The following is a 119701-nucleotide window of genomic DNA, read 5'->3' as shown; positions in this document are numbered from 1 at the left end:
TTACATTTAGATCCTTTGGTATGTAGGTTAGGCTTCTGTCTGAACAATCGACAACATCTTTAACTAAACAGTTGCAGATGTCACAAGTTCCATGTTGTTGTCGTCTGCCATCGCAATATACCAGGACAATTGCAAGAACAACGCATGCAAGTCTAAACAACGCATACTGAAAAACAACACAAGACATCGTGTATACTATTAAGTGATTTTATGAATCGTAAATGTTTATTTTGATGAAATTATTTTCTTTTTCTTTTTTTTTTTATTTCATATTGAATTCCAAGTACCGAAAACGTGTTTCTTACGTCAGATAATTTTTAAAAACATTAATTCGGTGTTTCTAAATATTTGTAACTACAGAATTATCTGAACGTTCATGAATTCGTTGAAAATCACAAAAAAACTACCAACGAACCACTTTTGTCCATTATTTAATTAATTTTCGTTGGGTCATTATGCGCTTTTAACAGGGCTGAAGAAATGGCAATGTGTAAACCTAGACTTGCTGAATTAAAACTTCCGCATTTTTAATAAAAGGGCGCATGAAGGAAGATCATGAGTCTGACCCTATTGCTTCCTTTCGCCGAGACCGAAATCAGACTACTTAAATAACTGTATTGTGTTACCCATGTAATTGTTATTTAACCATTGTGATTGTAAATGCATCTATTTGACAAAGAAGTGAATACTTTGATTTTTTACTAAACCTTAATGTACAATGGAAACAAAAAACACGACAACAGCAACACAAAAAAGTAACAAAAAATGACAAGAACAACAACTATCAACAACTAATTCGCTTTTATCATTTAGCCCCATTACCCTGCTAAATTTCAGTAATTAACTTGTCCATCTTCCAATTTGAACAGTACCGTTAAAAGTTTAATGGGGTGCATTTCAAAAAGATACTGACTGAATGGCGAACAGCGCGGATCATGATCAAACTGCATGGATGTGCACACTGATCTTGATCTGCACTGGTCGAAAAGGCAGAATCATTCGTGTTCAGCATGATAGAGGTTAACAATCATTCTAACGCGACCAGCAAATAACCTGCATACATGTAGAGAAAAATCTATCTCGAGTTATTCTGCAATAAACCACTCGCGTGCAATGACGTCAACCAATCCAGATGCGTAGCACGTTCGTAAAAAGTAGTTACCATTTATTTCTAACACTGTTGCTACTAGTATGTCGTGTTAGAATCGAAATAATAAGTTCCCAACTGTGATTTATCGTAGAATAACCAGAGTTTTTCGTTCTTATGCGAAACAATATATCACTCAGGCCTACGGCCTTCGTGATATATTCTTCCGAATAAGAAATCAAAACTCGGGTTATTCTACGATAAACCACATTTGGGAACTTATTATTTCTAAAGTAGACGCTCACTTCCATTCATAACGTTATCATGTTTAAAATTACAGAGAGCACTATCTTAATGTTATCTATTAAGTTTGGAAAATATGAGCCACGAATTCAAAAGCCAGATTTTCGTATTTAGACACATAATATATACTTGTCTAAAAACTCTTGAATTACACCTTCATACATATCATATATAGAGTGAATACCTACTTGATTTTCTATGTAAAGGACAATAACTCTATCATGAACTGATCAATATCATTATATTTGTCAGTCAATATATTCAAAATGTTTTCAAAATAGTTAAATTACCATTTTGTGCCCAATTTAATCCAAAACCGATTGTGTGTGGCATATAAAACAACACTGCTGTAGTTTTCACTTCCTATCACATAAAGTCCTGCTGTAAACCTTTTAAAAATTAAAGGGGGATATTTAATGATGTTTGGCATAAACTTATTTTCCTTTAATAAAATGGCCGCTAAATGCCGTTGATTATGAATAACAAGGAAGAAAAAGTTAACAAAAAAATACATGTCAGGAAGTATTTTGTTCGCCGTGATACCAAGAAGACTTAAAACAGAATTATACCCCATTACAGTGCTGATCTTATCTTTTCAAATCTTAACAAAGAAAAAAAAAAAAGCAAAAAAAAAAAAAAAAAAAAAAAAAAAAACCAACAACGTCCGCACACAAAAACTAGTTGTTCTCTCTTATACACTAACTTTGATCTATATAAAATGATCTATTCTTTGGGTTTGGTTCAGACAAAGCCAGAATATATTCTTTTATTCTTTATTTACGTATATGAGAAATATAACAAATTGTAATAACACATTCAGCTGTAGTACACTGTTCACTGTGAAGAAATGTAGTGATTTAGAACATCAGTTCTTACTTATGGTCAGATATATCAACTGTTCCTCAAAGTAAATAGAACACTCGAACACACTTCGATCACACTATACAGTAAAATTAATTATTTCAGACATCACTTGTATTTAATAACCATTACCCTGCTAAATTCTTAAATTGGACTAGTCAGTCATTCAGTTTGGGCAGTACCACTTATTATTCAAAGGAGTGTTCACTGAAACTTTACTGACTGAATAGCGAACAGAGCAGACCATGATCAGCATGCACGGACGTGCAGTCTGATCTTGGTCGACACTGAATCACTTTCAGCAGGTTAAAGGTTAAATACTAGTGTCGTTTAACAATGTTTAAAAATGCAACATTTATACAAAAATAAATAGTAAATGTCTGTAGAAAAAACTTTTTATAGGTTTCTGTCGTTCGAATTTACACATCATTTGTTTGAGTCTATAAAGAGGTTAAAAGGCTGTATTGGTCAACTTTCGTTGCCGCAATTCATTCTATGAAGGACATTGAAAGCGTATATGCTTTTTATTTTCAACAGAAAATGTACAAAAATGGCATACACTGTATTCATTTGGGAGAACGGCAACCGATCAGTTGCTGGTCTAACAATTTTCATACTATACCTAAATTAAGCGAAAAAGGCGTTATGTTTACATGCGTAAACCAGCAGTTACAAAGTCATCTTTCAGTTAGTATTAATGGATCGCGATAATTTTATTTTAACGGTACTTGGTAAAGTCCAAAAACAGGTAAAGCAGGTGCATTATCCTATAATATGTGTTCCTTTGTATATTATAGTCTTCTTAACTCTAAATACGATGCGTTAATCCATAACAGATTTGTAGTCGAGTGGATAGTGTGTTGGACCTCTATTATTTTTATGTTTGTATGGTGTAGGTTCGAGCACTTTTTTTTAAATGATTTTACTTATTCTATTTTTGTAGGTCTTTTTATATCGTCTTTTGTATTTAGTATTTCTTTCATTCTTGCAGGAGTTTTCTTTATTCATGTTAATAGATTTAATGACTATTCTAATATGACATCCTCGATCAATAAGTACTAAGTATAACTGCACGAGAAAATCATAATATAAATAGTTTTACCTGTATTCTTCTCCAGGTAAAAACATGTTAGAAAATTAAAAAAAAGTAGCTCGTCCTGTATTCGAACCAGCACCGTAAGCTTACAAATCATACGTGTTAACCACTAGACCACGCCGCTACTTACATCGGTTTTGCGATATAAGATATTTGTCATGTAATGTGTCCACCTGATTCCCTATTTCATTGTTATGGGTTGATCCGGTATGAGTAAATAAAGGCCACAGTTATCGCGTTTTGTTAATTTTTTTTTAATAACTTACTAATCCGGCGCGATATTGTACTCGGGGGTTAAAAAAATTTCTTTTTTTTAGCTATACCGACTATTACAATTTCATTTATCAAGCTCAATAGGGAGAGCGCAGATCTCCAGGCGAGGAGTATGTTCTCCGTGACGATTTGATAAAAGACACTGAGTCAGAAATTATTCGACTACCACCTCTGATTTGATTCATGTTGGAAAGTTGGCAGTTACTCTTGCGGAGAAGTCGTTTGTACTTGTACAGAATCCAGGAACACTGGTTAGTTTAACTGCCCGCCGTTACATAACTGAAATACTGTTGAAAAACGGACTTAAACAACAACAAAAAAGAATAAAAATGTTTAATATTTTAGTACACTGCAACATTCTTTTAAATGCGTTAGAGTCACTTCCCTGAAACCGAAACCTCTTTATATGATTAACCCTATTTATACAAGTACACATTCAATAGCTTGTAAACATAAACATGCCATTACGACACATCTTGATAATAATTAAGTACTATTAAGATATTCATATTACGCAAAAAGAGAAAATAAATCCAAATTTAAGTAAATCCAAGTAAGACAGAGATAAGGACAAGATGCTTTGGGAAACATTATATTGTAGCCTATACGCTGCATTAACAATCACCCGACAGCTGCGTGGCCTTAAGTAGGAGTCAAACCAACCTCACGGCATATCAAAGACACTTTACTGGCTTTGGAGTACATCAAGAAGTATATCATGGTATACAGTGTAAAAGACTGAACTAGGATCAATTGCGATGAGAGCCGACACCTCTTGCCTCTCCATTCCACAGAGCAAGCAATTCGTCATGAAAGCAATGCCGACTGACATTTATAAACGAAATCGCCTAAAAGCGGATCGATTTTTTGGAAGACACATGAAGAGGACAGCTTTTTCAACTAACTTATAAAGAAATAGCAAGTTGCTCGCTAGTCTATAATTTGCAAATTCATGTTCAAGTAGAAAAAATGGAACTGTACCACAAGTCGCTCAATACGACAAAAATAAAAATGTTGCAAGTTTGTATTGTTTACTTACATACGATTTATACAGTGCTAATTTCATGACCAACACATTCTGTATTAAATACTTACACCAGGTTTTTGCAGCTCTCTATCGAAGTATTCATATCATCAATCAAACACTCTCCAGAAAACGTTCACTGCACACTGCCTTAAATTTAACATAGATTCTGATTCTTTACCAAAATAGTCAAAGCTAACTGAATATTACCTTGCTCTCTTATTGACTGCTCTAAATCATACATCAAAAGTTCATTGGACATAACCTATCACTATTAAACTTTGCATATATTCTGATACGAACAACTGACTGCAATACATTATGATTCGCTATAAACCATTAAAGGAGTGCTGCACATCACCTAGCGCTATAGCAATTTACACAAATTCTAATTAACATTAGACTGGTCATGTTCCTGAAAGCCGGGCCAAATGTCAAAGGAGAAGGTTCACATTTGCACCAGAATGGCCAAAAAATAAAAAATAAATTCCTTGCAGTAGAGAAACATTCTGGTAGTAAACAATATATAGTTTTTTTTTCAAACTATAGCCAATTTGAAAATTTTTAAAATTGCATAGGCCATATAAGGCTGAAGTGAACTGTGTCCTTTGTAAGTCCATCTATTCAAAGTTTATTTAAGCTTACTTAGTTGTACATCCGGGTATCCATTGATATTATACGTGCCTGTTGTTCCATACATTCGCAGCACTTCAAGGGACAAAATGTGCTCGAATAGTTCCGTCGGTGTAGACTTGTTTGTAAGAGGAAATTGGTCATTTTAAGAGATATCTAAGAACTTTAAATTCGTAAGTCCTTTAAAGGCACCAGATGAGACGTTTTTCAGTGAAGTGTTGTATAAATCTAAATATTTAGTCCTTCAAATTTTCAAAACTCCCATTGCCTTTATTCTGAAGGAAACTAAATGACAGATTAAGTGTTCTAGTAGTTATGTTTAGAGCCTTTGGTGTGTAGGTTAGGCTTCTGCTTGAACAATCGACAACAGCTTTGTTTGCTGCACATCACCTCATGCTATTACAATTTACACCAATTCTAATTAGTTATAAAATATATAAATTTTTTTTTTTGCTGCACATCACCTCATGCTATTATAATATACACACATTCTTATTAGTTATAAGATTTATTAAAAGTGTGTTTGCTGCACATCACCTCATGCTATTTATACATCTATACATATATGCTATCACACTTCATATACTTATTATTATCTCTTTAATATATCAACAAATTGCAGCACACTACAAAGTGATATTACAGTTTTTACAATTTATACATATTCTGAATAATTCTGTAATATATCAACATATTGCTGTACATCTTCTAACGCTCTTTCAGTTTGCACACATTCTGATTTCCTATAGCAGATATTTGCAGTTCAAAATATAACACCTATACTTAAATTTTGATTCTTTCCAGACACCACACATTAACTAGTGCTTTTATATTTTGTACACAATCTGATTCTTGTAGAATACAATTTATAGTTCACTGCGCATCTTTTTGTTCTCTTATTGTTTTTGCACAATCCCTCCAGAATGCCTCTTGCTCTTCCTCATCAGTTCCGTTTGGATAGTCAATAAAGTGTTGGCAGTAAATTTCTCGGACCATCTCGACATCCCTGCCTCTCAATGTGTCCAGGTTGATACCAATCACTGCAGGCCCATTACGGTGTACCATGTCACACTGCCACATATGTAAGGCAATTTTCATACAGTCATCACTCGACCATTCATCTGAGAAAACGAACAAAACTACGCTACTTTCATTTATTGCCTTTCCAATAACATTTACCAAATTGTTGCCAAAGTTGATGTGGTAAACAGAGATAAATGCAGTTAATCCATTCTGTTTAAAAGCAGGCCGAAGTTTATCAATGACAAACTCTTTTTGATCATCTGAGGACGCAACAAACACATCGTACTTGAATCTCGTTCATCGATAAGCTCATAATCTCCCTCTTCTAACAGTCCTCTTGTCAAAAACAACATAGTACCAATATCGTAGCTTCCATCGGTATCTGTGAACAATGATACCTAAAATAACATTTACAATGAATGCTACTGCAATAGATAGTCCAATAATTAGAGCGGTATATGACCGACATTTATGCTCCAAGTTGTCCACTATCGCTCCGAGTCTATTCCGGGAATCCAAGGTCATATGTGTATGATTTTCATCATCCTGTACGCAGTAAGATACATTCACAGCCAAAGTAGAGTTGGACCCAAAATAGTTGTATAACCATTTCACAAACCTAATATTGGTGCACGAACACTCGATAGAGTTAGATCTGAGGTTAACAAACAAAATTTTCCTAGATGCGCTGTTTACGTTATCGCTGCTGCGTTGCGAAATTTTCTCTAAATCCGCACACGTTTTTTCTGAAAGTGTCCTGATCCTGTTCCGTTTTAAATCTAATTTTCTAAGTTTGGTCATGTGACGTATATCAACATTAAAATCTTCAAGGATATTTCCTCTTGCAGACAGTACAATTAGTTCCTTCTGTGACTTCAGAAACAACTTAGGAATTGTTTCAATAAGGTTGAAAGAAATATCTAACGTCTCGAGTGCTGTAAGATTGGACATGATGCTTCCTTCGATATCTTTTGCAATTGTAGAACCCAAAAAATTATAACTGATATTCAATCGTTTCAGGGTTGGCAACGTTTGGAAAAACCTAAAGGATACATTATTACAAAAGTTGTTTGAGAGGTCTAAAGTTACTAGTTTTGTTAGTCCATGCACTGGACCTTCCCAGCAATAGAGTAGAGAATTACTGGCGTTGATGATCTCTAACGTATTTGAGTAGTTGATAAATAACTCAAATATAGGATATGCGTGTTTACTGTGACTTAAATCTAAGTATTTCATGTTTGGTGGAATGTTTCCTAAAAAAGTTCCAGGTGGAATATATCTGTCCTTATTTAACTGTGGACATACTTTCCCTGTGTTTTGTGTTTTGTACTGAAAAAGATTTTGGTGAGTAATATCCAAGAGAAGTTGTTGAGCATAATCATGGAAAATACCACCATGGCTACCACCGTGGTCTTCACTTTGTTCGCTGCTATACGTATATTCATCATGCGATACGAGTCGTTCATTGCGATTTCCATCCGTTAGTATATTGTCAGTACTACTTGTGAAAAGCATTGCGTCTTTCGGTTCTTGGGTATATTCTTTTTTGAGCCAAACTGATATCTCATCCGTGAAAAATTGATAAGAAATATCTAAGTGCGTTAAATTTGTCATATGGAATATATAGAATATGTAGATATTTAGATCAAAAAAATTACTTGTTGCTCTCAAAATCTGAAGAGTTTTAGGTAAAGTAGAGAACACGTGTGTGTCTATGTGTCGAATTTTATTGTGATTGAGCTGAAGTTCTCGTATCGATTTATTTTCAATACATTCAACCATTTGTTTAGTAATTCCAGCACCACACGTTTCTGTTGCTGTAACGCTATTCAAAATTAGACTTGTAGTCGTATTGGAGAGACTACAAAATGAATTAAACATATCTTCTAGTCCCACCTTTTTGTTTTCAGACAAATCAAGATACTCCAAGTTTTCCAAATTTTGAAAAACATTTTTATCAATATGTGTCACGTAACATTTTCTTATATATAGATGGGTGATAGAAGCGACATTATCAAACATTCCCTCTACTAGGTCAGTCATACAAAACTCTTTGCTCCTCCACGATGGTTCAACAAAATCCCCCGCGAGGCGTAAGACCTTTAGACTGGTCATGTTCCTGAATGCCGGGCCAAATGTCAAATTTGTAAGTCCATCTATCCAAAGTTCTTCTAAAGATGGAAGCTTACTTAGTTGTACATCCGGCTATCCATTCTTGATATTGTACGTTCCTGTTGTACCATACATTCGGAGCACTTCAAGGGACGGAATGTGCTCAAATAGTTCCATTGGTGTAGACTCATTGGTAAGAGGAAATTGGTCATTTTGAGAGATATTTAAGAACTTTAAATTCGTAAGTCCTTTGAAGGCATCGGATGAGACATTTTTCAATGACGTGTTGTATAAATCTAAACTTATTAACTCCTCCAAGTATTCAAAATTCCCATTGTCTATATGCTGAAGGTAATTAGATGACAGGTTAAGTTCCCTAGTAGTTACATTTAGATCCTTTGGTATGTAGGTTAGGCTTCTGTCTGAACAATCGACAACATCTTTAACTAAACAGTTGCAGATGTCACAAGTTCCATATTGTTGTCTTCTGCCATCGCAATATACCGGACAATTGCAAGAACAACGCATGCAAGTCTAAACAACGCATACTGAAAAAACAACACAAGACATCGTGTATACTATTAAGTGATTTTATGAATCGTAAATGTTTATTTTGATGAAATTATTTTCTTTTTCTTTTTTTTTTTATTTCATATTGAATTCCAAGTACCGAAAACGTGTTTCTTACGTCAGATAATTTTTAAAAACATTAATTCGGTGTTTCTAAATATTTGTAACTACAGAATTATCTGAACGTTCATGATTTCGTTGAAAATCACAAAAAAAAACTACCAACGAACCACTTTTGTCCATTATTTAATTAATTTTCGTTGGGTCATTATGCGCTTTTAACAGGGCTGAAGAAATGGCAATGTGTAAACCTGGACTTGCTGAATTAAAACTTCCGCATTTTAATAAAAGGGCGCATGAAGGAAGATCATGAGTCTGACCCTATTGCTTCTTTCGCCGAGACCGAAATCAGACTACTTAAATAACTGTATTGTGTTACCCATGTAATTGTTATTTAACCATTGTGATTGTAAATGTATCTATTTGACAAAGAAGTGAATACTTTGATTTTTTACTAAACCTTAATGTACAATGGAAACAAAAAACGCGACAACAGCAACACAAAAAAGTAACAAAAAATGACAAGAACAACAACTATCAACAACTAATTCGCTTTTATCATTTAGCCCCATTACCCTGCTAAATTTCAGTAATTAACTTGTCCATCTTCCAATTTGAACAGTACCGTTAAAAGTTTAATGGGGTGCATTTCAAAAAGATACTGACTGAATGGCGAACAGCGCGGATCATGATCAAACTGCATGGATGTGCACACTGATCTTGATCTGCACTGGTCGAAAAGGCAGAATCATTCGTGTTCAGCATGATAGAGGTTAACAATCATTCTAACGCGACCAGCAAATAACCTGCATACATGTAGAGCAAAATCTATCTCGAGTTATTCTGCAATAAACCACTCGCGTGCAATGACGTCAACCAATCCAGATGCGTAGCACGGTCGTAAAAAGTAGTTACCATTTTTTTCTAACACTGTTGATACTAGTATGTCGTGTTAGAATCGAAATAATAAGTTTCCAAGTGTGATTTATCGTAGAATAACCAGAGTTTTTCGTTCTTATGCGAAACAATATATCACTCAGGCCTACGGCCTTCGTGATATATTCTTCCGAATAAGAAATCAAAACTCGGGTTATTCTACGATAAACCACATTTGGGAACTTATTATTTCTAAAGTAGACGCTCACTTCCATTCATAACGTTATCATGTTTAAAATTACAGAGAGCACTATCTTAATGTTATCTATTAAGTTTGGAAAATATGAGCCACGAATTCAAAAGCCAGATTTTCGTATTTAGACACATAATATATACTTGTCTAAAAACTCTTGAATTACACCTTCATACATATCATATATAGAGTGAATACCTACTTGATTTTCTATGTAAAGGACAATAACTCTATCATGAACTGATCAATATCATTATATTTGTCAGTCAATATATTCAAAATGTTTTCAAAATAGTTAAATTACCATTTTGTGCCCAATTTAATCCAAAACCGATTGTGTGTGGCATATAAAACAACACTGCTGTAGTTTTCACTTCCTATCACATAAAGTCCTGCTGTAAACCTTTTAAAAATTCAAGGGGATATTTAATGATGTTTGGCATAAACTTATTTTCCTTTAATAAAATGGCCGCTAATGCCGTTGATTTATGAATAACAAGGAAGAAAAAGTTAACAAAAAAATACATGTCAGGAAGTATTTTGTTCGCCGTGATACCAAGAAGACTTAAAACAGAATTATACCCCATTACAGTGCTGATCTTATCTTTTCAAATCTTAACAAAGAAAAAAAAAAACAAAAAGCAAAAAAAAAAAAAAAAAAAACCAACAACCATCCGCACACAAAAACTAGTTGTTCTCTCTTATACACTAACTTTGCTCTATATAAAATGATCTATTCTTTGGGTTTGGTTCAGACAAAGTCAGAATATATCCTTTATTCTATTTACGTATATGAGAAATATAACAAATTGTAATAACACATTCAGCTGTAGTACACTGTTCACTGTGAAGAAATGTAGTGATTTAGAACATCAGTTCTTACTTATGGTCAGATATATCAACTGTTCCTCAAAGTAAATAGAACACTCGAACACACTTCGATCACACTATACAGTAAAATTAATTATTTCAGACATCACTTGTATTTAATAACCATTACCCTGCTAAATTCTTAAATTGGACTAGTCAGTCATTCAATTTGGGCAGTACCACTTATTATTCAAAGGAGTGTTCACTGAAACTTTACTGACTGAATAGCGAACAGAGCAGACCATGATCAGCATGCACGGACCTGCAGTCTGATCTTGGTCGACACTGAATCACTTTCAGCAGGTTAAAGGTTAAATACTAGTGTCGTTTAACCATGTTTAAAAATGCAACATTTATACAAAAATAAATAGTAAATGTCTGTAGAAGAAACTTTTTATAGGTTTCTGTCGTTCGAATTTACACATCATTTGTTTGAGTCTATAAAGAGGTTAAAAGGCTGTATTGGTCAACTTTCGTTGCCGCAATTCATTCTATGAAGGACATTGAAAGCGTATATGCTTTTTATTTTCAACAGAAAATTTACAAAAATGGCATACAAGGTATTCATTTGGGAGAACGGCAACCGATCAGTTGCTGGTCTAACAATTTTCATACTATACCTAAATTAAGCGAAAAAGGCGTTATGTTTACATGCGTAAACCAGCAGTTACAAAGTCATCTTTCAGTATATAATGGATCGCGATAATTTTATTTTAACGGTACTTGGTAAAGTCCAAAAACAGGTAAAGCAGGTGCATTATCCTATAATTGGTGTTCATTTGTATATTATAGTCTTCTTAACTCTAAATACGATGCGTTAATCCAGAACAGATTTGTAGTCGAGTGGATAGTGTGTTGGACCTCTATTATTTTTATGTTTGTATGGTGTAGGTTCGAGCACTTTTTTTTAAATGGTTTTACTTATTCTATTTTTGTAGGTCTTTTTATATCGTCTTTTGTATTTAGTATTTCTTTCATTCTTGCAGGAGTTTTCTTTATTCATGTTAATAGATTTAATGACTATTCTAATATGACATCCTCGATCAATAAGTACTAAGTATAACTGCACGAGAAAATCATAATATAAATAGTTTTACCTGTATTCTTCTCCAGGTAAAAACATGTTAGAAAATTAAAAAAAAGTAGCTCGTCCTGTATTCGAACCAGCACCGTAAGCTTACAAATCATACGTGTTAACCACTAGACCACGCCGCTACTTACATCGGTTTTGCGATATAAGATATTTGTCATGTAATGTGTCCACCTGATTCCCTATTTCATTGTTATGGGTTGATCCGGTATGAGTAAATAAAGGCCACAGTTATCGCGTTTTGTTTAATTTTTTTTTAATAACTTACTAATCCGGCGCGATATTGAACTCGGGGTGTAAAATTTCTTTTCAGCTATAGCGGCTATTACAATTTCATTTATCAAGCTCAATAGGGAGAGCGCAGATCTCCAGGCGAGGAGTATTTTCTCCGTGATGATTTGATAAAAGACACTGAGTCAGAAATTATTCGACTACCACCTCTGATTTGATTCATGTTGGAAAGTTGGCAGTTACTCTTGCGGAGAACAGTCGTTTGTACTTGTACAGAATCCAGGAACACTGGTTAGTTTAACTGCCCGCCGTTACATAACTGAAATACTGTTGAAAAACGGACTTAAACAACAACAAAAAAGAATAAAAATGTTTAATATTTGAGTACACTGCAACATTCTTTTAAATGCGTTAGAGTCACTTCCCTGAAACCGAAACCTCTTTATATGATTAAACGCCTATTTTATACAAGTACACATTCAATAGCTTGTAAACATAAACATGCCATTACGACACATCTTGATAATAATTAAGTACTATTAAGATATTCATATTACGCAAAAAGAGAAAATAAATCCAAATTTAAGTAAATCCAAGTAAGACAGAGCTAAGGACAAGATGCTTTAGGAAACATTATATTGTAGCCTATACGCTGCATTAACAATCACCCGACAGCTGCGTGGCCTTAAGTAGGAGTCAAACCAACCTCACGGCATATCAAAGACACTTTACTGGCTTTGGAGTACATCAAGAAGTATATCATGGTATACAGTGTAAAAGACTGAACTAGGATCAATTGCGATGAGAGCCGACACCTCTTGCCTCTCCATTCCACAGAGCAAGCAATTCGTCATGAAGGCAATGCCGACTGACATTTATAAACGAAATCGCCTAAAGCGGATCGAGTTTTTGGAAGACACATGAAGAGGACAGCTTTTTCAACTAACTTAAAGAAATATAAGTTGCTCGCTAGTCTAATTTGCAAATCATGTTCAAGTAAAAAAAAATGGAACTGTACCACAAGTCGCTCAATACGACAAAAATAAAAATGTTGCAAGTTGTAAGTTACTTACATACGATTATACAGCTAATTTCATGACCAACACATTCTGTATTAAATACTTACACCAGGTTTTTGCAGCCTCTATCAAGTATTCATATCATCAATCCAGATTTAAGTAAATCAAGTAAGATATAGCCAAAGACAACTTTCTTCAGAAGAGTCTAACAAAGCCTGTTTCCATTTTGATGGATATATACCTTGTTTTAAAGACAGATGTATCAATGTTTGATAACTGGACTCATATTGTTAAATTTCTGCTTCTTTGATTTTTATAAGTCATTAAATGTTATTTCGCTTCAAGGTCAGTACAGCTGGGCGCGGGCTGATACATACTTTATTACATCTGATGAAGACTCAATTAAACAGAGTCAGATTTTATACTGCTTGTTGCTATGTTCTGTTGGACATTCTACAGACTTTGGCATATCTTACAAATAACGAAAACAAATATGAAATAAATGAATACGATTATCCACCTATTGACAACATGGTGAAGATTACGATGTACATCATATAGGCCTATACATGTTATGTAGACATAAAGCTGTCAATGGGAGAATACTTGAATGAATGTGTAATACAACAATACTACATAATCGACATGAAAATAGAAGATACAGAAGGACATGATAAAAATAAACACAAACGGAACAAATGACATACCATATATTTTTCACTTCTCAAAATTCAGTATTCTTTCTCCAGCACTCTAACCTAGACATACATTCAAACACTCTCCAGAAAACGTTCACTGCACACTGCCTTAAATTTAACATAGATTCTGATTCTTTACCAAAATAATCAAAGTTAACTGAATATTACCTTGCTCTCTTATTGACTGCTCTAAATCATACATCAAAAGTTCATTGGACATAACCTATCACTATTAAACTTTGCATATATTCTGATACGAACACTGACTGCAATACATTAGATTCGCTATAACCATTAAAGGAGTGCTGCACATCACTTAGCGCTATTGCAATTACACAGATTCTATTAACATAGACGTCATGTTCCTGAAAGCCGGCAAATGTCAAAGGAGAAGTTCACATTTGCACCAAATGGCCAAAAATAGAAAGTACTAATGAGAAAGACATGCTTCTTTCATCAATATATTGTTTTATCAACTGCACACAATTTTTACAATATATCACTAAGAATTAAATATAGACATAACTGAAAATAATTTAACATTTGAGCTTGGAAACCTTCAGTGTTTAATCGAATTTTAAGCATATCTGAAATTTTCGTTATGACACAACTGTCAACCACACTCAATATGATCAAATTCTGTAAATAAGCTGGACCAATGGTCAAACTATTTTGTGGTCCTTGAGTGTGCTCACTACTAAAAACATTCCAACATTACCTAAATATGGTAAAAATGCCCGTTTTCCCAAAGTCTGCGATTTCAGCAATATTCAGTGACACGTTGTGAACAAAATAATAAATTTATTATAAAAACTAAATTCCTTGCAGTAAGAAACATTCTGGTAGTAAACAATATATAGTTTTTTTTTCAAACTATAGCCAATTTAAAATTTTTAAAATTGCATAGGCCATATAAGGCTGAAGTGAACTGTGTCCTTTGTAAGTCCATCTATTCAAAGTTTATTTAAGCTTACTTAGTTGTACATCCGGGTATCCATTGATATTATACGTGCCTGTTGTTCCATACATTCGCAGCACTTCAAGGGACAAAATGTGCTCGAATAGTTCCGTCGGTGTAGACTTGTTTGTAAGAGGAAATTGGTCATTTTAAGAGATATCTAAGAACTTTAAATTCGTAAGTCCTTTAAAGGCACCAGATGAGACGTTTTTCAGTGAAGTGTTGTATAAATCTAAATATTTAGTCCTTCAAATTTTCAAAACTCCCATTGCCTTTATTCTGAAGGAAACTAAATGACAGATTAAGTGTTCTAGTAGTTATGTTTAGAGCCTTTGGTGTGTAGGTTAGGCTTCTGCTTGAACAATCGACAACAGCTTTGTTTGCTGCACATCACCTCATGCTATTACAATTTACACCAATTCTAATTAGTTATAAAATATATAAATTTTTTTTTTTGCTGCACATCACCTCATGCTATTATAATATACACACATTCTTATTAGTTATAAGATTTATTAAAAGTTGTTTGCTGCACATCACCTCATGCTATTTATACATCTATACATATATGCTATCACACTTCATATACTTATTATTATCTCTTTAATATATCAACAAATTGCAGCACACTACAAAGTGATATTACAGTTTTTACAATTTATACATATTCTGAATAATTCTGTAATATATCAACATATTGCTGTACATCTTCTAACGCTCTTTCAGTTTGCACACATTCTGATTTCCTATAGCAGATATTTGCAGTTCAAAATATAACACCTAATACTTAAATTTTGATTCTTTCCAGACAACCACACATTAACTAGTGCTTTTATATTTTGTACACAATCTGATTCTTTGTAGAATACAATTTATAGTTCACTGCGCATCTTTTTGTTCTCTTATTGTTTTTGCACAATCCCTCCAGAATGCCTCTTGCTCTTCCTCATCAGTTCCGTTTGGATAGTCAATAAAGTGTTGGCAGTAAATTTCTCGGACCATCTCGACATCCCTGCCTCTCAATGTGTCCAGGTTGATACCAATCACTGCAGGCCCATTACGGTGTACCATGTCACACTGCCACATATGTAAGGCAATTTTCATACAGTCATCACTCGACCATTCATCTGAGAAAACGAACAAAACTACGCTACTTTCATTTATTGCCTTTCCAATAACATTTACCAAATTGTTGCCAAAGTTGATGTGGTAAACAGAGATAAATGCAGTTAATCCATTCTGTTTAAAAGCAGGCCGAAGTTTATCAATGACAAACTCTTTTTGATCATCTGAGGACGCAACAAACACATCGTACTTGAATCTCGGTTCATCGATAAGCTCATAATCTCCTCTTCTAACAGTCCTCTTGTCAAAAACAACATAGTACCAATATCGTAGCTTCCATCGGTATCTGTGAACAATGATACCTAAAATAACATTTACAATGAATGCTACTGCAATAGATAGTCCAATAATTAGAGCGGTATATGACCGACATTTATGCTCCAAGTTGTCCACTATCGCTCCGAGTCTATTCCGGGAATCCAAGGTCATATGTGTATGATTTTCATCATCCTGTACGCAGTAAGATACATTCACAGCCAAAGTAGAGTTGGACCCAAAATAGTTGTATAACCATTTCACAAACCTAATATTGGTGCACGAACACTCGATAGAGTTAGATCTGAGGTTAACAAACAAAATTTTCCTAGATGCGCTGTTTACGTTATCGCTGCTGCGTTGCGAAATTTTCTCTAAATCCGCACACGTTTTTTCTGAAAGTGTCCTGATCCTGTTCCGTTTTAAATCTAATTTTCTAAGTTTGGTCATGTGACGTATATCAACATTAAAATCTTCAAGGATATTTCCTCTTGCAGACAGTACAATTAGTTCCTTCTGTGACTTCAGAAACAACTTAGGAATTGTTTCAATAAGGTTGAAAGAAATATCTAACGTCTCGAGAGCTGTAAGATTGGACATGATGCTTCCTTCGATATCTTTTGCAATTGTAGAACCCAAAAAATTATAACTGATATTCAATCGTTTCAGGGTTGGCAACGTTTGGAAAAACCTAAAGGATACATTATTACAAAAGTTGTTTGAGAGGTCTAAAGTTACTAGTTTTGTTAGTCCATGCACTGGACCTTCCCAGCAATAGAGTAGAGAATTACTGGCGTTGATGATCTCTAACGTATTTGAGTAGTTGATAAATAACTCAAATATAGGATTGCGTGTTTACTGTGACTTAAATCTAAGTATTTCATGTTTGGTGGAATGTTTCCTAAAACAGTTCCAGGTGGAATATATCTGTCCTTATTAACTGTGGACATACTTTCCCTGTGTTTTGTGTTTTGTACTGAAAAAGATTTTGGTGAGTAATATCCAAGAGAAGTTGTTGAGCATAACCATGGAAAATACCACCATGGCTACCACCGTGGTCTTCACTTTGTTCGCTGCTATACGTATATTCATCATGCGATACGAGTCGTTCATTGCGATTTCCATCCGTTAGTATATTGTCAGTACTACTTGTGAAAAGCATTGCGTCTTTCGGTTCTTGGGTATATTCTTTTTTGAGCCAAACTGATATCTCATCCGTGAAAAATTGATAAGAAATATCTAAGTGCGTTAAATTTGTCATATGGAATATATAGAATATGTAGATATTTAGATCAAAAAAATTACTTGTTGCTCTCAAAATCTGAAGAGTTTTAGGTAAAGTAGAGAACACGTGTGTGTCTATGTGTCGAATTTTATTGTGATTGAGCTGAAGTTCTCGTATCGATTTATTTTCAATACATTTAACCATTTGTTTAGTAATTCCAGCACCACACGTTTCTGTTGCTGTAACGCTATTCAAAATTAGACTTGTAGTCGTATTGGAGAGACTACAAAATGAATTAAACATATCTTCTAGTCCCACCTTTTTGTTTTCAGACAAATCAAGATACTCCAAGTTTTTCAAATTTTGAAAAACATTTTTATCAATATGTGTCACGTAACATTTTCTTATATATAGATGGGTGATAGAAGCGACATTATCAAACATTCCCTCTACTAGGTCAGTCATACAAAACTCTTTGCTCCTCCACGATGGTTCAACAAAATCCCCCGCGAGGCGTAAGACCTTTAGACTGGTCATGTTCCTGAATGCCGGGCCAAATGTCAAATTTGTAAGTCCATCTATCCAAAGTTCTTCTAAAGATGGAAGCTTACTTAGTTGTACATCCGGGTATCCATTCTTGATATTGTACGTTCCTGTTGTACCATACATTCGGAGCACTTCAAGGGACGGAATGTGCTCAAATAGTTCCATTGGTGTAGACTCATTGGTAAGAGGAAATTGGTCATTTTGAGAGATATTTAAGAACTTTAAATTCGTAAGTCCTTTGAAGGCATCGGATGAGACATTTTTCAATGACGTGTTGTATAAATCTAAACTTATTAACTCCTCCAAGTATTCAAAATTCCCATTGTCTATATGCTGAAGGTAATTAGATGACAGGTTAAGTTCCCTAGTAGTTACATTTAGATCCTTTGGTATGTAGGTTAGGCTTCTGTCTGAACAATCGACAACATCTTTAACTAAACAGTTGCAGATGTCACAAGTTCCATATTGTTGTCTTCTGCCATCGCAATATACCGGGACAATTGCAAGAACAACGCATGCAAGTCTAAACAACGCATACTGAAAAAACAACACAAGACATCGTGTATACTATTAAGTGATTTTATGAATCGTAAATGTTTATTTTGATGAAATTATTTTCTTTTTTTTTTTTTTTTTATTTCATATTGAATTCCAAGTACCGAAAACGTGTTTCTTACGTCAGATAATTTTTAAAAACATTAATTCGGTGTTTCTAAATATTTGTAACTACAAAATTATCTGAACGTTCATGATTTCGTTGAAAATCACAAAAAAAACTACCAACGAACCACTTTTGTCCATTATTTAATTAATTTTCGTTGGGTCATTATGCGCTTTTAACAGGGCTGAAGAAATGGCAATGTGTAAACCTGGACTTGCTGAATTAAAACTTCCGCATTTTTAATAAAAGGGCGCATGAAGGAAGATCATGAGTCTGACCCTATTGCTTCCTTTCGCCGAGACCGAAATCAGACTACTTAAATAACTGTATTGTGTTACCCATGTAATTGTTATTTAACCATTGTGATTGTAAATGTATCTATTTGACAAAGAAGTGAATACTTTGATTTTTTACTAAACCTTAATGTACAATGGAAACAAAAAACGCGACAACAGCAACACAAAAAAGTAACAAAAAATGACAAGAACAACAACTATCAACAACTAATTCGCTTTTATCATTTAGCCCCATTACCCTGCTAAATTTCAGTAATTAACTTGTCCATCTTCCAATTTGAACAGTACCGTTAAAAGTTTAATGGGGTGCATTTCAAAAAGATACTGACTGAATGGCGAACAGCGCGGATCATGATCAAACTGCATGGATGTGCACACTGATCTTGATCTGCACTGGTCGAAAAGGCAGAATCATTCGTGTTCAGCATGATAGAGGTTAACAATCATTCTAACGCGACCAGCAAATAACCTGCATACATGTAGAGCAAAATCTATCTCGAGTTATTCTGCAATAAACCACTCGCGTGCAATGACGTCAACCAATCCAGATGCGTAGCACGGTCGTAAAAAGTAGTTACCATTTTTTTCTAACACTGTTGATACTAGTATGTCGTGTTAGAATCGAAATAATAAGTTTCCAAGTGTGATTTATCGTAGAATAACCAGAGTTTTTCGTTCTTATGCGAAACAATATATCACTCAGGCCTACGGCCTTCGTGATATATTCTTCCGAATAAGAAATCAAAACTCGGGTTATTCTACGATAAACCACATTTGGGAACTTATTATTTCTAAAGTAGACGCTCACTTCCATTCATAACGTTATCATGTTTAAAATTACAGAGAGCACTATCTTAATGTTATCTATTAAGTTTGGAAAATATGAGCCACGAATTCAAAAGCCAGATTTTCGTATTTAGACACATAATATATACTTGTCTAAAAACTCTTGAATTACACCTTCATACATATCATATATAGAGTGAATACCTACTTGATTTTCTATGTAAAGGACAATAACTCTATCATGAACTGATCAATATCATTATATTTGTCAGTCAATATATTCAAAATGTTTTCAAAATAGTTAAATTACCATTTTGTGCCCAATTTAATCCAAAACCGATTGTGTGTGGCATATAAAACAACACTGCTGTAGTTTTCACTTCCTATCACATAAAGTCCTGCTGTAAACCTTTTAAAAATTCAAGGGGGATATTTAATGATGTTTGGCATAAACTTATTTTCCTTTAATAAAATGGCCGCTAATGCCGTTGATTTATGAATAACAAGGAAGAAAAAGTTAACAAAAAAATACATGTCAGGAAGTATTTTGTTCGCCGTGATACCAAGAAGACTTAAAACAGAATTATACCCCATTACAGTGCTGATCTTATCTTTTCAAATCTTAACAAAGAAAAAAAAAAACAAAAAGCAAAAAAAAAAAAAAAAAAAAAAAACCAACAACATCCGCACACAAAAACTAGTTGTTCTCTCTTATACACTAACTTTGCTCTATATAAAATGATCTATTCTTTGGGTTTGGTTCAGACAAAGTCAGAATATATCCTTTATTCTATTTACGTATATGAGAAATATAACAAATTGTAATAACACATTCAGCTGTAGTACACTGTTCACTGTGAAGAAATGTAGTGATTTAGAACATCAGTTCTTACTTATGGTCAGATATATCAACTGTTCCTCAAAGTAAATAGAACACTCGAACACACTTCGATCACACTATACAGTAAAATTAATTATTTCAGACATCACTTGTATTTAATAACCATTACCCTGCTAAATTCTTAAATTGGACTAGTCAGTCATTCAATTTGGGCAGTACCACTTATTATTCAAAGGAGTGTTCACTGAAACTTTACTGACTGAATAGCGAACAGAGCAGACCATGATCAGCATGCACGGACCTGCAGTCTGATCTTGGTCGACACTGAATCACTTTCAGCAGGTTAAAGGTTAAATACTAGTGTCGTTTAACCATGTTTAAAAATGCAACATTTATACAAAAATAAATAGTAAATGTCTGTAGAAGAAACTTTTTATAGGTTTCTGTCGTTCGAATTTACACATCATTTGTTTGAGTCTATAAAGAGGTTAAAAGGCTGTATTGGTCAACTTTCGTTGCCGCAATTCATTCTATGAAGGACATTGAAAGCGTATATGCTTTTTATTTTCAACAGAAAATTTACAAAAATGGCATACAAGGTATTCATTTGGGAGAACGGCAACCGATCAGTTGCTGGTCTAACAATTTTCATACTATACCTAAATTAAGCGAAAAAGGCGTTATGTTTACATGCGTAAACCAGCAGTTACAAAGTCATCTTTCAGTATTAATGGATCGCGATAATTTTATTTTAACGGTACTTGGTAAAGTCCAAAAACAGGTAAAGCAGGTGCATTATCCTATAATTGGTGTTCATTTGTATATTATAGTCTTCTTAACTCTAAATACGATGCGTTAATCCAGAACAGATTTGTAGTCGAGTGGATAGTGTGTTGGACCTCTATTATTTTTATGTTTGTATGGTGTAGGTTCGAGCACTTTTTTTTAAATGGTTTTACTTATTCTATTTTTGTAGGTCTTTTTATATCGTCTTTTGTATTTAGTATTTCTTTCATTCTTGCAGGAGTTTTCTTTATTCATGTTAATAGATTTAATGACTATTCTAATATGACATCCTCGATCAATAAGTACTAAGTATAACTGCACGAGAAAATCATAATATAAATAGTTTTACCTGTATTCTTCTCCAGGTAAAAACATGTTAGAAAATTAAAAAAAAGTAGCTCGTCCTGTATTCGAACCAGCACCGTAAGCTTACAAATCATACGTGTTAACCACTAGACCACGCCGCTACTTACATCGGTTTTGCGATATAAGATATTTGTCATGTAATGTGTCCACCTGATTCCCTATTTCATTGTTATGGGTTGATCCGGTATGAGTAAATAAAGGCCACAGTTATCGCGTTTTGTTAATTTTTTTTAATAACTTACTAATCCGGCGCGATATTGAACTCGGGGGTGAAAATTTCTTTTCAGCTATACCGGCTATTACAATTTCATTTATCAAGCTCAATAGGGAGAGCGCAGATCTCCAGGCGAGGAGTATTTTCTCCGTGATGATTTGATAAAAGACACTGAGTCAGAAATTATTCGACTACCACCTCTGATTTGATTCATGTTGGAAAGTTGGCAGTTACTCTTGCGGAGAAGTCGTTTGTACTTGTACAGAATCCAGGAACACTGGTTAGTTTAACTGCCCGCCGTTACATAACTGAAATACTGTTGAAAAACGGACTTAAACAACAACAAAAAAGAATAAAAATGTTTAATATTTGAGTACACTGCAACATTCTTTTAAATGCGTTAGAGTCACTTCCCTGAAACCGAAACCTCTTTATATGATTAAACGCCTATTTTATACAAGTACACATTCAATAGCTTGTAAACATAAACATGCCATTACGACACATCTTGATAATAATTAAGTACTATTAAGATATTCATATTACGCAAAAAGAGAAAATAAATCCAAATTTAAGTAAATCCAAGTAAGACAGAGCTAAGGACAAGATGCTTTGGGAAACATTATATTGTAGCCTATACGCTGCATTAACAATCACCCGACAGCTGCGTGGCCTTAAGTAGGAGTCAAACCAACCTCACGGCATATCAAAGACACTTTACTGGCTTTGGAGTACATCAAGAAGTATATCATGGTATACAGTGTAAAAGACTGAACTAGGATCAATTGCGATGAGAGCCGACACCTCTTGCCTCTCCATTCCACAGAGCAAGCAATTCGTCATGAAGGCAATGCCGACTGACATTTATAAACGAAATCGCCTAAAGCGGATCGAGTTTTTGGAAGACACATGAAGAGGACAGCTTTTTCAACTAACTTATAAAGAAATAGTAAGTTGCTCGCTAGTCTATAATTTGCAAATTCATGTTCAAGTAGAAAAAATGGAACTGTACCACAAGTCGCTCAATACGACAAAAATAAAAATGTTGCAAGTTTGTATTGTTTACTTACATACGATTTATACAGTGCTAATTTCATGACCAACACATTCTGTATTAAATACTTACACCAGGTTTTTGCAGCTCTCTATCAAAGTATTCATATCATCAATCCAGATTTAAGTAAATTCAAGTAAGATATAGCCAAAGACAAACTTTCTTCAGAAGAGGTCTAACAATAGCCTGTTTCCATTTTGATGGATATATACCTTGTTTTAAAGACAGATGTATCAATGTTTTGATAACTTGGACTCCATATTGTTAAATTTCTGCTTCTTTGATTTATTATATAGTCTATTAAATGTTATTTCGCTTCAGAGGTCCAGTACAGCTGGGGCGCGGGGCTGATACATACTTTATTACATCTGATGAAGACTCAATTAAACAGAGTCAGATTTTATACTGCTTTGTTGCTATGTTTCTGTTGGACATTCTTACAGACTTTGGCATATCTTACAAATAACGAAAACAAATATGAAATAAATGAATACGATTTAATCCCACCTATTGACAACATGGTGAGAGATTACGATGTACATCATATAGGCCTATACATGTTATGTAGACATAAAGCTGTCAAATGGGAGAATACATTTGAATGAATGTGTAATACAACAATACTACGATAAAATCGACATGAAAATAGAAGATACATGAAGGAGCATGATAAAAATAAACACAAACGGAACAAATGAACATAACCATATATTTTTCACTTCTCAAAATTCAGTATTCTTTCTCCAGCACTCTAACTCTAGACATACATTCAAACACTCTCCAGAAAACGTTCACTGCACACTGCCTTAAATTTAACATAGATTCTGATTCTTTACCAAAATAATCAAAGTTAACTGAATATTACCTTGCTCTCTTATTGACTGCTCTAAATCATACATCAAAAGTTCATTGGACATAACCTATCACTATTAAACTTTGCATATATTCTGATACGAACAACTGACTGCAATACATTATGATTCGCTATAAACCATTAAAGGAGTGCTGCACATCACTTAGCGCTATTGCAATTTACACAGATTCTAATTAACATTAGACTGGTCATGTTCCTGAAAGCCGGGCCAAATGTCAAAGGAGAAGGTTCACATTTGCACCAGAATGGCCAAAAAATAGAAAGTATCTAAATTGAGTAAAGAACATGCTTTCTTTCATCAAGTAGTATTGTTTTATCAAACTGCACACAATTTTTTACAATATATTCACTATAGAATTAAATATAGGACATAACTGAAAATAATTTTAACATTTTGAGCTTGGGAAACCTTCAGTGTTTAATCGAATTTTTAAGCATATCTGAAATTTTCGTTATGAGCACAACTGTCAACCACACTCAAATATGATCATAAATTCTGTGAAATAAGCTGGACCAATGGTCAAACTATTTTTGTGGTCCTTGAGTGTGCTCACTACTAAAAACATTCCAACATTACCTAAATATGGTAAAAATGCCCGTTTTCCCAAAAGTCTGCGATTTCAGCAATATTCAGTGACACGTTGTGAACAAAATAATAAATTTATTTATAAAAACTAAATTCCTTGCAGTAGAGAAACATTCTGGTAGTAAACAATATATAGTTTTTTTTTCAAACTATAGCCAATTTTAAAATTTTTAAAATTGCATAGGCCATATAAGGCTGAAGTGAACTGTGTCCTTTGTAAGTCCATCTATTCAAAGTTTATTTAAGCTTACTTAGTTGTACATCCGGGTATCCATTGATATTATACGTGCCTGTTGTTCCATACATTCGCAGCACTTCAAGGGACAAAATGTGCTCGAATAGTTCCGTCGGTGTAGACTTGTTTGTAAGAGGAAATTGGTCATTTTAAGAGATATCTAAGAACTTTAAATTCGTAAGTCCTTTAAAGGCACCGGATGAGACGTTTTTCAGTGAAGTGTTGTATAAATCTAAATATTTAGTCCTTCAAATTTTCAAAACTCCCATTGCCTTTATTCTGAAGGAAACTAAATGACAGATTAAGTGTTCTAGTAGTTATGTTTAGAGCCTTTGGTATGTAGATTAGGCTTCTGCTTGAACAATCGACAACAGCTTTGTTTGCTGCACATCACCTCATGCTATTACAATTTACACAAATTCTAATAAGTTATAAAAATAATTAAAAGTTGTTTGCTGCACATCACCTCATGCTATTACAATTTACACAAGTTCTAATTAGTTATAAAATATATAAAATACTTTTTTTGCTGCACATCACCTCATGCTATTATAATATACACACATTCTTATTAGTTATAAGATTTATTAAAAGTTGTTTGCTGCACATCACCTCATGCTATTTATACATCTATACATATATGCTATCACACTTCATATACTTTCTTATTAGTTCTTTAATATATCAACAAATTGCTGCACAATACAAAGTGATATTACAGTTTTTACAATTTATACATATTCTGAATAATTCTGTAATATATCAACATATTGCTGTACATCTTCTAACGCTCTTTCAGTTTGCACACATTCTGATTTCCTATAGCAGATATTTGCAGTTCAAAATATAACACCTAATACTTAAATTTTGATTCTCTCCAGACAACCACATATTAACTAGTGCTTTTATATTTTGTACACAATCTGATTCTTTGTAGAATACAATTTATAGTTCACTGCGCATCTTTTTGTTCTCTTATTGTTTTTGCACAATCCCTCCAGAATGCCTCTTGCTCTTCCTCATCAGTTCCGTTTGGATAGTCAATAAAGTGTTGGCAGTAAATTTCTCGGACCATCTCGACATCCCTGCCTCTCAATGTGTCCAGGTTGATACCAATCACTGCAGGCCCATTACGGTGTACCATGTCACACTGCCACATATGTAAGGCAATTTTCATACAGTCATCACTCGACCATTCATCTGAGAAAACGAACAAAACTACGCTACTTTCATTTATTGCCTTTCCGATAACATTTACCAAATTGTTGCCAAAGTTGATGTGGTAAACAGAGATAAATGCAGTTAATCCATTCTGTTTAAAAGCAGGCCGAAGTTTATCAATGACAAACTCTTTTTGATCATCTGAGGACGCAACAAACACATCGTACTTGAATCTCGGTTCATCGATAAGCTCATAATCTCCTCTTCTAACAGTCCTCTTGTCAAAAACAACATAGTACCAATATCGTAGCTTCCATCGGTATCTGTGAACAATGATACCTAAAATAACATTTACAATGAATGCTACTGCAATAGATAGTCCAATAATTAGAGCGGTATATGACCGACATTTATGCTCCAAGTTGTCCACTATCGCTCCGAGTCTATTCCGGGAATCCAAGGTCATATGTGTATGATTTTCATCATCCTGTACGCAGTAAGATACATTCACAGCCAAAGTAGAGTTGGACCCAAAATAGTTGTATAACCATTTCACAAACCTAATATTGGTGCACGAACACTCGATAGAGTTAGATCTGAGGTTAACAAACAAAATTTTCCTAGATGCGCTGTTTACGTTATCGCTGCTGCGTTGCGAAATTTTCTCTAAATCCGCACACGTTTTTTCTGAAAGTGTCCTGATCCTGTTCCGTTTTAAATCTAATTTTCTAAGTTTGGTCATGTGACGTATATCAACATTAAAATCTTCAAGGATATTTCCTCTTGCAGACAGTACAATTAGTTCCTTCTGTGACTTCAGAAACAACTTAGGAATTGTTTCAATAAGGTTAAAAGAAATATCTAACGTCTCGAGAGCAGTAAGATTGGACATGATGCTTCCTTCGATATCTTTTGCAATTGTAGAACCCAAAAAATTATAACTGATATTCAATCGTTTCAGGGTTGGCAACGTTTGGAAAAACCTAAAGGATACATTATTACAAAAGTTGTTTGACAGGTCTAAAGTTACTAGTTTTGTTAGGCCATGCACCGGACCTTCCCAGCAATAAAGTAGAGAATTACTGGCGTTGATGATCTTTAACGTATTTGTGTAGTTGATAAATAACTCAAATATAGGATGTGCGTGTTTACTGTGACTTAAATCTAAGTATTTCATGTTTGGTGGAATGTTTCCTAAAACAGTTCCAGGTGGAATATATCTGTCCTTATTAAACTGTGGACATACTTTCCCTGTGCTTTGTGTTTTGTACTGAAAAAGATTTTGGTGAGTAATATCCAAGAGAAGTTGTTGAGCATAACCATGGAAAATACCACCATGGCTACCACCGTGGTCTTCACTTTGTTCGCTGCTATACGTATATTCATCATGCGATACGAGTCGTTCATTGCGATTTCCATCCGTTAGTATATTGTCAGTACTACTTGTGAAAAGCATTGCGTCTTTCGGTTCTTGGGTATATTCTTTTTTGCGCCAAATTGATATCTCATCCGTGAAAAATTGATAAGAAATATCTAAGTGCGTTAAATTTGTCAAACGGAATACATTAAATATGTAGGTATTTAGATAAAATTCATTTCTTGTTGCACTCACAATTTGAAGAGTTTTAGGAAGTGTAGAAAACACGTCTGATTCTATGTGTCGAATGATATTGTGATTCAGCTGAAGTTCTCGTATCGATTTATTTTCAATACATTTAGCCATTTTTGTAGTAATTTCAGTACCACACGTTTTTGTAGATCCTGCTACGACGCTATTCAAAATTAAACTTGTAGTCGTATTGGAGAGACTATAAAATGAATTAAACATATTTTCTAGTCCCACAATTTTGTTTTCAGACAAATCAAGATACTCCAAGTTTTCCAAATTTTGAAAAACATTTTTATCAATGTGTGTCACGTAACATTTTCTTATATATAGATGGGTGATAGAAGCGACATTATCAAACATTCCCTCTACTAGGTCAGTCATGCAAAACTCTTTGCTCCTCCACGATGGTTCAACAAAATCCCCCGCGAGGCGTAAGACCTTTAGACTGGTCATGTTCCTGAATGCCGGGCCAAATGTCAAATTTGTAAGTCCATCTATCCAAAGTTCTTCTAAAGATGGAAGCTTACTTAGTTGTACATCCGGGTATCCATTCTTGATATTGTACGTTCCTGTTGTTCCATACATTCGGAGCACTTCAAGGGACGGAATGTGCTCAAATAGTTCCATTGGTGTAGATTCATTGGTAAGAGGAAATTGGTCATTTTGAGAGATATTTAAGAACTTTAAATTCGTAAGTCCTTTTAAGGCATCGGGTGAGACATTTTTCAATGACGTGTTGTATAAATCTAAACTTATTAACTCCTCCAAGTATTCAAAACTCCCATTGTCTATATGCTGAAGGTAATTAGATGACAGGTTAAGTTCTCTAGTAGTTACATTTAGATCCTTTGGTATGTAGGTTAGGCTTCTGTCTGAACAATCGACAACATCTTTAACTAAACAGTTGCAGATGTCACAAGTTCCATGTTGTTGTCTTCTGCCATCGCAATATACCAGGACAATTGCAAGGACAACGCATGCAAGTCTAAACAACGCATACTGAAAAAAAAAAAACAACACAAGACATTGTGTATACAATCAAGGGATTTTATGAATCGTAAATGTTCATTTTGATGAAATTATTTTCGTTTTTTTTTATTTCATATTGAATTCCAAGTACCGAAAACGTGTTTCTTACGTCAGATAATTTTTAAAAACATTAATTCGGTGTTTCTAAATCTAACTAACTACAGAATTATCTGAACGTTCATGATTTCGTTGAGAATCTCATAAAAGCCCCTACCAACGAACCATTTTCGTCCATTATTTAATTTTCGTTGGGTCATTACGTGCTTTTAACAGGGCTGAAAAAATGGCTATGGCAATGTGTGAACCTGGACTTGCTGAATTAAAACTTCCGCATTTTAATAAGAGGCGCATGAAGGAAGTTAGTCCGACCCTATTGCTTCCTTTCGCCGAGACCGAAGTCAAACTACTTTAGTTACTAGTATTGTGTTACGCATGTAATTGTTATTTAAATCTATTTGACAAAGAAGTGAACACTTTGATTTTTTTCTGAACCTTAATGTACAGTGGAAACAAAACACGAGAACAGCATCAGAAAAAAAGTAACAAAAATGACAAGAACAATAACCGTCAAAAAACTAATTCGCTTTTATCATTTAGCCTCATTACCCTGCTAATTTCAATAATGAACTTGTCCATCTTCCAGTTTACACAGTACCATTAACTGTTTAATTGGACGCATATCAAAAAGATACTGACTGAATGGCGAACAGCGCATATCATGAATAAACTGCACGCATGTGCAGACTGATCTTGATCTGCACTGGTCGAAAAGGTAGAAAAAATCGTGTTCAGTATGATAAACGTTAACAATCAGTAGACGCTCATTTTCAGTCATAACGTTATCATGTTTAATATTACAGAGAATGTACTATCTTAATGTTATCTATTAAATTTGGAAAATATGAGCCTCGAATTCAAAAGTCAGATTTTCGTTTTTAGACACATAATATTTACTTGTCTAAAAAGTCTTGAATTACACCTTCATACATACTAGTATCATATATAGAGTGAATACCTACTACGTTTTGGTACTTGAATTTCTATGTAAAGGACAGCAACTCTATCATGAACTGATCAATATCATTATATTTGTCAGTCAATATATTCAAAATGTCAAAAATATTTTAAAAATGTTTTCAGAATAGTTACCATTTTGTGCCCAATTTAATCCAAAACCGGTTGTGTGTGGCATGTGAAACAACACTGCTGTAGTTTTCACTTCCTATCACATAAGGTCCTGCTATAAACCTTTTAAAAATTCAAGGGGGATATTTTATGATATTTGGCATAAACTTATTTTCCTTTAATAAAATGGACGCTGATGCCGTTGATTTATGAATAACAAGGAAGAAAATGTTAACAAAAAATACATGTCAGCAATTATTTTGTTCACCGTGATACCAGGAAGATTTAAAATAGAATTATACCCCATTACAGTGCTGATCTTATCTTTTCAAATGTTAACATAAAAAAAAAGAAAAAGAAAAAGAAAGAAATAAAAAAAAAAACAAACAAACACACATATACACACAAAAAACTAGTTGTTCTCTCTTATAAACTAACTTTGCTCTATATAAAATGATCTGTTCTTTGGGTTTGGTTCAGACAAAGTCAGAATATACTTTTTTATTCTTTATTTACGTATATGAGAAATATAACAAATTGTAATAACACATTCAGCTGTCCACTGTGCAGAAATGTAGTGATTTACAACATCAGTTCTTACATATGGTCAGATATATCAACTGCTCCTCAAAGTAAATAGAACACTCGAACACACTTCGATCACACTATACAGTAAAATTAGTTATTTCAGACATCACTTGTATTTATTAACCATTACCGTGCTAAATTCTTAAATTGGACTAGTCAGTCATTCAATTTGGGTAGTGCCACTTATTATTCAAAGGAGTGTTCACTGAAACTTTACTGACTGAATAGCGAACAGAGTAGACCATGATCAGCCTGCATGGACGTGCAGACTGATCTTGGTGTACACTGAATCACATTCCACCAGCAGGCTAAAGATTGAACACTAGTGTCTATTAACAGTGTTTAAAAATGCAACATTTATACAAAATGTTTATAAATGTTTGAAGAAGAAACTTGTTATAGGTTTCTGCCGTTCGAATTTACACATCATTTGTTTGAGTATATAAAGAGGTTAAAAGTCTATGAAGGACATTGAAAGCGTATATGCTTTTTGTTTGCAACAGAGAATTTACAAAAATGGCTTACACTGTATTCATTTGGGAGAACGGCAACAAACCAGTTACTGGTCTAATTATTTTCATACCATACCTAAATTAAGCGAAAAAGGCGTTATGTTTACATGCGTAAACCAGCAGTTATAAAGTCTTCTTTCAGTAAGTAACTTACTAATCCGGCGCAATAGTCCACTCGGGTTCAGTATAGCAGCTATTACAATTTAATTTATCAAGCTCAATAGGGAGAGCGCAGATCTCCGGGCGAGGAGTATGTTCTCCGTGACGATTTGATAAAAGACATTGAGTCAGAAATTATTCGACCACCACCTCTGATTTAATTCATGTGGGAAAGTTGGCAGTTACTTGCAGAGAAGACGCTTACAAGTACTTGTACAGAATCCAGGAATACTGGCTAGGTTAACTGCCCGCCGTTACATAACTGAAATACTGTTGAAAAAACGGCGTTAAACCTGAAACAAACAAAAACAACAAAAAAGGGGGGAAAAAGAAAAGAAACAACAACAACAAAAATTAATTTCAATAGCATTTAGATGACATATTTACATCAACTTAAAATGGCCAAATATTTAATATCTGAGTACACTGCAACATTTTTTTAAATACGTTAGAGTTACTTCCCTGAAACCGAAACCTTTTTTACTTTATATGATTAAACGCCTATTTTATACAAGTACACATTCAGTAGGTTGTAAACATAAACATGTCATTACGACACATCTTAATAATAATAAAGTACAATTAAGATATTCGTATTACGTAAAAAGAGAACATAAATCCAAATTTAAGTAAATGCAAGTAAGACAGAGTTAAGGACAAGCTGCCTTGGGGAACATTATATTGTAGCGTACGCTGCATAAACAATCACCCGATAGCTGCGTGGCCTTAAGTAGGAGTCAAACCAACCTCACGGCATATCAAAGACATTTTACTGGCTTTGGAGTACATCAAAAATTATATCATGGTCTACAGTGTAAAAGGCTGAACTAGGATCAATTGCGATGAGAGCCGATACCTCTTGCCTCTCCATTCACAGAGCAAGCAATTCGTCATCAAAGCAGCCCACTGACGTAAACGAAATCGCCTGAAAGAGGATCGATTTTTTGGAAGGCACATGAACAGGACAGCTTTTTCAATTAACTTATAAAGAAATAGTAAGTTACTCGCTAGTCTATAATTGCAAATTCATGTTCAAGTAGAAAAAGAGGAAACTCCTCAAGTCGCTCAATACGACAAAAATGAAAATGTTGCAAGTTTGTATTGTACATTTACAAATGATTTATACCGTGCTCTTTTCATGACCAACACATTCTGTATTATATACTTACACCAAATTCATACAGCTCTCTATAACAATATTCATATTACGTAAAAAAAAAGAACACAACTCCAAATTTAAGTTAATCCAAGTAAGATATAGCCAAGGAAAAACTTTCTTTAAAAAGGGTTTAACAATAGCCTATTTCCATTTTGATGGATATATACCTTGTTTTACAGGCAGATGTATCACTTTGGTGATAACTTGGTGTCCATATCGTTAAATTTCTGCTTCTTGATTTATTATAGTCTATTCAATGTTATTTTGTTTCAGAGGTCCACCACAGCTGGTGCTAGTGGCGCGGGGGTGATGTTACTTTAAAATGTCTCAGTTAAATCGAATCAGCTCTTATACTGCTTTGTTGCTATATTTCTATTGGACCGTCCTACAGACTTGGGCATATCTTACAGATAACGAAAAGAAATATGAAATAAATGAATACGATTTAATCCAACCTGTTGACAACATGATAAGAGAATACGATGTACATCCTTTATACATATTATGTATACACAAAGCTGTCAAATGGGAGAATACATTTCGATACATTCAGAGTCATATTTCCAAAATTATAATTATATACATACATGTGTACGGAAAATGCGTAGGAAACTTTATTAATAGCTGAACAAAATATAAGCCGCACCATGAGAAAACGTACATTGTGCGTTTGTGACCAGCATGGATCCAGACCAGACTGTGCATCCTTCAGAGCCTATTGCAATTAGAGAAACCGAAAGTGAACAGCATGGATCCTGACCAGACTGCGCGGATGCGCAGGCTTGTCTGGATCCATGCTGGTCGCAAATGCATTATGTTGGTTTCCTCATGGCGTGGCTCATATATACATTGTCTGCGCTGAAACTATTAAATATACAGAGATGGATGGATTTACAATCCATATGAATTATACTAATCTCATAGCGCAGCTTTTCCGAGGTCAAAATGCTCGATTGGTCACTGTTAAGTACAGATCCCTAGACAGTCTCCCCTCCCCCAATAACGCATATAAAACAGATCATTCGTATTTAAATTACAAAATTTCAATCGTTGTCAGACAGGTTTGGACTGTATTTTAGATGAAAAGGCAATGACGTCATGACATATCATTTGCGAATACGTATCTGTATCTGTAGACAATATGATAACTGCAAAGTAGAAGATGAAATTGTGAAGTATTGAAAATAAAAAAAAGTGCAATAAACGGCTTAGTTGTGCCTTCTGGTCGTAACGGCCAACAACAGAACACTCATTTATGCGAAAGTGACCCTCAGAATTATGGTGTTATTATGACACCAGTACAGCCAGAAGGCAGACCAAAGCCAATTATGAACCTATTGATATTTGCAGCCTTTGATGAAACTGCTACATGTACAACAATGGTTGTATTTCATTTCCTACGAATCATATGATAACAAAAGTGTCATAACGGCACATCAGTGACATCACACTTTTTACCGGACGTTGTGACACGGTATTAGAGTGATAGTTTTACAACAAAAGCTATACATTTTATATATTCAAAACATCGAAAGATTGTAACAACTGAACAATACATTTTATATATTCAAAAAAATCAAAAAATTGTAACAACTGAACAATACATTTTATATATTCAAAATATCGAAAGATTGTAATTATTGAACAATACATTTTATATATTCAAAAAATCGAAAGAATGTAACAATTGAACAATTCAAACGATGTACACATAAGAAATGGGTCACGGTTATAGTAATTTGGCTGTGTTCAGTTAAATTGTTTTCCGCAAACAATAAATGCGGAAGTAAACAAAGAAATTAACGCAACGACACACATTAAAATGATGTCACATACCCGATATAAAATTCAGACAATATGGGAAGATATTGACGTTTTCGGTTCCATTGCTACATACGGGGGAGTAAAAACGAGTATGTAAATAATTAAGAATATATAAAATGTGAATATTTAATCAAATTAAATCATATATATATATATATATATAAATAAATGTCTATATAAGATGGTTGTGCCACTTATTCAGAAAATATTTTAGATCTATATCCATATAAGTACACATTTGCAGTTGAAAGTTGTGTAAAATTATATGCAGTGAAAAAAAAAATCATGACATACATAGCCACTTTAATCCATTGTACTCTTTGAACTTAATACTGCATATTCAATAAAAAAAATTACACCACACATTTCACTTTCCTTGAATAAAAACAGCAGTTCAAATATTAATAATTCAACAACTGTACACCGTCAGAAATATATGTGTTACATAATTGCCATCATCGCTCTGGCTGAGGCACAAGACCCTTTCCTTGGAAAAGGAACACAGGTTTCCAATGGCGCACTAGCATCTCGATCCAGTTCGGACGTTTGTGAACAATGATCCAATTGTTTGAAATTTCTGAAATTATCATTCAAAGCTTAAAATTCTAATTAGAAAATCAGATGATTTTTTTTTTCATCAGTAACAGATGTCTTCCCCAAAATAACGTACAAAAACAGCATTGTGTTACAGTTCTGTCTTTGTTGCTTCAAAATGGATTTAAACATCCGAACATTCCTGGTTAGAGTTATTTTTTCCAAGCTTTTGCAATAAGTCTGTACATTCTCGCCAGAATGCATTCTCTGTATGTCGATTCGCTCCTTTGGGATAGTCAAGGACAGTTTTACAGTGAATATCATGCATCATTTCTGCATCTTTACCGCACATTTCATTCAGCCTAATGCCAAACACAGAATTTGGACAACGTCGTTGCATCATATCACACTGCCACATATGAACAGCGACTTTCATGCTATCATCCTTCGACCAGTCATCAGAGAAAATGAAAAGGACAACCCTGCTGGCATTTATGGCTTTTCCGACCGTCGAAATGAGATTATAATTGCCTTGGATATGATAGACTTGAACGAAGGCGATCAAATTTCTTAACTTTAAGACCGGTCTTAACTTGTCCATAACAAAGTCATTTTCGTGTTTGCCTTGTTCGTCTACGTCCTCAGCTGCAGAAGCTACAAAAACGTCATATTTATACATATCGTCAAGTTCTTCATAATTTGTTCTACGAAGTTTAACTTTGCATCTGTAGTTATCCAAGACAACATAATACCAATACTGAAGTTGCCAGCGGTTTTTGTGAATAATTATCCCCAATATTATATTGACAACGATAGCCATAAAGATAGACAGGCCGACTATAAGGCCAACATATGACTGACACTGTTTTTCCAAATAAGCAACCGTGTCCTCGAGATGTTTACGCGAGTAAAGTTTGACTCTTGTCTGATTTTCATGAAATAAACATTCCGAGATTTGAACCACCAAGGAGGAATCTGAGCTAGAGTGTTTAAACACCCATTTCAAGAATTCAACGTTAGAACAATAACAGTGTATAGGGTTGACGCTCAGATCAACCAGTAAACTCTGGTTTGTATTTCTGTCAATCTGAGACGATATTTTCTCTAACTCACCACGTGTCACATCTGAAAGTGTGTTGATATAATTCAAACGTAACTGCACGTTTCTTAGTCTTGTCATGTGTCCTAGAGTAACGTCGAACTCTTCTATAACGTTGCCAACAGCCGATAAGGATACGAGATTACGTTGGGACATAAAAAACCGTCTTGGAATCTTATATATTCGATTATATGATATGTTTACTACATCAAGTGATGAAAGAGGCTGCAGTATTTCTCCGTCATAATCCTCACCAAATATTTGACCAAGAAAGTTTTTGTGAATATACAAACTTTTCAAACTTGATGCGTACTTGAAAAATGTTTTGGAGATATTGTAACAGTAATTTTCTGACAAATCTAAATACTCAAGCTTGTGTAGTCCGCGTACAGGCCCTTCCAAACAATACAACAACGATTGGCTAGCATTCAATATTTTCAATGAATTGTTCTCACTGAAAATAAATTGGAATACTGGGTTAGCATGTTTACTGATACTAATATCCAGGTATTCCAGTTTGGGAGGAATGTAACCAACAATTGTCCCAGGAGGGATGTAAAATTCCTTACTATGTTGTGGACATGTTGATGTCATGTAATGTAATATATCACGGCGACTTAAATTTCTATTCATTTCATAAGAACCTTTTTCTGGTGTCTTTGTTGGGCTGATGCTCTTTCTTTGATTGTAGCTGTCAGTCTCAATCCCAATGTATTTATCAGTATTATTATAGTGACGACTTTCTGTATCAGTATATTTATCGAAATCAGTTTCTAATCTATGTGAGCGTTCAATTTGTGGCCCATAAGTCTTATTTATAATCTGACTTTTATTCAAATTACGTTCAATATTTTCAGTAAAGTGATTTTCGTTCAAATTCGTGTTGTGTGTCTCCGACTGATGCCAAACCTCCAATTCACTCGTGAAGAACTGGTGTGATATATCCAGATATCTCAAATTCTCCAAATATCTTACACTGAAAATGTAATATCCAGTGAAAAACCTGTTTTGTTTTGCGCTAACAATTTGAAGTGTTTTCGGAAGCTTCCTAAAAACATCCGGTTCTATCAATTCTATACGATTATTGTCCAGATGAAGCTCTCGGAGCGGAATATATTGTAGTGATTCTATCATATCTGTCGTTAAAGTGACTGTATATTTGTGCGGCTTGGACGATTCAATTTCGTTTAAAACTAGAGTATTAGTTTTGTTTTGTAGGCTACCGAGGGCAGCTGATACTCTCCTCAGAGTGAGATTCGTGTTTTTCGATAAATCTAAATACTCTAGGTTTTGAAGTTTTTGAAACACATTTACGTCAGCTGTTTCTAGGTTACATTTTTGGATGAAAAGATGGGTGATAGAAGGCAGGTTGTCAAACATTCCTTTAACTAGGTTTGTCATGCAAAACTCCTTGCTTCTCCATGAAGGTTTAATGTGATCTCCTGCAAGGCGTAATACTTTTAGGCTGGTCATATTCCTGAATGCTAGACCGAATGCTATATTTGTGAGCCCGTCTATCCAAAGTTCTCTCAAGGATTTAAGTTTACTGAGCTGGACATCCGGGTACCCGTGCATGATATTATACGTGCCGGTTGTTCCATACATTTTCAGCAGCTCTAGAGAAGGCATATTTTTAAATAATTCAAGAGGGGTTGTTGCGTTTGTCAGTTGCAGCTGATCATTTTTAGAGATATTTAACACCTTCAGCTTCGAGAGACCAGAAAATGTTGAGTTGGAGAGGCCTTTTCTCTTCAAAGAGTTGTTGTATAAATCCAGAACAAGCAGATTCCGTAACTTCTTAAATGGATCCCTGTCTAAAGTGTTGATAAGGTTCGATGACATATCAAGAACGGTAGTGTCTGCACTGATGTTTGATGGAATCTGTAAAAGGCCGCGAAAAGAGCAGTCAACTACGGTCTTCAATGAGCAGTTGCAAACATCACAAGCGCTTTCCTGCGGTTTCACCTCAGAAAAAGCAAAGGATGTGGACAGCATAACGAACAGTGGTATAAACATGATGAACTGAAATTGAAAAATTTTCGTATGTAGTTATTTTTGTGACTTTCTCGTGTATCTTTCTTAAATTTACACGCTCAAAAAACTAAACTGAATAATAAGTGGTTTGTTTTCAAACTCGTTCAGCATATGGAATGGCCAAGTCGATAATGTTTGAGTAACCATATCAGTGATCTTGGTTTAATTGTGTCTGTAGAATGATAAAATGTATGATTTCAATATTTGTTTTTGCATTTGGCTTTTATATGTCTACATCATATACAATATATATATATATAATATCATCACATACGTAAGCTAATCCCAGTTCCTTGAAAATCACAAACGGTACGACTGCAGTAATTACATAAAGTACATATAGGTTAAACAAGAAATATCTTTAAAAACAATAGTCTGCGAATTGTAATAAGACAAGAAGTTTATGATGTTTTCATATGATTAGTGTTATTCTATCATCTATCTAACATTTTTCAAATATTAAAACTAAACACCATAACACTTTAACAATTTAAATGGTTCTCTTTTAATTTTTCACAGAAGTGACCGGCTTATCAATGTGATACGCAGACCGCATTCAGCTTTTTCTGTAAATTGATATAGGTTGGTATTTTAACAGGCTTTATTATATTTATCAAACTTACTTATATTGATATTCTTTTAAATATACTAAGCGAAACTATCTTTAAAACATTAAGGACACACGCTTCGTCTGTCATTTAACTCAGTGTTGCACAATCGGTAGAGTGACTCTCGTCCAATCAGGCATATTTCATTTTGATAAATTATCTATAATGCGTTATCAAGTAGTCTGATTTGCAAACTTCAGTCACGTGGCATGGGTCAGTCTAAGTCACGAATTCATCTTAGACGGCGTTCGTCGAAAAACTGCCTATCAGATAACAAAAAATCATCAACTATGGCAGACCTTTTCGCGTAGTATTACAACGGCTGACTTCCTCAAAAGCGAGAGAAGTGATTTTGTTATCTGTAACAAGTTACTTGTTTCGAAAAACGAGTTAATGCGCACCTGAACTTTCAATTAATCATTTAAATGGTAGAAATCGTACATCGTAATTGAAAACACATACATGTATAGTATATAAAAGTAAAGTAATACTTACCAAAAATCTTTCCTACTCTCGTTTTGACAAATATTAAAACTATGGCTCTATACAGCTTCAAGTGTGTTTCATTCCTCTTCTTTTCATGTTTTATTCTCCGGGATATCATGTTACCAGTTATCTCATTGTTCATTTTATCAGGCGACAATCGCAAACCAAAAATGTAGTTAACTTGCAAAAATATGTGAGCGAAACTGTTCCTTATTTAAATTAAATAAGAGAATTGGTAATGTTATTAACTGAAATATATGGGTCACAGTGGTGTAAGCGCGTCCGACTCCCAATTTCGAGGTCGCAGATACAAACCCCGGTGGGAGCGGTATTTGACCACAGTCTCCATAATTTCTTACAGAAGCAAGATAACTTGTCGGAAGTACAGGTACTTCTTTAAACTTATTTTTTAAATTGAAAAAAAATAATAGGGATAGAACCTTGAACATAAAGGACAGACAGTTGGAATGAAAAATATTTTAACGAACATTTCGAGGGCTGAGCGCGAACTATTGTATCTTGTTCTTTATTTATATACAGTTACAATAGTTTCGCGCTCAGCCAACGATTTATGTTAATGCAGGGCTCTTTCAACCAATTATATAAAAGGCAAGCCCTTAAAGTTCCACAAGGCTTTTTTTTTTGTTAAAAAAAAGAAGAAACAGCTATCCAAATAGATGGATGCATACTTACATGGTTAGAAAAGCGCTTCCTTTAATACTGCGCATGAACTTTTACAGTTAGAGTATTCAAAAGAATAGATTCAATACAATTTTCTACTCTGTTCATCAATATTCAAATCTTTCACAAGTATTACAATTGCTAGAAATATGCTATAAAAAGAAATTAATATACTTTATGTTCATGACGGACAATGTGGAAGCCACATTTAAAAAAAAGCATTATGATCATAGTAGCTCCATTATTCCGTCCATCACAATTTTCACTTGATAAATAATTTTAAACTACAGAAGGGATGGCATTGCAAAGAAATATAGGGGACAGAAACTACAACTTTATTTTTAATTATTTTGAGCATGGCGGATAACTCTTTTGTAGCTACGTAGGAATATAAAGAACTGTGTCATTATTACACATGACAATGGAATGAAGCAAGGATTACAAGAACCGTACTTCTGTTTAATCTTTTTCCTGTTTTTTGAAGTTACTTTTTCTTTTTTGCAATACCTTTGCAGGAGTTGACAGTGCTGGGAATCACGTGACCTAGAATGTTAATGAGCATTGAAAAATGAAACATTTTGTACTGATTCTTTGATAAAGCTTATCTTTCACGCTTTTTTTTAAAACTGTTTTTTTTTTGGTTCGCATAATAACTATTATACAATCCGCTAGTCTCATCGATTCTTACAGTTTCCTCCATACCTTTTTGATAATTGTGAAGCATCTGGCTACCCTTACAGCACCATGAATTATGTACATATGTACAATATTGCAATATATGAATATAGGCTTATCAAGAAAACCTGTTAATAAACTAATAATGTTCCATAATAATCAGGAATTAAAATAGTAAAATAGTTTGTTAGATATATGAACTTATGCACAGAAAGTTATGGACTTAATCTTAATCTGACATTAATCCGAACAAATATTAAACGACTTCTACGTAACTTCGTATTATTTTAACAGTATTTATTTTAAAGAAATATTTATTGAAATTAAATGTTATTGTATTTTAATTACAATATGGTTTATTTGATGCTAAACATTACCATCTTAAGTATTGGGCATGTATATTTGAATAGAAAAACACAATGACGCATTCCTTAAGTTATTGCCGAATAAGAACTGAAGATGAGCATTAGTTGGGCTATAACGGATAAACGTTATGAACGTCAACCGTGGAAACGTGAAAACTTTGATGGATATTTTACTGAAATTCGGCGGGCGGCAAGAAAATCGCTGCCACGGAATCCAAGCAAAGATCTACGTGGTTTACTCGGGCTACCCATAACGCCTGGTAGTCTGAAAACCGGTGCTGGCAATTCTGAGAAAAGTATTGCAGAGAGTGTATTAAATGCTCCAGTGTCGTTAAAACCTGTGCTCAATCAAACAGCTGAGAGACAGCCGGATATAGTACCATCAAAACGGGTATGTTAAGTTTTCAATTTTTCAACGACCTACCTCTTCCGACGAAATCTTTTGAAAATCCTCATGATAATTCAATTACAATTCAGCCTTTAACATGTCCTAATTCATCTAACGTTCAGGTTTAACTCAGTTTTAAACAACACCGTTGAATAAAATACACTTTAAAGAAAGAAAGAAAGAAAGAAAGAAAGGCCATAAATCATGTACATATGCCAAGCACTAGGCTTTTAGATAGCAAACAAGGTAAAGGGCTCCCAAAAGTGTCACTTTGTAACTGTAACAACAGGGTGGCCTACCCACGTGACATCACGGAGAAACCGATTTGCTTATAATGTTCTTAGTACTTGACTGATTTTGAAAACATAAAAAGTGTAGAAACAAACAAGAGCTGTCTCCATAGGATGACACATGCCCCCGATGGCACTTTGAATGAATAGTTATGGCCGATGTTAGAGTTTAGGACCTTTGACCTACGGAGCTGGGTCTTGCGCACGACACGTCGTCTTACTGTGTCACACATTCATGCATAGTTATTTTAAAATCCATGCATGAATGATAAAGATATGGACCGGACACGCCCAACAATGCAATATCATGAAAAATGACCTTTAACATCTAAGTGTGACCTTGACCTTTGAGCTACGGACCTGGGTCGTGCGCGCGACACGTCGTCTTACTGTGGTACACATTCATGCCAATTTATTTGAAAATCCATCCATCGATGACAAAGATATGGACCGGACACGCCCATCAATGCACTATCCTTTAACGTCTAAGTGTGACCTTGACCTTTGAGCTACGGACCTGGGTCTTGCGCGCGACACGTCGTCTTACTGTGGTACACATTCATGCCAAGTTATTTGAAAATCCATCCATCGATGACAAAGATATAGACCGGACACGCCCATCAATGCACTATCCTTTAATGTCTAAGTGTGACCTTGACCTTTGAGCTACGGACCTTGGTCTTGCGCGCGACACGTCGTCTTACTGTGGTACACATTCATGCCAAGTTATTTGAAAATCCATCCATCGATGACAAAGATATGGACCGGACACTCCCATCAATGCACTATCCTTTAATGTCTAAGTGTGACCTTGATCTTTGAGCTACGGACCTGGGTCTTGCGCGCGACACGTCGTCTTACTGTGGTACACATTCAAGCCAAGTTATTTGAAAATCCATCAATCGATGACAAAGATATGGACCGGACACGAAAATTGCGGACAGACCGACAGACTGACAGACCGACAGACAGACAGACAGACGGTTCAAAAACTATATGCCTCCCTTCGGGGGCATAAAAAAGGCACAATTTGTCAGACGTTCTCAATACTTTTCGCAAACACTTCACCTAAACTTGTTTTTTTTTTCATGGACCAAAGTAGGCCACCTTAACACTGGGATCTGGGCGAAGTATTTGAGAACGTGTAGCAAACGTTTTGTTCCGAAGAAAGCACATGTTTTCCTTTCTTAGACGGTTCTTGTCTTTTTAAATCCGTCAAGTTATAAAAATATATAAGCAGAAACATTACATAAATTGAGTTATTTTCCCTATTTGTACGATATCGAAACATCACGTGGGGTGGCAACCCTGAATATAGTACTCACATTTTTTTATAAAGTGATTCAAATCGCATAATTAAACAATTAACCACAATAAAACACTTATCATTTTATCTCGAGTATTTATGATATAAAAGTTTGAATATTTCACCATTCTGCAGGAAAATATGAATTTACAATAGGATTTTATCAAAATCTCTAAAAAGTATAAAATCCAAAGGGATTGTTGATATCAATTAATAATAAGCAACTCTAGTCTATACAACGTTTCGGTTTTATTCGCCTTTATCAAGTATAAATGTTCTGAGATGTGTCGTAAATATCACATTTCGGCTATGTACATTATTGATAAAGCAATGAACATAGTCGAAATGTGATATTTACGACACATTTCAGAACATTTATACTTAGTTAAGGCGAATAAAGCCGAAACGTTGTATATGTTGACTAGAGTGGCTTATTATTATTTAAAATCTCTAAAGTTTGTAACTCTTTACATAAGTAATTGATTTAAAACTAATCACTGTTTATTTTTGTTATTGCAGACAGGTTTCGACAAGCTGCAGGCTGTGCTTTTGTGTCGCACATCACGGACAGAGAACTGCAGTAGAAGGGAGAAGACTGTGTTCGGATTCAGCGTCTATTTTGCTATCATTATCTTCATTTTGCTGATTATTGTATTAATTCTTTCAACTTCACTGTCCAGATTGAATGACAATGTAAGTAAAGTGTAGTTATCGGCTGAAATACAAGTCCCTCCCATTTTATGCTCGGAATATGAGTTAGAAACATAATCCTAGTATCTTTCAATATACAGATTTGTTTAAAGCTGTACATAGTGAAACACCATATGCCCTCTAAAATATGTCTAAAAGTTTTTTTTGTTTTTTTTTGTGGTTTTTTTTGTAATTTTACAACCTTGGAAAAACGACTTCAGTCTGCGAGGTATGCATAATAAAATTATAAATGGTTACAACAACACTATTTTCAATACTACACATGAACTTATACAGTCAGAGGCAATGTGGGTAATCAATAAAATTGAATCTATAATACTTTCTGATATGCAAATCAAGTATTAAAACCTACGACAATATATGTGAAAACAATAATCGAATAAAAATAACATGTGTCATGTTCATAACAAATATGCGGCAGTCACAATTTAAACAGAGCCATTTTGACCTTTAAATGACGTTAAGATATGACAATTCAAACTGTTACTACTAAAATTTTCAATCAGATTAGCACACATAAAGATATGCTTAGCAGATATTCAATAAGTTGTTAATCTTTTAATTCCTGCTGATTATGATAAATTAGCTTTTATTTACGATAGCCGTGATATTTCAGATTCTGCAGTGCATTTATAATAAGTGCTCAATACTACGTAAATTTAGAGTATCATTTGATTAATTCTATCGAATTATACCTTAGTATTTAATTTTTTTTTCATGTCAAGTGATCACTAAATCAATTTGAATGTTGAGACATCGTTAAACTACAAAACAACAGGCAATATACTAGTATCTTAAACTCATATAAAATATGTCAGACTAAATGAGACGCTTTTTTTCCTCAAAAATACAATGTTTCTTTTATAAATCTCGATTTTTTTGTCAGTAATAACACTTTTCCCATTTGCGAACGAGGATACGTTGCATGCAGTTCATTTTGTTTGAAAAAAGTCCGAAATGTAGGTCAAACAATGTCTTAAAGATCGGATATGAGTCTTTCTTGTTTTGTTTTCAGAACGATTCTGGCAGTGGGAACGTCCACAGCATTACATTGTCAACAAATCCAGCAAGAACATCTACATCACCAACACTACTAACGTTAATCTCATCGACAAAGTTTGCAACAGCTACTGCTAAGTTGTCAACAAGTGTGTCTCGTTCATCATCTTCTGAAGCGACATCCAATCCAGTAAGTTCAACAAAAACATCGTCAGTGTCAAATCAAGGAAGAAATAATTCAAAAACTGTAACTACAACAACAGAACATGTATCAGTCACAAGAGAAACTAGTTTACGTCCAAGTATATCGATTACATCTGCAGCTTCTTCTAAATCTGTTAGAACAGACACTTCAGCCTCTTCGTCAGAAACAAGCAGTACAAAGTCAGTAACTTCTAATACGAAAACAACACTGTCACCCACTACGAAATCACCCATCTCAAGTGTAACATCGTTGTCAGTAACTACAGGCGGAGAATTAAATACGTCAATTAAAATAACTTCGCCATCATCATCATCATCATCATCCACTAGGGTGTCTGATATAACTAATACTACAGACCAACCATTAGACACAACAACAAGAAATAGTTCTGAGCCAACTCTCTCGCCAACTACTACTGAAGTAACTGTCGATGTCGATCCAGTTCATTTCCCGAAGATAGGAAAACAAGAAGTAATTTGCACATCAAGCGACTGTTTAGCAGCAAATAACACTCTTGAAAGAGTTGACTTTGATAAGAGCCCGTGTGTTGATTTCTATGACTTTGCGTGCGGAAGATGGTCACAGCTTCAGCAAGACAAGAAGGGCAATGTGAAAAATATCCCACAGTCAGTTCAAGCAGAACTGAGACAGAATCTCTTACAAGAGATAAAAGGTTAGTATCCAGTGATTATAATATCATAAATGAAAAACTTTGGGTAATTAAAATATTATAATTCTCATTTATTGAGTCATTATTATAAAATTAGATATTACAGGCGTAAAACAGTTTCATTTCCGATCAATAACATGAGAACCATTTTACCTAGAACTTTTAAACGCCATAGGGCGATAGGGCGTATCCTATTGTTTTTGTGGTCCAATGTCACAGGGGCATGAACATGGAAAACCGTTTCCGATCAATAACTTGAAAAACACTTTATCCAGAATATTGAAACTTCATAGGATGATTGGACATGTAGAGTAAATGACCTCTGTTGATTTTGGGGTTATTCGATCAAAGGTCAATGTCACAGGGGCCAGAATCACCCACACTTTATTTCCGATCAATAACTAGAGAAACCATCAAACTAGAGTGAAAGGGCTTAGAAAGTAAATGACCCCTTTTGTTGCTTTTAGGGTCACTCTATCAAAGATCAATGTCACAGGGGCCTGAAAATGGAAAACCGTTTCCGTCAATAACTTAAGAACCACTTGCCCCAGAACGGGGAAACTCCATAGGATAGTTGGACATACAGAGTAGACAAAACCGATTTATTTTGGGGTCACTCGATCTAAGTTCAAGCTCATAGGGGCCACAAAACATGGAAAACCGTTTCCGATCCATAACGTGAGAACCGCTTGACCCAGAAAGTTGAAACTTCAAGGAACGATTGGACATGCCTAGTAGATGACAACTGTTAAGGACATTCTTTCATAGGGTTAGAGGGCTAACGGAGTAGAACACCTCTATTGAATTTGGTGTCATTCGATCAAAGATCAATGTCAACGGGGCCAGAGCATGGAAAATCGTTTTAAATTCACTTACCGAGAATAGTGAAACTTCATGAGATGATTGGGCATGACGAAAGGATGATCTCTATCACATTTCAGTCACTAAGCTAACCATCAGTGTCTCTTGGACTATCGCGCCTGTCTCCTATTGACTCCTTGCCTATTACTTCTATGCTTTGGGATTCACATGCGCCTTTCTACCAAAGCATCTTCTAGTTTGATAGAGTTTATGACAAAAATGCAATACCCCGAATAAAAACTTCTAGTAAATTAACTACATGTACCTTATTTCTAAGAATCCCAAAAGTTTGGAAAATGCACCAAATACTTGCTTATAAAGATATACAATTTATCCGTTCATATAGGTATACTACAGCGGCCATACAGAGAAGATGAAAGTTTTTCCGCCAAGATTTCCAAACGACTGCTACAGTCTTGTATAGAATCCAATGAGAAGATCAACCAGAATATTCAAGGTAAAGTAGCACATCTGATGTTCGTAACATTGTCACATCAACCAACCCTGTTTCTAGTAACTTAAAATCTTGAAAACGTTCAAACCTTTCACATCTTATTAATAGCAAGAAAGTACGAGATGAATAAATGATTAAAGTCTGTTCCACATATTACGTTTACCTCGTTTCTGAATTTTCAGTATCGGTAAAATCGTCCAAAAAACATATTTATATCCCATACATCAATATCTCTAGACCTGTTTTTCATTTTTTTAATAAAGTATATATTAAAGAAATAATTGAGCCGTGCAATGAGAAAACCAACATAGTGGGTTTGCGACCAGCATGGATCCAGACCAGCCTGCGCCTCCGCGCAGTCTGGTCAGGATCCATGCTGTTCGCTATTAGTTTCTCTAATTCCATTAGGCTTTGAAAGCGAACAGCATGGATCCTGACCAGACTGCGCGGATGCGCAGGCTGGTCTGGATCCATGCTGGTCGCAAAGCCACTATGTTGGTTTTCACATGGCACGGCTCAGTTTTTTTCTTTTTCCCCCATCGACCGTAATGCTATATGACGTTACGTCGACTTTCCAATATGGCGGCGCCCGTAGCGCAATAAACTAGGGGTTAACTCAAAATTAAAATGCCCGAGTTAATATTTGAAAAGACTGTGTTTGTTATTGTATTATGTTAATTCTTGGGGGAATTCGTGACAGGCCACCTCAAAATGAAAAATAAATAAATAAATAAAATAAATAAATAAATAAGAAAATAGAAAGAAACAAACACAAAAAACAAGGTGATTTCTAAAAAAAAAACATATGTGCGTGCGAACGTCTCGTTATTTTGAGAACACATGGGCATTATTCTTATATTAATTTTTCTGTCACTGAAACTCGAATGAAAAATATAAAATACAGACGTTTCAGAGTATGTCATGGACGTACAGGCACAATATAAAAATTCGAGCTCTAAAGCATGCATTTTCATTTTGTTGTAGTGCATTTTGTTTACAATTACATGAAAGTTTCAACATAGTACTTAACGTTTCTGGTGACGCGAAAATATAACGCCAACACGTAATTTTCCATAAGCACACGGTCATTTCCGAAGGAGCATCATGGAAGGTAATGCAGTTTTCCCGCCAAAATACGAAGAAGAAACGTCTGCTTCCGGTTCTATGGAGAAATTCATTATGTTGTATACGATGGCCCGATATTTACGTATATCTAAGCTGGATTTTCATTATGTTACTATTCCCGTTTCCATCTTAACGTTGTGTTCAACATCTGCCGAACAATGTACGAAAATGTATGTATCGATCTAGCACAGGTTCTACAGAAATATGGTTTGGGAAGAATCATGTTGAGTCATTAAAACTAGTATCATTCCCTGACGCCGACAAGGCTTATAATTTCTTTGGACATGATTTATGGAAATTTGTTTTTGTGTGTTTGGCTTTGGGTTTAACGTCGTTTTTCAAAAGTATTTCAGTCATGTAACGGCGGGCAGTTAGCTTAACCAGTGTCCCTGGATTCTGTACCAGTACCTGTTCTCCGCAAGTAACTGCCAACTTCCCCACATTAATTATCAGAGGTGGAGGGCGAGTGATTTCAGACACAATCCTTTTTATCAAATCGTCACGACGGAGAACATACGCCCCGTCCGAGGATCCCGCGATCCGTAGACCAACGCTCTTCCTACTGAGCTAAGCCGGCGGGTTAAGGAAATTTAGCCCGTTTTCAAAATAATTGCACGCAGTATATGTTTTAATAAATTTGTTTTAAAAGCACTGATCCCCAGAAAGTATTACAACAACAAAAAAATAGATATCAGAAAATTATTGCTAAATTTCTCATGAAAGTTTTAATAGTTAATGACAGATTATGTTACAGAAACACATAAGATTTTTTTTTTTTTGATTCCCGACTCGAGCATGTTTTTATCTCTTAATTTGGCATTCTGAAACAGATTAGCAACACAACCTCGTGTTCGTGTTCATATATTCAAAATCTGACCAAACTTTAAGCAAAAATCTGGATGTCAGTGCCTTTAAATGGCTAAACGCTAAAGTAACAACTTGTGATTTTTTTGGCCACCTACTGTTTAACTATGAAAGAAATAGTAAAGACAGGTAATGTTTCGGAAAAGATATGAAATATTTCGGACGTCAATTTTATTTTTACTTCAACGTAAAATAAGTTTTAAAAAAGTTTTCTTTTTACGATGCTGGCTTTGAGAAAGAAGAAATTGATGTTCGCGATTTGCATAAGCGATTTAACCGAACAATTCGAAAGAAAAATAGACAAACTGTGTGTGCAACAGTTTAAATAGTTCAGATACATGTTAGGCCATGTATTAGTAAAGAAAACATTTCAAATATGATTGTGTGCGACATTAGTGACTTCCCATAATTAATTATAGACGTGAATGAATATTGATGTGGGTTTTCTTAGCGATTTAGCATTTTTTGTAAACAAATCCGAATCGGCTAGTGCTTCACAAATATATTGAAATACCTGTGTCAGGTATGTCCTTAATATAGATGATGACGATATGATATTTACGTCGGCAGTGGATTTTGTGTGGAATTGCGCGTGGATTCTGTACGCCTGTTTTAAGTATCTATGCATGCATGGAAAAATCGACTAATTTTTGGGAACAGCGATCTTCATGCTAAGATTTTTACTCAATTCACGCATGTTTTCCTTTCGGCCTGCCTCGATTTCATTTTTTTTTTTTTTTTTTTTTTTTTTTGGGGATTTAACGTCGCACCGACACATGATAGGTCATATGACGACTTTCCAGCTTTAATGGCGGAGGAAGACCCCAGGTGCCCCTCCGTGCATTATTTCATCACGAGCGGGCACATGGGTAGAACCATCGACCTTCCGTAATCCAGCTGGATGGCTTCCTCACATGAAGAATTCAACGCCCCGAGTGAGGCTCGAACCCACATCGATGAGGGGCAAGTGATTTGAAGTCAGCGACCTTAACCACTCGGCCACGGAGGCCCCTCGATTTCATTTCTGAAACTATGTCCGTGGCATAACAAAAAAATATTTATACGCGTCACGTGCCAGACAGAATACACGAGTGTGAATGAAAGGCGGGAAAAGTGAGGTATCAATCAGTCTCCACGGATTTTACTGACTTCTGCACAAGTGCGAGACACAGTACGTAATCGGTGACATGATTCTATTACGTCAGAAAATGTTGACTGACATACTTTCAGCGATTAATTAAGGACGCTAAAAGCATGACCAAGACTTCAAATTCAAAGGGAACGAGACAGAAAAAAAAAGAAATGCTTAATGAACAGAAATTTATCAAAAAAGATAATATTTCTTAGATCGGTAATGTCAAAATTGCGTTCATTAAAGTAGCAACTTAAAGTTAAAAAGAAAGGAAAACGTCCGTAATTAATTAAAAGAGGTGATCAAACACCCACCCACCCATATTTTATACATTTTTACAATTAACCCATCACCCATAAAGACGGTTTTTGTGAGGACCACCACCATAATTATGATTTTTGGATGGACCCCATCACCCATAATTATGATTTTCCGATGGAACCCACCACCCGTCATTAAAAGATTCGGTTGCCGTCCGACACCGCCCCTCCCCCCATAAATTTAATTCTGGAATCGCCATTATAAATAACTTCAAATTCCGAGTAGGCTCTATGACTGCTCTCTGGATCGTTCATACAAGTTATTTAAGTCAAATATAAATCTGGTTTAATAATAATGATAGATTTGATAAAAATAAATAGAGAGAATGGGTTCGCGGTCCGATTTCGCTTTAAAAGAAATCTAAATTAGCAGCCCTCGGATCAAGAGTAAGTCACGAGCTTAAAAGAAAAAGGAGATGCTTCCATATAAACAGCAAAATTTAAAAAAGAAATGAAATAAAATAGATAGGTTGATAAAACGATAAACAATTAAGCATTGTTTAAATATATATTTCAAGAAGTAGAGTATAATTCTAGCGTGACATAGATACGTCAAGATTTCTATCTTCTATCAGCTGATTGTGTATTTAAACCTAGAGGTAATATTTCCCTTGTGCGCCTCGTATAAATCTGCATATGGCCACAGCAAGATTACGTCATTTGTCTAATACGTCACAAGTTTCTTTCGGAGAAAAAGAATTCTCTTGCATACACAGCCGGTGAATATTGTTTATTGAAGTTCAAAACCGACCATTGTGAAAGAAATTGGATATGTGGCGGACTGTAAATACTTCAGTAAGGATGCTAAAATACAGGTTATCTTTGAACCATACGTTTGGAAATGATGTTATTTTGAACAAGTCATCGTTTCAAGGGCATGGTGCGATTGATGCCTGAATTTCACCGATGTTTCACAGAGCTTGTTTGTTTACAATTTACTCATCGAGGATTGGATAGAGCTACTGAAGACTTGGAAGAATTTTGGAGTGTATATAACTTTGTTAAAAGTGAGTCAATTTACATTTTTGTTAGATCTAAATAATGTGTTCATTGTTATAGCTTTTTTTTTAAATACAACATTTCATTTCACTCATGCATTCATAAACGAAATGAGTCTTGAATCGCTCCCGATAAAATTCACGTGAATTTTCCCGTAATACTCCAAATTTAGAGAGCAAACTCCAATGGCGACAAGAAATTACAATGGGAGACTGCCGTTGAAAATATAAATTTGTCATTTATTTGGATATTTGGCAAAGCAGAAAAAAATCGTTAAATTTCTCGAGGGTGACTTTTTTTTAGTTTATCAAACCATGTATACTCTGCCGGCAAGTGTCGTAGTTTTGTCATGTGACACCAAAGTTGGGGTAAACCTTTGGAATGGAACAGACTTTAATTTCATCTTCTTTCTTTCTTTTCAATTGATTGTATAGGTATGCTAAAAGCTTTCTTATTCTAATATAGGAGAGCGTTTTAAAACGGATTGTGCAATTTTTTAATATATTTCTTATCTATTTTTGTTGTAGAAGTGCAAGAGATACATGCATTTGTAGATCGACTGGGTATGACAGTAGACGGCAATATACCGAACACAGTTGATGAAGTATTGCAGGGTGCGGTTACGAGGTTTGAACTATCTCCTTTCTTCAAAATGTCCACAGTGATGATACTGAATGAAGAAGGGATTAACGTGCATGCCTTAAAGGTATAGTAATCTTATAATCACGAGTGGGTGGTTAATGTTTTTTAGAATAACTTAATAGTAAAAGCAAAATTGATCAGACATTATATACCATCTTGCCTTATATGAAATTATACCGACATGTGTATCAACTTTGTAAAAATAGTTATTTTTGTGTTACATTTTAGCGCGTGTATTGATATACACGAAAGAAAAATATCATATCCATTTTCGTCCATTTTTCTAAATGTATTTAATAACTTCTATCTAAATATTTTGCTCATGTTTGCTGCGAATGATGAACATTGTTCATGAATTATTTACCGGTATCGGTTATGCATTTGCAGAGTTCCAATTTTTGAAATCGTAACCCCATGTACTCTTAGTACAATGTTTAATTTCAGTTAGAACCGACATCAGTATACTTAGATTATGTCATATACGATCAGCCAATTAACAGAGGAGAGGTAACTATATCAGGTCTTTTCTGTGCTGTTAAGAAATATATGACTGCACATATAGGAAGACCGACAACCCAGTAAAGTGCAATACGCAAGTTATCAATTGAAATCAAAACCAAAAACAACACAGAAAAGCAACAACAACGGTAACAAATCATTTAAAAAATAGAAGTTTCAAGAAAAGCATTGCTGCTGTTGATTAAACACTTTCTTTCCGTCTAATGACTCATAATAAAATTGCAAGATATGTTCACCTCTGTCTCAAGTAAGAATGTTGATATATTGTTATGAGTAATAAATACTTATGGAAGTACGTAGATACCGTTAATGTGTACTTTCAGGAATCTTTCAGATATGTAGAAGGTTTAACACAACTTCTGAATTCCTACATTTCCACATTGGGATCTCGACGTAAACGCCAAGCGCCCGGTAAGTTGACACTGTAACGCAATTATAAAAATAGCTTTACAGGTCAATGCTAAATTTGAAAATAACACCTGAATAATGCTTAATTTGTTGAAATCGCACCTGATTGTTTCATTTTTTTTTTTTTTTTTTTTGCTTAAGATTAATATTTAAATGGCCTCTAAGCAAGTTGTATTTGTCAGTCCGTGTCTATCTATATTGCAGAGGGATCTTCCAACTCCACAGAAGAATACGGGAAAATATTTGATAAAGTTCTTCGTGCGTATTTCATCGAGACAAATATTTCAAAGGTATGTTATTAAACATGAATATATACTGAAGTTTTCTCTCTTGGACAAACAATCAATGCCATTCATTTCCTGTTCAATCAAGGATGCCTCCAAAGAAAATTTCATTTAAAAAAAGATAGATATGAACTGATGTTAAATCTTGAAATTGATAGATAGTCCAATACATGTATGTTTAAATATATCATAGAATGTGTATGATACAAAGTACAGCTATTTAAATTCTTTCTGTTTTTAACCAAAGTTTTACGAAAAAGACACCGGTCTAAAAATTCTTTAAAAAAGATTGTGTCTTTCTTCATAGACATAACATCGAAATCGTATTTCAACGTAAGAAAATAAAAACTCCTTTTTTAAAACAAAATGCCTTTAATTGTTTTACTATTAGTGTAATATTGTAAAGATATCCTTATAGCTTAGTAGAACATTATAAAAATATTGTTTATTTTTATTATTATTATAAATTGTTGTAGTTTTAATGTTGTTTTTGTTTATTCACTATCAATAATTCTCCTGATATTTAGATTCTTGAAAACACCACATCAGTGAGTGATTTACTGTACACAACACTCTCATATACGTACTCCAACCTGAAGGAAGTGTATCCCTCCATACCTTGGGATGCTGCCACAGGGATATCACGGGATGTCCCTGTCCTGCTTGTTAACCCGGACTACTTTCACGCCCTGGACAATCTGTGGAGTAATTTGGACGAAGAGGATATGAAATTGTTTGTTTTTATGAACGTTCTTGTTAAACGCGTATTGCCATACACCACGCTATCTCTCAGGAGTCTGCTCAGTGATATTGGTGCAAAAGGTGACATGGTATACACAGATATAGACTGTGTGGAACACTCACTGAATCTAGCAAATGAGGAGATCCATGCTATTTACATTGGCCAATTCACGCAGAAAGTCTTAAGAAATAGGCTTAAGCTAACAGACATTAAAAACAAAGTTAGTGATGCTTTTCAGAAATATCTGTCAGCTTCTACATGGATACAACCAGATTTAGACAGAGCAGTTTCTGCACTCGCTAGAAATATAAAAATGCACTTTTCGCCTCTGAAGTCAACCGTTCAACAAACTATGAATGTATCTGGCCAGTCTTTTTTGTCTCTGGCCATTGAGTTACATAGGCAGAAGCATGCGTTCGAGATTAACAGATTAGGATCAAAAGCCACGGAGATAACGATGGACTGGACAAGTGCTAAGGTGTATTTTGATGCACACTTCAATGCAATAGGTAAAGGTTGACAAAATCATTCCAATTAGCTGTCCATTGGGTAAATTTTAAAATACATTTCTAGACAACAAGCATTGTTGTTCTTTACCTCTCATAAACAGATTCAAATTCTGATATTATCTAGCTTGATCTCATTCAATTTTTCAACTCTCACAATTAGTAGTCTTTAAGTGCCGTGTGGCGAGCTTAAAATGAAAATGTCTCTCCACAACAGCGCTCGTAGTTTTTATACTTCTAGTTGTTCGGGAAAATTGAGTTATTCTATATGATACAGTTGATTAAGTATTCATACTTATAACTTGAGGAACGTTCACATCATCTACATGTATTGTACAAAGTACACAGAGGCACAACTTTATATACAGAACGTATATTCGAAGAGCGTCTTTTAAACTATGTCCGGAGTATACTTCATACTTTGTTCTTAAATACAGTAATTAGATAATAAAGTAGTTTCAACAAAGGTGAAATGTTATAAAAGGTGGCAAAGACTTTAGCAATATTTACCAGTGGGTTTGGTGCAAAACTATTGTAACTGTATATAAATAAAGAACAAGATACAGTAGTTTTGCGCTAAACCCTCACAGTGTACACAACTGCGGCAAGAAATGTTTGTTATTTAAGGTTTTCCATCGGGACTAACCATATACCTAACTGAAGGCGAACCACCATTCGATATCTACGGTTACATAGGTATGATGATGACAGAAGAGTTCATCAAAGTTTTAACGGGTAATAGTTGCGTCTTTTACTCTTACCGAGTAGTGAAACTCAAAAGTATGACTTAACAGCCGTCAGTACTTGTTCCATCCACACTGTACATGTTTCAAAAACTCATCAAAGTTTGCAAGCTAATGACTAGATACATGTATAATATCTAAGATAGTGGGGCTTTTTGATGGATGTCCAAATCTCTGTAAATGTAAATAAACCGATGCTAGGAGTGTAAGCGGTGATACACGTTTCATTGCCTCTTACGAACGGGCTCAGTTAAACTGAGTTTGCTATGACTTATTTGGTTGCGTTGAATGCTTCCAGCTGATACTCTTATAAAGTTGTTCCATATCACAATTTAAGGTTTGTAACACCCGGAAAAATATATCACTGAAATCGGTCATATATAAATAAAGAGTAAAACATTGCTTCTTTGTGAGGTTACAGTTATGACTTTTCTATCAGAATAAAGTTGATTACAATGACGAGTATTTCATTCAGGCAACACATTTGCACTGAAAATACACATCTTTTTAAAGGTATTTTTTCATTACAGGACCTTTAACAGGCGGGATCCCGCCGCTGTGGTGGGGAACAACCAACACTTTAGCTTTTAATGATGTACGTCAGTGCTTCAGTAGTCAGCTTCCGACATTTCAGGTAGGAAATTAATATTTGTTTTTCCTCGAGTAAATGCTTTTCCCTTTTCAGTAATGGTTTCCTTTATTCAAATTTTAGAACTAAACTATTGCGCCGTATTTTCCCTTAATCTTTACGGATGATGTTAACTGTAGATATTAGGATTTATTGCACGAACATATTGCTTATACATTTAAGATATATATAGTGCAACCTTTGAAATGTTAACATTACTGGGTAATGCACAGAGATGAAGTTTCTCTTATTGAGTCTGCTTCACAGATACGTGGTAAACAGAAGATATACAGTAATTAGTATTTTAATAGTGTTGAATAAGCAAAATGCAATAGATTGAAATAATCTGGAATTTAAAGTGTACTAAAGAACAACCTTTTAAGTGAGACCACCACAAGGATTAGAGAGACCCCCACTAAAAGGAACACTACTGCGAGGACCACCATTTAGAGGATCTGAGTCACCACTAAGAAGACCACCACTAGAATAAACACCATTAAGAGAACTACCACTAGGAGGACCACCACTAGAATGAACAACACTAAGAGAACTACCATTAGGAGGACCACTACTAGGAGGACTAAAGAGTCCACCACTAGGAGGGCCACTACTAAAAGGACCACCACTAGGATGTCTAGAGAGTCCACCACTAGGAGGGCCACCACTAGGAGGACCACCAATAAAAGGACCGCCACAAGGATGACTAGAGAGTCCTCCACTAGGAGGACAACCGCTTGGAGGACCTCTACTAAGAGAACTAGAGATTTCACCACTAACATGACTATCCTAGGAGGAATGGAGTGTCTACCACTAGGGGACCTTCTACTAGGAGGAATAGAGAATCTGCTACTAAATGAGACCTTACTAGGAGGACTAGAGAGTTCATCACAGGAGGATCACTACTAGGAGGACTACAGTCCAACACTAGGAGGACCATTACCAGGAGGACTAGAGAATCCACCATCAGGAGAAACCGTACTAGGAGGTCTAGAGAGACTATCACTAAGAGGACCAGAGAGACCATCACAAGGAGGACCACTATTAAGAGGACTAGAGGACCAAAGAGACCACCCCAAGGAGGAACATTACAAGGAGGACCACTACTAGAAGGACCACTACTAGGAGGACTACAGCACCAGAGAGGAGGAACACTACAAACTACAAGAAGGACCATTACTAGGAGGACCACTACTAGGAGGACTAGAGGACCAGAGATACCATCACAAGGAAGAACATTACTAGGAGGACCACTACTAGGAGGACTAGAGGACCAGAGATACCATCACAAGAAGGACCATTACTAGGAGGACCACTACTAGGAGGACTAGAAGACTAGAGAGACCACCACAAGGAGGAATACTACAAGGTGGACCACTACTAGGAGGACCATTTCTAGGAGGACTAGAGGACCAGAGAAACCATCACAAGGAGGAACACTACAAGGTGGACCACTACTAGGGGGACTAGAGGACCAGAGATACCACCACAAGGAGGAAAACTACAAGGAAGACCACTACTAGGAGGACTAGAGGACCAGAGAGACAAACACAAGGAGGAACACTACAAGGTGGACCACTACTAGGAGGGCTAGAGGACCAGAGATACCACCACAAGGAGGAACACTACATGGAGGACCACAACTAGGAGCACTAGAGGATCAGAGATACCAAAATAAGGAGGACCGCCACAAGGAGGACTTAAGGACCAGAGGGACAACCACAAAGAGGAACCTACAAGGTTGACCACTACTAGGAGGACTAGAGGACCAGACATACCACCACAAGGAGAAACACTACTAGGACAGCTAGAGGACCAGATATACCACCACAAGGGGGAACACTACAAGGAAGATTAGAGGACCAGAGATACCACTACAAAGAAGAACACTACTAGGAGGATTAGAGGACCAGAGATACCACCACAAGGTGGAACACTACAAGGAGGACTAGAGGACCAGATATACCACCACAAGGAGGAACACTACAAGGTGAACCACTACTAGGAGGACTAAAGGAACAGAGATACTACCACAAGGAGGACGACTACCACAAGGAGGAACACTACAAGTTGGACTACTACTAGGAGGATTAGAGGACCAGAGATACCACCACAAGGAGGACCGCTACTAGGAGGACCACTACTAGGAGGACTAGAGGAACAGAGATACCAACACAAGGAGGAACACTACAAGGTGGACCACTACTAGGAGGATTAGAGGACCAGAGATACCACCACAAGGAGGACCGCCACTAGGAGGACCACTACTAGGAGGACTAAAGGAACAGAGATACTACCACAAGGAGGACGACTACTAGGAGAACTAGAGGACCACCACAAGGAGGAATACTACAAGTTGGACTACTACTAGGAGGATTAGAGGAACAAGGAGGAGCGCCACTAGGAGGACCACTACTAGGAGGACTAGAGGACCAGAGATACCACCACAAGGAAGAACACTACAAGGTGGACTATTACTAGGAGGACTAGAGGACCAGAGATACCACCACAAGGAAGAACACTACCAGGTTGACTATTACTAGGAGGACTAGAGGACCAGAGGTACCACCACTAGGAAGACCACTACTAGGAGGACTAGAGGACCAAAGATATCACCACAAGGAAGAACACTACAAGGTGGACTATTACTAGGAGGACTAGAGGACCAGAGGTACCACCACTAGGAAGACCACTACTAGGAGAACTAGAGGACCAAAGATACCACCACAAGGAAGAACACTACAAGGTGGACTATTAGTAGGAGGACTAGAGGACCAAAGATACCACCACAAGGAAGAACACTACAAGGTGGACTATTACTAGGAGGACTAGAGGACCAGAGGTACCACCACTAGGAAGAACACTACTAGGAGGACTAGAGGACCAAAGATACCACCACAAGGAGAAACACTGCAAGGAGGACCACTACTAGGAGGATTAGAGAGTCCATCACAACGGGGTCCGCCACTAGGAGGACCACCACTAGCAGAACAACTACTAAGAGGAATAGAGAAAACACCATTAGGAGGACCACTACTAGGAGGGGGCAGAAATGTTTTGTTGTAGAGTCGTTGTTGCTTCGAAGATAATCATTTACTAAAAATTATCATAACCTTATTGTTTTTCAGAATAAATTTTACGACATTGGAAATGTGATGATTTTAAATGGTGCTTTTCAAGTTATTGATCAGGTACAGTATTCTTTATGAAAGAAAATGATACAGTGTGAAACATTTCTAGAGAAACTTTTCATAAATAGTGTAGTACATTATATATTGCTGTATTCCTCCCGCTTAGCTATGTAGGGAAAGATTTGATCCACGGATCGTATGGTCCTGAGATCGAGCCTCTGGCGAGGCGTCTTTTCCTTAGAACATTTTATAGAAGACATTTTGTCAGAAATCAATTGTCTTCCCCCCTCTAATTCATTTGGAGAAGTTGGCAGTCACTTGTGGAGAACAGGTTAGTACTGAGCAGTGATAAGGTGTTCTGCACGCCGTTACATAACTGAAATACTGGTGACAAAAAACAAACAAACAAAAAACAACTAATTTGGCTGGAAGTATAAAACAAGCATATGCGTAAATGATTGGCCTACATGTAACTTGCAATGTTAAAAAGTATAATAACATCTGCATGAGAAAGCAGTTACAAGTATAAGTAGTCTTTCGTATCTAGTTTAATAAAATAAATAGCTAAACATTTATAAAAACTGTAAATTTATATATACTTAAGTACAATCTAAACTGACAGTTAATTTAGCCAGAAAATGTTTGTACATAGAATGGCATTATAAATACATCATTTCGTTAACAGCTGTTCATTTATTACTTCAGAATGTGTGCAGTGTCTGGTATTTGAAATGCCGACTTCGAAAGAAATATAGATACTAACTGATATCGTACTTAGACTAAATAAACTTATTATAAAACATTTACAAAAAACAAAACAAAAATGTATGTAATCGTTTTTACTGTTATAATGGCAGGTTTACTTGACGGACAGTATAAACACTGACAGAGTCATTGAAGGAACCAGCATCACTGAAAACGTGATATTCATCCTCAACGTTGCGCAAGTATGACGTTTTTCCTTTCTAGTCAGTTAATTCCGTCTCAAAAATCCAATATTATTAAAGAAATAGATGATCTGTATGCTTGTGTCGAAGTTTGCGAACACTAGAAAGGTTTAGATATTTAAAGAAGGCAGCCCCACATCACCTCTAAACGAAACCCTGTAGCAGTGCGTGCATAGATGTATGCAGGACTGAAATACTAGTGTTCACAAAAAATATACAAAGTAACAATGAAACAAGCAAACAAAGTAACCTGGTTCTTATTTTGAACAGTTAGTCCACTGGCAAAAACGCCACTCGGGAGTTAAAAGCTGGTAACTGTGAATAAACTCTCAGAATTAACACACACCATGCTTGAGAACAGTTTTCTCTGACAGGTGAATCCCAGAATCACATAATGGTAAAAAGGGGATTTAATGACTCGGTGGTTACACAGACTAGGGGTCATGATTTCGAGTTCCCGCTTCTCCAACTTAAAATTACTAGCCTTTGGACAAGAGTTCCGTGTATGGGTACTGTATAGGTACTGTATGGGTACCTTGCGCACGAAAGCGCTTCTGGACTTTGAGAGTCTTCTGTATCTTGCACTACCCTTCCACTAACATTGCTAACAGCCTTCTGGAGAAGTTTCCCATATGGGTTACCGGTGTTGACTTGTATAAGCTTCAATCACTTTGACCAGTGTATAACATGGTCTTTGTTTGTTTTCCAGTTACACTGTCAGCTAAATGATGGATCATACAGACAGCGTTTAACGAGAGAAAGGTATTTTTTTCAATTTAATCGAATTACTCATTTCTTAAGTAAGACTTTTTGAATTTTTATTCGCTAAAATCTGTGAAGATCTGAATTCCTTTCAATAGATTTTAAAAGTGTGTAAACCTGCACATTTTATTTTAAGAAACATATTTTGAGATTCTACGAAATTTCCAAACAATACATTAATGTAAACGAGCTAGAAAATTATTGCACGGATAAGCATCTTTGACTCGGAAATGAAAACAATAACCTTGAAATGAAACAAACATTTTGTGTAAGACAATGGAAAAACTTGGACAAGAAAGAGAAACAAAAACGAACATATTTACAATCTCGAGATTAACATTTAATTTTTTATAGACATTTACATTATTTCAAGGGCAGCGTGAGAAGCAAGATTCTAAAACCGATATTTTAGTAAATACAATATAAAAATGTAAAAATAAAATTAAGAAAGACTGACAATTTTATGATAACTGGAGATTTAAAAATGCAAATAAATGGCCTTCTACTTGCAGCTAACAGTAAAAGAACATTTACTCATAAGTAATACAATGTTAAAATAAACTCCAATATGTTTAAACAAAATATTTCAGTTTTTCAAGTTATTTCTCCACGTAAAATTAAGTTCCAATTTTGTACATGGTTTTATAAATGAATTTCACAGCCCAATGATTCTGCAATAGTTAAGGCAGTGAATAAAATATAACGTAATCTCCGATTCAATTTCGATATTCTTCGGCAGTCACAGTAGCTTAAACAAACACGTGACCTTTCGTACCAGATGGGAAGTACAAAATCCACGGATGATAATATTATTGTGAACCTGTAATTTCCGTGTGATCACGTATTCTCGTTAGTAAATTCGGTATTCTTCAGTCGTAATGTAACTCAACGCGCACATGTCTTTCCATAAAAGCCGGAGAATGCCGAAATCACATACGGTGAATACGTAAAATTTGCCGACTGTGATTAAGGGTCTCGTTTTCTTGTTACATTTCAGAATCAACAATGTTATGATGAACAATGTGAATTTCAAGAGGATGTTTTCTTGTCCCGATCCCTCACCATTGGTTTCTGACAACACATGTTCTCTGTTTCTATGATACGATAATGATTCAAATAAATATTTATATACAATTATATTTTGTACCTCAATACTCGAATGAGAATATTTATAGAGTTGAATTGTTTAAAATTGGTATGAGATTAGGTTTTCCTCACTTTACAGCAAGTTTTATAAAAAGTGATGCGATAAAGAGAGTAGTAACATAAACACATTACATGCTAAAAGGGCTTATTGAAATGACAAATTTAAGGTAGCAAAATGCAATAATATTGTCAATAAAATGAACACACAATTACAATTAACCACTTTTTGATTGTCTAGCAGAATACAGCATACAGAGCGAATCAACCGCATACTTTTTGCAAATAAGTAAGGTTGCAGGACAGTTGAATTTTTAAAACAAGAGCTGTCAAAGGAGACAGCGCGCTCGACTATTTCGATGCTGGATAGTGAAACTGGGCACATCTGAGGAAACTAGAGCTGTCACTGGAGTGTTTAATGAATCCAATTGTGGATGAAGATATTGCACAATAGCCTGAGTCTATGTCAAAAATATCAACTTAAAGTAATAAGAGAGGTAAAGATAAAATGTATCAAAACACTATATAAGTATATCCTAAGCAAAAAGGGGCATAATTCATTAAATATTGGTGCCAGATTTATGCACCTTGTGTCATATGGTGTGGGTGATGATGCTGAACAACTATTTTAAGTTTGAATCAAATCCATTCAGCAATAGCAGAGACAGAGTGAAAGTGCATCAAAACTTTAACCTAAAATTCTAAGTAAAAAGGGGGAATAATTAATGAAAAATTGGTGCCAGAGTTATGCACCTTGCGTCATATGGTGTGGGTGATGATGCTGAACAACTATTTTAAGTTTGAATCAAATCCATTCAGTAATAACAGACAGAGTGAAAGTGCATCAAAACTTTAACCTAAAATTCTAAGTAAAAAGGGGAAATAATTCATGAAAAATTGGTCCCAGAGTTATGCACCTTGTGTCATATGATAAGGGTAATGATGTTGAACAACTGTTTAAGTTTGAATCAGATCCATTCAGTAAAAACAGAGATAGAGTGAAAGTGCATAAACTTTAACCTGAAATTCTAAGTAAAAAGGGGAATAATTCATGAAAAATTGTGCCAGAGTTATGCATCTTGTGTCATATGATGTGGGTGATGATGCTGAACAACTCTTTTAAGTTTGAATCAAATCCATTCAGTAATAACATAGGTAGAGTGAAAGTGCACCAAAACTTTAACCTGAAATTCTAAGTAAAAAAAGGGGAATAATTCATGAAAAAATGGTGCCAGAGTTATGCACCTTATGTCAGATGATGTGGATGATGATGAGGAATAAGTATTTCAAGTATTTCAGAGTTATGCACCTTGTGATCGATGTGGGTGATGATGTTGAACAACTATTTTAAGTTTGAATCAAATCCATTCAGTAATAACAGAGATAGAGTGAAAGTGCATCAAAACTTTAACCTGAAAATCTAAGTGAAAAGGGGGGATAATTCATGAAATATTGGTGCCAGAGTTATGGCCCTAATGTCAGATGATGTGGATGATGATGAGGAATAAGTATTTCAAGTTTGAATCAAATCCATCAAGTAATTACAGAGATAAGTTGAAAAAAGAGAATGTGTAAAAAAACTTTAACCAAGGTGGGGACACGGAAAGACGCCGACGCCGACGCCGCCTGGGTCGAGTAGGATAGCTCTCCTTATACTTCGTATAGTCGAGCTAATGACCTTTGTAATTAAACGATTTTTAGGACTCTCTTTGTAGAACAAATGTACAAAAAAAATGCACATGCTTAAGCAGGCACAAAAGCATTAAAATGTTGTTAATCGTATTGCCGAGGTGCAATTCTTGTGACAGTTGTTAAAAATGAAATAGATCTTTTGAGGTGTCGGGTTAAAAGAGCCTTATATATAGGTGTAAAACAACGTATATTCAGCAGTAGCCAATCGTATGACAAACAGACATATGCTGTGGCTGAACTGCATTTGACTGGGGGAAAGTTGGTTTTCCAATGACTGAAAAATGAATACATTCAACCATTTGTACAGAAATAGTTTAGAGAAGCCCGTAAGATTCAATGCGATATCGGCTGATTGGATTAAAAGGATATATTTACAATTATGATTAAGTGTCAAAACCAATAAATGCAACGCTTTCTGTATGATTTGCCATATTCTGCAGGTGCCAGGGTGCATGCATGATTTTAATTTTGTTTTGTTTTGGTTTTAACGCCGTTTTTCAACAGTATTTCAGTCATGTAACGGCGGGCAGTTAACCTAACCAGTGTTCCTGAATTCTGTACCAGTACAAACCTGTTCTCCGCAAGTAACTGCAAACTTCCCCATTTAAAGTTATAACTGTAGACTAGCATGCGACTTTGGACATTTAGAATCTAACTGTCGTTCAACAAAGTTTGAAGTAGTGTTTGAAGAAAAATTGTTACACTTGTATACTGATATCAAAAATGTCATTTTTGAGGCCTGACACACTATCAAGCCTGGGGCATCCAACGTTTTGAATAATAGTCATGGAGATATTTCTTACAATATAAAACAGTCGGAAAAAAACAGCAGCAGTGTCTGGCCACATGCAAATGCCATATTAGGAATGTACTATACTGCAATACTATTTCCGTAAAATGTCTGTTTAGAACAATATACTAATAAACTAAGATTTTTTTAATTATTATATTATTATTTTTAGGTTTAAATGAGATTCTATGTTATATTATTACAACTATATAATACTCCAGACTATAATAAATTAAAAAAATATCACAGACTTGGTAAAAGAGATTCATTCAGATTTTGATTTTGAATAATTGTTGTTAAAACACTATGCAACTGTCTCGTGCTCCTGAAAATAGAAAATAACACAGATATATAACACTATCAGTTTCATTGATAGTAAACTATTTTGTAGGGTGTATCTAGAAAATAATTTGTTAATATCTATAAATTTGGTTATATTATTTATCAATTAAGTGACGCTTCTGTTTCTTTTCGGTATGCAAGACTGCAACACATACCTGAACTATACATAAATTAGTTAGTAATTTGTAGATGAAAGAAAATACAAAATTCTGGCATGATTAATAAAAACACTCAGTCAATGAAATAACTATAAAAAGAGTTTGTTATGCAACTGAAATATTTTGGTTAATACTGGTTTATTCTTTTTCGAAATCTGATATCATCTGCTATCCGGATGTAGATTTTAAACAAAGTTTGATGACCATCTGAAAGCCTGCTCCATTAAAGTGTCTGTATCCTGCTGAGTAATGGCAAAAAGTACTACTGGAGCGAGTAAAATAGATATAGGCTGTACAGTGAATGAGGTAGAGATTTCTGACATTGTTCTCTTTGCAGTATTTATTCCTACTTTCAAGTACAGAGTTATATGTTCCCAAATTGCATTCAGAATTTTGACAAGAATTTCACTCTTTCTTCAAAGACAGAAAATTTAACCCTTATGATGCTGGACACAATTGATTCTGCCTTTGCGACTAGTGTAGATCATGATCAGTCTGCACATCCATGCAGTATGATCATGGTCTGCACTGTTTGCCATTCAGTCAGTATGTTTTTGGCAAGCACCCATTTTAACAGTTAATGGTACAGTCCAAATTGAAAGATGGACACGTTCATTATAGGAATTTAGCGGGGAAAGGGTTGAAATATGAAAAACAATGCTTACTGTGGTTCCTGCAATATTGCTGTAGTCTGGCACTGACATATTTTGATAGGCAAATTCTGTATTTTGACTTGAATCTAGAGGATTGACTGTAAAGCCAGGTACATGCTTCACTAGCTGGCGGTGTTGAACGAGGGCGGGACCCCAGTCACGTGTTGGCAACAGTAGAAGTTTCAGTTTCTGCGAATTTATACAACAGGATGTAAATACCACATAATTGATATATGTTATTTGTAACTGAATAACCGTTTATATAAAATCTAATGACTCGGCTAAAACGCTTAAGACTTTGTTACAATGCCTTCTATTGATTAAGATTTTATCCATTTTAAATTTGGAGGAAAACCACTGATGCCCCCAACCTGGGCATAAATGCGGGCATGAGTGAGTACATTGGTAGAACCACTACTTTTCAGCAAAGTAGCTGGAAAGCTTCCTAACATAGAAGGATTGGAGCCTAAAAACCGAACTATATTGAATACTATATCAATACTAGAAAATGTATCAACAATATATATTAACAATAAAACGAAGACAGACGACTGGATCATACCTGTAAAACTGAGTGTCCTTTTTTGTATGTGATAAGTTTGTAGAGCATAACTGCAGGCACCGCTGCTATTGCACAGAAAGATATTACCCAGCCCAAGTCTTCCGACCACTTCGGAAATTTATAATTATTATATTCCACAGGTTCGTATTTTATCCAAGAGTACAATAAAATGAACTGAAATAAATGAAGCACAGTAATTTTAAATACAATGTATTCACCATATATCTTATAATGGTATCTGTAAGTTATCATTATATGATTTCCTAAAATTTATATTTTAGGTACATTTATTGAAAGCAATAAATTATGAAATTATGAAGAAATCGGAGTGGGTATAATGATATTTATATATTCAATGAGTTTAATACGTCAATACACAGATTTGTGAATACAAAACGGATTCCAAAACATTTACGATATATTTCAAGAAAAAAAAATAAAAAAAAAAATTTTAGTTTTGAAATAATTTCAGTTTGCTGAAAAATCTATGAAAGCTCATTTCTATAACATAAATTGCCCATTTACAGTCGCGAGACAATTATCGCAATAGTGGCTCGGGTTATAGTTGTATTTACAAGATTAATGTGTACTCACCACAATACTGGCTGGAGTAATAGCCAACCAACAAACCATCCAGTACCACGTAGACCAGGGACCTATCATAGTCTCAATGTCCTTACAAAATGTGAATGTGCGTCAAAACCTAAATCTGAATTTTTTAGTATAAACGGGGCATATTTAATGGAATACATGTGTCACATCCAAGTTAGGATCCATGTGACATATGATGTGGGTCACACTTCTGATATATTTAGCACGACAGTATGGCAAAAACGAACGGAGAACGAATATGTGATGTAGACCTGTAGACATGCTACGTGAAAAAGCTTTGATGACATGACAACATTGTAACTTACCTTGGTTGTATAAGGTAACCCCAGTAAGAAGAACACAACACAAATGATGAATATTGAAATAACTTTCTTTTCTCTACATTTTGGCACAATGTCTTGTATACCTGTCAGAATGGCTTCTACTGACGCAAACTGAAACAGAAACGGAAGGTTACATAGGACATACTGTCAACCTTTTCCTTAATATAGACCCCTGATACATAAACTGTGTGCAGCAGTTAAGTATACAACTTTCACATAATGAACAAGTGCAAAATAAAGAAAAAGGTTTTGTACAAAGGTTACACCTGAATCTTGATTTAAGTTCAGAATATAAAATATTATTGATCCGACAGAGTAGTTGGCAAGACAAATAGAGTCGTTAGACATATGTACAAGAAGCCATGATCGCACTAGTCCAAAATTTAAGTCAGATGGAAGAAGGTACAACATGCAATTTGTTTGTTCAACAAAAACAAGAGTGTAACTATATTACCTGGCTGTCCAGTCCAAGTGTTATGAGCATGAAGAAGAATATGATTGACCAGAACATTGGTAGAGGGAGACTGCGAACAGCTTCTGGATAAATTACAAATGCTAGTCCTGGGCCTATAAATATATCACAAAAGAATGAGATGAACAAATATAAAATAATAATAATGATAATAATAATAATAATAACGGCTTTATTTCACGGGCAAGCCTAATCTTCCATGTGGGCCTCAACGAGAAAAGAACATATTATTGTCATTAAATGTAGATGATACTTATTAATCGAATGTTTTTGAATAGAAAATAGTTCAATTTCCGAATATAACATCGCTGTTTCGCTGTTCATGCAAAGTTGAAAAAATATACCTTTTGAGTTTGTGTACAAGATTTAAGTTGTGTCAACCTTAATTTGCCACCGGTCGTGAAACGATATAGCGCACCATTGTCTGATGCAGAATGCTTAACGGGACGCATATTGCTACATTCACAGTTCATACAGAAATGCGGAAGGGGTGCATATTCAAGAAATCGATGGTGGGAAAATAAAAAACATATTCCTAAACTGATATAATACTGATGGACACCTGTAATATTCAGTATTTTGTGGATAAGGATGTGGTACTATGAATGTAATAGGAAAACAGAGGTCTTTGTGAAAGTACATTCAACACAAAATATTAAGCTTTTGTATAAGGAAAAAACAGGTTTTTTACAATAACAGTGTTCCAAATAATGTTGAAGGGATGAGATTTTCTTTCTAACACACCAGGTTTGCTTAAACATGTAAAAATTTAACGCCACGTCATTTCAGCTCGGGATGGACGCCATATTTCTCATTGATAAAAATGTAAACAAAAAAATCAAGAGTGGGATTAGCATTGCAAGGGCATAACATGACATTCTACACAATGAATACCTTAGAACAGATATCTAAGATGCTACACAGGTCAGGCGGGTTAAATGCATAATGACGATCACTTGAAATTCATCTTGAAAAGGTGGTTAATTTAAGTTTATTTACATTGTTTTTAATTTTCCCACGACTTCTCGGCGATTCACTGCAAATGTATTATTGCGCCGGACGAAAGGTAACTCTAATAAACAACGGGAGACAACTTAGGTGTCAGCACGTGTACGATTTTCAAAAAAAAACATGTCGATGATTATAATTTCTTATCAAATAATGAATCCTATTCAGATATTCGTCTTTAATATCAGAAAATTATTAATATCTGTGGACATTTGTCAAAAAATATTACTTACATTGGACTACTTTGCGCATCAAACTGGTTTCCGCTTCAGTTGTGAGGCACTTCCGTTATACTTTTTGACAACAATAACAAATCAATAAAATCACTTATAAACCGACTGCTACTTAAATCAGTGTAAGTAAAGTTGTTGTTACAACATTATACATGTTCGTTACGTTATGAGATAAAGTTTATCTTGAACTGCATAATGCATTAATTACGTTTAGATGATATTGCATTTACAACTTATTTGACCCCATTTTTTACGTGAATGACAGCATTCTCGTGCAACTCGTGCAAACAGAATTATGAAAAGTATGGTGGAGAATTCAAGGACAAATTATAAATGACATTAAAGTGAGGATAACTGTATATTCGTCCAGTTTTGATCATTGACATGCCTGCTGTGTATTAGTAACTTTTGTGAACAAGATTAGAATGTTACTTTTGCACATATACACATTGATTGGACCTCACAACCAAATTTCATACCTTATTTTAGGGATTTTTAAGACAATACATTTTCAAAGGTTTGTTGAATGTGTTTTGATATTTAAGTGCATTGTAGTTCATGAATACCAAGTTAAAAATTAATAATGGCAACATTTCTAGGCCCTTATTGTAAGCCACTAGACTTCTGTAACGATAAATGTTTAATGTATTAAGGGGAATATACTCTTTTAGTTTTGGAATGTGGCATTCCTTGATCACCGTATCTTTTCTTATGCACTACTTAGTAAACAAACTAAATAATGTATTTTAGCTTACATATGCGAAATGAAAAGCAAGACAGTGACCATATTTCACATTCTTTCTTTAAATTAGAATCTGTAGGACATTGATAAATGTTTGGACAAGGTGAAGCACTATTATTTTCACACCAAAAAGTCTTAATTGTTGACTTTGAATGTACACAGTAAGTCTTATGTAATTCAAAAATAACTTTCTTGTTTCAGTTTTCTCATTTGTATTTTAGTGAGCAATCCTTTGTGTACTTATAACAGTTGAAACAGTATCCATTTCATGTACCAAAACCTTGTGCTTTTTTGCAGGGAAATTTTATCATACCCCACCCACTTTTTTCTAATTTCAAAGTATGCGTCCCCTTAAGTCGATAGGCCACCGAATCTTTCTACGGGAAGGGGCAAATAGTTCTTGACTGTTGTCCTAAGTGTTTCATAACATTAAACACAAATTAAAACAAAATGTTACAAATAGTCTAGTAAACCTTAGACTTACCGGCGACCAAACTTACAGCAAAACACTGTTGATTTATGATAATAGTTATGCAATAAGTTTTCTATATATTGTAAAGGAAATAGATTCTCACCGTTATCTGCAACATGGTCCACACTGACCTGAAGTTGTCCAGCCATGTAACCAATGGAAGAAAATATAACAAATCCGCCAAATATGCTCGTCATGCAGTTACCAAGAGACACTATTAAGGAATCCCTAAAATAAAAAAAAATATGAGGAAGTGTGAACTAGATGCGTGTTCATAGGACACTTGCACGCATAATCCTTGTCAGTGAATACATATCTTTTAGCAAGTCAAGGGCCATAACGCTGGTCTGGCAGGATGAAACCCCAATTAAAACACCAGGTACTGAATAACAATCCTGCTGGATTTGATGACTCCAGGAAAAATACTGTTTGAGACATGCAAGACTTAAAATTCGGACGAACAGTGGGACGGATAAGGGCAACTCTAAGTCTCCCCGTCCCAAACAAATGTAGGTGGAGGGGGGGGGGGGGGGGGGGGGCAAAATGGAAAACTGAAATCATTATTATGTACTTTAATCAAGATTTATATTTTGATTTTCAAATGGTACTGTCATACATATTAAGTACCCCAGTTGTATAATTACCTCAGTATATTGTTATGAAATCTGTTGTAACTTGACAGAGCAATTATTCCACCGCCCGAAGGACCCATCGAGTAGAAAATTTGTACCGCTGCGGCTTTCCATATAGCTACATCTACCAACTTGGTGAAATCCGGGGTGATGTAATATTTGACGCCTTCACCCGCATTTTCTAAAGTTACTCCACGGAAGAACAAAATAACTAAAATCACATACGGGAATATGGCTGTGAAATAAACAACCTGTAACAGAATAAAGATACCAACATAAAAAGTTGGAATAAATGGTGCAGGATGTTGTAAAAAAACAACTCAAAAGTGGAAGCTCTTAAAATATCTCGCGAAGCAGTATGGTGTGTATTTGTTTGCCGATATATATCCTACATAGACGTGATTTATAGTTGTTTTTAAATGTATAAATCATAATTATGGTGGTTTTGCAATAAAAAGGTAACAAGGAAATGAATATAAAAATGAAAAGTAAATGAATATAAATGAACCACAACCTTTGACTTATTTATTGTAAGGAGGTAGATACTATCTAATGTTCATATACTATGTACCTTCTGAATATAAATTTTACAAAACGTTTCAATAAAATTGTATAATATTACATATTCACCATTTCCGAGTTTGAGTTGTAGGCGTTGTTGTCATTTTAAGACCTTCCATCGTTATTAAGGTCGGCGATTTTTTAAATAATGGAACGTCCGTTACTTAGAATTAGATAATGTTATTCAGTAAGATAGTGGTTCCTTAAGGTAGTTCTGCACGTTTGGATCGAAATGTTTTCTACAATGTAGAATTTGATTAAACTCTGTTTTTTCAAAACTTCAGAATATACCTAGAAAATTCAGCAAATAAAAAGGATAGGGTCGCCTATTTGAAGCTGATTTTAAGACATTATTTTGAATTATTTAACGTGTCAGATGTTTTAATATCATATTTTAACTTTAGAGAGATAGAGACTGTTACAAATAATAAATTTATTCACAGGCTGCCTTTATTTCATACACTGATTTTCATTTCCGTACGCCGAATCCAGGCTTTATTCTATGTTTTCCGGATAAATGACGTTACGCCATCACTTCCGGTTTATCAAACGTGCAGAATTACCTTAATAAGGCAAAGTATATCATGCTTATTTCACGAATCAGCAGACGAGTCTCAAACGTCAAGATCAAACTTTAAAAAGGAGATAAATAGTGTGTAAATTTACCTTTCCCGCGGATTTAATACCCTTGATCAGACAGAGGAAAACAAGCGTCCACGAGAATAGCAGACACAACACTAGACGCCATTGAGGAGTAGTAGTATCTTCTATACCTTCACCCATCCGTAACACATAGTTTCTGAAAAAATACTCTTGATATCATACTTTCTTAATAAAAAAAAAACAATCATTCCAGACTGAAATGAAAAAAAAACAACTGTTTCTCAAACCAAAATGCACGAAATCTCAAAAAAGTATCTCAGTCCTAAATTCCGAAACTGTATTTTATGTTTGATTCGATCAAAATCATGATAGAAATATCTTCAATACTTTGCATGAACCAATTGACAATTTACATGTAAATTAAATGCAGTGTAAATCACTGATATGACCAGTATCCTAAGAAAAAGAACAAGTTGACAATTCAACTGCTTGTACAATGGCTGTCAATTCTGAGGGAACTAAAATCAAACTTTGTATTTCAATATCTTGTTACATGCTTGTAAGCAACAGATTGAACAGTGTTAGTCGAAACAAATGCAATAGCATATATATTCCAGTGTCTACGCATCTTACATTGGCTTAATACGCAACAGACCTCCATTAACAATCCAGACGAGTTTATATCCATATTTAATTCTGAAAAAGTAATTCTTACTCCCAATACTCTTTTGTAGGTGCGATCCTCTGCCTGCCCGTCACATTCTTGAACAAACTGTAGTCCCACAGTCCCGAAAAATTACCCGCAATATAACATTCTCCATTTGGTTTCTGAACCTCGCCTGTAGCGTTACACGACACGTCCGGCAATCTCTCGCTGCAGTCTAAAATGGAATTCAGTAAATACAATTACAATTATCAAATGGCTTGCCTATCACTTGTCGAAACAATTTACCCACGGTTTTAAGTATTGGCCGGCAAGCTATTCAATAAGTGTTTTATTACATGACATCAGTGACTAATTTTCAAAGATTTTTTGTTTTTACATGTACATAGTCTCATTTACTGTTATGCATTTATAGCTTAATTTTGTTCAATAAATTGATAAATAAAACATGCAGTTTACCTTTTGTATTCCACCACTCGTCACATTTTGACCACGGGAGATGACTGGTAAAAGAGGCGAAGAAGTAAAAGTGGCACCACGCTATGATCATACAGTAATATCCGGCTATGATGAACGAAGATATCATCATAGCAATTCCTACACCTGAAAAATATATAATGTGATGCAACTGAACCCTGAAATTTAAAAAAGAACTACTGTAGTACGCAATTGCCGCAACCAAATAAAGTAAAAACTGCACAAACGAAAAGGGATTATCCGGCAAAACATTCACTTAAAACAATGCCAAATTACTTGCGAAATAACACTTGTAAACTGATTATAGTATATTTGTATTCCAGTCATGTCCAAATCACAGTGGTGATCACGCTAATACAGAGTACCAACAATATGTATTTTGTTATCTCTGAATTATTGTCATTCGTAATGTTAAATGCTTCCTGATGTAAATTACATGAACAAAAACATTACATAACTGATTTCTGCGCCAAGTTAACATTACTACCTTGAAAAAGTGGCGCGAAATTCCAGCAAGTTGTTGGTCCGCAGCTGGTAAACTGACCAAGACTGGACTCAAGGTAAAACAGCGGGATCCCAACAAACGTCATGAACAGCAGATAGGGGACAAGGAAAGCCCCACCGCCATGCCTAAAAAGAGGTACTCAAAAACTGCTTCAAATATCACAGATATAGCATCACCTAAACATTCACAGACACGCGAGTTTTATTCATCACCGAAACAAAAGAAAATAACCAGTGTAAACACTTTTTCAATATGCTTCTTTTGATGACCTTTTTATTCTGTCCAATTACAACAAATCTGTTTAAGAGACAATTGTAAGTCTGAATTTAATAAACAATAAGTGTAAAGAAGTTTAAAAAGTGACTCACACATAACCAATGTAAACTATTTTCTAAAGTCCAAAACGGTAGGTTAGTAGAAGTGTTGAAATGTTTGTTTGTTTGTTTGTTTTGAGTTTAACGCCATTTTTTCAACAGTATTTCAGTTATATAACAGTGGACAGTTAGCCTAACCAGTGTTTCTGGATTCTGTACCAGAAAAAGAATGTTCCCCGCAAGTAACTGCCAACTTCCCTACATGAATCCGAAGTGAAGGACGAATAAATTCAGACACAGTGTCTTTATCAAATCATCACTGAGAACATACGCACCGTCCAGACATTTACAGGAGATTTACACATGCAATACGTCGAATTTAAATCATGAATCTTCCTTTACTGCAAAATATATTACAACAAAAGTTTGGAAGTAATATAAACTCTATTTACCTATAGCACAAGTAAGGAAATCTCCAGACATTTCCAAGTCCAACCGCATACCCAAGCATGGACAGAATATACTCGAACCTGCCCGTCCAGTTACCACGCACCTTGTTCTCATCCACACCGAACACTTGCTTCTGAGTCCACACACCTCCACGCGGTCTACCGTCAGTATTGGCCGTGCCATAATCAGGTGTAAATCCCTGTAAAATACCAGTGATTTCATGCTACAAAGAAATAGTTTACATGCTCTACTTATTTTTCATTACAGTAAATCTTAATGGAATGAGTTACTGTCATGTAAAGCCCCAGTCCCAACCCTTTAGTTAGCATAAAAATAATATTGTTTTTTTTCACACACTGACAACTTAAACATGCATTTATTTATAAAAATGACTGCATAAGACTTGGAAAAACAATCAACTGCATGTAGTCTCATTGTTAATTGATATAAACTTATATTTTAAAAAATACTTTTACTTTTTTTGCAGTAGCTCTAATACAGGTTTTTTTTAAAAGAACTTTAGCCTGCCTAGGGGTGTTCACTGAAAAATTACTGACTGAATAGCGAACAGTGCAGAACATGGTCAGCCAGCACGAATGTGCAGGCTGATCTTAGTCTGCACTGGTCGCAAAGACAGAAACACTTGCTGCCAGCAGGCTAAAGGTTAAAGAAATATCTACACAATTCATGACCCTGTGAGAAATTAGGTTCAGGTATCAAACATGTCAGATATGAACGTACCGAGTATATTCCTGGCTGAACACTGCTCACTATGTACGTATCTTCCGTTCTCACATCCCCATTTGTCAATGTAATTTGTTCTAATGCGCTAGGAGAGAGACTGTGTCCAGCGGGCAGTGGGCCCCCGTTAACACTTGGTGGGTCCTCATTGTATACGAGAGGTTCTTTCATCTGAAACATACAGAATTCGATATAAAAATGTCAACATATAGTATTGATTTACATAAAATGTTATCTTTAATAATATATTGTTTTTAAACTTCTGAAACATTCAAGCCGAGGTAAAGCGCTTTAAACATTTTATATTTCCTTTGGAATGTTTGTTAATCACGTATCGAAGTTCCTATTTTGCCTTAAGTCTGTTGTTGTTTTTTTAAGTTGGAATTCATAAATGTAAGAGAATATTGACTTTGGTAGTCGGTTTAAGTATTATAGATAGATTTTCAGGTTGACTACAGAACAGAACTGAACAGAACAGAACAGAATACTAGATACAAGTTCTCAGTGATAACATGAATAAAAAAAGATATAAATTATAGGTATGGTCATTTGATATTAATCCAGTATTTCAATTTGATCAACTTCTAAACAGGCTGGTCACATTGCCCGATCGGGCTTTAGGCATACAAACTAATGTTTCTTGAAAAATAATGAAGATATTTCTTTCAAACTTGGTCCATTAATTAAGCATAACATATGACGCATACTATGGTAGAAATAACATTGTTGCATTCAGTTTTTTTAGAATTATTTCCCTTTTTCAGAATTTTATAATGCATAATTTTTGAAGTGCAAACAAATTATGTATTAATGAAATGTTTGAAACAGAAAAGGGATCAATGGGTTTCTATTGCTCAAAACTTGTGCGCCAATACCTTTATTCTATGTATTTAAGGTTAATACTTTGTTTCTAGTGCAGATGTATGAACAATTTTTTTATAACTAACATTTTTCTATAATGTTGTTAGTGAAAGCACAGTAAAATATATACAGTCATGTACTAGCGCAATAATTAAGAGCATTAGAAAGCCATTGAACCCTTTTTTGTTTTAAACTTAGCATTAGAACATGTCTTTTTTGGACTTTAAAAATTATGCATCATAAAAATCTGAAAAGGGGAAATAATTCTTCCAAAACTGAAGGCAACCAAGTTATTTTTATTTTAATTTATGTCATATGAAATGCTTAATAAATGGACCAAGTTTGAAAGAAATATCTTTACTAATTTTCAAGAAAAATTAGTTTTTATGTCGAAAGCCCGATCGGGCAATGTTACCAGCCTGCTAAAGTCAATTTAAGGCCTATGTTATTCTGAAATTATGAATTAGGTGGGTGGGGTACATGATATTATTTCTGAGAAATTTCGAAGTTATTGTAAAACAAATTTTATTCCAGTGTAACAATACATTAAAACCATGCAGTGCTGAACTCTTACTTTAATTAAAAGACTAAAGTGGGAAAAGTTATCAGTATGTTCGGGTCACAATTTTCGGGGTAAGTATTCTATATCATCAAGCATAAATGCGAAAAAGTATAACATACATAGTAAAGCTGAACTATCCGTGTAAATGAGCTGAGAGCTATTTTTCTATTTCCATTTATTACTTTTCTAAAAAAACACATTAAAATTAACCAGGTGTGGGTAAAATTTGTCATTTTTGTGCACATGCCTTTACACATTAAAGAAGTCCCAACTATGTATGGTGTGCGAGAAGGGCCTGAGCGCTTGTACGTAGTGCGCATTTACAGGGAGTGTATTGCTCAAATTAATATATTAAATATATATTTGACTTTATCGTAAGTCCGAAAAGTGCACCAAAAATAGCAGTATTAATTTTGTAATAATATTATTTATTTACAAGCATAGCCTATCTCTGACAAATGACATCGAGAATTCTAACTAGCCTTTTAGAAAGCTGCATTTTCAAGTACCTGATATTTTCCACTTTGGTTAAAAAGCATTTTTTTACAATACATTTTTGTAGATAGTGACTGGCTACAGAAGGAATATCACGGGAAAAAAATACGCTGGACCTACGGAATGCTACAACCTACTAAACTTCAAAGTTTAAATTTTTGCTTTAATAAAAAGTGAAAAATAAACTAGAACTCTATGATAAAAATCAAATAGATCGTTTCGGAAGTGTTAGAGAGTGAGAAAGCAAACATATCCTACGTAGTATTTAGCATGGATGATTTTGCACTGGGGTCATGGGACTCGTCCCGAAAAGGCCGGTCCGTCAGCCGCGAGTTAGTTGAATGAATGGTTACAGACTTCTATCCGCATGGCGCCTGGCAAAGTGGTAGGAGTTGGGAGGTAGTTGGCTAGCACAATAAAGGTGTCTCATAAGCCAATTTGGCTGGCCCTTTCAATAAGGGTGGCACTATAATAAAAAATAAAAAGAGACCTTTACCTTTATACAGTAGGGAAATGTTTGTTTTACATGTAACATCAAAGCATTAACCCCTCGTGAAAATATTATGCTTTCGGCGTTCACTGTATATGTATAATTATAATATTATACTTTGACGTTACACTGATACAAACAAATACCCTTTTGCATATTCATTTATATAAAAATAAAAACAAGCAAACAAACAAACAACTATGGGGAAAATGTTTATCTTTTTTATTTTGTTGGGTTTAGAGTAATATCAAAACGATACAATTAACTTTTTCCATTTTTGTTTTGTTTTGGTGGGGAAAACCTCCAGGTGCCCCTCCAAACATTTTTGGGGCTCAGTTGAGTACCTAGATAGAGGCAGAGACCTTCGAAAAGTCAGCTGGTGGCTTCCTTACACCATCCCACGCCGGTGGCAAGGAATTCAAAGTCAGCGACCTTGGCCATCCGGTCATGGAGGCATCTATAGAAGTAATGTTTGCAATATTTACCATTATTCAATTCTCACGCTGATTTTCATTCCTGTGAAGTGAACAATTATGTCTACGTTTTTCTTTTGCAACTATTAAACTTATATATTCAATTAAATCCCGATAATATAAATGATACTGTCAATTATATTTACCGCCTGAATTACAAATGGTTTGTCGAATACACCATACTTTTAATTACAAAAATTTACACACCACGAGGGTCGGAAAGCACGAAATTTACGTTCTTGAATGTATATATGAAACGTCATGCTTGAAATGTAAATAAAGGAATAAAAGTAATTTTTAAATGTTCGTGGAAAAGATCGAACTGTGATTGTCGATGTTTCCGGTACAGAATATATATGAACATATATATACGAGCCGTTTCATCTTATGGGACTTACAGGAATATTGTAAGCGATTGTTTATTTATTTTATTTATGTTCTAGTAACCTTTGACACTGATTTCAAGGACAAGCCGTATTTGTGACACATACATGTCTATTGTTGGGCTGTAAAAAGATAGATCCAAAATTTTAACTAAAAGCTATATTGCATAACTTCTTCGTCATTTCTGTGCATAGAATTCGGTTGCTATTTCGTTAGAATATCAGAAAATTACTGGAAATAAAACATATCTTTGAAAAAGTCCCGATCTTTCATCATTTGTTTGGTTGGCGTATGTTTACAAATTTCATGTTAGTAGGCCGTCATGTCCAAGAAGCCGTGTAAAGTGATAATTTTGATGACACATTGGTTTTATTTTGTAATTGTGAGTGGTCGTTACGTGATCAGAAAGATCGGACAGTGGGATGTTATAAAAAAGTGATACTTTATTTAGATTAGAAAGTGAATCGCACTATACAATAAGGAATTCTAAGGTAAAATACTCCTTTTACTTCGTTCATTTAAGAAAACATGGCGGACATATTTTTGTAAAATATTGGTGCACGTATGATTTGTGTAACCCAGTTTAACGACGTTTTCTTAGAAAACTAACGCTCAGCTCATTTACACTGACATATCCTTGATTGATGAATATATATATTGTATAGATATAAGAGACTTACGGTACCAAATACTTACCCCGAGAATTCCTGTGCATTTTCCTCTTGTGCACTGTTGGAACATGTTTTTGAGTGTCATTGATACTTTATAATTTACTCGGAGATACATTTTTTATTATTATTAGTTTCTCTTTGAACCCCGAGCATTTCTCGCGTTGTTACGACAATCTCAGTTTTACATAGGAATTTTGCACTGTCAAAATAGCATAGTCCTTAAGTGGGATTTCCGTTTATTACACAGATTGGCAATTATGAACACAGATACATGTAGTATTGATCGAAATTCATACCTTGCAGCCATGTACATATTCATTATTAATTATTGATAACACTACGACATTCATTTGTTAAATTTCGTATTTAAATCATTTTTAACCTGAGACGATCTAACAAAAAGTTTTAAAACATACCCCACCATCCATTTTGTCATCTTCCGGCTTATGTCCGAATATATAATACTGATGAATATTTAATTATTCACGTGACACAGGTGCGAGTATCGTTTTACAGGTGAATGAACTGTCAAAGGGAAACAATCAACGTGCTAAATGAAATCGATATTAGCAGCGGCGGATGTAGTTTTTTTCAGTGAGAGGGTTGAATGACTTGGGACTCCAGGGCACGCCCCAACACCCCGCTCAGAATATTTAAAGAAATATACCAAATAAGGAACAATAAACTATTTAGTCTTAATTTTTGACACACTGTCGTTTTCTTCTGTTTGTCAAATAAAGACATATGACACTGATTAAAGCAATTTTGATCGTTGCTTTTATGATTTCTTGCGAGCGGAGCAAGACGAAAATTTCTGAAGTATCAAACATCTATACTTGCCGAAATTTGGTGGGGGAGGGCTATCCCCTCTTTATCTGCACTTGATTAGTATATATTATTCCTTTATGTTGTTAAAATGGTGAAATGATTAGCAAAATTACACCAAACAGGTCATTCAGGCCCTGTTACGACATGTAATGATGTATAGCGACGCTCTTTGTTAGTTACAGAATACAAAGGAAAATGTTTCGCTTAAGAACACTTAAAACGCTCCTGTTTTACCATATATGTGCTCTGATTCCGAAAATCTATGGGACGGATCCTCGATACACACCATATTTTAGTCTTAGAGTTACTTTAGAAAAATCTTCGTTGAAAAGATTAAGGTCAAATATAGTTATATACGTTGTTTTCCAACTTAGTGTGTTGGTGGAGAACCCCTGAAGCAACCTCATCTCGTACACTGTTTAAAAAGGACCTCGAAGTTCCTCTGGTATTATAGATAGAAATATATGTCAGTAGTGTAGCGAAGAAACCTTTGTTTAATATCATTAAACGCGAGCAGAAATCATCAGTTTCCTGCTCAATGTAAAAGTAGTATATATTATAATAATTCGGGTTATATAACTCATGACATCTCTAACATTGAAGAACAGAAGAATGTTATTAAAAGTTGTATATACGGAACATCGAACATGCGGAGAAATTCAAATTCTTTTTTTAAAGGAAGAAAGCACATAGACCCCTCCCCTACTTTCAAAGGAGACGTTCCCCTTCTTTTGCCTCTCCTATATGTGAATATGTCGTGAAAACGAGCCCTTCTCCTTTTACGATTTCCTTACCCCTCTGACTATATATATTTTCAAATCAGGAACTGATCCTTCAATATGGCAAAGCCTATTGACACATAATTAGACAAAATATTACAAACATTCTCGGTTGTTCTATTTACGGGTACACTTCATTTCAGTATCGTATGAACTTTAAGAAGCAGTACAAATTATTCGATGCAAGATGCTGAAACTATTTTTTGAATTGCGCTTTGTTACTATACAGGCAGCTGCAATAGAAATGGATTTAGATATTACTTTAGTGTACTGCTGCCCACATTACACGAGTTCGAAGGTTAGAATATACTTACATACATGTTTCATTTCGATTATGAAAAATCAAGCTTTAACCTTATGTATGAATCATTTCCGAGTTCGCTTTCTATATAAATAAATTACTGGATTCGGAGTCCGATCGTGAGCCGAGCGAGCCCTGACCTTGCGGCGCTCTAGTTGAGCGGCTGACACCATATTCCAAAGACCACCTCTCCCCTTAAGGAGGTAGGCTACCTTGTTACAAGGGTAAATTCAAATTAGTTGAACCGCAGAATTTTTTTTTTGTATTTCGTGTAATTTAATGTTTTAACTGCTACAATCTTAATTTCGTTTATCTCTGTCCCTTTAAGTACAATTTTTATCCAGGTCTGAAGTACATGACCCTCCAAAGGTATTTTATATTGAAAGAAGAAGGAAAATACGAATGTTTAACACTTTTCAGTGTATTTTGGTTCCATTGTTATCTGTAGAAGTCTGCATTATTGATAATTTTACTAGTATGTGCGTTAGCTTTCTAATATAAGCTTAAAATATATATGTCGCGTGGCTCGTGTTTATTAAACCATTAAGCATAAGATCGGAGACAGGTTCATTATTTTTTCAGAAGAATGGATATATAAACATATTTAGTTTGTCGTAAACGTAGTCGTAAATCGTCACGTTAGCTTCCGCTTGGGCATGCGCACATACAAATATTAAGGTAACCTACCTCCTTAAGCTTGTTTCTCATGTTCTCATGTCTTTTAAAAAACCCACAAAACATAAAAAGTTTTAAGTAATTGTCGATTCCTGTTAAGACATAAACACAACGTACACAGATACTTTTCTAATCAGTTCAAAATGTATTTGAGCTTATTCTACAGTGCTATCTGTCTTCCGAAGTTAACATACTTTATCTAATCTTATACAAATTCAACAAAAATAAGTATTAGTTTTCGGCTCTGCCTTTCGTTTCATCTATTTCATTTAATTCTGTAAACAGTAAATGTACATACATGTAATTAGACTGACAGTATTTAATCCATATCATAATATGTGGAATTGTCTGCATGAATAGTTCGATCCACTCCATATACTTTGTATTGTTTAATTACAGATCAGTTAAACACTGTTAAACAATACTCTGATATTCACTTTTATTGCGGTATATATTTCAAACTTGTTTTAAATATGACATGTCAGCATTAAAATACTAATAAGTTTTCAGCGATATTTTCTAGATTAAAGTGCGAAATCTTTGGAATAATGTCTAGATATACGGCACCAACGAAGAAATTGGCAGAAAAATGGCGACGACCCTCAGTGTCTGACGATATCACGGTGTGTAATATATGTAATAACAACTTGAAGGAGCCGCGCACCTTGCCTTGTATGCACTCCTTCTGTGAGGAATGTCTATTTGTTCTCCTTAAATGCTACGAGACACAGAAGAAACTGGATCGTACGTTCTTCTGTCCGACCTGCAAAGTACGAACGCCATGTCACATATTAGGAAAAGTAAGCGTTGATTGGTTAAGAATGTTTCCAAAGAAACACGTGATTGACAAGATGAAGGAAGCCATATTGGTTGTAGAGGAAATGTGCCAACCTTGCTCAACATCATGGAAGGTTATACCGGCAACAACGTTCTGTGTGGAATGTCGGGAGTATATGTGTGCGGCATGTACCGTGGACCATAAGGCAAATGGGAAGAGCAAACTGCATAAAGTAGTTGACTATGAGGTGAAGGAAATGAAGAACACTCCCGTGTCTAACATTTCCAAATTTCAGTGTAAGCAGCATAGCTCACTGAGGTAAATAATTTTACGCATTGTTCAGACAGAAGGCAAACAGTTTTTCACATATATTCTTATCAAAACGTTTGTTATAGAATTATGCAGACACAGTCTAGAAATTTATATGTTCCTTTGATTTAAAATGTTAAAAATTATATATTTTTAATTGCTCTAATTTATTCCGTTAACTTAACATTTTGCTACTCTTTTTTAATAAAAAAATAGAAAATTATTTTGCGCTTGGAAGAAACTCGATTTCGTACTTTGCCTGTTCCTGGACTACTTTCAATTCTTCTTTTCGTTCGCGGCTACACTGTCAGACCAGTAGCCTCGAAGAAACTTGTGGTTTGCCGCAGATCCTCAATGCCTCCATACAGTTTCTAGTGGATTGAGGTATCTATCGGCCAAGTCGCAGCTCGCTCCTGGTCATGCCTTTTACATCTCTGAAGTATATGCTCCGCAGTCTGATCTTCTTTACCACATGGACAAGTTGGCGATGATGCCAGTCTGTATTTCTTGTACTACTTTCAATAAAATTCATGACTCGTTAATAACTAGTTCAGGGCTTGTTTCTGAAGATCTTTAGTCATATTTACCGTCCATGTCCTGGCAAAGGTCATCTTGAGCATAATACAACGTTTCATATCAAGCTCTTTTTACTACTTATTCCTTTCTTTTCTTTTCTTTCCATACAGTTCTCATATTTCTTCCATTAACTCGACCGATCTTTAACTCCTTCTTTCATTTCCATGTAGTTCTCCAATTCCTCCAATTTACTCCACAGGTACACGTCATTTTGTGAGATCCACCAGATTTATCTATGCAACACATGCAAAGATAGCGTAGCCCATCGTCAATGCCGTGTAACACAGCGACTTATTGAGGCAACAGGCAACATAACCAAGGCGGAGACGAAACTAAATGTTCTGAATTCACTCAGGCGAGACGAAAGGAATAAGGGGAAACAACTACTGAAGTTAATAGAACAAATTGACCAAATTCAAGACAAACTGGAAAAATGTCGCCAGAAACAAGTGGAATCTTACTGCAACTACGTGATGCAGGTAACATTTGCTTACAGGATTAATAAAGATATCATTTACCTACAGCATATCAGCAGGTCCCATTTGCTTACAGCATTAAAGCAGGTACTAGAGATAGACCCTAAAATTTTCATTGATAGTATTACATTAAATAAAGTCTAGAAATTGATTTCCAAGTCCTTGAAATAACCAAAAATGATTTCACAAATGTGAAGTTTATGATAGTTTTGTTAATATCAATAACAGAAGTTTTAATTTTAAATTTAAATTTGTGATCCACAAAGAATGACAACTCTTGCCTTGGGCTAGTATTTATAAGTAGAGATCTATTAATTTACTTCCCTTGCAATTACACAATTGAGTGGAAAATGAAAACTGTTTCAGACACAATATCATACTTTTTGACGCAACAAAATCATTTAGGATTTATTCATTTGTATTTGATTTACCCCTTAAGACATGGTTCCTATGATTCTGTCAACTTACATATGGTAAAAAATTAACTTTTTACAAGCCAATAATAAAAGGAAGTACCAGTAGGTAAATATTAGTGCAGATAATATAGTTTTGCTTGTATCAAAGTGTCACAATAGAACCACTTTTGTAATACAGAACACCTGGTAGGATTAGTAAAGGTGCAATTATATTGATCTCTATTTCCTATGCCTACAGGTACCCTTTGTTTAAAGCCTTTCAACAGGTGCCATTTGTTTACAGCATCAAATCAGGTATCTCTTTTTACAGCATTAAATCATTTGTCATTTGCTTACTACATTACAGTTTGTAACAAATTTTTACCACAGGTACCATTTCTTTACAGCATAACAGCGTGTATCAATTGTTTACAATTAGTACCATTTGTCTACAGCATTACAACATGTTTCGTTTGTATAGTGTTACTGCAGGTACCATTTATTTGCAAAATTATAACATGTAACATTTGTTTTCAGCAGGACATGGCACACGTTTAGAACCATTTGCTTATACTTATTCGACAGAATACCTAAAACATACGGACAGGTCCAACTAACTACTAGATTTTTTTGTTTCTCGAAATCAAGTACTGTCTCTGAAAAGCCTTAGGTAGTCATTTATTAAAGACGTAATCACCAAGTGAAGCAAATTCAAGTGTGTGTAAATAAAAATAAATTGTAATCGTTAGGTTGTAGTGGGAATATTTGTAAAACATCACGTTTATGTCTGTTTACTGGAATTTTCAATTCTAGGCGAGTATAACAGAGCAGAAAACAGAAGCTATAGACGCCCTGAAAGGCAAAGTTGAGTTTGTAAAGACATACCAATCACACGCAACAATCAACAACACCATAAATAAAGTGGAAGATATCCTTATAGGTTATACAAACGCGTTTGCTGACATTGTTGATGCAGATGAGAAAGCGGTCAAAATGGAGATAACTAAGGGAATAGCAGATATTGAAAAAGTTCTCAGCAAGCCAGCGTTTGGTAAATGCAATGTTATATTATATATTTACTTACGTCAAATCACCACAGTTTAAAGAAAATAAATCAAGATTTCTCACAAATCAAGGCTTGATATCGTTTCGGATATCATCAGTACTTGTATTCAATTCAGTTTAAAGTTTATTTGAATGCCGTTTGGTATTAACTTGTGTGGCATGTAATGTCCAAAATTCGTTTTACCTGATCTATATAATCGTATACTTCTAAATGATATAGAATATCTGTCATTGATTGTGGCCTGCGAATTTATCATGTATTTATTTTACATCTAATCTGAAAGCTTTTATCACTTAAGGAGAAATTATGGTCTGAAAATTTTAACTTGAAATCAGTCGCAGGTGTAGCAGATCTTACATTGTTGGTGTTTAAATTATATATTGTTCCTAATGTTATAATATCCTATTTCTGTTTGCAGATGCATTCGATTCCAAATCGCAGAACGAAATGTCGGCACTGGAGGCATCGAACAAAGTAAAGCTTGGCAATGTTATAAAAATTCCCATAGGAAATATTACCAGAGAAAGAGAACGAGTGACGGTTACAGGTAAGAAACACAAGTTTGAACCGACTTTTGCAATATGTCTATTCCTTGAAAAAAGTGGCAGCCATTTTTGGGGACAACATTATAGATATATATCAGATACAGTTTTCAAAACCAGTAAAATAGTAAATGTATAGGGACACTTGTCAATATCTTTCACAGATGTAAAAATGACATGCGTAGCATTAATACAAGTAAGATTTTCATCAGTAAACAGAATTTCTCAGCATTGTGAGAAATGCTTTTCTAATGTGTAGCAAAATAGCCAGGGCAGATCACATTTGCTGTGTGAAAAACGTCTATACATCAGCTGTTCAGATATCTCAAAACAGATTTGATGCGCATGCAACAAGACGGGTTATAAAAATATGAAATTATTAACATTCAGTGTTTCTGTGCGTAGTTTTCAACTTTACAATTATAGACACGGCGGTTGGTCAATCTTAAATTTTTCTGATATCCTATTTTCTAACTAGCGCCAGGATTAGGGATTAGTCGTTCCAGCTAGCACCATTGTTGATCTTGATCATCGCAAAGGAATGATGTTCTTAAACATAATTTCTTTGGTAAAGTAACTATCTAAAAGTCGAATATGAAAACGAAACAAGTTTAAATGAGATATTTATAAAGGTAATGTTAATGTATTTAAAATGATTGCCATTTGAATTCTTGTAAAATATTGAAAGTGAATGAGAATGTTGTTGAGGAAGAGACGCTGCATATGTGCAAGAAGCATGTTGATGACACACTGGACGAGGAAACATTCACGAGACTTGGAGGTGTTCTGCAGTCAGTAGGTGCTATATGCTTCAAGACCATGTCAGCTACCGCATTCAGGGTCGGGTCCAAGTACGTGATGACAGCCGCACATACTGTCAGGGATATTGTAGGTAATTACAAAATTTGAAAGTAACGTTTTTAATTACAAATTACTAACGATTATTTTACAACACATATTTACGGGCAAAATATACATAAAATCGTAACATACTTTACAAAATGTATTTCTTTGAGCACCATATTATTTATATATACTTTTTTTAGTATTACACAATATTATGATTTATCGATTCTTAAATTGGCATAACGTCGATCTTGCATGACAATGAAAACATTAGATTTATTCTGTGCAGCAGTGGGTTAGAAACTTCTCTCTACCCAGACAAAATACTGGTATTAATATATTTTATGAATTTACAGATCCAGATAGGTCGGGAAAATCAGATTGGTCGTCATTAGAGGACACGGGAGTATACCTTACTTTCGCTTCCCCAACTTTAAATGCTGATTCCAAAAGGTTCCACTTTACCCAGCTCGTGTCATTCCTTGACGACGAACTTAATGTTGCTATTCTCGAAATAGTGGATGTAGACGATTTACCACCGCCGGTGATACTTAGCAGGAAAGATATAGAGGCTGTTAAAGTCAACGAGGTCGCTGTTATTGGCTATGGACATAAAGGGACTCATAGCAAACATCTGGATATCAAATGTCAGTTGGTGACACCGGAGTCTGACCGAGCCACAAAGGTAGAATATTAACGTCTTTTTGGGTATAAATGTTTCATCAACAATTTTCTTTTATTATCAATTATTATTATTATACCAGATTTATATAGCACCCTTTTCATGATAAACACGTTCAAAGGCGCTTTACATATAGCAAACGCAGCCACACAGCCTCTACTAGTACAGACACAGAGCGATCCGACCAGAGGGACAGAGTGAGATTAAGCCCCCAGAACAGACAAAGAGAAATCTTCTTATAGACTTGTCAGGCTAACTTAGCCTAACTTTTTGCGAATAGACAGTTTGGTTCTTTAACGTGCCCGATGTATAGTACCGATACACGCAAAGTCGTCTTTCCTGGGAAAAAACCAGTACAGGCCTTCTTAGGTGGGAGACACTCAAGAACATCTCAGAAATTTCCAGTGCCTGGACCAGGATTCGAGCCCCGGACCTCTGGATGACAGTCAAGCATGTTACCACTAGACCATCGGCCCACCAGAATTCAATCATTATTCAATGTCATTACTCTCAATTTTCATATGGAAAGTGTCAATATTTCTGTTGCGCTTAATTTTCAGGCACTAAAATGGCTAAAGCTGGAGGAAAGAAAACATCGCTGCAATTTGTTGGTTAGACAGAAGGACCCTACAGCTGTATACTGGCACTATGACGAAATGAAGGCATCATATAATGTCACTATAGATTGTTGTATGGAGTATAGAGCCCAGGGAGCACCAGTCATTACAAATTCTGGTAAGAACACTATTTTTCACTGTATGCCTAAGTATACAAGAAAACTTATTTTGGTGTTAAGGCCATACCAAATTGATTAATAGTTCTTCGGAAAATTTTCAAAAAAAATGGGAGCGGGCGAGCGAATTTTTTTTTTTTTTCTCAATTTTGATTTTTTTCAGAGGCGGGTAGCTTTTACATGGAGCGAGCGGGTATTTTTTTTTTTTTTTTGCAGTTATGACTATACATGAAGTTAACATTTCTTTAAGAATAACACAGAACTTAAACATTTACAGTGTGACTAAGACAGTAGATAGCTTTTCTGTATGTTTTAAAGACTACATGAATGGTTTTGCAAATAAATTCTTGCTAAAACTCACTGAATCACTTTGTTTTTATTTTGTATTTATAATTACTGAGGGATGAGTGTCTTATTTTTAATTTTGATTGTTCTACATTAATCTGAAGACGTGCCCATTTAACGGCAGAGGATGAGGAATATTTAAGACAAAACAGGCACCCAAGTGGAATAACATATCTTCTGAAACCCAGTTAGATGGCTTCGACACTGTAGCAACTTTGTGCCCCTAGTGAAACTCCAAACGGTAGAGGTGAGGGGAAAGTAATAAATCACTTGACCAATGAGACCAAACGGAGTTGGGCACACAAATGCTTCAGCATTGCTCGAATCCATTGGAATAATTTCTTAACAGATAAGGTTAGCTTAAGTTTTTGTGTTAGAGGTTCATTTCAGTCAAAAATGATAACAGACGGACAAAAAATGATCCCAATATGGCCACTCTTTAAAAGTGTTATTTGTTAAGCTTTGATTGACCAAGAAATTTTGAGTTGGGAAGGTCTGTTTTTTCAGATTCTTTCTTTCAATCAATTCATAGCCAATTAATATACAAACAGGAAAAATTGGGGTTACAATACGACAGAAATTATTTTTTATATCTACACAACTTATCTGAAAAGCTAAACATTTTTTAAAAATGAATATATGCATTTTGATAGAATATCTGACTGCCGTACTAAAGAAGTTACGTTCAAAACGATTTGGGCCTGAGACAATTAATGTGATGGATCAGTCAGGATCTGTAAACAAACTTTTTTTTCAAGAAAGCACTGGCTTTGGCTCTACATCTAAAATATTTAACTAAACAACTGATAACAAAATGGTTTCAAAACTTTATCTGAACAATATTTCTATGTTTAATCCAAATATTTTCAATTTGAATCCCCGTGGCCGTCGGGCTTTGTTCTTTTCACTGTATAATTTGAACAATCGTAGAACGTGCCTACTTCATCACCTACCGGCACATCGAAGGCCATGTGTGGCACTAGCACAGACACTCCAGATTTAAAACAAATGATGAACAACACCATAATTCCTGACTTTTTGAGTTTGTGTCATCAGCTACATGTTACCATTACGAACGCATGGATTCCGATCAATATCACTTTGACGCATTAAAACAGCGATAAAACCTGTTTAACGTTATCATTCCGGACCGCGTAATAAGAAAAATAAATATTTTTTTTCGGCGATTTTTATGTACGTGCGGGCGGGTGATTTTTTTTTCTTTTTCTCGGGAATGAAATCATTGATGCGGTAGTTCCGACGAACGACAAATCAATTTGGTATGGCCTAAGAGAGCAATTTATTGTTCAATACTAACTCATTTTTTTGAGTTTTGATATTTGCTACTACACACATTAACGTCACATATGACAAATAAATTCTATGTCCTCAAAGTGGGCGAATCTATATTCATGCTATGTTCATTCAAGAAATCCTTTCAGACATGATAACAAATGATTTGATCATTATGTTGACGTTATTTGCTACATAGTTCATGCCAAACTCAGCATCTTGGTTTTATGCAAAGTGACATTTTATTCAAATATATAGGGCAATGCTATGTCAAAGAATTGAAATATATCAGGAAATGGTAAGCTTTGAAGTCTGTATCAGACATAAACGTGCATACACTAATATTAACGGGCATATGAGCAAAAAAGCATAAAACATATCATCACCAGTCATTGAGATAAAAAAACTTTCAAAAGTGCAATATACCTAAGTTTTGGTTTATTTCAGGTTCCTTGCTACTGTAACGAAAATTCCAAATATCAAGTATAATATGCTTAAGTGGTGGTTTGTTATATGATTCTTTCAGGTCAATCGGGCAAAGTTCCTTGCTCACGAGGTGTTTATCGAGTTTTACAGTCCTAATTAATGGTTTGTCTTATTCAATACTTTCAGTTCCATAAGGGACCTAGGTCCTTTTATGGAGTATAGCAAGCCTAGGTAATGTTTCTAATGCATTTAGGTCTCGTAAGTGCCGATGTCCTGCTGTTGTCACGAGGAGTTTATTAAGTAAAGCATGCCCAAGTAATAGTTTGTTTCATCTAACGCTTTACGGTCTCTCAGGAAGCAAGGTCCTTGCTATCGCAATGAATTTACAATAACATGTAATGGTTCATTTCATCTAATACTTTCAGGTCCCTCCGGAGCAGAGGTCCTGGCTATCGTCACAAGGAGCTTACCGGAATGTTTCCTAGATCTTCCGAAGAAAACACAAGATCGTTGTATCGAATATAGATTCGAAGCAGCCACGAAAATGTCAAGCTTGTATGAAAGACTAATAACTGAAACACGTGTTCTTGCAGACGACATTTTCGTAAAAGACAAAAATTACTTCAACCTTGGGACATTTGACACGTTCAGTGTATCATCTCCTGGTTTTGCAACAAGTACGCCAAGAAGCTCTCAGATATCAACATCGAATAGCTCTGATGTCGAAACTCTAAGGACTTCTGCTATAAGTGATCTGTGATACTTATACACATACTACTGTAGAAATACTGTGTAAAATGTGAGTATTTCAGAACAAATATGTTTTCATGTGTAAAATCTGGTAATGCTGTATTTCGTTTATTTTTCTGGTTTGTTTTGTCATTTAGCTTTCGTTATAAAGCTTTTCTCATATATCAACCTTTGTGAATGGAACTTGGTGATTCAGAACCAAGTACAATTTGTTTTGGTACGTCAGACCTACACAATTATTTTTTATTCATGTTTTGTTTGCTTTGGGTTTAACGCAGTTTTTCAGCAGTGTGTCAGTTATGTAACGGCGAGACCAACACGATTAAGAGATAGACCCATTAAGCAGGGAAATTACTCTTTCGTAATACATTAAAGACTACTGTAAAATACATTTGAAGGAACAAAATTGCCACTGTATGTGAAGTAGGAAACTATAATCAGTGACAGCAGAATAACAACAACAACAACAACAGCAACAAATGCATGAACTGTTTTATTAAAAATCTGTAAAAGTATAAAATATTAGAATAAACAGAATAATCTCAAGGGACAAATTAAAAATTATGTGAATAAGAAAATAATTTATGTGGTTGAGATATGATCGAATTATGTAAAATGCCACGATAGTCGTCTTTAATACTAGTAGCAAGAATTGTAGATCTGTTATAATTATTATGGAAGCATCATCACTTATCAATCGTTTACTATTAGTCTTTCTGAAGAGTCCCATACTTTATTTTCACTTAATACGTGTTATACCCAGCAGCCTTGTTTCGTAACACGCCTTCCCGATACCAGATATATAGCTCAATAACTTGATTAGCTGGGTAAATGATACAAATATGGCACAGTTTTGTTTCATATAGGAAATCGCCACATCTCCTCTTAAGAAGTATATCATTTCCACCTCTGTTCTGAATGCAGTGGACTAATGTCTACGAAATTGCATGCTCATATAGTTGATTCGTATGTCATTCTAGAGGCCATGGAGGTGCTGGATTTGTTTGTTGAATGCGATCTCACACTAACAGCTGACATAGAACCTTTACTTCTTGACCTCTGCAAATTTGACAAATAAATCAGGTCATTTTCAGTCTTATCCTCTCAATGTTTACTACCTTTGAAATTATTAGGATTTTAAATATATGAAAAAGTTATTAAAATTCACAAAGAAAAGCTACAGCGACAATAAAATATACAACTTAACATCTGTAGCTACTACATGTATTTCACTTTTTTGGTGAAAAAATATAATTAGCTCTTTAGAACCTTTGAATACGTATTCTGTAACATTGGCCTTTTGTTCACAATAAAATGTATTGTTGCAACAAAATTGCGAACAAAATTTATATTCTGTATGTTAAGCACCTTGTTTTTTACCAATATCATTACATTTGTTTGAAATTCTACATTGTGTGTCAATTTGTAAGTTAATGAACGTTTGTAGATTAGTTTGTGCGATTCTTACTGTTAAACTTGCAACGCTTGTGTTGATGGAAGATCCAGAGTAGCCTCTGTTCAGATAGGCCTTCTCAGTGAAAGGATCGACAACGAACCCATTCACATAGTCCACCAATTCTCGGTGTTTCACTAAAGCAGGTCCCCACGATCGTGACGGTGCTAACAATAATTTTACTTTCTGAAACATTGGAAAGAGAAATTTTTATGCAGGGTGTGGCAGAGAATTATGGATATGGGTTAGAAATGGAGTTATCAGTACTAAACACATTACGAAATATAACTTTAAGATGATATTGTGAGAAATGTTCAGTTAAACTTTAACCAACACGATCAAAACATCTGAACCAGTGACCTTGATCTTGGAGACATCCGACCCTAAAAATGATGTCTGTCGCTTACGAAGATCAATTCGTATATGAAGTATGGTGATATTAGTTGTAGTAGTTAAGATGTATTGTAATTCAGAAGTTTGCAATAAAGCTCCAGCTAGTACTATTACTGAACCCAGTGAACCTAGTGACCTTGGCTTTTGAGATACCATACCCATAAACTGAATCTTACAACAAATAACCCATCCGAGAAGTTATATGATATAAAGGGCAGTAAGTTAAGAAGACATATAGTAAAACTGAGCTGTTTGCCGTCAAATTATAACCTGGATTGCTACGCCAACCAGTGAGAGTGCCCTTTTTATCTGTTGAAAAGCTAAAAAAGGTATCGTGACACTTACTTCTATGATAGTATCTCCATCGTCTTCCTTACATAGTTTATAGATCATTGCACCAGGTATAAATAAAACGGAAGACAGTGCAAGGATCCAGCCAATTGCATCAACCCAGCCCGGGTATACATAATCGCCGTACGTTACGGAAGTATAGTCTATCCACGCAAATATCAGTATGAACTGAAAACATAAATACAAGCTAAAGCTAGTACAAATATGATCTCATGTGTATGAAATGAAAATGTATATACTGATTGGCAAATTGGTCATGTTATCAAAAACGAATAAAAATATGTTGAAAAATTACCTGCTGCCATACCAATAACGTTATACACTCATTATTATTCTATAACATATGTTCCTATGATATCATGACTTTTGTGTAAACAGATTTTATTAGCTCGGCTTTTCGAAGAAAAAGTAGAGCTATTACACTCGCCCCAGCTTCGGCGTTGGCGTCGCCGTTGGTGAAAGTGTTATTGACAGCTCTTGTTTTGTTTGTTTGTTTGTTTTTGGTTTATCGCCATTTTTATGCCCCCGAAGGGAGGCATATAGTTTTTGAACCGTCTGTCAGTCTGTCGGTCTGTCCGCAATTTTCGTGTCCGGTCCATATCTTTGTCATCCATGGATGGATTTTCAAATAACTTGGCATGAATGTGTACAACAGTAAGATGACGTGTCGCGCGCAAGACCCAGGTCCGTAGCTCAAAGGTCAAGGTCACACTTAGACGTTAAAGGTCATTTTTCATGATAGTGCATTCGTGTCCGGTCCATATCTTTGTCATCCATGGATGGATTTTCAAATAACTTGGCACGAATGTGTACCACAGTAAGACGACGTGTCGCGCGCAAGACCCAGGTCCGTAGCTCAAAGGTCAAGGTCACACTTAGACGTTAAAGGTCATTTTTCATGATAGAGTGCATTCGCGTCCGGTCCATATCTTTGTCATCCATGGATGGATTTTCAAATAACTTGGCATGAATGTGTACCATAGTAAGACGACGTGTCGCGCGCAAGACCCAGGTCCGTAGCTCAAAGGTCAAGGTCACATTTAGACGTTAAAGGTCATATTTCATGATAGTGCATTGATGGGCGTGTCCGGTCCATATCTTTGTCATTCATGCATGGATTTTAAAATTATTGGGCATGAATGTGTACCACAGTAAGACGACGTGTCGCGCGCAAGACACAGGTCCGTAGGTCAAAGGTCCTAAACTCTAACATCGGCCATAACTATTCATTCAAAGTGCCATCGGGGGCATGTGTCCTCCTATGGAGACAGCTCTTGTTAACAGTATTTCAGTTATGTAACGGAGGGCAAATAATCTAACTAGTGTTCCTGGATTCTGTACCTGTATAAACCTGTTCTCTGCAAGTAACTGCCAACTTCCCCACATGAATCAGAGTTGGAGGACGAATGATTTCAGACACAATGTCTTTTATCAAATCGTCACGGAGAACATGCGCCTCGCCCAGGGCTCGAACTTATGATCCCGCGATCCGTAGATCTGCGCTCTCCCTACTGAGCTAAGCGGACGGGCAAATTTCATTGTGTGCAAGTAGACCAAGAGTCCATAAATGTAGCTTACCGTTATTCCTATTGGACAAGTCACCATCCACGTGACTTTCCAGAATAAAGCAGGCTGCATGCCCGTCATCAACTCAATATCCGAGCAGAAACGTCGCCAACCTAAATCAGGCATAAAATACGCACACAATTTTATTTAGAGTTTACTCAAATTGAAAAATGCGACTAATTAAATATAAACATTTAAGAAAATATTTTTCATTTCAGTTTATCCTCGCACACAGCACATGTAATGTAAACATATTTGGTATCTCAAGTCATTTTAAATAACGTTTCTATTAGTAAATAAGTTCCTACATATGTAAATAAGAGCATAACTGTATAACTTAAACCAAAGCCAATTTGATTTAGTTTTAGATAAATAATGAATCACCGTAAACATAAGTGATAGCAATAACTTCTGTCAGACCAATGAGTAGAAGCGACCATGCTGCAACATAGTAGTCTAAAATCTGTAGTATATACACTCCACCCTGAAACAAATATGAAGAATTATTATAGCAACTATATTTATAGCTATTTTCCATTTTTTTTAAAGAAAGCCGCATGATTAATGGCAAAACGTCGTATTGACGCGTAAGCTGAGCCAAAAAGGCATATCGACATTCAGCATTGGCGTCTTAACACTTTGGCGTCATTATAAGTTGACGTCGTACACAACTTTGGATTTTTCTCAAATAACCTTTGAAGCTAAAACAATTCTTGCCTATTACGTTCGATTATTCTAAGGATTATTTGTAATAACTAAAAAGTATCAAACATGTTGTGAAGAATTTGAAATTATAAAATAGTTTCATAAAGAACTAAAGGTAAGAAGTGCAATGAATAAGTGCAACAATTTGGAAATGATGAAAGTAAAAGCTATGTTGTATGATAACAATTATATTTCTTATACAAATAGTAACATGTCCCTTTACGTTAGAGAGAAACTTCTTCATACAGATTAGGCGTGAAAGAAATTGATTTTAGCTTACATGAAACAAAATACATACACTGACATTTTAAATGTTCATCCTTATTACAATTGCAAAAAATATATTACTAATCAATGACCATATTTACCGGTGTGCACATAGGAAGTCCCAATAGAAATGAGACAACACATATAACGCCAATGACTGGAGACTTGTATTTACGTATATCCGGAAACGAATCACAAATGCCAGTCAGAACAGTTTCAACTGTAGCAAACTGTAAACAGATTATATCAATAAAATATATAGCAACAAAATAATCTGAAGAATAACGTAACATATTAATCTACGCAAAAGTAGTTATGAGTTCCAAACTTATTGCAATCAGTTTACGCTCATGGGCATGTGCAATTGCATATTCATGAGGAAACTTGTCAAAATTGAATCAAACATGCATACTTTTTATTATCTTTTGCTAAAAATGCCACTTTTTGCTATAGTTAAGACCAAATGTTAAAAGCAGAATGCTAGCTCTACTCACTACACCACTGTTACAACAAGTCATATTACGCTTCAGACTAAGCTAATTTGAATATAAGTATAGAAATAACATATCTTAATCGATACAAACATTTATAGTATGCTCTTCAAAGTCTAATGACAATATGATTGTATCGGTCGGTTGCCTTGGACTACCGGCGGGGCAAGCTGGAGCCAAAGTGACTACATGGGCTTCATGTGACCAGCATAAAGAAAACGACAATAGAGCCAATGGGAAAGGTGAAAAAGAAGAGTTACCTGGCTATCTAGACCTAATGTGATGAGCATAAAGAAAAATATAATAGCCCAGAATGTTGAACCTGGTAAATTATTGAGCGCTTCTGGATATATCACAAACACAAGTCCAGCACCTGTAAATAAAGATGATTTAATCTTTAGCCTGCTGGCGGCAAGTGATTCTGCATTTGCGACTAGTGCAGACCAAGATCCGTGCAGTCTGATCATGGTCTGCACTTTTCGCTGTTCAGTCAATAAATTTTGAATAATAAATGGTACTGCCCAAATGGAATTATGGACCAGTCCATTAGAAATATAGCAGAGAAAGGGTTAAACAATACTAATCCATAATTTAAGAATCTACAGAAATGGTAATATTTACATGATGTCAAAAAATAGCAGAGTTTAGAGTTTAGCATAAAATCAGTTTGCTTTAGCAAAAGCCTTTCAAGTGTAGTTTTCCTTGTTTCGTATCATTAAAGCTTTTTTGTCCAAGAGATATGTAGAGCTGGACGAGGATGGGCTTAGTATGAAGTGTTTAGTAAGAAGCCAATTTGCTCAACAAACCTAAAATGATAGCCCAGACACATTTCATATGCGTTTTCCCATTGTTTCACACATGTTAAAGCTTTTTCATTGATAAAGTTTTATATTGTAAGTATTCATAAAATGTTATTATTGTGAGATAAATTGAAGATATTTTTCCTTATTATACTTTTCATATTTTTACTATTCAGTTAGATATTCATGCGAGGGAGCCATCCAGCTGGCTTATGGAAGGTCGGTATTTCTACCCAGGTACCCGCCCATGCCTGAAAATAATGTAACAAGCAAAAGAATCAGTTAAATATTAGCTAAAATATAACATATATGTGTAAATTCTTAATCAGACAACATTTCTTATTAAAGATAGTAATAGTATAATTTGCATACCGCTTGTTGCGACCTCACTAACTTTGACATCCAGCTGTCCCGCCATGAAACCAATGTAGGAGAATATTACAAATCCTCCGAAAATACTTGTCATGCAGTTACCAAGTGATACTATCAAAGAATCTCTGAAAATTCATAGAAAAGGGTTCTTTTATTAAAGTGGAAAAATGCGCATTTTTCAAGTACAAATCAAGCTGAAGTAGATGTGTGAGAAAAAAAGGGTGAAGGAAATTACAGCTTTTAACCCAATATAACAAACTCTTCCTGTTACCAGTACAAGATAATTACTTTCCAAATATGACTTTTCTTATTTTGACTGGGGCAGTCATTTTAAAAAAAGTCAAACTGCACGCAGGAGTTGCTTCCCTTCAACTACAGAAATCTCTACCTATAGGTAAGGGAGATCACTGCGCAGAAGACTGAAGAAAAAAAAAACTATTATCTTTTTAGTCTGATTTCTTTATTTCTAGAGCATCAACTTCAAATACTTATGCGGCATTATCGTTAATTTAACACATTTAAATGCACAGCAACCGAAAATTGCTTTTATAAAACATTCACCAAAAACACACTATGTGCAGTAAGATGCGCATAATGCCACTTTAACTTTTTTTATATACAGTTGTAAGGATAATTTACAACTTGACCTGTCAACTTAACATGGCTGTCTCTCTCGCCCTACATACAATAAGATCTATCCTCACTGTATACACTTAAAGCAACAAAAGATAACAGCATCAGAAATGTTGGAATGCATTTCTTTAATTGCCGAGTGACCATCTTGGAAACTGCAAATCAGTTCCATCCATCTGCTAATGAATGAGTTGAGCATACAAGCATTTTGCACAGATTGGCAGACAAAGGTAGTACTGTGATGATCTTCACTGTAAACATGTAAGGAGAGCATTTCTTAGTTCAGAGTTTAATTCGATGCCATGATCTGTGTCAATCAAATGATAAACATTACAGTAAGTTGATGTAAACTATTTTTAATTCTAAAGAACAAACGAAATTTGAAAAACAATTCCAGTTCTAACTGGCAACACATTTGTAATTTTGATTTGGCTAGACGATTTTCTATCGATAAAATGTAAAATATGCATATTTCACATTGTTTTGAATTTAAATGTGTATAGACTTTCATGTAAACGTTACAGTTAGTGATTTACCTGACAATATTGTTATGGAATCTGTTATAGCTAGACAAAGCTATGAGACCTCCCCAACCTGGTCCCATAGAATAAAATATCTGCACAGCAGCATCCCGCCATACCTGTACAAAATAGTGCAACACATGCATGTATTCACTTCTACTGTTTTACAAATGTATTTGTCTTATAACTCTTAATTTACCATGCCGAGCCCCAAGTGAACGTTTCCCTGTTTTGAAAAAAGGATTTTGAATTTGACTAATTTACTAAAATATTTTAACTGCAATACTATTTATAAATAGTACTTACCATTACGATTGCGTTGTAATTATTATCAAGTTCATTAAAAGAACAAGTTGGATCTATTTCCTTTAGTAATTTGTCATTATACCAATAGTTTAAAAACAAAGAACATGTCAAAGCTTACAGTTCCACTGATCTTTAAAAGGCATCTTATTTAGTATGCCGACCATTTTTTTCTCATTTAACAGTTTGATAGGATAGATACCTTAGCACTGGCAAGTTTCTTGAAGTCTGGCAAGATGTAGAATTTGATTCCCTCACCAGCATTTTCTAACGTCACTCCACGGAAGAACAGAATTAGCAGTAATATGTAAGGGAATACAGCGGTAAAATACACAACCTGAAGCAGTAAATAACTGTCGTCATAATTTCTAAATATGATGCAAGGAACAGAGGAGTTTGGTGCCTTTTTTGGTTTATTGCTTGTCTGGGTATATAAACAGTTTTCTCTTTCAGTTAGATCATGGTGTAAGAGATGTATTAACTTTACTAACAATGTACATAAAACATCTGAAATATCGATAAATGAAAATAATTGTGGGTATTAGCGCCAGACGGCCCTTCACATCAAGGCTATTTGTTACAAAGTTTCCGCATCAAAGTATTAAATAAAATCAGATTCGTCATTATCAAATATTCCATTCGAAATCCATAAATTTTTTAATTATAAACTACATATGAAATAACTAAAAATAAGACAGACACCAAAGCTAATGTAAACAAGGCTTTCCTTGCAGAAGTCCTGCCTCTGATCAAAGAAAAGCTAATTCAAACAAGTCTTTCCTTGCCGGTCGTAATGTAAACTTGTCCTGCCTTGTCGGTCGTTTTGATGCCTCTGGTCAGGCACAAGCTACATTACCTTGCAATAGTTTCGATGCCTTTAATCAGGTAAATACTAATGCAAATTTGCCTTACCTTGCCGGTAGTTTTGATGTCTCTGATCAGGGAAAAGCTTATTTAAAGATGTCTAACCTTTCAATAGTTTTGATCCCTCTGATCAGGCAAAAGCTAATTTAAACTTGCCTTACCTTGCCGGTAGTTTTGATCCCTCTGATCAGGCAAAAGCTAATTAAAACTTGCCTTACCTTGCCGGTAGTTTTGATCCCTCTGATCAGGCAAAGCTAATTAAAACTTGCCTTACCTTGCCGGTAGTTTTGATCCCTCTGATCAGGCAAAAGCTAATTTAAACCTGCCTTACCTTGCCGGTAGATTTGATCCCTCTGATCAGACAGAAGAAACAGATCGTCCAGGCAAGGAGCAAAACGAGAACATTTTGCCAGCGAGGTGAACCCACCTCATCGATACCGGAACTTATTCCAAGAATAAAATTACTGAAATTAGGACAAACAAGATTGAAGTTCAGAAGAAGTAAAAAAGTAAAAAAGGGTTAACCTGATTTATCTAGCAACGTTTAACTGTATCTGAAACATTTTTATCCAGTAGAGATAATTGTTAATTGTATCACTAAAAACATGTAACTGTATCATAAAAAGAAAAGGAAGATAGCATTGTCTTTTTACTTAATATGCATACATGTATTAACAAGACCGTTTACAAGACAAAACAGCAGTATTAACATGTTTTCATTAGCACTTAAGTATACTAGTATAAGATTGAGTGTATAAACGATTAGTACATGTAACAGTACCAAATGTCTTGTTTATTATAGTGTCACCCCTATTGAAAGGGCCAGCCAATTTGGCTTATGAGACACCTTTATTGTGCGTACCAATTTCCTCCCAACTCCTACCGCTATGCCAGGCGCCAGGTGGATAGAAGTCGAAAACCGTTCATTTAACTAGCTCGCGGCTCACAAACCGGCCTTTTCGGAACGAGTCCCAACATACCCCGGACGAACGCTCCCCATGGGGCTCGAACCTTCGACCTCCCGATCCCGAGGCGGACGCCTTAACCACTTGGCCACGGTATTAATGAATAAAGTTCGAATTAATCAGTAAGTCGTTTAGTGTATGCAGCAAATAAGATGAATCATTGGCGACACCTCACAGGCGTATATATTTCAAATAGATTCATTCGTACATTTAGAAGAAAATTATTTTCTCTCAAAAAATAGATGAAACGTGGTGCTGAGAAAGTGATTATACAGACTTACCGACACTTTTTGCAAGATACCAAACATATTATGAAAGAGGGAGTAAACCGTTTTAATGCTTTTGAAATATTGGAGGAAATCAACATTTTGATATTTTACACTTATTTTAAATCACTTTATCATTTCTCAGTTTCAAATATACATTATATTTCAAACTTAGTGGAAATGAACTAGTTGAAAAATTTCTCCCCGTTCCACTTTAGGTGTTTTCTAGAAGTTACAGATATAGTTAAAACATTTACTTGTAGTATTCCTCAGATGGCGAGACACGTTTTCTACCGGTAGTCTCAGTAAACATTGTCGTATCCCACAGACCTTGAAACTCTCCTTTGCTGTCATAACATGTACCATTTAAATATTTCACGTTGTTCTCGCAATCAACTGCTGGCAGCTTTAGCCGACAGTCTAGTAAATAGATGATTAATCTTACCTTTTGTAGAAAAAATACTGCTACATATACTGTAATATCAAAATACAATTGAAATGTGTGTCAACATAATCTTACAAACAATAATTTCATTTTTCCCAGCTGAATGTTATATTGTCTTCTATCTATTTTTTGAGAAAAAGGTGTTCATAAAATGTTCTATGTAAGTATAAAACATAAGAAAATAATGCGTTAACAATAACTTGCTTACCGCCTGTGTTCCAGTCATTATCACAATCTGCCCACGGAAGGGGATGTTGAAATGATATAAAAAAGTAAAACATACACCATGCGATAATCATGTTATAGTATAGTGACGTCAACCCTGAACACAAGCACATGGCTATACCAATACCTGCAAAATACACCATGCAATAATTATAATCAAACACCACAGAATACGTCAATACGACGCACTTACATATGCTATGCAATCAGTCTGTTATAGAACAGTCATGCTAATCATAAACAGGTACCAATAGTTATGCCAAAACAAGCAGAATAATTTTGGGCAATAATAACTTTGCAGACCTGTGACGTATCACAGTCCAAATTCACAGTACTTGATTTGTTATCAACAAAGTTATACCCTTATTTAAATAAAACCTCACATAATTATACTTTACCAGAAAACAACGGAGAAAATCCCCAACAGGACGTTGGTCCACAACTTGAGAACTGTGCAAGACTAGTTTCCATGAAAAATAGTGGTATCCCAACGACTGTCATGAAAATCAAATATGGCACCAAAAACGCACCGCCCCCATTTCTGTAACAGAGGTATGGGAACCGCCAAAGGTTTCCAAGGCCAACAGCATACCTGAAAATCAAATGATAAGTTGCTTGTTCAAATGAATTGTATGTATAAATGCGACTGCCTGTTTAAGTATTAGTAATTTACAAAATTAAGTGTACATATTTTTGATGTTGTATATGTCTACATTCCATACATTATTAAACGGAAAGGTTTACCAGCATTTCTTAAAAGCTTGCTGATTTTTGCCATGTTATATCATATTTACCTCAAGTGAAATAATGTGGACTTATTTTGTAAATGTGTTGAAGAACATGTTTACTGTTATATTATGTATGTTTTGCCTTTGGTTTATCATGCTTAAACAGCAAATGGTCAGTGTAATACATGATTAATCTTTTCAATAACAAGTCTGTATCTAATCTAATTCTTTGTTTTTGCATGCTAGTTGATAACATTGTTATTATAGCAGAATTGTAATAGGATTTTTTAAAAAGAATAATTATGTTTCCCCCAGAAGACATATTGTTTTTGCCCTGTCCGTCCGTCCGTCCGTCCGTACGTCACACTTCATTTCCGAGCAATAACTGGAGAACCATTTGACCTAGAACCTTCAAACTTCATAGGGTTGTAGGGCTGCTGGAGTAGACGACCCCTATTGTTTTTGGGGTCACTCCGTCAAAGGTCAAGGTCACAGGGGCCTGAACATTGAAAACCATTTCCGATCAATAACTAGAGAACCACTTGACCCAGAATGTTGAAACTTCATAGGATGATTGGCCATGAAGAGTAGATGACCCCTATTGATTTTGGGTTCACTCCATCAAAAGTCAAGGTCGTCCGTCCATCCTTCCGTCCGTCCATCCGTCAGTCCGTCCGTCCGTCACACTTCATTTCCGAGCAATAACTGGAGAACCATTTGACCTAGAACCTTCAAACTTCATAGGGTTGTAGGGCTGCTGGAGTAGACGACCCCTATTGTTTTTGGGGTCACTCCGTCAAAGGTCAAGGTCACAGGGGCCTGAACATTGAAAACCATTTCCGATCAATAACTAGAGAACCACTTGACCCAGAATGTTGAAACTTCATAGGATGATGGTTTTAAAAAGTAAATGTCCCCATATTGATTTTGGGTTTACGTCCGTCGTGGGCGGGACGTCCACATTAACATTTCCGATCAATAACTAGAGAACCATTTGACCTAGAACTTCAAACTTCATAGGATGATTGGTCTGAGAGTAGACGACCCCTTTGTTTTTGGGGTCACTCCGTCAAAGGTCAAGGTCACAGGGGCCTGAACATTGAAAACCATTTCCGATCAATAACTAGAGAATCCCCTTGACCCAGAATGTTGAAACTTCATAGGATGATTGGCCATGAAGAGTAGATGACCCCTATTGATTGAAAATATTTGGGATGTCATTCCTCCCACTTCATTCGAGCATCACATTGTACACAGGGGCCTGGACATTGAAAACCATTTCCGATCAATAACTAGAGAACCACTTGACCCAGGATGTTGAAACTTCATAGGATGATTGGTCATGAAAAGTAGACAACCCCTGTTGTTTTTGGGGTCACTCCGTCAAAGGTCAAGGTCACAGGGGCCTGAACATTGAAAACCATTTCCGATCAATAACTAGAGAACCACTTGACCCAGAATATTGAAACTTCATAGGATGATTGGTCATGAAGAGTAGATGACCCCTATTGATTTTGGGGTCAGTCTATTAAAGTTCAAGGTCACAGTGGCCTGTTCATGTAAAATCATTTTTTGGAAAAAACTTGAGAACCACTTGACCTACAATGTTGAAACTTAATAGGATGATTGAACATGCAGAGTAGATGACCCCTATTTATTTTGAGGTCACTTGATCAAAGGTCAAGGTCACAGGAGCCTGAACAGTGACTTGAGAACCACTAGGCCAAGAGTGTTGAAATTTAGCGGGATGACTGGGCATGCCAAGTAGATGATCCCTATTGCAGCCAACCATCAGTGTCTCTTTGACTTTCGCTCCTGACCCCTATTGACTTCTTTCCTATAGGACTTTGCATTGGGGGAGACATGCGCTTTTTTACAAAAGCATTTTCTAGTTTAAATTCCTTTCATTTGTGCACATTTTTTTATCATGTATTGCAAAAACGTTCATCATTTAGTTTTGGATTCTCAAAGTCGCTAAGATGGTATCATTTTAAAAATAAGTGATTTTGTGACTTTTTACAGCAGTGATTTTCCTGTGAAAAAAATACATTTGAACTAAATAATACAGTTTCCATTCGCGGAGAAATTCAAAATGGTATGAAACTGTTTTAGTTAAATCAAGAAATGTTGAATCCAGAACATATAGTAACATTAACGCTGCATAACTCAGTAAATGTGTGATATTTGTATGCAGTTAAGAGTAAAAACATATAAAATAGAATAAAAATAAGATCCAGCCAGGAATTATTTTACCCCAACATGGACAGGATAAAGTCCAGTCTTCCGGTCCAGTTTCCTCTAATGGCATTTTCATCTACACCAAATATCTGTGATCTGTCAATATTATTGGATCTAGATGTTTTCACCGAATCATCCGTATGGGAAAAGTCTGTGCTAGCAATAGATTGCTGAAACAATCGAAACATAATTTTGACACATCACATGGAAATCTATTTTTTTTAAACGGTGGACAGACAAATCAGTTTGTTTTTATTAGGTCTATACCAGGAAGCATGCTTCTTTCTCTGAAACAGATATTATTTACTTGGTCAATAATAAATACTACATTACAAAAAGGTTGCTTTCGGACCGCGAGTTTAAAAGATACGAGTTTATCCCCAGTTAAAAGCGTTTAAGGTATTAAATATGTCCCGTTTTGATCCTTTCTAAAGACAGTATGTTTTATGCATACAGTCAAGTGACGTTCGCTCGAACTCGGAAAAATGGAACACCGCCATTCGCTCGAACTCATCGTCGTGTCCCGGAAATCCCTGTATAATGAATATTATTCGACGTCTCAAGTTGAACTGTTTACAACTCGAACTAATTTTGCCGGTCCCATCCCATCGAGCAAAAAAAAAATTGACTGTACATGTATTTGTCAAAAATACAATTTTTCATGCCGTGGAAAATCTCAAACTATCATGAAGCCAAGCCAAGATCTCAGTTTATAAGGGTGAGTTTAAGGAACAGTCTTGGACTCCATTATCAGATCTCCAGCTTGAATATAAAGCTGAATGTCAAGGTTACATGCTGAGACAGCTGTCCCAAAACCAAGTTCTTTTTCTTTGGAGCCCGTTCTGAAAACCAAAGTTCTTACCTGGGATCTATTCTTTTCATTTTGTGGAGTATTTACCACATATATTCCTGGTTCAATACTGCTAATGAAATACTTTGGAGATTCAAGGGGAGGTGGTTCGGTATTAGGGACTCCCAAGTGTGTCTGGATGGTAGGGGGAGCCTTGGCCTGAAACAAGCATTCATTATTAATGAAACATAATTAATTAATCCTTTACACAATATTTCTACAACAAAATCTTTTATTTTCTTAATGCTACGAATTAAAAGGATATTAAACTTTATAATGACCGTGATAATAAAACATCTACATATTTACTTGTTAGAGATAAATGTTAAGACATTTAACTTATTTTCCAGTTATCAGGTAAAGAAAGGCTTGAAAAAGTCTGTAAAACGTATACAGGATTTCTGCACTATTTACTGAGGTTATACATACTGTCAGAATTTCCTTAAACCATGTCACTGTACTATTTTATTTGAACTGTCAAAACATGTTTCTGGATCTTATATAGGTGTGAACAGAATATAATGAAAGCCGGGAACAGATTTTGACAGGTCAAATAAATAGTACAAAATAAATAGTTATCATTAGTTTTAAACACATACCGATAGTACAAATGTACACATTCTTTCTTTTGTTAGTAATCTTTATACTACCAGGTTTTATATTAAAACTATAAGTTTCAGTTTTTCGACACATATGAATACATTTTGCTCAGCTTTGATAATTTTCTTTGTATTTCATATTTAAACAATGAAAGATGACATACTTAGAATGAAATTTTAAACGACAGCTTTAAACATATACCCATCCTTAATACGCACATATCAGATTTGTACTTAGCTTAAAGAAAACTGAAATAAATTAGTGAAATACAAAACATAGAGCTGCATAAATTGTCGCTAGAAATTAAGGTCATTTGAATTTAGTAAAACAAAAATAAACATACCCCTCCAGCACCTGTCATGTTTTGATTTTGTTTATCCGGGTCATCCGCCGTTCCGATCTGATGATCAAAATTACGTGTCGCGAGGTTTGTAAAATTTGTTTTTCCAATACCTGCATGAGTCATTATATGCGAAGTATCTTGTTAGTTTCGATTTGTTGGTTTACACCAAAATGAGCAGGTCAAATGATGACTTTCTAGCTTTTGATGGTGGACTGAAGACCGAAAGTGTCCGTTCGTGCATCATTTCACGTCACAGGAGGATACCTGCAGCATGGACAGAATCTCCAAAGGAGTCTGAAATTCTATCACTAAGACCATAGAAGTCAATCTTTACAAAAAATACCCCCTATATATATAAAATAATAGGGGGTATTTTTTGTAAAGATAGACTTCTATGGTCTTATTGATAGAATTTCAGACTCCTGTGGAATCTCGGACCTTCCGTAAAACAACTGACTGACTTCCTCACACGAAAGAATCAACACCTCATGCAATCGGTGTTTCGAACATACAGCTGTGAGAGGTAATAAAGTGCTTCGAAGCAAACGACCTTAACCACCCGGCCACGGAGACCCCTAAAGTACATTATAATTAGATTTATTATAAATTATGAATAAAGATTTGCCATTTGCTGCCCACTCTGGAGCCAGTAGGTATTCATGGTCATTGTAAGGCACATGTTTGAACTACATCATCAATATAAATAATGCTACTGTATAAAAGGAGGTTTGCACTTGTAGTTGTATAGAAGCATGTTAACTACGCGTGTAACGAGACATTTATTTAGTTACAGAAGCTCTTGCTCAGGTCAGATTTAGTTCTGGATTCTCTTTCATTAAAAATGTATTTGTATTGATTTCGACTAATACCTTGGCATGAAATGTCGCTTTTCTAGATTTCAAGAACGCATTTGACTCTGAATAAATAGATGGAAACTTTGTTACAGGCTAACCGTTTGATTAGATTCCTGTATAAATAAGAAGAAATGCGGGATGCCGTTAGCACCATGCCATACTGAAATATGTGTACTAATGTTTACGAAGATGTAGATTTAATTTGAGGCATAATTGTCGGTTCATATCTTTACCTTATTTAGCATTGTTTAGAAAATGTTAAATTAAGTTAAATCTAAATTTGTGTATTTTTAAGTGAAAGTCAGCCCCCAGAAAGAGAAATTGATTTTTATAATTATTTACTTATTTAACAACGAATGTTTTTTACTTATTTTGCTTTTAATTTCACTTGTGTCTTTGTTTAAGATGTTCAAATAAGTGATCCCAAAATCCAAAAATGTGTTTGTGATGCTTTTTATCTTTTTCTTTAATACTTATGTCAAAGAAAAAACCGTATTTTTATCATTTGAATAAGAAAAAGTGGGCCTAGAAGCTAGAGATTGTATTGAACAAGTGCGTTAGTATGCGTGTATGAAATGGATGAATTGTCTTTGAAATCATGTCATGTAGCGGCCATGAATGATTGTGCTAGACCTAATATACATTTTTTATTTTTTATATGTTAAGAAATTTTATCTTACATTTAAACGCTTTGATAACATTGGTTATAAAAAATAAAGACTACATTGAAAGTAACTAAAGCAGGTTTGGCTATATATATTTATACAGGGCAGCTAACCCACATGACGTTTGGATATCGGACACACAGGGAAAAGTCCTGAATCAGATAACATTTTGTCTATATTTTCCTGATTACTTGACGGATTTCCATAAGGTAAATTGCGTCGAAGACAGCAAAATGAGTGCTTTCCTCCGTACAAAGCGTCTGCAATCAATTCTCAGCACTTTTCTCGAACACTTCGCCCAACTGCTTTTAGTGGAAACATTGTGAAGATAACATACACACTTTCGCAGTTTGGCGAATTGTTTGAGAAGTATACTGAGAACTGATGGGAGACACTTTGAGCGGAGGATAGGACTCGATTTGCTGTCTTCGACGCTCTTTATCTTATGAAAATGAGCCAAGTAATAAGAAAAATCTGGGCAAAATGATATTTTGATAGGGACGTTTTCTCTGTATATACGGTATCAAAAAGTCACGTGAATTGACCGCCCTGTTATATACGTATTTGTACATAGCTTCAGTTTCTGTGAATGAATTTAAAAGATCAATACTAAGAAAGCATGAATGACAAAAATATTTACTTAATTGTGAAGTATCACTTGATCAAATATTAGCATGGTAAAGTGCAGTTTTTATGTCATCTCCTCATCAAATTATGGTTGAGAAAGACAGACAAACTGGTAGACAACCAAAGAATCATGCTTATGTACACTGTTGTAAGATCATCAGTCGGAAATACCACTTCTCCATACCTAGTCCACTGTCTAACGCATATATGTCTGTTTTTATTTTTATTTTTTTGGTTGAGTTTAACGTCGCACCGACACATTTTAGGTCATATGACGACTTTCCAGCTTTGATGGTGGAGGAAGATCCCAGGTGCCCCTCCGTGCATTATTTCATCACGAGCGGGTAGAACCACTGACCTTCCGTAAGCCAGCTGGATCGAACCCACAACGATGAGGGGCAAGTGATTTGAAATCAGCGACCTTAACCACTCGGCCGAGGAGCCCCCCCCCACCCACCCACCCTTATATGTCTGTGAATAGTCCAAGTGTACATAGTATTTAATTGTGCAATTTATCGACGCTGTATCTGTTATTTCGCTTTCAAGCTTCAATTGTAAATACAATAATTACAATACAGTATTTAAATGCTGTTTGAGCTAACTGTGTTTTTGAAAAGGATGAGTTGTTAAGCATTGTCCTGGTGGCAATTATAACATGCAGCTATGTTTGTAATGACAATACAGTCAATATTGTGTGTATGTGTATGGGCTGGTTGCCTTAATGAATAACAGTTTTGATTTGCTAAACACTAAATATCTCCTATTTCAGATAAAAATACTTAAAAACTAAATGTCTCGAGAAGGATATGGGGTAAACAGGGGAAATACCTGTAAATTGTTAGTCTGAAATTCTGACAGCATACCCTATGCTCCAGAAAATGATTCTTTGTAAAAAAAAAGAAGACACCATCAATATTGAGCTTCAAATATTATCAGAGAAACATGTTTACTAACAGTTAATGCAACCTGTAAATGATTTGAATTACATATTTTGACATATATGGAGGGTAAAATTCATTTACATTACAACTGCCGGTTAAAAAGAAATAACTGGACTGAAGGCCGAAGCCATTTTCATAAATCTTGCATGCTCCCAGTGAAAATTACTTAAGGCACAAGATTTCTTCTTATCAATAAAGAACCTCTATTGGATGAATTTTAAAACTACATCATGATTTGCAAAAAGGAGTAGAACTGTTAGTCCATCGAGACCGAGTTTAACATTATTGAAACTGTTATCTCTTGATGATATTTTAAGTATGGACAACCTATATTTTTCAGAAATGGTAAAAGGCAGAATAAAGTTTTATGAATCAAGATAATAGAGAGTTTGAGATTTCAACCTTCGCCTTCCCCTTCAACGTCTCTTGCGAAGTTAACGTATGAAGTTGAAGTTCGATTAAAATTCCTTGAGATTTCAAACTTTACAATGAACCTTACTTCTTTTAATCCGCCCATTCAATTTATCTGTAATTATGATCGTTTTTCTCGTGCATTTTGATATCAATTGTCCGAAAGTGCATGACTTTTACAAGAGGTTTTAAAAATGAAAATTAAATAAAAACATTTCAATTAACATAATCATCGCATGGATATAAGTGTGATTACAAAAAAACAACATTTTATATAAAATGATGTCAGTATACAATGCACGATTGTAAATTATATATGATAGGAAATAAAAATGATAATAATATCAACGTATTCTATTGTTGATGGTGTTCTTGAAAGATATTACAGTTAATATTTTTTAAACAAAAACATGAGAAACCAACTACTACTACTACAAATGCATTTCTCGATATACTTTGAAGTTAAGTTAAATATATGAGATAAAGCAACCACAAAAGACTGTTGACTAGTATTTCATAGTTTTTCTTAAAGTTTCTTTTTTTTACTTTGAATTGGTATGTTGTACATGAATTCCTTAAAATACGCGTTTTACTTGTAGACTGTACCTGTTGAAAATCTAACCTTTTCAAAACATATGTTGATAACATGAGCCAATATACACAATTTATGAATACATTTAACAAGCGATTTGAAACAAATGTAAGATACACTCGTGATATCATACGTTTTGGCATCGTGGCACTCAGTTTGACTCTGTGTAATGCCAAACTCTCAGACAGCATAAAATAATCGTGCCAAGTCACCATGTGTTTAGCGAAACAGTCAAGAACTGCTAGGTGGAGACGAAAATTGTCGCACGAAATAACATGTGGGCATATACACGTATTTGTTTGAATATACTATTTCATAAGTAAAGCATGTGCAGACCAATGAAATTTGATTAGAGGGACACCAACTTTAAAGAGGGGTCACCCATCCATGGGGTAGGGCGGGGGTTGGTGGGGGGGGGGGCTTAGTCACACCAAGTTTCCAGACCGATTTTCTTTGTAAAATGTAAGAATCAAAGGGGGATTGACCCACACTGCCCTTCTGCCAGGCTCTGGGTCCGTGCATGTAAAGAATGGAGTTATCACATACGGCTAACAGGAAACTTCTCGCATCATGATATCATAGATCTGAGATTGTCTAAGACTTCAGACATTTTTTCCCGTCTTACTAGTACCATTTTATGTTTATAATTAAAACGCAATTGTCTTAAGTGTCTGACAGAAATGGATTTTTTTTTTTTGGAAGTTAAAATAAAATGTTCCACCAAATGATAATCGCGCGTTATCATTAATTTTTCAAGTAAAATGACTGTCATGCTATATGCCTCCATCCAGATTTCAGTCTTTGATGCTGAGTATGTGGACAGAGTAGATGTACAAAGACTGAAGTTTTGACTTTCGTGATATCACATCTTCGGACGTTCAAAACTTCACTTCTTACGCCAAAAAGGCCTTTCCGGTATAATCAATACCGTCTGAGGACACGAATATGCCGTAGAAGTTAAAGTATGAACAAAATCTAAAAGTTTCTCAAATTCAATTGATAACTTCATACTTCCAGGTTCAATTAATGTATTTAGTTAAAATCATTAGCCAAACAAAATGTCATTATTCTTATACTTATTGATAGTGTTTCACATCAAATTTAGTCCAGTTATACATATGGATAATCGAATAACTTAATAAGTAGAAATCCTGAAACTAAGCTTTTTATTTCACATAGTAATGAAGCGAAGTCTTAGGCTTACTTGATATTACATGGAAAACTTTAGAAGCAACGTCTAATATAGATAAAATACACGCATATCGGTGACGTTTTACCCCAAATATATATGAGAGACGTTGAAGGGGAAGGCGAAGGTTGAAATCTCAAACTCTCTATTACCTCAGATTTTGAGGCGTCAGTATTGGATTTACATTTAATAATTAATAATGATAATTTAGAAACGGAAATATATAAAATAAAACAGATGATTTTATCTGTGAAATTGTCTATTTCCCAAACCCGAACGGAGACGTCCCTCGGGTAATATCATACGGTGTCTATATATGGTTAGAGACCACCAATTGTTTTTCCATGGACTTACATTGTAACATTATGGCGTGTACAGCCTTCCATACATCGAAACACATGTATATTTAATTACAAGTTTTTTAAGAACTATCTTAGTTCTACCAAAATATCGAACGAAAAGATATGAATAGTGTTACTTTATTTAAGTAATTTTAGTGTGAATGAGATGACCCCCTGTTTACATCATTGACATGGCGGTTGAAATTCATTTGATAAAACTTTTTTTCAATACACATAAAATGTAGCAAATTTTGTCAAAATGTATAATAAAATACTGTAAATGCAGTAAAAAATATCAATTTTGAAAAAATAATCACTTCCTGGGTTTGTTTACATGACTGACCAATCAGAACGCACAGACGTTATCTTATTCCCAGGTATACACTTACCTCATTCCCAGTAAGTTCCCTGTACTTTTTTGAATTGCTGGTCTTTGGCCATATATCACAAATTAATCGTTTTGCGAAAACTGGCTCAAAAATAAAGGATTTTAATTATATTAGATTTTATATTATAAAAAGCTGTTGCAACAGATTACCGCTATATAAACTACGGAAGGCTTCCACTTGATATTACCACAGATCGCCCAAACTAAAAATATTAAACACTTCATAAACTTCGTCTTCCGCACCCCGCACACTAAAAGATTTAACGCAGTGCTTGTTGTCCCCTGCCTTTTCTGAAGAAGAAAAGGGGACATAGAAATGGGTTGCGTCCATTCTTCCGTCCGTCCTTCACAGTTCATGTCAGGTCCATAACTCTTTCATCCATGAAGGGATTTTAAAATAACTTACCACAATGTTCCCCACAATAAAGACTTGTCGCGCACAAGACCCAAACCATTAGCCCTAACGTCGTGGTCACACGAGTAGGTTAAAATTAACAGGGTCGGTTTCGTGTCCGGTCTAACAAGGGGTTTTGAAATTACTTGGCAAAAATGTTCCCCTGTATAGACAACTTAAGACTTAGACCCCTTTCTCGAAGGTCAGTGTTAAACTTGCAGGTCAATGTCATAACATCTCACGCTCAAGACATTTAACCCTAGCTCCAAGGTCAAAGTCACACTGAGAGGCCAAGTCTTAACAGGGTCTGTTTCATCTCAGGTTCATATCTGCCATTCATAAATAGATGTTGAAATTACTTGGCACAAATGTCCCCATATTCCCCATATCGAGACGGCATGTCATGTACAAGACCCAGATCTCTAGCTATAGCTTAAAGGCCAAGGTCATCCGGTCCATAACTCAACGGATATCAAAATCACGTGGCATGAATTTTCCTCTCAATGAGACGACTTAAGACTTAGACCTCTATCTCGAAGGTGAATGCCACAAGTACAAATACAAAAACAAACACAAAAAGGCCAAATACAATAGGTATTTCAGGACTGATGTCACAGACCAAGTAAATGTAATGTGCAGTTCTGACCAGTAGTGTTTAAGTAAAAACGTTGACAACGGCCGTCGGACATAGGAGGACCAGCGTCAATACTATCAGCTCATCTTGAACCGTTGGTTCGTGAGCTTAAGATGGGATGTGGTCGTAAAATCATATAATGGTATGAATTTATTTCATTCAAATTTCTATATGCCATTTGCAATATGATTGTCTAAACGTGGGCTTTATTTCTGAATCAGTTAAGCAAAAACTTGTGTTGCGTATACATTTAGGAATGGTCAACTCTATCATTCCCAATTATAATAATTAAAGTCGTTAGAAGACTTTCCTGTTTCAGATGTTGTTCGAAGAAAAGTGTAGACGGACGGTCAGACAGTAAGTGTCACTTTGATCACCATAGCTCACAGCGAGCACTTTAAATTGTCCAATTCAAAGACGGATCAGTGATCAAAGAAGGAAAGAATCGATTCAGAGAAGTTAATAAAAACATTACAACATATATCTAAACTACAAAACATGGAATTCGAGTCATATCGACGGAAGGTACCACTACATCAAATAGGCAGTTTGACAATTTTGTTCAGTGGGAGCAACATATGTTTTTGGCGTACCTAAAAATGAAAGAAAAAGTATTTACTAAAGGGTTTGAAGACAGTATATCATTCCGAAAATATAGCACACCAATAAACAAGACAAGGTCCCACTTGACAATTAAATCTGTAAAAGATCCTTTTGAAGCAAAGAATATAACTAAGCAGAATAATAGGCATTTTTAGTCTATCCCGATGCTTACTTCTATGTCATATTACGATAAAAGACTGGGGTTTCTCAAACAATTAGTTTATACAAAACTGATGAAAATGCAGGGCTGTAGCAAGAGGTTAACAATTAATGAGAATCACTCTGTAAACTACAAAATGTACAAGAAAATAAATCAAACAGATTTATTACTTCATTTAATAGGAACTAATATATCATTTTATTTTTTTTATAGAATTAATTCCATTTGTTTGCGTCTACAAACAAGAGATGAGAAGAGATGCACATATGTTCACTGTTTATGAAAGGATAATTCTAGGATGCCTCCACAATGTTCCAACACTTTTGTATGTTTTTAGTTCGCCTATTGCATGCTTAACCCGCACTCTACATTTCCTGATATATCTGTTCAGTTTTCGGCATTTTCGTCTTTCTCCGGGATGCTTTCGCCTCAACTGAGCGGACGTGTATGGCGTCATAATACATGGATAATTTTGTCACCTAAAAGCAGCAACTCCTCAGGAAATGGCAAATCAGTACCATTCAGCAACTGTCAGCCATTCAACATAATGCTGTAACTAGTCATAAAATATTGGGATCAGGTTTCTGATTTCACCACTCACAGTGCGCACACTTATGCCAAACATGGTAGCCAACAAATGTTATGTTGGATATGTTCGTATCCAAATCATGAAAAGAAGCATTCTGTTTCTTCAAGTGAAGTCAGGTTTTGTAATTGAAGTAGAGTTTCTGGTCTTTCGCCAGTAAACTGGTAAAATTGATACCTGTGTCCTGAAAATAGCACAAACACGTTTCTCCCTTCATGTGAATTGTCATCTTCAGCGAAATGTCTAAAACGCAAATCTGTGTTTGGAGAAGGTGGCAAATTGACGATGATCAATAAATTAGTAATGAAATCTTTAACATGTTCTGTATGATCCGGAGGGAGTGGCACAAGAGCTGGCAACAACACCAGCAACAATCGTTTTTGCTGTTCGTCCATGAAACCTGAAGTAAATGAACATATACATGTATTAGATACTACACCTTACAACAGTTTTAGTAGCTTTTATAACGTAGTTACCTTTGGGTACACCGCTGTAAAATACGTTTATAGAACGATTTTCACGTGCGCTTTAAAATACATAACGTGTGTTTCAATAGCTTTTTCTCTGGCTAAGGAAACATGAATGCTGGTAAGTAATACAAATATATGAAACATAATCATGTTCTAGATTATTTTATGTAAATACAAAAAGAAGCAAATAGTAACCTTTCTATCACGATGATTTTTTCTTACTGAAAATAATTAATGCGTATATCTCGGCTGCAATGTACCAATACTTTAAGCCAGACAAATGTGGTTTTCATGTTATTATTTCTTTTTGTTCTTCAGGAACCCTTCTTCAACGAAAAAAGAAGTCTGTAAGAATCTCCAAGGAGAAGACTTTGTTAATTTTACGATCCTTTCGGGAACACCCGACTAGATGGACAGATGTTGTTGACGATGTTCGGCAAAATACCGACCGTTTTTTGCGGCTCAAGAGTTATATAGGACGGGTTCAGCTAAACAACTTAGGGACAGGATGTCGATAAAATTATCAAAATTGATGGCAACATGAGGGAACGTAGAAGATCAAGATATCAGGTAAAAAGGTTAAAGTTGAACATTGATAAAATCATATCATTACATGGTATAAAAGAAAGAAAAAAAAGCGTTATTCAAACTAAACTTCAATACAGCGTTTTGTCTGGGCCATCATATGCCGGGGTATCAAAGTACAAAACACGAAGCAGTGACGATGAAAGTCAAAACGACGACTGTGAAAAGCGGCATCGCGAAATCACGATGGTGATCGAAATATTTCGTTTAAACCATCGTGGTTTCGTGTTTTCAGCACTTTCGATATTTCGGCTTCAATCATTGCGGTGTTTGGTTTCTGTCAATGTAGTTTTTTTCAATGCGGTTAAGGAAAACATTAAAATAACGACGGTTTAAACAGAAAACCATACATTTAGAATCATTTTGCCGCAGGAAATGCACGATGCATTTCTTTTGTTTTGCTTATTCATCTGTATCGAAAAACTGTATAATTCCTATTTATTGCACAGTAGAAAAACGTTAAAAAAAACCCCACAAATTATACGCTGAATAAATATATGAACTCCATTTTTAGATTGTGTATAATATTCAGCTTTAAAGTTGTTGATTTTTCTTTTTGAAGGACGCAACTATTTGGTTGTTCAATTTTCCGGTATCATTCAGCGCCGTATTGTATATAACTCATGAATTTCCCTGCCTATCGGTATGATCAATTAATGCCTATAATTAGGTGATCGTGATGTCTCTACCGGGACATTATAAATGAACGTACAACCACATCCATAATAAATACTTTTCAAACTGATATGTTTCAGGCAAGAAGTGGAGCTTATTCGTACTCAGGAGCATAGACTCGTAAACCATGCTCAACCTAGGCAAGCATCGGCGAAAGACCAGGCTGGACGGCAACTTTTAAATCATGACTTACCTGCAAGACCAGACCCCGTGGCACTTACACCGAGGGCTCCCAACCAAGTTGTTGCACCTCTGCCGATAGCTCTCGACCAAGATGTGGCACGTCCACCTAGAGCTATTGACCAGGCAGTGGCACTTCCTTTTAGACCTGCTGATCAGCCTGGACCTGTGCAACGTATTGCATATGATCAGCAAGGGTCGCCACCGCGGCAGGCAGTCGTTCGGGCTGAACGAGGCCAACGTCATGTGGCCGATCGCGATGACATTGCGGCCGGACTTAGTTCAGACGAAGAAGTAAACGATGAGCCATCTCGGGGTTGTCGGCGTCTATCTGACTTTATCAGAGAAAGCAATGACCTTTATAATGATTTCATGAAAAGAACTGTTCCAAAACTGTTAAGAGAGTATGGTATTGACCTGAATGATTGATGAATAAAAATAAAGCCGTGGAACCAAATTTTTTATTTTTATCTATATTATTCTGATCGCCGTTTAAACGGGTTTTATTTCATTTGGCCTAATTATTTTACCTTGAATACCTTGAGACGCCCCCCTACACAGGTGAATGCGTCCTTAAACTAAAAATGCCTAATAGCAGACTCGGTTTCACTGAGTCAGTTCATGAGAGGTAATGAAATATGCAACACCTCCCACACCCCTTAGCACCGGCTTAAACGGAACTCTATTACACATCAGTAGAATGGACACTATAATCCCAAAGGACCAGAAAATATAACAAACTGAAATGTTGAAACATGAATAGAATTAGGTTTTGATAATGAAAACGGTATTCCGACAACGCGCAAATAATCAAGGTATTAAAGCACTTGAGACGCCATTATTTTAAATAAAGATATATAATGTTTTATTTATGAAGACATTTTATCTTTAAGACGGTTAAACCTTAATCAGATTATATAATACTGAAAACTAAACTGAAAGCTACATCTGATACGGATCTTGACACTTATAGCGGCAAGTACGTTTTGAAAGTTCAGAATCCAATCTCAGTATTGGTTAGAAGTCTGAAACTTTATGTTCACTATGCATATTGCATGACAAAAATCTTCTTTTTTTTTACTTTTGATAGAAATATCATATTTCAGAATCTTCAAAATCGAAGACTTTCAGAATACTTCCTCCTGACGTCGTGACTAGAAGACGGTTGTTCGGTATGTCAATGCTGACAGCCTTCGGTGACAGAAATACCGTCATTCTTGTCTAACAGTTCACCCAGTAACTCGCCATCTTCACTTACAACTGAAATGTTATTGGATTTATGTCCAGCTATCAAAATATTCGCATTTGGTGTGAAACATATTCCCCAGGGATACTCGCATTTTGCATTTTTAAGCACCCAATGCCGTTTACCATGTAAGTCCAGACAGATCACACCATTTTGACAATCGGTGATATAAATGTATTTAGTGTTAGCAATCACACTTCTTGGGATGTTTACAAATGGTCCGTCAGAGTAATTTTCGAACCTGTAGAGTAGTTTCCCTTTCAAATCAAAAATATTTATTTGTCCAGATTCTTCTCCCAAGAAGCCACCACCAGCTACATACATGTTATCGTTGCAGTAAGCTATGCCACGACAATGCATATTTGTACAGAAGCTGCTTTTTAAAACAGGGTTCGTATCAAAAACTAAAAACTGCACTTTCATTAATTTCGGCATTGTAAAGGCGATTTCTCTTTCACTTATAGCACAAATCCCCCAAACATTGCTTTTGGTAGTAAAGGTATCACTCAATTTCAAATTGTCATCTATCTTTATGATTTGACTGTCGGAAAACTGTGCTAAGCAAAAGCTACCGTCAGACAACATACACATGTTTGGAATGCTGGTATCGGCACCTTGTTTTGAAATGTTTATAACGCCAAGGAAACGGTCGTCTTTCACCGACCTCTCTATAGACTTTGCAATTCCAATCAAAGCTTCATCTGTTGGCTTACTTTCCTTGTCAAGTGCACAAGACGTTATTTGTGTCTCTTTCAGAGTGCGCTTACATTCTAATGCTTTCCTGTATACCATAATGAGATCGTTTTCGTTTGCTAAATCTTCTCACAGAATATTTAGCACTGATAGCTGTTTATCGGTACTTTGAATATGTTTCTGCGTACCAGACACCGCTGGTTCATAAGTGCTTTCAATGTCTGTCTTAGCCTTGGTAATAAGATTCTCTATTAATTCTGTGGTTGATACTTTAAACAATTGCAACCGCTTCAAAAGTGTCTTTTTTCTCATTTTAAGTTGAACCGAACGGGTTACATGCTCTTTGTATGACCTTCGTAGCTCTCCAATTTTGTTTTTTACATCTTTGTCTACTTCTGCACGCTTTTCACCTTCTCTAAAGCTTTGAGCAGCCTCAGGTAAATAGTCAATATCTTGACATGACCTGAAATACAGAATGATTTTAAGTTAAATATATTTTCTCAAATAATTTTAGGTTTTTATTAGGTCAGCATGAAAACGCTTGTTGTCGTATTGTACAAAAGGGGCAAACTTCCAACAGGAAACACCAAATTCAAAGAACGCAGCCGCCCATACAGCACTCCATATGGAAATATGGGTATGTATAAATGCACAAAAATCTATGAAAATTTTAACAGCTTCCAAATGGAAAAATGATAACAGAAAATCGTATGTGCTCCAGCTTAAAATCTGGATAGTCAGTATTCACAAATTAATTTGAATATCATCGAGATAAAAGTACATAGTATGAAAGACGCTTTATCGGTAAACGCGTGTACAAATATTATGGCGATTGTACAAATCTGTCTTATCGCCATCTGTGGTTAGTTAAATGTTTTATAAGGGTCATATTAACATCACTTCATTTATACTAACTGTTGGTTATTGCTATAGACTTAGATACAATTATACAAATTATGTGTGAATGTACACTTAAATAGTCAATACATGTATTTCATTCTTAATAATTGTAGTTTCGTTTCTATTATTTTTTTTCAGTGTTGTCTCATTGGATATTAGTTTTCATAAAGAACCTACCTATGATTTGTTGCTATGCAAACTCGACAGCAGACGACGTCGTGCTCACCACAAACCATGTCCTCTTCCTTGTTTACGTGTATTTTACATTTGGCTAAACGTGTCACTGCATTTTCGGTTGAAACATCTTGGCAATCAATTAATGTATGTCCTTTCGTTGCTCCAAAATGGTCGTGACAAGACAAGCATGTTGAACAAAAATACTCCCCACATTCCACACAAAATTTCTTCGCTTCTGAAAATCGTTCCCGTTGCGTACATGGTGCGCAGTTGAAATCATAAACTCCTTCGGATGAAATTATTTGTTCAGAAGTCGCCATTTTGTTTGTAAATAGCTTTATCACTTCCCGTTACAGTGAAATTCAATAAGTTCACTAAACGCTTACATGATTTATTGCGTAAAACACGCTTCAATAAAAATTGACATAAAGATTTGCTGACAATATCTATTATACGCGGTCTCTGGAAAGGCGCGCCACAAAATAACTGTATTCCATTGTATTGATTTGCATGACAAAACAGAGAAATACACACATATTCACATATCACACTGGATAACCGGTTGTCCTGACGCCCGCTGATTTTTTATTATTATACTGACATTTGGTTTAACAGATGTGTCCTTTCGGAATACCTGTGTGAAGTGTCCGGGTTCTACATGATTCCTGAAAAAATATATTAGCCGTTAATTAGGCATAGTCGAAAAAAAGACTGTCGAAAACGGTCGCTAGTGCTGTCGCTGAACTCGGCTGTTTTAAAACATTTATAGACTATCCATTAACTCTGTTGATTTTGAATACTTTTGTATGTAAAAAGTATTATTGGCAGTGATTTGACGTAAACTTAATTATTTTTAAAAATGGCACTTACATTTCAAGAAGCTTTATGACTATATTCTTTCACACCCGAGCTGAATTGTAACCTAGTACACGCGTTCTTGCCATTTTTCCGCCATGCG

The 119701-nt window shown here is 35.2% G+C and overlaps 8 protein-coding genes across 11 annotated transcripts; 2 read left to right on the top strand and 6 right to left on the bottom strand.

Annotated features, from left to right (window-relative positions):
• Nucleotides 1–15916: 15916 nt before the first annotated feature.
• Nucleotides 15917–17017, bottom strand: LOC128547765 (toll-like receptor 4). The gene has a single exon (XM_053520924.1). It carries the CDS (start codon nt 17015–17017, stop codon nt 15917–15919), a length of 1101 nt encoding a protein of 366 aa, XP_053376899.1.
• A 301-nt stretch (nt 17018–17318) lies between these two features.
• Nucleotides 17319–20600, bottom strand: LOC123529375 (toll-like receptor 4). Its single transcript, XM_045309685.2, has 2 exons — nt 20242–20600; nt 17319–18725 (listed from the first exon to the last, which is right to left on the bottom strand). The coding sequence occupies exons 1-2, from the start codon at nt 20242–20244 to the stop codon at nt 17319–17321; spliced, it is 1410 nt and encodes a 469-aa protein (XP_045165620.2). The 5' UTR covers nt 20245–20600.
• Nucleotides 20601–23670: 3070 nt separating this feature from the next.
• Nucleotides 23671–38973, bottom strand: LOC123529457 (uncharacterized). The gene is made up of 3 exons (XM_053520923.1): nt 38824–38973; nt 34775–37708; nt 23671–28656 (listed from the first exon to the last, which is right to left on the bottom strand). The coding sequence occupies exons 2-3, from the start codon at nt 37700–37702 to the stop codon at nt 25840–25842; spliced, it is 5745 nt and encodes a 1914-aa protein (XP_053376898.1). The 5' UTR covers nt 37703–37708; nt 38824–38973; the 3' UTR covers nt 23671–25839.
• Nucleotides 38974–50606: 11633 nt separating this feature from the next.
• Nucleotides 50607–61302, top strand: LOC123529468 (neprilysin-1-like). Of its 3 annotated transcripts, none has more exons than XM_053521940.1 (12): nt 50607–51147; nt 51387–51565; nt 51946–52008; nt 52344–52431; nt 52633–52718; nt 53240–53963; nt 54588–54695; nt 55234–55337; nt 58457–58519; nt 59317–59406; nt 60116–60168; nt 61166–61302. In XM_053521940.1, the coding sequence occupies exons 2-12, from the start codon at nt 51425–51427 to the stop codon at nt 61266–61268; spliced, it is 1623 nt and encodes a 540-aa protein (XP_053377915.1). In that variant the 5' UTR covers nt 50607–51147; nt 51387–51424; the 3' UTR covers nt 61269–61302. The 3 variants fall into 3 exon arrangements, with proteins under 3 accessions (XP_053377915.1, XP_053377913.1, XP_053377916.1); XM_053521938.1 differs by having other exon boundaries at nt 50607–51227; XM_053521941.1 differs by lacking the exon at nt 51946–52008 and having other exon boundaries at nt 50607–51227.
• Nucleotides 58995–78774, bottom strand: LOC123529443 (sodium-dependent proline transporter-like). Its single transcript, XM_053520922.1, has 15 exons — nt 78670–78774; nt 74318–74488; nt 73579–73775; nt 72795–72937; nt 72290–72433; nt 71882–72047; nt 71230–71362; nt 70015–70253; nt 69474–69598; nt 66898–67010; nt 66426–66554; nt 66103–66189; nt 65509–65682; nt 64959–65135; nt 58995–64118 (listed from the first exon to the last, which is right to left on the bottom strand). Exons 1-15 carry the CDS (start codon nt 78679–78681, stop codon nt 64098–64100), a joined length of 2031 nt encoding a protein of 676 aa, XP_053376897.1. The 5' UTR covers nt 78682–78774; the 3' UTR covers nt 58995–64097.
• A 2102-nt stretch (nt 78775–80876) lies between these two features.
• LOC123528709 (uncharacterized) lies at nt 80877–90541 on the top strand. Its single transcript, XM_053521934.1, has 8 exons — nt 80877–81932; nt 82699–82978; nt 84184–84421; nt 84855–84983; nt 85667–85870; nt 86181–86509; nt 87067–87241; nt 89729–90541. Exons 1-8 carry the CDS (start codon nt 81385–81387, stop codon nt 90061–90063), a joined length of 2238 nt encoding a protein of 745 aa, XP_053377909.1. The 5' UTR covers nt 80877–81384; the 3' UTR covers nt 90064–90541.
• Nucleotides 90532–105571, bottom strand: LOC123528708 (sodium- and chloride-dependent glycine transporter 1-like). Its single transcript, XM_053521933.1, has 17 exons — nt 105433–105571; nt 104502–104648; nt 103655–103809; nt 101072–101265; nt 100657–100800; nt 100261–100423; nt 99104–99236; nt 98111–98245; nt 97621–97724; nt 96452–96576; nt 95540–95652; nt 94890–95018; nt 94201–94300; nt 93829–93929; nt 92245–92418; nt 91522–91692; nt 90532–91112 (listed from the first exon to the last, which is right to left on the bottom strand). Exons 1-17 carry the CDS (start codon nt 105553–105555, stop codon nt 91005–91007), a joined length of 2319 nt encoding a protein of 772 aa, XP_053377908.1. The 5' UTR covers nt 105556–105571; the 3' UTR covers nt 90532–91004.
• A 10648-nt stretch (nt 105572–116219) lies between these two features.
• Nucleotides 116220–119274, bottom strand: LOC123529621 (E3 ubiquitin-protein ligase TRIM33-like). Of its 2 annotated transcripts, none has more exons than XM_053521937.1 (2): nt 118744–119274; nt 116220–118129 (listed from the first exon to the last, which is right to left on the bottom strand). In XM_053521937.1, the coding sequence occupies exon 2, from the start codon at nt 117763–117765 to the stop codon at nt 116905–116907; it is 861 nt and encodes a 286-aa protein (XP_053377912.1). In that variant the 5' UTR covers nt 117766–118129; nt 118744–119274; the 3' UTR covers nt 116220–116904. The 2 variants fall into 2 exon arrangements, with proteins under 2 accessions (XP_053377912.1, XP_045165953.2); XM_045310018.2 differs by having other exon boundaries at nt 116317–118129; nt 118744–119268.
• Nucleotides 119275–119701: the final 427 nt, after the last annotated feature.

This window comes from Mercenaria mercenaria, chromosome 13 (genome assembly GCF_021730395.1).
Source record: "Mercenaria mercenaria strain notata chromosome 13, MADL_Memer_1, whole genome shotgun sequence".
In the NCBI taxonomy this organism is placed as follows: domain Eukaryota; kingdom Metazoa; phylum Mollusca; class Bivalvia; order Venerida; family Veneridae; genus Mercenaria; species Mercenaria mercenaria.
Note: the sequence above shows the minus strand (reverse complement) of the source record. Positions and strands in the feature narration are given on the sequence as shown.

What these genes read in the sequence shown, in the direction of transcription:
- LOC128547765 (XM_053520924.1), bottom strand. Translation starts at nt 17,017, where the DNA reads ATGTCCAATCTTACAGCTCTCGAGACGTTAGATATTTCTTTCAACCTT.
- LOC123529457 (XM_053520923.1), bottom strand. Translation starts at nt 37,702, where the DNA reads ATGTTTATACCACTGTTCGTTATGCTGTCCACATCCTTTGCTTTTTCT. An exon ending in ACCAGGAATGTTCGGATGTT is followed by an intron (nt 28,657 to 34,774) that starts TAAATCCATTTT and finishes TTTTTTTTTCAG; the next exon opens with TATGCGTTGTTTAGACTTGC.
- LOC123529468 (XM_053521940.1), top strand. Translation starts at nt 51,425, where the DNA reads ATGACAGTAGACGGCAATATACCGAACACAGTTGATGAAGTATTGCAG. An exon ending in TGCACACTTCAATGCAATAG is followed by an intron (nt 53,964 to 54,587) that starts GTAAAGGTTGAC and finishes TTGTTATTTAAG; the next exon opens with GTTTTCCATCGGGACTAACC. An exon ending in CAGCGTTTAACGAGAGAAAG is followed by an intron (nt 60,169 to 61,165) that starts GTATTTTTTTCA and finishes GTTACATTTCAG; the next exon opens with AATCAACAATGTTATGATGA.
- LOC123529443 (XM_053520922.1), bottom strand. An exon ending in TTTCCTTACTTGTGCTATAG is followed by an intron (nt 72,938 to 73,578) that starts GTAAATAGAGTT and finishes ACCTCTTTTTAG; the next exon opens with GCATGGCGGTGGGGCTTTCC. An exon ending in AAGGACACTCAGTTTTACAG is followed by an intron (nt 65,136 to 65,508) that starts GTATGATCCAGT and finishes ATAAATTCGCAG; the next exon opens with AAACTGAAACTTCTACTGTT.
- LOC123528709 (XM_053521934.1), top strand. Translation starts at nt 81,385, where the DNA reads ATGTCTAGATATACGGCACCAACGAAGAAATTGGCAGAAAAATGGCGA. An exon ending in ACTGCAACTACGTGATGCAG is followed by an intron (nt 82,979 to 84,183) that starts GTAACATTTGCT and finishes TTTCAATTCTAG; the next exon opens with GCGAGTATAACAGAGCAGAA. An exon ending in ACCAGTCATTACAAATTCTG is followed by an intron (nt 87,242 to 89,728) that starts GTAAGAACACTA and finishes TAATACTTTCAG; the next exon opens with GTCCCTCCGGAGCAGAGGTC.
- LOC123528708 (XM_053521933.1), bottom strand. Translation starts at nt 105,555, where the DNA reads ATGACTCATGCAGGTATTGGAAAAACAAATTTTACAAACCTCGCGACA. An exon ending in ACATGACAGGTGCTGGAGGG is followed by an intron (nt 104,649 to 105,432) that starts GTATGTTTATTT and finishes TGCTTGTTTCAG; the next exon opens with GCCAAGGCTCCCCCTACCAT. An exon ending in ATTTTCTCCGTTGTTTTCTG is followed by an intron (nt 100,801 to 101,071) that starts GTAAAGTATAAT and finishes TGTATTTTGCAG; the next exon opens with GTATTGGTATAGCCATGTGC.
- LOC123529621 (XM_053521937.1), bottom strand. Translation starts at nt 117,765, where the DNA reads ATGGTATACAGGAAAGCATTAGAATGTAAGCGCACTCTGAAAGAGACA.